We start from the raw sequence: 144,179 nt of genomic DNA, 5'->3' as shown, positions 1-144,179 counted from the left end.
AAAATCGCTCTTTGCAGTTCCTCTGCATCTTGCCAGCAGTGACAACAACCTCCGAGGCACAAGTCAGGAATGTAATGGAATTCTCTCCACTTACTCAAGAAGCTTAACACCATCCAGGACGAAGCAGTCCACTTGATCAGCAGCCCATCCATCACCTTAAACATCCGTTCCCTACACCATCGGCATACTGTGGCTGCAGTGTGTACTATCCAGAGGATGCCCTGCAGCAACTCACCAAGGCTTCTTCGGGAACACCTCCCAAACAAGTGACCTCCACCACCTAGAAGGACAGGTGCATGGGAACACCATCACCTTCAAGTTCCCCACCATCCTGACTTGGATATATATCACCGTTCCTTTATTGTCACTGGGTCAAAATTCTAGAACTCCTACCTAAAAGCATTGTGGTTGCACCTTCACCATACGGATGGCAGTGGTTTAAGATGGAGGCTCAACACCACCTTCTCAATGGCAACCAGGGATGAGCAATAAAATGGCAGCCTTGCCAGCAATGCCCCCATCCAGAGAATGAATAAAAAACATTGGGCCAGGATTTGCTGTCAAAATAAGGATGATGCTAATGGCGCTCGCCCTTATTTATGCGCAAATGGTACAGCAACTTCAGGTGACGGGTAGATGCACGGTTAAACGCGGATATCCCCAAAAGTTGCTGTCCAAGTTGCGCCACTCCTCCGTTAGCTTCGCGAAAATGGCATCTGGCTATCTGCCTCACCATTGAAATGCATTGAATGGTGTGAAGTTGCTGTATTTGCGCAGTAGATACGAACGAAACTCGCCCCAGCAAGTTAAGTCTTGTCATTTCAAGTCTAAAGTACCCTTTTAATGATGTGATAAGTGTAAATTACTGCCAATCAACCTCTCTGGCACTGAAACTTAACTATAAGAAGTGTGGAGTCTCATTCCTTCAGGTATTAATTGTTGTTGGCGATTTTAAAAAAAATTTAGATTTAAACTTTTTTCACTTTTCCTTTCTCTCTCTTAATCCAATCTTTCTTTCCCTCCCTTTCTCTTTCTGTTCCTGATTTGACATTGAATTCACCCACTCTAATTTACACTTCCTTCTCATCCTGTGCACAGTTTATTTCACAATCCTTCAATCTGATTGCTTAAGGAGATAGACAGTTGCTTGCCCTGTTCACTCAGGTCCCAGATGCCCTGTTTCTCTCACTGCGATGTTGTTATCAGCTCCCACTTTCAGCAACTTGCCACGCAAAAAAAACATTTAGAAACCTAAACGTGCAAGGGCAAGTCTAACCAACGGCAGATAACATTAGATACCCTGCTACAACAAATTATGGCCCATTAAAATTGCAACCAACCAGTCAGTTCAGCTCAGCTCAATTAGGAACATAGGAACAGGAGTAGGCCATTCAGCACCTTGAGTCTGTTCCGCCATTCAGTGAGATCATGGCTGATCTGTATCCGAACTCCATCCACCCGCCTTGGCACCGTATTCTTTAACACGCATGGTTAGCATAAATCTATCAATCTCAGATTTAAAATTATTAATGGATTGGAACATAGTGAAAATTAAGGAAATTCCATACTATCTGAAAGAAATTTAAAAAGTGGGGAACTGGCAACAATTTCATCTATAGTCCCTCGCCCCCTGACCCCCTCACCTCCGACAAAAAGTGCAAGGAGCTCATGGACATCTTTGTCACTAAGATTGAGACCATCCATTCTGCTGCTTCTCTCCCTTCCCCGAGCCCACCAAGCCAAACTTCCCCTATGATTCCCCCTGCCTCAGTTCTGAATTTGCATCTTTCTCTAGTTTCTCTCCCATCACCCCTCATGCACTCTCCAAGCTTATTTTGACCATGAGACCCACCTCCTGCTCCCTCGAACCTATTCCCGTCAAATTGCTGACCACCCAACTTCCCTTCCTGGCCCCCATGTTAGCTGATATTGTTACGGTTCCCTCTCCTCAGGCACAGTCACCCTCCCCTTCAAATCTGCCATCATCACCCTCCCCTCAAAAAACCCACCCTTGACCCTTCTGTTCTTGAAAACTATTGCCCCATCTCCAACCCCTCCCTTTCCTCTCTAAAGTCCTTGATCGTGTTGTCATCTCCCAAATCTGTGCCCATCTTTCCCGCAACACCATGTTTGAATATCTCCAAACAGGTTTCTGCCCCTGCCGCAGTACTGAAACGGCCCTTATCAAAGTCACAAATGACATTCTATGTGACTGTGACCATGGTAAACTATCCCTCCTCATCCTTCTCGGCCTGTCTGCAGCCTTTGACACGGTTGGCCACACCATCCTCCTCCAAGCTGGGTGGGACTGCGCACGCCTGGTTCCATTCTTATCTATCCAGTTGTAGTCAGAGAATCACCTGTAATGGCTTCTCTTCCTGCTCCCGCAACGTTACCTCTGGAGTCCCTCAAGGCATCCATTCTTGGCCCACTCCTATTTCTGATCTACCTGCTGCCCCTTGACGACATCGTCCAAAAACACATCAGGTTCCACATGTATGCTGACGACATTCAGGTCTACCTCACCACCACCTCTCTCGACCCTCCACTGTCTCTCATTTGTCACACCGCTTGTCCGACATCCAATACTGGATGAGCAAAAATTTCCTCCAACTAAATATTGGGAAGACTGAAGCCATTGTCTTTGGTCCCCGCCGCAAACTCCATTCCCTAGCCACCGACTCCATCCCTTTCCCTGGCCACTGTCTTAGGCTGAACCAGATAGTTCGCAACCTTGGAGTCCTATTTGACCCTGAGATGAGCTTCCAACCACATATCCGCTCCATCACTAAGACCACCTACTTCCACCTCCGTAACATCGCCCGTCTCCACCCCGTCTCAGCTCATCTGCTGCTGAAACCCTCATCTATGCCTTTGTTATCTCTAGACCCGACTATTCCAATGCTCTTCTGGCTAGCCTCCCATCTTCCACCCTCCATAAACTTGAGCTCGTCCAAAACTCTGCTGCCTGTATCCTAACTTGCACCAAGTCCTGTTTTCCCATCACCCCTGTGCTTGCTGACTTACATTGGCTCCCTGTCCAGGAACGCCTCGATTTTAAAATTCTCATCCTTATTTTCAAATCCATCCAGGACCTCGCCCCTCCCTATCTCTGTAACCTCCTCCAGCCCTACAATCCTCAGATCTCTGCGCTCCTCCAATTCTTGCCTCTTGCACATCCCCGATTTAAGTCGCTTCACCAATGGCGATCTTGCCTTCAGCTGCCTAGGCCCTAAGCTCTGGAATTCCTTCCACTAACCTCTACTCCTTTAAGAAACACCTTTAAACCTACCTCCACCTGTCCTAATACCCCCTTATGTAGCTTGTTGTCAAATTTTGTTTGATTATGCTCCTGTGAAAAACCTTGGCACGTTTTACTACTTTAAAAGGCGCTATATAAATACAAGTTGTTGTTGTATCTTGACAGCTTTTTGCACAATTTTCTGTAGGCTTGACCAAATGCTGCCTAGCAGTGAGAAGATTCAATCCCGCACTCTTTGCGTAACGCAACACATCCCAGAAGAAACAAACGTGGTAAAAGTACCTGTGTCTGACATTAGGCAAGTATCAGGAGGAATATCCTAGCTTGCTATGGTCGATAGTTTGGGTGTATCATTTCGCCTGAAAGTTCGTTAAACGCCCCTTTGAACCAACCTCGTGACTAAATGGCTAAAACTAAATATATAATAAAAAGATATATTTTAATAAGGGACCCGAGTGATTACCACCAAAAGCTCCCAAGTTTAGTCAAAGGTTGGAAATATAAGTGGGAGCGAATTAAATGGGTTTAAAGTCTGACTGACTGGGCCACTTACCAGGGTCGAAATTGTCGCTGTTGTAGAAGTAAAGAGCCAGGAAAAATCCAAGGAAAAATACCAGCATTTTCGTTAGAAAACCCATCGTCTGAAAACAAAACGATCCCACAAAGTGCTGAATACAGAATACACTAGACCAGAATCGGGCTATTAATTTCAATGATTTTTTTTCCAAATGCATCCAAAATCTATTAGATATCTTTGTATTCAAATAAGGGAGCTACTGCAACATTTTTAAACTGCTTTGTTGTTCTGTAATTTGCAGGAATGTAAGTCGTTAATTTGTTTATTGTCCAGCGAGGCTAATCCTAGACTTTGTCTCCTCCCTTCCCTCCTCCCTCCCTCTCTGGGCCCCGTGCTTTTGTATATTGCTCTTGCACATTGCTTTATTTTATATTCAGACGTGGCCTATTGGAATAGCCAGATTCGCTTGGTCCTTTTAAAACTAGGTATTTGGTAGGGGTCCCTTAAAGGGGCAGGAGCTTGTTTTTCTTGCTGTTTGTTTCTTTGGGGTTTGTTCTGTTTGTGTTGCTTTGGATCTGTTTTTGTATTTTCTGTTGTTGATCCTATAAGGTGTTGTTAATGGAAATAGAAAAGCAGCATTGTTTCCAAAACCAGCAGAAATAAAACATTTATAAAAGAGTTGAGAAGAACAGGAAGATTTTTTAACCAGGATTGGATTTATCAAGTGGCTCCTAGAATCCTAATATGGGAACATACCAAATTGACAGACAGGAAAAGACTAGTTGGTCCATCAAGCCGGCCCCACACCATGATGGCTGGACCATCGTGACTAAACACTTCCTTCCCCCACCCCCCCTGACCCCCGGCATGTAATCTCCCGGGAGAAGTAAAAAACCTGGGAAAAAACCCAGGGTCAATAAGTGAAAAAATACTCTGGAAAATTCTTTTCCAACCCCCTCAGGTGATCAAAACTAACCCAGGAGATCACATAGACCAAGTTTTATCTATAAAGACGCTTATCTTCTATATTGCAAGCTTTCAGTCAAAGAATGACCGGGCAATCCACAGAGTCCAGTGCTGTTTAGTAAATTAATAACGGGGATTGCTTTTAAAGCGCCCCGATTGTAGTATTTAATAGTTGAAGTGGTACAGGATGAAGATCAGCTGGTATTGCAGCCAGATTGCTCACACCTGCTAGTATGCTGCCAATCATACCTGAAGACTTTGGTTAACTGCAGTAACTGAGGATAATTACTTTTGCTTTCTCCAGAGGCATTTTCAGGGTGTGCAGTGTGCTGCAGGAAGATCTGTAGCTAACCTCCACGATAAGGATGGAACTGCTAGTAGCACCTACCTCCCGCTCAGTCTCCTTCCAGGTTAGCATAGGTATCATATTCTATAGCAGCCAATTTGCTGCACACTGATGTACCAAAACAAGTGGCTGATACATTCTTCAGCAGGGACAGTACTTTCATCTCCTATCAACAGGAACATGACACTGCTGCTCAATTTTATCACACTGTTGGATTTCGCAAAGTATAGGGGCGGGGCAATGGGGTGGTGATGGTTGGCATTCATGTGGCATTGCAGCCATGACCTGAGAGCTAAGCACATGGCATTCACTTGCTCTGCCACCTCTTCCCACTGACGACAGAGCTGATTCCTAGAAGGCATTCTGCCCCCTAGAGGAAAGATGACCTCCCTTCCCCTGTCCACTGCCTCCAAGGCATCATTAGAGAAGCTTTCTTTAAATCTCAAAATATATTTTATTTCATAGAATTTTAAGATACACACCTTTAAAGAAGGAATCCTGCCGTCCTTACCTGGTCTGGCTATATGTGACTCCGGACCCACAGCAATGTGGTTGATTCTTAATTGCCCTCTGAAATGGCCTACCAAGCCACTCAGTTGTAAAATCTCGCCAGAAAAAGTCATAATAAGAATAAAACCGGATGGATCACCCGGCAACGGATTACTAGGCACCGGACACGACAAAGGCAAACCAAGCCCAGTCGACCCTGCAAAGTCCTCCTCACTAACATCTGGGGACTTGTGCCAAAATTGGGAGAGCTGTCCCACAGACCAGTCAAGCAACAGCCTGACATAGTCATACTCACAGAATCATACCTTTCAGCCAACGTCCCAGACCCCTCCATCACCATCCCTGGGTATGTTCTGTCCCACTGGCAGGACAGACCCACCAGAGGTGGCGGTACCGTGATATACAGTCAGGAGGGAGTGGCCCAGGGAGTCCTCAACATTGACTCTGGACCCCATGAAATCTCATGGCATCAGGTCAAACATGAGCAAGGAAACCTCCTGCTGATTACCACCTACTGCCCTCCCTTAGCTGATGAATCAGTCCTGCTCCATGTTGAGCACCACTTGGAGGAAGTACTGAGGGTAGCAAGGGAACAAAATGTACCCTGGGTGGGGGAACTTCAATGTCCATCACCAAGAGTGGCTCAGTAGCACTGCTACTGACCGAGCTGGCCAAGTCCTGAAGGATATAGCTGCCAGACTGGGCCTGCGTCAAGTAGTGAGCGAACGAGGGAAAAACTTACTTGACCTTGTCCTCACCAATTTACCTGTCGCAAATGCATCTGTCCATGACAGTATTGGTAGGAGTGACCACCGTACAGTCCTTGTAGAGACGAAGTCCCATCTTCGCACTGAGGACACCATACAACGTGTTGTGTGGCACTACCACCGTGCTAAATGGGATAGATTCAGAACAGATCTAGCAGTTCAAAACTGGGCATCCATTAGGCGCTGTGGGCCAGCAGCATAATTGTATTCCACCACAATCTGTAACCTCATGGCCCGGCATATTCCTCACTCTACCATTACCAACAAGCCAGGGGATCAACCCTGGTTCAATGAGGAGTGTAGAAGAGCATGCCAGGAGCAGCAGCAGGCGTACCTAAAAATGAGGTGCCAACCTGGCGAAGCTACAACTCAGGACTACCTGCAGCTAAACAGTGGAAACAACATGCTATAGACAGAGCTAAGCAATTCCACAACCAATGGATCAGATCAAAGCTCTGCAGTCCTGCCACATCCAGTCGTGAATGGTGGTGGACAATTAAACAACTAACGGGAGGAGGAGGCTCTGCAAACATCCCCATCCTCAATGATGGCGGAGTCCAGCACATGAGTGCAAAAGACAAGTCTGAAGCGATTGCAACCATCTTCAGCCAGAAGTGCCGAGTGGATGATTCATCTCGGCCTCCTCCCGATATCCCCATCATCACAGAAGCCAGTCTTCAGCCAATTCGATTCACTCCACGTGATATCAAGAAACGGCTGAGTGCACTGGATACAGCAAAGGCTATGGGCCCCGACAACATCCCAGCTGTAGTGCTGAAGACTTGTGCTCAAGAACTAGCTGCGCCTCTAGCCAAGCTGTTCCAGTACAGCTGCAACACTGGCATCTACCCGACAATGTGGAAAATTGCCCAGGTATGTCCTGTCCACAAAAAGCAGGACAAATCCAATCGGCCAATTACCGCCCCATCAGTCTACTCTCAATCATCAGCAAAGTGATGGAAGGTGTCGTGAACAGTGCTATCAAGCGGCACTTACCAATAACCTGCTCACCGATGCTCAGTTTGGGTTCCGCCAGGACCACACGGCTCCAGACCTCATTACAGCCTTGGTCCAAACATGGACAAAAGAGCTGAATTCCAGAGGTGAGGTGAGAGTGACTGCCCTTGACATCAAGGCAGCATTTGACCGAGTGTGGCACCAAGGAGCCCTAGTAAAATTGAAGTCAATGGAAATCAGGGGGAAAACTCTCCATTGGTTAGAGTCATACCCAGCACAAAGGAAGATGGTAGTGGTTGTTGGAGGCCAATCATCTCAGCCCCAGAGCATTGCTGCAGGAGTTCCTCAGGGCAGTGTCCTAGGCCCAAACACCTTCAGCTTCTTCATCAATGACCTCCCTTCCATCATAAGGTCAGAAATGGGGATGTTCGCTGATGATTGCACAGTGTTCAGTTCCATTCGCAACCCCTCAAATAATGAAGCAGTCCGAGCCCGTATGCAGCAAGACCTGGACAACATCCAGGCTTGGGCTCATAAGTGGCAAGTAACATTCGCGCCAGACAAGTGCCAGGCAATGACCATCTCCAACAAGAGAGAGTCTAACCACCGCCCTTTGACATTCAACGGCATTACCATTGCCAAATCCCCCACCATCAACATCCTGTGGGTCACCATTGACCAGAAACTTAACTGGACCAGCAATATAAATACTGTGGCTACGAGAGCAGGTCAGAGTCTGGGTATTCTGCAGTGAGTGACTCACCTCCTGACTCCCCAAAGCCTTTCCACCATCTGCAAGGCACAAGTCAGGAGTGTGATGGAATACTCTCCACTTGCCTGGATGAGTGCAGCTCCAACAACACTCAAGAAGCTCGACACCATCCAGGACAAAGCAGCCCGCTTGATTGGTACCCCATCCATCACCGTAAACACTCACTCCCTTCACCACCGGTGCATTGTGGCTGCAGTGTGTACCATCCACAGGATGCACTGCAGCAACTCGCCAAGGCTTCTTCGACAGCACCTCCCAAACCCGCGACCTCTACCACCTAGAAGGACAAGAGCAGCAGGTACATGGGAACAACACCACCTGCACGTTCCCCTCCAAGTCACACACCATCCTGACTTGGAAATATATCGCCGTTCCTTCATCATCCCTGGGTCAAAATCCTGGAACTCCCTTCCTAACAGCACTGTGGGAGAACCTTCACCACACAGACTACAGCGGTTCAAGAAGGCTGCTCACCACCACCTTCTCAAGGGCAATTAGGGATGGCCAATAACTGCCGGCCTCGCCAGCGACACCCACATCCCATGAACGAATATAAAAAAAAATTATCCCAATGTTATAATTCAAACACAGTACAAATCTTATGATACATGGTGTACAATACAAAGGTGGGATGGCCTTACACGTTGACCTTTCCCCATAGACCCTTTGCATAGGCCACTTCAGTGCATCCCATAACACGTACTCCTGGTCCTTGGAGTGTGCCAGTCAGCAACACTCGGTCGTGGACAGTTCCTTCAGCTGGATGCTCGCTCAGTGCTTCTTGCCGCCATTTCTGTATTGATAAGTGTATCCTTCTTTCTGCAGCCAGAGGGCACCTTCCCTTTAAGATGTGCTTGCTGCATTTAAGTGGCGTTCAGAGATGCCCAATATCTGATCCCCCAAGCATACATCAGCCAAGGTAGTGCTAGCTGCATGTCTGAGTGGTGATAATGAGCAGGCAGCATGAATATTATGTGCTGCCTGTGAAGGGAGCAATATACGGTTGCAACCACAGGGAAGTCTATTGTCAATTTATCCGACCACACCCTTCAACCAGACGAAATCGAAGTTCTCAGCCGAGGGCTCAATTTCTGCCCCACTACCAAAATGGACCCCACTAGTCTCGCGGCGGACACAGAGGAATTCATCAGGAGAATGAGGCTCCGGGAATTCTACCACAAACCCCAAGATTTCAGCAGCGAACCCAATGAGACAATCGACGATCCGGAACAGCAGACAGAGGGATCCGCGGTACAGCAACCGAAGAGGAAAGAGTCAAACTGGACTCCTCCGGAGGGTCGCTGCCCTCAGCTGGACATGTATGCTCAAGCTGTCAGGAAATGCGTCAATGCCAGATTCATCAGCCGCACTCAGAAGACAGTCCAGAATGTCACCCGAGCACAACGCAACGCCATCAACGCTCTCAAGACCAACCGCAACATCGTCATCAAACCAGCGGACAAAGGAGGAGCCATAGTCATACAGAACAGAACAGACTATTGCAAAGAAGCATACCGACAACTGGACAACCAGGAACACTACAGACGGTTACCCGCAGATCCGACCAAAGAACACACCCACCAGCTCAACAAACTGATCAAGACCTTCGATCCAGACCTTCAAAGCATCCTACGCATTCTCATCCCACGTAATCCCCGCGTGGGAGACTTCTACTGCCTCCCAAAGATACACAAAGCCAACACACCCGGACGTCCCATCGTATCAGGCAACGGAACCCTGTGTGAGAACCTCTCTGGATACATCGAGGGCATCCTGAAACCCATCGTACAGGGAACCCCCAGCTTCTGTCGTGACACTACAGACTTCCTACAAAAACTCAGTACCCACGGACCAGTTGAACCAGGAACACTTCTCACCACGATGGACGTCTCGGCACTATACACCAGTATCCCCCACGATGACGGCATCGCTGCGACAGCATCAATACTCAACACCAACAACAGCCAATCTCCGGAAGCCATCCTACAACTCATCCGCTTCATCCTGGATCACAATGTCTTCACCTTCAATAACCAGTTCTTTACCCAAACACACGGAACAGCCATGGGGACCAAATTCGCACCCCAATACGCCAACATTTTCATGCACAAGTTCGAGCAGGACTTCTTCACTGCACAAGACCTCCAACCAACACTATACACCAGATACATCGACGACATTTTCTTTCTATGGACCCACGGCAAGGAATCACTAAAGAGACTACACGATAACATCAACAAGTTCCATCCCACCATCAAGCTCACCATGGACTACTCCTCAGAATCAGTTTCTTTCTTGGACACACGAATCTCCATCAAAGACGGGCACCTCAGCACCTCACTCTACCGCAAGCCCACGGACAACCTCACGATGCTCCACTTTTCCAGCTTCCACCCTAACCACGTCAAAGAGGCCATCCCCTATGGACAGGCCCTGCGAATACACAGGGTCTGCTCAGACGAGGAGGAACGCGATGGACACCTACAGACGCTGAAAGACGCCCTAGTAAGAACGGGATATGACGCTCGACTCATCGATCGACAGTTCCGACGGGCCACAGCAAAAAATCGCATAGACCTCCTCAGGAGACTAACACGGGACGCAACCAACAGAGTACCCTTTGTCGTCCAGTACTTCCCCGGAGCGGAGAAACTACGCCATGTTCTCCGCAGCCTTCAACATGTCATCAATGAGGACAAACACCTCGCTATGGCCATCCCCACACCTCCACTACTCGCCTTTAAACAGCCACCCAACCTCAAACAGACCATCGTTCGCAGCAAACTACCTAGCTTTCAAGAGAACAGCGTCCACGACGCCACACAACCCTGCCACGGTAACCTCTGCAAGACATGCCAGATCATCGACACAGATACCACCATCACACGAGATGACACCACCCACCAGGTGCATGGTTCATACTCCTGTGACTCAGCCAACGTTGTCTACCTCATACGTTGCAGGAAAGGATGCCCCAGAGCATGGTACATTGGCGAGACCATGCAGACGCTGCGACAACGGATGAACGGACACCGCGCAACAATCGCCAAACAGGAGGGTTCCCTCCCAGTCGGGGAACACTTCAGCAGTCATGGACATTCATCCACCGACCTTCGGGTAAGCGTACTCCAAGGCGGCCTTCGAGACACACGACAACGCAAAATCGTCGAGCAGAAATTGATAGCCAAGTTCCGCACCCATGAGGACGGCCTCAACCGGGATCTTGGGTTCATGTCACGCTACACGTTACCCCACCAGCGAACAAATGTTATCTGTTTTTAATATAATGGGTCATTTGCTGGCTCTCTCTGCCTTCCGGATGTTTCTGCCTCTCTCTGTGTTTTTTTTTTCTCTGTTTTTTTTCCCTGTTTGTTTTTTTGTTGAATGTGTATTCGGAAGTTCTGCAGGTAACACCTCTCTGTCTGAACACGGTGATTGCCTTGGCAACGGGCAGTTGCAGGGGCAGTCTGTAAACACCATGTATTATTGTTCAATATGTATAAATGCGTAGGCTTCAAGGAGATCTTGAAACATTTGCCTGAGGAAGGAGAAAATCTCCGAAAGCTTGTGAATTTAAAATAAAATTGCTGGACTATAACTTGGTGTTGTAAAATTGTTTACAATTGTGAAGGGAGAGATAAGCAAAGAACCCCTCCAGACCCCCCCACCCCCGATCTTTTGATAACATAGCCTTGAAGTGTAGCATTGACTTGTATCTGATGTCATGAATGGCATGATCTTGGAATACCGCTGTGTGTGCAAATGTTGCTTGTGAGGCAGCTAGTAGGTGGAATACATGATGAAGGTACACTGAAGAACGTGTCTCAGACATGCTCATCGCATTGACAACACCACTACATGAAATGGTTAATGTGCTCAGGAGAGTGAGGACATATACTGTATCACTAATGATTTGAACTTTTAATCAAGGCTCTGACACATGCTCCATAGAGAAACTGACTAATTAATGAAACAAGCAGGATCGAGTTAAAAGCACTGGTACTTGTCAGAGGGATTGAAATTAAAGTAGAGAGGGACATAGAATTTGGAATTCCAAAATTTCAGGGTTGGGTTCTCTGGAGTTAACATTGAAATTTGGACAATGAGGGCTCATAAATGGAGAGCAGGAGGATCTTTTAAGGGATGATTTCTTGATAATATGGTAGTATTTGGGGAGAGCTTAGTTTTCACTGTCATTTTCTGTAAAATGTATTATGACTTCCTTTGTTTGTATCATGATATTAACCAAGTGAAACTTATACTAGTAGAGCAATTGGCTTGAGATAGGTATGTGATGCAAATAAGATGAGGTGCGGATCTTAGATAAAACCCCCAAGATCCCACAAAAGAGCGGGGGGCTGTTGGAGATTAAGACTGAGGAATAGTAAGGGAATCCATTTTCTTGGATTATTTCTGTAGTTTAAAAAACCCCAAAATTGAAAGACTGAGAGTGCATATGAAATAACGTAATGCTGACATTGAAAAGAGGATATCCACCCTTGGGAGGTCGTTTGTAACATGGGACAGCATCCTTGGGTGAAAATCGTATCCATGCTCTGTTATTATACAGCTTGAGATGTGTAACAGATTCAGACATGACGCCAAAAGGTAATCAATGTCTCATTTATTAATAGTCAAATCAAACATGTAAAGGTATCAAATAGTAGACAACAAAGATCAAAACAATATTACCCCGCTTGATCTCTGGACAGAATTTGTAATTAAGTTGAGTCATTGTTCCTCTTTTACCACATAGCTGCCTTGCCTCACTATGAGGGTAACAAGGGTCAGTCATTAGTCAAAGGTTAACAGTTTATAATTCAGCAAAATAAGATGTACACTCAGCAAAATAAGCAGCAGAGCCTACAGAGCATGATGGTTAGTAGCATTAAAAAAAATGTCAATTTTTCCTTATTTCCAATATTCCTACAGATTCCCCACCTTGAGGGAGAGAAGACCAAGTCTTCAACCCCTCACTTATTTAATTAATTTAGTCCAATAGGGGAATGGTTTGGAATGGCGCACGTTCTGTTTTAACTTGGAAACCCACTTGTGCACCCAGCGGTTAGACACTATTAGGGATATGGTAACCAGGCCCTGTATGATCAGGAAAGCATACGACACTAAACGTGCCCATGGGGATTTACCAGCATTATAGATATTCTCCTACATCATTCAGCCCCTAGGGTTTGTATACCTTTCTCTACTTCCTTGTTATCCTGCTACATTTTGACCAGATGTTTCTGAGAGGTAACACTTCTATCCAAGATGCTTTGAAGACTGAATGATAAAGGGGGAATGGAGTGCCCAAATCAAATTACAGCCTATAATGTTTGCTCAATCAAGTCCCCACGAATCTGCAGCCTGGCAATGTCATGATCACCCACAGTTACCAGGACAACCCCATGGGAGGGAATTACACATCCCACGGGCCATGTTAGTGGAAACTCTCTATCTCCATGTCTGAAGGTCTTCTCATTGATCGTGTAACAGTGGGACGTTACCCGCATGTCACAGAGGGGTGATTCATTGGCAAACGTATGTCCACATGACAGGTGGTCCTGACTGTAATTAGTTTCACAAGCCCAGGGATCGCTCCATTAAACACAAAGTTGAAATTTCACTGCCCCCCACTGGTCTCCCAAGACCAAAAAGGGTGGGGATTAATAGAATTCAATCAAGGTGATCCTTCTAACCACCCCACCGACTGTACGGCAAATTGTAGGCCAGATTGATTGCCCAATCTAGGGAACTCAATCAATAGCCCAAAGATTTCCTGGGCCCCACGCAGTTTGCAAAGCACTTCGGCAATATGCACCTTCACAAAGCATCTTACTAGACACATGTTAGTTTCGGCAGGTAACTACTTGATCAATTGTTCATCCGTTATCCAAGTTGATAATTTTCCCTCAACTATGTCTCCCAACCCTTCTGCTATTCTTTCCTGCCAATAGCTCAGATACATGCAGCACATCATTGCCTTAGAGGCCCAATACAATGGTCTCTTGATTGTTTATGATTTCATTAATCCTATCTCAGCTTGCGTGGACACCCTGGACTATTCCATTAAAGGATAAGAGACCCTCTGACACCCCCCCCACCATTGATCAGGTCCAGGTTACCCTCATTTATTTTGGTTAATAACTTCTTAAGTTGTTCTGTCAGTCTTCCCTGATGATAATACTGATTTTCTATATTCAACCTGTTAAATACGGCAGCTCCTCCAGCCACCCAATCAATGATAGATCTAGGTCAGCGGGTGTGCATAATTCGGTCACCATCTCTTTTTTCCTTCCATTGTCTCCCTGCTGTCTGCTTGTGGAATCCATCTAATATCTGAGTTAATACCACACAAGCCCAGTTAACATAATGCATGTCACATAAACCTTGCGTTACATTACTTAAATCGACAATAACCGGGACCACCTCATATCTCACATTTGTGTACACAACTTGATGATTAGCCTGAACCACCAGTCCGTTATGCAATCCCTCAGAAATAAACCCCCGTCAAAACCAGATTCAACCATATGATATCTCTGTTGCACTTGAATCTTTCTAGAATTCTTTTTAACTTGTGACAGGTTCTCTAATTCTAGTGCTCTGGTGCAACTATATCGTCCCTCATGTTGTTCATGAACGTAGGGAAAATAAAGCTGCCACACTAGTTCAAACACCTGGTTGGGTTCAGGAAGCACGATAAATGGCACACCATAAGATGCGTACACCGTTTCTCTACCCATTCGGTACACACCCCAATGATCAGAGGTTTGTATTGTTAGTAGAAGTCAAATCATCCTTTGTCAGGATGAGATAACATCATCCTCCATGGTATTGGGAATATATATACGGTCTACGTGACCGCTTAGGGAGCCCCTGCTCCGCTACTCACTTCCCTGTTCCAAAAGATTTGAGTCGACCCCAATTGGTCATGGTGACACATACTTTATTACGAAGAATAGTTCAATGCACTCAATATTTAAGCAGCAGTTTACAGGATGGAAACTGGAGCTATATTACCTGCTTCCACTCTGGGTAGAGCTCGCGCCTTGGCCTCTCACCTCTCACGGTCCTCACGGCCCCCACCCTCTTGGATCTCGCGGATCCTGCCTTTTACGGACTTCTTTCCTTCTTCTGACACAGGCGTTGGGCTCCTGCCAGCGTGTCCACCTTAACAACTTTAGCCTGCTGCTTCTGAGGGATCCTCTACGCTGAACCTTTGTTTGAGCTGTGTTTTTATACATTAGCAGGAAGTCCTGTGGTGAGCTGACTAAACATTCTCAGCACAGATAGTGAGGCCAGACGTAGCCCATCAGTTTGACAAAAGGGAGCCCGACTGGGCGGCACCTGACCTGACATCATCGACTTGCTGAGACAATGACAAGACAATTAACCTCATCAAAAGGAGATGGGCAAGTGATGCTACCTTCTCAGGACAATGATGTGGAGATGCCGGTGATGGACTGGGGTTGACAATTGTAAACAATTTTACAACACCAAGTTATAGTCCAACAATTTTATTTTAAAATCCACAAGCTTTCGGAGGCTTCCTCCTTCCTCAGGTGAATGTGGAAATGAAATCCTTGAACCTATCGCATTTATAAATCACAGAACAATGCCTGGTGATTACAGATAGTCTTTTCAACTGCCCGTTGCCAAGGCAACCAAAGTGTTCAGACAGATAGGTGTTACCTACAGGGCCACCGAATATACAAATGGCCAGAACTAAAAAAACAGATGATGTGGAGATGCCAATTAAAAAAACAGAGCGAGAGAGGCAGAAACATCCGGAAGGAAAAGACAGCAATTGACCCGTTATATTAAAAACAGATAACATTTTTTCGCTGGTGGGGTAACGTGTAGCGTGACATGAACCCAAGATCCCGGTTGAGGCCGTCCTCATGGGTGCGGAACTTGGCTATCAATTTCTGCTCGACGATTTTGCGTTGTCGGACACCGCGCAACAATCGCCAGACAGGAGGGTTCCCTCCCGGTCAGGGAACACTTCAGCAGTCAAGGACATTCAGCCACCGACCTTCGGGTAAGCGTACTCCAAGGCGGCCTTCGAGACACTCGACAACGCAAAATCGTCTACTCCTGCTCCTATTTTCTATGTTTCTATGTTTTTGGAGGTCTCCTAGACTTGAATACAAGGACGCGGGGACATAGCCTAACATTTAGAGCCAGGATGTGCAGGAGTGAAGTTAGGAAATGATTCTATGTGCGAAGGATGGGAGACGTTTGGAACGCTCTTCTGCAGACGGCAGTTGATGCTAGCTCACTTGTGAAAGTTGAATCTGAGATAGATAGATTTCTGTGAACCAAGGGTACTAAGGGATATGGGGCTAAGGCGAGTATATGGAGTTAGGTCACAGGTACACCATGATCTCATTGAATGGCGGAACAGGCTTGAGGGGCTAAATGCCACTGCCATTTGCTGCGTTCTGATTTGCGCCACCTTCTCCTGCAAGAAAGCAGGACGTGTGTCTGGGTGATGTGCCTGTCATGGTTGAATAGCTGCCAGTGTGTGTGGCCTGTGAGTTGGGGTGGGCAGCTTGAAACAGTGGTAATGTGTAGGGGTAAAAGGGAAGCATCTGATTGGAAGAGTTGAGTTGAGATGGAAAGAGTTTATTGGTATGTGGGTGATGGGGGGTGTAGTGTGTGGTGCAGTTGGTAGGAGACGCCACTTGACAGTTGACCTCACTCACCTTGACCACTCATGTCAAAGCATTGAACATCTTCCTGCACTGCATCCATGTTCATGATGCTGTGCGCCTGGCATTGACTTCGTCCCCCGCTGCCTCCCACTGCCTTTTGAGTATATGTCTGGAGGGCCTCTTGCCCCCCACCCCCCCTTGCGGATATAGGATGTCCTTCCTTCTGTCCACCTCTTGCACCCAAGTTCTCTAGTGCATTAGCAGAGAACCTTGGTGCATGCACTCTCGCAGGCCTGGTACCAACTCAGATCAGCAGATTGGTGAGGTCTGGCGTGCAGATTGGAGGATGTGGGATTTAGTAGTGCGCAACCTTTATTCAATGTTTTAACATAACTCATCAGTGTGTAAACATAGGGATGGCACTTGCATCTGTGTTTTACGTGTGCGATGTCTGATCTCCGTTCAGACTCCGTGCAGACAGTAGACTGTCATTTTCAGCAAATAACATGTACCAGGTACCTTTAAGAGATTTTTAAGAAACATCCTCCCTTTTGCCTGAGGAAGGAGAAAATCTCCGAAAGCTTGTGAATTTAAAATAAAATTGCTGGACTATAACTTGGTGTTGTAAAATTGTTTACAATTGTCAACCCCAGTCCATCACCGGCATCTCCACATCATGACTCCCTTTAAGTGATTGAGCTCCCTCTGGTGGTGAAAGTGCAAATTGCATTGATTCCACGTACAAGGCCTGGAAAGGAAGGCTGATTGCAGGTGAGTCCTCGGGTGGGTCAAAACTTGCGTTCTGCATGCGCAGGGGCCATTGGGCGCGGGGTAATAGCACATCACGCTATCTGTGCTCAAAAACGGCCCCAATCGAATTATTCCCCCATGGTGTCTCCTTGTGTGTAGTGCTTCTTGTTAGTTGTAATGCAATACCTTCCGCTCTCTGAAAAAAACACCAATCCAAGATTTTGCACCTTGCACCAATCCATATTCCCATCTGATTTCCAGATTTTCATTTGTTTGTTATAAAATTTGGGATCCAATTGTTTTCTAAAGCATTTAACCTCCTTTTGAATCTGAACGTTGTAAAAACCCTCCATACATAATTGCCTTTAAGATCAGTTGTTCCTTAGCCTTTGTTATTCTGATGTGGAGATGCCGGTGATGGACTGGGGTTGACAATTGTAAACAATTTTACAACACCAAGTTATAGTCCAGAAAAATAAAATTGCTGGACTATAACTTGGTGTTGTAAAATTGTTTACATTTGTTATTCTGAATGATTGCCAATATCCCTAACCTGTCTCTGTCAGTCCTTTTATTAAAACCAGGAACTCTCCATGTTCTGATATAACATCCCCCGTCTGCCTATTCATTCCTTTAAGTAATCCCTCTAATTGCTTGTGCATTGTTTTATCATGTTCCCGTTGTCTCTATGTGAGTTCACCTAAATTTCTTACCGATTGCGCATAGTAAAACTGTGAAACATTTCTCTTAGCGTGATAAGCTAAGCTGCTTAATCAATGACCTCCCCTTCATCATAAGGTCAGAAATGGGGATGTTCACTGATGATTGCACAGTGTTCAGTTCCATTCGCAACCCCTCAGATAATGAAGCAGTCCGTGCCCGCATGCAGCAAGACCTGGACAACATCCAGCCTTGGGCTGATAAGCGGCAAGTAACATTCGCGCCAGACAATTGCCAGGCAATGACCATCTCCAACAAGAGAGAGTCTAACCACCGCCCTTTGACATTCAACGGCATTACCATCGCCGAATCCCCCACCATCAACATTCTGTGGGTCACCATTGACCAGAAACTTAACTGGACCAGCCATATAAATACTATGGCTACAAGAGCAGGTCAGAGGCTGGGTATTCATGCGGCGAGTGACTCACCTCCTGACTCCCCAAAGCCTTTCCACCATCTACAAGGCACAAGTCAGGAGTGTGATGGAATACTCTCCACTTGCCTGGATGAGTGCAGCTCCAACAACACTCAAGAAGCTCAACACCATCCAGGACAAAGTGGCCCGCTTGATTGGCACCCCATCCACCACCCTAAACATTCACTCCCTTCACCACCGGCGCTCAGTGGCTGCAGTGTGTACCATCCACAGGATGCACTGCAGCAACTCGCCAAGGCTTCTTTGACAGCACCTCCCAAACCCGCACCCTCCACTACCTAGAAGGACAAGAGCAGCAGGCACATGGGAACAACACCACCTGCACTTTCCCCTCCAAGTCACACACCATCCTGACTTGGAAATATATCGCCGTTCCTTCATCATCGCTGGGTCAAAATCCTGGAACTCCCTAACAGCACTGTGGGAGAACCTTCACCACACGGACTGCAGCGGTTCAAGAAGGCGGCTCACCACCACCTTCTCAAGGGCAATTATGGATGGGCAATAAATGCCGGCCTCGCCAGCGACACCCACATTCCATGAACGAATAAAAAAAAATCTACGTACGTTCAATTACATAAATCAGAAGACAAAAGATACAGAAGGAAAAATTTAACAGAGCAGGAATAATCTCTAACTGCACATTGTAACAAGCTTCTTGTGTTTGCACCACCACACGTTCATTCACGCATCTTTTCCAGCACCTCCCATTTTAAAGTTTTAATTACATTTGTCTCAATTTTAGATCATGTCTACACCGTCTGCACTCAGACATGTGTGCAGGGAAACATTCACATCGGCCTAGGTATCGGTTCTCCTGCTTGACACAACAATCCAAATTGGGCACCTTCTATGATGCAGTTTTCCTGTCATACACCGTTAACTTAGGTGAGTTTACCCTTTTCTTTTAAACTTCTCCCTCTAAATATCCCACAGAATGTGGTTCTGCCAATTCGGTAAATACTTGGGTCGTAACATCCACGATAGGTAAGGATAGAGTAAAAAATCGAGGTTTATTCTCATCCATAACTCGGCTCATTGGGTGAATGGTAGCGTACCCCAGATTGCGGATTGTTGATACAGGTGGCACTTCAACCCTTACATTTGTTTCACCATTTCCCTTAGAATACTAACGGACAAGGTCGTAGTCCCTTAACATATCCAGGACTTCAGCTCGCATCAGTGTTTGATCAATAAACAAAAGCATGTATGCCTTACAGAAGGTTGCATGTCCTATTCCCTTTGCTTGCTCGTTTCCTTTGTATATCATCTCATTTATTTTATCCTGTGTTTGAGTGAAAAACTTGGCAATATTGTGCATGTTGTAGACGGTATTTCGTTCTTCCTCTGCTAGCTCATTGATTGCGTTTAGGATTGGTGCATCGACCAGTTTGGCCCGCACATGTTCCTAATGACGCGTCTGCTTCTTTATAGTCTCAACATCTACCCGATTCCAAATTGACATTCCTGTTCCGAATACCCTGTTATCGCACCTACCCATCCCACAGCATCCAGTTTTAATTGTCTTGTCCTGAAGATGCCCTCCTCCGGCCTAGTTTCTACCCCCATTACGTTATCTATCATTCTCTACCTCTCATTCCCATTTTAGCTGCACGTCTCTTGCCGTCACTTACCACAGTACCATAAATTGGATGTTATTCGCTTATGGCACATTTTACAGTTTCTAAGCCCCTCCCCAATAATCAAGGTAATTAATATCACATTGTCCTTTCGCTTCATCTGTGGAGAAAGCACAAAGAATGATTTCTTCAGCCACCAGTTTCTTTGGAGACTAGGGGTAGAACACCCTACGCAATCTTGACCTGACAACTCAACTGTCTGTGGTCTTGGACACTCTGTACTTTGCTACTGACTAACTTCCCCCGTTGGACGACTGTAGACCCACAGGGTCAAAGTCGTCCCAAATATGGAACTAGCTCTGTGTGAGGCAACATGATTTTAAAACTTCTTTGCAGTACTGACCGAAAAGAAGACAGAGCCAGCTTCATCACTGCAGCTGCACACTCAGGTAGATTTCAACTAAATTTAAAGAAACTTTGCCGAATTGAAAAGAAAACAATCGATTTCGATCTCAAATCTCACAGACATAAATTGGGACATATTCCCGTAACTGTATAATAATTCTCCAAACTCTTTTGACTTCTTCCTGTACATTTAACAGTGGCGCTATGCTTGGAAAACATGATTGAAATGCTTATATTAAACAACTGGGACTAAAATGGGTGAAAGTTGCTTCAGTTTTGTGAAAAAAAGAGGAAATGGAGCCAGCTGCAGCCTGCATGCTGCAGAGTGCAACACACTTAAAGAGATAGTACACTAAAACTGAAGAAAAATCCAGTAGCTTGTAACAGGAGGTGAGACGGAATCTTCCCTTTTCACCTTTTCTCCCTGTTTTAAATCAACTATCCTTTATCTTTCATCTGAATTTTCAATCTCTGATGTTTCCTACTTAACTGGGAAAGACCATTTATCAAGCTTGTATTGGCTCTCTTGTTTAAAAGTTTTCTCCTTCTCCTCCATTGCTGGAAATGTGGGGTACAGTGAATGGAAAGGTGGTACTGGGGAACCAGCCGGTAGTTCTAGTCTCTTTCTCGGTTCACTTTCTGGAACCTCAACGACCGCCTCTCTCCCTTCTGGTCTTTTACTCTGTAACACGCTTTGGGTTTGCTTAAATGATTCTTTGACTTCTGCGACTTCCATTTCGCAGTCCTCATCTAAGCCTTCACAATCTACTTTATTCTCATCATTGGCTCCTTGTGTCATTGTGTTGTCTGGGGAGTGATAGTTTGCAGCCTCCTCTGCCAACCCTTCCCCATCTACCTCGTCTCCATCATCACCCGCTCGGGTCATTGTACATATGCTATCTCTCTTAACTCTCAACTGTTCTTGGAACCGTTGTATCTGTTTCTGTTGTTGGGTAGTCAGGAGGGTTAATAGTTTATCTATTTTTTGTTCCGCCCCTCCCGGATTTTGGGGAGTCGTGGTCCGATTTCCCTCATTGTTTCTCTGCCATTACTCCGGCAGTCTACGGCAAAATGACCCATTTTCTGACATCATAAATAGCTGTCGTTACGCCTATCTTTTACCATATTCCTCTCACTATTACCACAACCATCCCTCGATATCATTTTTTCTGTGGAGCTTTGGGCACATGGAGGGAAAGGAACTCAATAGGGCCCATTTTCAGGCTCGGGTAGCACGATCCGCTTTAACCCCTATGCAGGCAGCACATGAATTTCAAGCTGCCTACTACTTAGAAGGAGGAAGTGGGAAATGGGGCGTGCTCAGCGCACGTCATCGGCAGCCTGCACCTCTTAAAGGTGCTGGTGCATATTTTAAACGGGACATGCACAGTCCACTAGGAGGAGGGAAAGATGGCCGCAAGGATGGCAGGACCAGCGTGAGAGAGGGCCCCACGCTTCTCAGATGGTGCACTGGCGGTCCCGGTAGAAGGGTGGACGAAAGGAGGGCCAACATGTACCCGAAGGGTGGCAGGAGACCCTCCAGACTGCAGCTCCGCAGGCATTGGCAGGCTGTGGCCCAGGAAGTGAATGCCAGGAGCATGGCACCACGCACGTGGGTGCAGTGCCGAAAGAAGTTCAATGATTTGATACGAGTGGTTAAGGTGAGTGAACGCAAGTGTCAAGTGGCACATCCAACCAACTGCTCCACACCCTCCGTCACCCACCCATCAACAAACACTGCCCATCCATACGCAATGCTGCACTCGGCATGCTGCATCTCACCTCCACATAGTACCACACTTGTAGGCTACACAACCGTCACTCACAGGTCACACACACTGGCAGCTATTCAACCATGACAGGCACATCACCCACACACCTTGCAGGAGACTCACTGATACACTGTCCTCTGTCTTGCAGGAGAAGGTGGCGCGTAACAGCTGGCAGCAGGAGAGACCTGAGGGTGGACGGGCACGTTTACACGTCCTCACCCCCCTAGAGGAGACAGTGCTTCGGATCATTGGGAAGGCCGTCACTGCAGCCGTGACCACATGCCGCACTGGAGGTCCCGATGAAGGGAGTCTCTGCATATCTAATGCTCCTTCTCGTTTCCCACATCCCCCTCCTCCAATAATCTTTTCTCACTCACGTGCTGCAGATGCTGTCGGCACGCACGTCTTACTTGCTCCTCTCTCCGCTCCACATCTCAACCTGTTTCCCTTTGTCATTGCAGATACACAAGATCACTTGGCGGCACTGTCTGAGGAAGAGGAGGAGGAGGAGGCTACACCCTAACTCGATCTGACATTCGCTTCCACCAGCTCAGAGAGTGACACTGCACGTGGTTTAGGCTAGGTTAGAGGAGGGATCTGCACGTGGTGAGATACCGGGCACAAGTGCGCAGGAGCCGGGGCGGGGGGAACGGATACCACAGATGCCAGCTCGCCGGAGGGTGAGGTCGCTCACTAGTTCTGCTGCAGAAGAGTCAGATGAGGACTTCTATAGGCCAGGCTATAGAATACGGCTGATGGGTGTACATCACCAAATGCTTGGGGCACTGGAAAGCCTGCCAGAAAGCCTGGGCACAATGACAAGGAGGATGGAGGAGTCCAGCTCCAACTTAGCACAGGGCTTTGCGCAGAGCTTGGAGCCCATCCTTTCCCACATGGAACAGGTGGTCACCTCAATCAGCACACCTGTGGAACCCACCACGATGCAGCGTCTGATGGCTGATGACGCTGCTTCCATTGCAGCACAAACCGAAATCATCAAAGATCTGCAAGCTACGGTTGCTGCTCAGACTGCTGCAATGGAAGCTCAGACTGTTGCTATCGTGGCTCTGGGGACCACTGTGGACCGGGGCTTCGAGGGCGTCATAGCACTCCAGCAATCCGTTCTCCAGCTGATCACCAGGATTGCTGAGGCGCCGTCCCGGGAGAGTGACAGTGGCACCATGGCAGTCGGACCTGCTGTCCTCTCTCAGGACAACAGCATTCCTGCTCCCACCCCTGCCACTCCACCAGTGCCCCTGTTGTTGCCTATCGGCCAGCTAGGCCAGGCTGCTGCAGCCCATGCAACGATAGTGTAGTCTGAAGCCGGGCCCTCCCGGCCCAGAGCTGTTCGAGGTCGTCCTCCAAGGCCATCTGCATGCTCCTCCATTGAAGGCTAGCAGCGTCCCACCGCCCATGCTCCAGCCACTGGGGAGGCACCTCGTAGGAGCACTAGGATAGATAAAGGCACATGAACAAAAGGCACTAAGGGAATGCACAAGGGGGAATAGTACTGTTATGTTTGCATAATTTCATTTATTCATTGATGAATGAGACTTTGAATTTGCATTTGGTGGTGGTTTTTATTTATGCAATGAGCTGAGAGGGACACCAATGTGTAATCAGATGGAGGGCGATTTGATTGTCTTGTGGGAGCGGAAAGGTGGGGAGTGTAGGACTGTTGGTGAGTTGGAGATTAGTTCACATTATTGATAGCGGGCATGGATCAGGCGAGCCTGCAGAGCCCTTGCAGACAAGGCGTGTGGTTCCCGTTGCAACCTTGCATCTTCCTCCACTTCCTCTTCCGGCTCCACCACGCCTCCTCCTCCTCCTCAGCCTCATCTTCCTCCTCCTCCTCAGCCTCTTCCTCCTCTGCCTCCTCCTCCTCCACCTCTGGCTCAGGGTCTTCTCCAGTCATTGGTGGCAAAGGCTGGTCCCTCATGATGGCGAGGTTGTGCAGCATGCAGCAGACTACCATGAATCTGCCCACCTGCTCAGGGGAGTACTGCAGGGCTCCTCCAGACTGGTCCAGGCAGCGGAAGCGTTGTTCGAGGAGGCTTATGGCGTGCTCCTCGATTTTGTGTGTGGCAGCATGGCTCTCATTATAGGCCTGCTGTGCACGTGTGTGAGGGTTCCTGACCGATGTCATGAGCCACGGCGTGAGGGGATAGCCCTTGTCGCCCAGTTGCCAGCCTTTGACTTGCTGAGTCAAGTGAAAGATAGCTGGCATGTTGGACTGCCGCATGACGAAGGCATCGTAACTGCTCCCAGGGTAGCGGGCATCGACCTCCGTGATTTGATGCGTGTGGTTGCACACCAGCTGCACGCTCAGGGAGTGGAAGCCCTTTTGGTTGAGGAAGGTGGCTGAGTTGATATGCGGTACATGCAGGATAATATGCGTGCAGTCAATGGCACCCTGCACCATGGGGAAGCCAGCAATGCGAGTGAACCCCTGTGCTCGCTCGTTCTGCTTGTTCCTGTGGAGAAGGAAGGTGATGAACCTGTTCCTCATCTGGTATAGTGCGTCTGTGACCTCCCTTATGCAGCAGTGCACTGCATACTGTGAGATGTTGCACATGTTGCCAGCAGAGGCCTGCAATGATCCTGAGCTGTAGAAATTCAGTGCCATGGTGACCGTCACAGCCACAGGCAATGCTATCCTTGCCCTGCTCTGAGGCTGCAGTTGTGGCCACACCAGTTGACAGATCTCGGTCATGGTTTCCTTGGTGAACCTCAAGCGTCGGATGCAATCCTCCTCGGTCATGTTGAGGTAAGAGAATTGGTCCTGGAAGGTCCGCATTGGGCACGGCCTCCTGCTCAGTGCTCTGCGCCTCCTTGTCCTCCATCTCCTCGCAGCTTGGCCTGCTATTCGTGGCCTCTCTGCATGCTCCCAGTCGTGCTCAATGCCCAGCGGAAGCCCTAGCAGACCGCCCATGGTTGGCAGGAATGTTGTTTAACCACGGTTGTAACTTTCCAAACCGTAAGGCAGTGCCTGGCAAAGCACTCTCAAATGTAGTCTAGGAACTCTCAGTTAAAATAGGGAGCTTCAAAAAACACTTCCTACTCCTCCAGCAGCCAGAAGCAATAATCCAGCAACTAACCTGCCACGCCTGCATGGCCCCTTTAAATAGCACAGGTGGGGTTGTCCTTCAGGCACTGTAAAACATGTTCAGATGGTCAGGGTTAAGACAGTGCGTTGATTTGAGCATTAAGGTTGAAAACGGTGTCTATCACTTTAAATCAGCATTGCACACTGATTGCTCTCATTTTCTCCCTACATCCAGCATTCGGTATTTGCGCCTGCGCTAACTCCTATACCAAGATGACGTCCAGCGCTCGTCACGCTGTAAGTGTGCATGCGCATCCAAGTCGCCATCTTGGATGTCAGAGAGACCATGTAGCGTCAAAACAACAGGCGCTATAGGGCCCAATTTAGCGCCCAGGAGATTTTAAAAATGTCAATTTTTAAAAAAATTTCTTACTTTTCCTTTCTGTCTCTTTTTTCTCTCTCTCAATCCAATCTTTCTTTCCCTCTCTTTATGTATCTTTCTGTACCTGATTTGACATTGAATATGCCCCCTTTAATTCACCCTTCTTCTCAGTCCTTTCGCTGTTTATTTCCCAATCTTTGAATCTCATTGATTAAGGAGCTACCCTGTTGCTGGTCCTGTTCACTCAAGTCCCAGATTTCCCTCACAGTCCCATTATCAGCTCGAACTTTCAGCAACATAGTGGGCAGAAAAATTTTGAGCTGAAGGATGCAGGGGCAAGTCTAACTAACGGCAGATGCCATTAGATGCCCTGCTACAGCAAAATCTGACCCAATATCATTAGTTGTGTTTTGATCTTCTAATTTTATTGTCATTATTTGCCCTGTCTTTCACAGGTTACCCCACACCATGCATTGAGCACCATTCCTTGCTGCTTCCAGTCTTTTATTGATGCTAGTGTGTAACTGACTCTGAGAAAGTGATTGGCAACAGGCCAGAGTGAGCCCTGTCCACTTAACCCTCCCTCCCTTTGGAATTAAGAGCAAGGTGTGTGGGGAATTGTGGGTGCAAATTTACGTCCTACATCTGTGCATCCCATCCCCATCCAGTCCACCATTGGTGACAGAGTCTTCAGTCGTCATAGCCCTGTACTCTGCAACGCTGTCCCCTAATCCTTTCTTCTTGCTCCATCTTACCTCACCTTCAAACACCTCGTCAAAACCAACCTCTTTGTCCTTGCCTTTGGTCACCTCCCCCAATTCCTCTCCCAATTCCTGTTCGGTTTTCTCCTTGGGAATTTTTGCTATTTTAAAAGTGATAGATAAAGTGATGCTGTACATTACTAACACATCTGTACACCACAAAAGTGGCAGGTAATAAGGGAGAACTTGCTTGAAAATATGACTTGCTATGCCTCTCTGAACGAGGTTGCATCAGAAATAAGTTAGTAGTCTGTGTTCGGGACAGTCTGCGACTGTGTTTGGAGTAGATTATGTGTCACTGGGTTCCTTTTTGTTCCTAAACATCTGTGCCCTTGTGAAGGACCTGTATTTGATTCAGAAAGAAGCTGATAATTTGAAGTAGGTTCAATAAGTTCAGCTTCTCCATCTCTTAATTTTTCATACATCCCTTTGTATGTATGTTTCCCTGTGAAGGACTTGGCACATTCTGATCTTCTTAGTCATCCCAACAGTGGCTGACTGTAGGTTGTAAACTATTTAGTCAAGCCTGCGTCATCCATTGCATGAAGGAAAATTACTGTCAGACCTTACCAGAAGCAAATTCTTTCAGTATCAGATAAGAATGACACTTCCTGTAAAGCAGAATTTGTGAAGACACAGAGGAATCTCATCATAAGCAAAACTTCTGCAATTTAGAGATTGGCACAGAATTTCCTCATCACTGTCAGCACTTACTTTACCATTATGGTGTTATTGGGCTGAAAAGGTTGAGGAAATTTGGGTATACTTACGCCGTTAGTGCATTAAATGCAAGTTTACACAGGGGTAGAAATCGCTCGGAGCAGCGAACCAACACATAGATTTATACTAACCCATTAACTAACCGCAGTCTTTTCATCGGCCACTTCCTCCAGTAGGCAGCGGAGAAGAGCCCAGTGTCAGTTCAGGCGAAGCTAGGACCCTGGGAGAAGCAAGAGGAGCGATCTCTCCCCTCGACTAATCAGATCGCAGCAATTTTGACAGCTGGGTTAACTCTCTCTGCAGGCTTGGAACATGAAAACCAGGAAGTGAAAGGTACAACATTTTAAATCATAGAATCATAGAAAGGTTACAGCATGGGAAGGAAGCCATTCAGCCCATCGAGTCTGCGCCAGTTCTATGCAAGAGCAATCCAGCTAGTCCCACTCCCCCGCCCTTTCCCCGCAGCCCTGCAAATTTTTTTCTTTCAAGTACTTATCCAGTTCCCTTTTGAAGGCCATGATTGAATCTGCCTCCACCGTTCCCTCGGGCAGTGCATTCCAGATCCTAACCACTCACTGTGTAAAAACGTTTTTCCTCATGTCACTTTTGGTTCTTTTGCCAATCACCTTAAATATATGTCCTCTGGTCCTTAACCCTTCCACCAATTGGAACAGTTTCTCTCTATCTACGCTGTCTAGACCCTTCATGATTTTGAATACCTCTATCAAATCTCCTTGCAACTGTCTCTGTTCCAAGGAGAACAGCCCCAGCTTCCACAGTCTATCCACATAACTAAAGTCCCTTATCCGTGGAACCATTCTAGTAAATCTCTTCTGCACCCTTTCTAAGGCCTTCACATTTTTCCTAAAGTGCGGTGCCCAGAACTGGACACAATACTCCAGTTGTGGCCGAACCAGTGTTTTATAAAGGTTCATCATGACTTCCATACTTTTGTATGGCAGATGCAATACAATATTGGAAAATGTGAGGTTATGCACTTTGGCAGGAAAAATCAGAGAGCAAGTTATTATCTTAATGGCGAGAAACTGGAAAGTACTGCAGTTCAAAGGGATCTGGGGGTCCAAGTGCAAGAAAATCAAAAAGTTAGTATGCAGGTGCAGCAGGTGATCAAGAAGGCCAACTGAATGTTGGCTTTTATTGCTAGGGGGATAGAATATAAAAACAGGGAGGTATTGCTGCAGTTATATAAGGTATTGGTGAGACCGCACCTGGAATACTGCATACAGTTTTGGTGTCCACGCTTAAGAAAAGACATACTTGCTCTCGAGGCAGTACAAAGAAGGTTCACTCGGTTAATCCCGGGGATGAGGGGGCGGACATATGAGGAGAGGTTGAGTAGATTGGGACTCTACTCATTGGAGTTCAGAAGAATGAGGCGATCTTATTGAAACATGTAAGATTGTGAAGGGGCTTGATCGGGTGGATGCGGTAAGGATGTTCCCAAGGATGGGTGAAACTAGAACGAGGGGGCATAATCTTAAAATAAGGGGCTGCTCTTTCAAAACTGAGATGAGGAGAAACTTCTTCACTCAGAGGGTAGTAGGTCTGTGGAATTTGCTGCCCCAGGAAGCTGTGGAAGCGACATCATTAAATAAATTTAAAACAGAAATAGACAGTTTCCTAGAAGTAGAGGGAATTAGGGGTTACGGGGAGCGGGCAGGAAATTGGACATGAATTTAGATTTGAGGTTAGGATCAGATCAGCCATGATCTTATTGAATGGCGGAGCAGACTCGAGGGGCCGATTGGCCTACTCCTGCTCCTATTTCTTATGTTCTTATGTACTCTATGCCTCTATTTATAAAGTCCAGGATCCCATAAGCTTTTTTAACCACTTTCTCAACCTGCCCTGCCAACTTCAATGATTTGTGCACATATACCCTCAGATATCTCTGTTCCTGTACCCCTTTTAGAGTTGCGCCCTCTAGTTTATATTGCCTCTCCTTGTTCTTCCTACCGAAGTGTATCACTTTGCATTTTTCTGCGTTAAATTTCATCTGCCACATGTCAGGCCATGCCACCAGCCTGTCTATGTCCCCTTGAAGTCTATCACTATCCTCCTCACTGTTTACTACCCTTCCAAGTTTTGTGCCATCTGCAAATTTTGAAATCATGCCTGTACACCCAAGTCCAAGTCATTAATATATATCAAGAAAAGCAGTGGTCCCAGCACTGACCCCTGGGGACACCACTGTACACCTCCCTCCAGTTCAAAAAACAACCGTTCACCTCTACTCTCTGTTTCCTGTCACTTAGCCAATTCTGTATCCATGTTGCTACTGCCCCATTTATTCCAAGGGCCGCAATCTTGATGATAAGCCTACCGTGCGGCACTTTGTCAAAACCTTTTGAAAATCCATATCCACCACATTAACTGCATTGCCCTCATCCATCCTGTCTGTTACCTCATCAAAAAACTCTATCAGGTTAGTTAACATGATTCGCTTTTAACAAATCCATGCTGGCTCTCTCTAATCAATTCACCCTCGTCCAAGTGACTGTTAATTCTGTCCCGGATTATCATTTCTAAAAGTTTCCCCACCACTGAGGTTAAACTGACTGGCCTATAGTTGCTGGGTTTATCCTTATACCCTTTTTTGAACAAGGGTGTAACATTTGCAATTCTCCAGTCCTCTGGCATCACCCCCATATCTAAGGATGTTTGGAAGATTATGGCCAATATCTCCACAATTTCCACCCTTACTTCACTCAGCAACCAAGGATGCATCCCATCCAGACCGGGTGACTTATCTACTTTAAGTACAGCTAGCCTTTCAAATACCTCTTCTTATCAATTTTTAGCCCATCCAGTATCTCAACTATATCTTCCTTTACTGAGACTGTGGCAGCATCTTCTTCCTTGGTAAAGACAGATGCAAAGTACTCATTTAGTACCTCAGCCATCCCCTCTGCCTCCATGTGTAGATATCCTTTATGGTTCCTAATCGGCCCCACCCCTCCTCTTACTACCCGTTTACTGTTTACATGCCTGTAGCAGACTTTTGGATTCCCTTTTATGTTGGCCGCCAGTCTATTCTCATACTCTCTCTTTGCCCCTCTTATTTCCTTTTTCACTTCATATGTAAGAACAGTTATAGGCAGCGAAAAAAAGAGAGGGCAAGAAATAATTGAACTAAAAAAAAGAGACAGAAGGGTAAAGTTAAAAAAAAATTTAATTTTTAAATTTAATTTTTTTTAATGACCAAAAGCTTGATGATAAGCCTACCGTGCGGCACTTTGTCAAAACCTTTTGAAATTACCAAAATAAGGAGTAATGAGACTCCACATTTTTAAAAGTTAATTTTTAGTTGTTTGACAGTCATTAAGACTTACCACGCTGTTAAAACTTAATTTAGACCTGGTATTTTTAAGCGTACCTGTTTGCTGGTGTAATTAGTTACTTTCCAGCTGGGCAGATAAGCAAGTTGGCATTTTTCAATGATTTCCCTGATAGCAGCATGTGATGTCTCTCTAATTCGAAGCTGTCATATCACCAGCGAACCACTAGGAACAAGCTCCGGATTTCGCGTTCTTTCACAATTAACCCCTTCCTTCACAATTTTTAATCATTGACATCTGATTGGGGGTCTTGATCAGAGAATCCGGTTGTGCTTCTTCTGCCTACTCCCCAGGGGGCACAGCTAGCACCTAAATGGGCATGATGGTACCAACCTGGACTGGTGCTGTGGGTGAGAGATGCCATCAAATGATTTGGAGGAAATTGTCATATCAAATTGGCATAAATGTTAATACTAATAATATTAATTAATTAATCAATTCATAATTGTAACCAAGATGCCTGGAAAGACACAGCCACTGACACACCTCAGTGATGTCAAGTCTGTCATGCCAGTTTCAATGAATTTGAGGCTGCTAAGTTGCGGATCTGGCTGCCAAGTACCTGGCACCCAAGGCAACTCGTCTATCCACCTCAGCTGGCTTCCGATGCAATACGTGCATCCAGGATTGGGCTCCTTTCCCATCAGCACACCCATAACAATTGAGACAAATCCGTCAACTTGGCCGGAGACTCCATTAAATCCAAAGCGTATTTTGTTTAAGGATAAATTAATTTAGTGAAGAAACTTAGTAAAGAGAATGACAGGTTTTTAAATTTTAGGTTTAAGTATTTTATCACAACATCACGTTGAAACACCACAGGGGTTATATTGGATAACACCCGAAACTGGGCACGGGGGTCGCGGTGCGCAGTTAACCCGCACACGGTCATTGAGGTGCAGGCAACACGTCATTCATGCTGCCTAGTCATTTACCTGATAGCTGCGAGCAGCCAGGCCTACCTGTGCTGTTGAGTGGCTGCTTACCAGCAAGGGGCCCCAATATCGTGAGTGGCTAGCATCACTTAAAGGCAGCCTGCACCTCTTAAAGGCACCCTGCCTGTCTTATTTGCAAAATATAAGATACGGGTCCGCACGGAGTCTGAACGGAGATCAGACATCGCACATGTAAAACACAGATGCTGGTCCCATCCCTATGTTTATAGACTGATGAGTTATGTTAGAACATTAAATAAAGGTTGAACACTACTAAATCCCACATCCTCCAATCGGCACACCAGACCTCACCAATCTGCCGATCTGAGTTTGTACCAGGCCTGGGAGAGACTGTGCACTAAGGCTCTCTGATGATGCACTAGAGGCCTTGGTGCAAGAGGTGGATAGAAGGAGCGGCATCCTATATCTGCAGGGGGGAAGAGGCCCTCCAGACATATGGTCCCGAGGCAGTGGGAGGCAGTAGGGGACGAAGTCAACGCCAGGTGCATAGCGCCACGAACATGGATGCAGTGCAGGAAGAGTTCAATGCTTTGACACGAGTGGTCAAGGTGAGTGATGTCAACTGTCAAGTGGCATCTCTACCAACTGTACCATTTGCCACATCCACTGCTCCACACACTACACCCCCCATCACCCACATATCAACAATCTCTTTCAATCAATACTCAACTCTTCTAATCAGATGCTTCCTCTCACCCTCACATATTACCACAATTGCAAGCCACACACCCACAACTCACAGATCACACACACTGGCAGCTATTCAACCATGACAGGCACATCACCCAAACGTCCTGCAGGACACTCGCCCTCACACGTCCTGCTTTCTTGCAGGAGAAGGTGGCGCATAACAGGAGGCAGGACGTGGCAGTGGCTCCATGGAACGTGAACCTGCTGTCGTCTCTCAGGATGACAGCATTCCTGTCCCACTCCTGCCACTCTGCCAGTTCCCTTGCTGTTACCTGTTAGCTAGCCAGCCCACGCCCTGTAGAGTATTGAAACTTTATTATAGGAACATAAGATGATAGGAACAGGAGTAGGCCATTTAGCCCCTCGAGCCTATTCTGCCATTCAATGAGATCATGGTTGATCTGTGACCTAACTCCATATACCCGCCTTAGCCCCATAGCCCTTAATACCTTTGGTTAACAAAAATCTATCAATCTCTAATTTAAAACTAACAATTGAACTAGCATCAACTGCCATTTGCAAAAGAGTGTTCCAAACTTCTACCACCCTTTGCATGTAGAAGCGTTTCCTAACTTCACTCCTGCAAGTCCTGGCTCTAATTTTTGGGCTATGTCCCCTAGTCCTAGTATTCAAGTATAGGAGACCTCCAAAAACAGGTACAAATGCACCTGCAGCCAGAGGCAATAATCCAGCAACTAACCTGTAACTCCTGCATGATCCCTTTAAATAGTGCTTATGGGTGGTCCTCCATGCTGTTCACGACCTGTTCAGCTGTCTGAGATTAAGACAGTGGGCTCGATTTTACCGTCGGGTTTCCTGTGGGTTTCCAGCGGGGGGGCCCCGAAAATCCCGATCTCTAGTCACGTGACGGGAACCCGCCACGATCCCGCCCACTTCCGGGTTCCTCGATGACGTGCGGGGGTGCGTGCGTGGCCCCCGCTGGTGGGAATCCCGCAGGCAATTAAAGCCAGCGGGATGCCACATGAGGTTATTTATTTCGCTTGTTCAGGTCATTAACTGACCTGATTAAGGGACTGTGTGTGATTTTGGGGAAACATGGGACTGTTTCACACACTGGGGGAAACAGTCCCAGTTGAACTGGACGTGTTGCAGCCGTCAGCCTGTGGCAGCTGCAAAGGTCCATTTGACAGGTGGGGGGGAGACCCTCAGCCATTGCAGGAGGCCGCTCTGTCACTTGGGACAAAGTGTGGCCTCCACCACCCCCCTCCGGACGGTCAAAGTCACCAACCTGCACACTCACCCCGGGGTCCGGAGACATGTGCCTACCTTGCGGACCCCCTCAGATGTACATATTGCGGATGGGGGCCGCCGCAGTCATGACCCCCTCGGAGGGCGAACAGCATCACCAGCCTCGCCATCCACGCCGTCCACCTCTGACACGTGGAGCTTCACAACAGAGTGCTGTGACACATCCACCTGTACAGCAGGAGGGAGGGCTACCGCAGAGAGAGACGCGTCGCAGAGGGCACTACCCTCGCCACAGGGTCCACAGACCGAGGCGCAGCTCCCCGGACCTCTCTGAGCAGCAGTGCACACGGAGGCGCAGATTCACTCGACATGTAGTCGTGGAGATCTGCAGGCTCTTTCATGCCGAGCTGCTCCTGGCTGGCCCCAGCACCATCTGCTTACCTGTCGCTGCCAAAGTCACCACTGCCCTCCACAACTTCTCCTCCGCATCCTTCCAGGGTGCAGCCGGGTACACCGCCGATGTCTCTCAGTCGTCTGTGCGGAAGAGCCCTGCAAATACACCTGCACCTACTCTGCAGTAACACAATGGGTGGCATCAGTGGTGGGTCCTCATAATACCCAGGAGCGGGCATTATTGGACACAACAGACAGGATTCGCGGAGACATGGCAGTGGTGGTGCCAATATAATGTGTGCTGTTTGTTGCTCTGAAATTCAATATAGGTAACACCCATGGCAAACCCTCAGACACCCTTGTGCATCCCCTTCATGCTCACAACACGTTTGCCGTACGCTGCCTACTGCACATATGCGATGCATGCCCTGTGGCTGCAGCACAGGTGGTGGCAGGTTGAGTGAGGCTGGCCGTGAGAGATGCACGAGAGGGTGAGTATGGGATAGAGCCATGAGATTGTATGAGGATTGGGTCGCGTGTTAGTGGCGGGTGAGTACTGGCGAGGTGAGTAGGTGCAGGTAAGATGAGGATGGGGTTTGAGTGGGTATGAGGGGTGATGTGACAGAGTAGTGTTGGCGGTGCCGAAGGAGATGTGGGGTGGGGGCAGTGTTGTGGCAGACGGAGTGTAGGGGAAAGACTACGTGTTCTCATTGTGGCTGACCTACTGAGGTCATTGGAGCGCCTCCTGCACTGTATGCAGGTGGGCGATATGTTGGTGGTGCAGGTGACCTCCTCTGCCACCTCGAGCCAGGCCTTCTTGGTGGCAGAGGCAGGCCGTTTCCTCCCGCCCGCCGGGTGGAAGATCTCTGTCCTCCCCCTCCTCCTCACCCCATCTGATGATACCTGGGGTGAGGCATCATTAAACTGGGAGCAGCCTTCCCCCTGGGCTGCGCCATGCTGTAATTTGTTCCATTGGTTGCAGCATCTGTCAGTGGAGGACTGCCCCTTTAACTAGAGAGCCTCCAGCTGACAGATCGTACTGCGCATGCGCAGCCCGCACGACGCGCAGACCAGCAGCGTGGACCCCGGAGGAGCAGGTAAATGATTCCAATTAGTGCATTGCCTGCTACGATCGCGCGGGCAACCCACTAATTTCCATGTTGTAACTTCTATGATTCTATGATTCTATGATTCTAATTTCACCGGGCGCGGAGGCCACGCACCCGAAACCCAACCCGCCGGAAACCCGCAGGCCTGCTAAAATCAGGCCCAGTGTGTTGGCTGGAGCATCAAGTTCCAAAATTGCATCTGTCTCCTTAAATCAGCGTTGCACACCAGCCTACCACATAGTCTCCCTATTTTACATAGTGTCAACATTCATTATCTGCGCGTGCGCAAACGTCTTTACCAAGATGACGTCCGGCGCACGCCACGCTAGAAGTGTGCGTGTGCATTCCAGACGCCATTTTGGGTCCTTAGGAGGCTGCGTAGCGCCTACAAAACGGGCACTACGCGACCCAATTTATAGCCCCACATGTCTGCTTGTAAATGTAGTCAGATTTATACAGGAAGTCTCGCTGTCTTACCCCACTTAAAAATCAACTTTTTAAAAAGCATTGTGGCTAAAATGAACATTTTTTATGACTTCACTACATTTTTTCTGCTCTCTCTGCTGCCCAGCATCTTCTCAGTAAGTTGTTTAGATGGGAGCACAAAGTTACAAAGGAACATATTAAATGAGTGGGCAAAACTGTGGCAGAAGTGAGGTCATCCACTTTGGATCCAAGAAAGACGGAAATATTTTCTTAATGGTAAGAGACTTGAAATTGTGGAGGAACAAAAGGATTTGAGCGTTCAACTGCACAAATCACTAAAAGCTAGTGGACAGGTACAAAAAGTAATGAAAATGGCTAATGGAATGTTGTATCTCAAGGGGTTTGGAATACAAATGCGAGGAAGTTATGCTTCAGTTGTACAGACCCTTATTAAGACCCCATCTGGAGTATTACGTTCAATTTTGGGCAACGAACCTCAGAAATTATATATAGTCCTTGGAGGGGGTACGGTGCAGATTCACCAGGGCTTAAAGGGTTAAATTATAAGGACAAGTTGCACAAACCTGGTTTGTATTGCCTTGAGATTAGAAGGTTGAGGGGTGATCTAATTTAGATGTTTAAAATGATAAAATGATTCAATAGGGTACTTACAGGGAAGCTATTTCCTCTGGTGGCGAATCCAGAACAAGGGGGCACAATCTTAAAAATTACAGAGAAATGGCCATTCAGAAGTGAAATCAGGTAGCAGTTTCTCACACAAAGGGTAGTGAAAATCTGGGATCCGCTCCCTCAAAAGACTGTAGATGTTGGGTCAATTCAAATTTTCCAGACTGAGATCGACAAATTTTTAATAGGTATCAAGGGAATGCATCAAAAGTAGATAAATGAAGTTGAGGTACAGATCAGCCATGATCTCAATGAATGGCGTAACCGGCTTGAGGGGCTTAATGGCCTGTTCCTATGTCTCTATGAATATGCAGAGAGGTGGTCTCCTCTGAGCCCACGAACTTTGGTGGGGTCAGCACCTAAGGTCACCAGTGGACGATTTCTGACAATTATGTCAGGATCAAAGGCCTGCAGTTTTTCAGGTCCCACTTTTATTCATAAATAATGCCACGATGCATCAACTAGTTAAATATAACACACTGTCTCATTTGGGTTTTATATTTAGCCTCACGCATTTTGATTAACACACAAAGCCATTGTGATGAAGGTTATGCTTTTTAATAGGATCTGAATGTGAATGGCAGCTGAATATTGCTAGGTTATTCCTAGCACATTGCCCTTAAGTGGTCCTAGCTCCCCTTGATAATTACTGGGTAAGGCCATTGTGTGCAATGTAAAGCATTTCAACCTGGCTGAAGACGATAAGGCAATATTTCTATCAAGTACACAAAGCATTGCTTAAACAGTAGAGGTCTGCAGTAATGGGTTCATGACCAGCAGTGCTAATGGAAAAATCCCCTCCTGTTCAACCCTTTAACTTTCCCATTGCAGCAGCACAAAATAAACGTAAATCTGTAAATGGGCATCCATCGGCTGAGGCAGTCATTGTTGCAATAGTCACTGGAGTGCTGTTTTGACAGCCAAGTGGGTAAGTGCGAATTTTTTCATTTCGCTTCCCGCCCCCTCCAAAAAAAAATACAAAACTGCCAAGTCCTATTAATCTATTGACGAAAGGGTGGTATTGCTATTAAGCAGCAGAGAGGCATCTGGGGCCTTTATTCCAACTACGTTGGCAGTCTTAACACCAACTTCTAACTGGAGTTGTCCTCACCAACAGTACCAATAATTACCAAAGGGGAAAATCTGGTGCCAGATTAACATTAATGCCAATGTGCCCCTTTCCCCAACTAAGGTGAAACAAATTTGGAAGGCGAGTGGTAGAATATTTAACTGGCATAATGGTTCCACTCCCAGGTACCTTCAATGCTACAAACTTGAACTCCATCTGTCAAAGGCTGCAAACAAATATCTGAGAGAATTCTTATGAAAGGTTTTGGATGTGAGCAAATGGGAACAACGTCAAAATAGGATTTGCAATAATGAAGACATCAGGGCAGAACGTGGGTTCAGCTCAGTTGTATAACCCTGTGGAAGAATTACTCAGTGCTGGTTTGGACATATAAAGCATTTATCAAGTAGCTAATTACTGAATTGAATGATGGGAAATGAACTACAAGGTTTGCCACTTTAAAAGAGCCTAGATTGAATAACTCAAATGTGCATGGAAAGAGTGAGAAGTAGAACGTAATTTAATGTCTAGTGGGCATGCTTGGAACGCGCAGGTCAGCACTGCCATTCTATTGTATAGGTCAAGCCTGCAATGTAGTATTTCTGTCTTTAAATTTAGGATTGGGCAGAAGGAATCCTGAATTTCAAAACATCACAAACTTTTTTTTTCTCATTCAATTAATGAAAGGATGCATTTGAACAGATATGTTGGCCAGGAATTTGCTCCAAAAATAACGGAGAGCCGAACGGTGCTCATCGTTATTTCAGGGCAAATGGAAGAGCAACTTTCGGCGAGCACACATGTGCAGTCAAACGCACGAGTCGGGAAGTTGCTCTACGAGGTTCTCTGTTTGTTTGAAAGCTGCGCAGAAAGGACAGCTCGTTGGTGAAATGAATGGACCAGCGCAAAGTTATTGTAGTGCCCAGCTAGAAACTAACTAATCTACACAGAAAAAGCTGGGTGTTTTAGGTCTAAACTAACTTTTAATGGTGTGGTAAGTCTTAATGACCGTCAAACAACCTCTCTGGAACTGAAAATTAACTTTTAAAAATGTGGAGTCTCATTCCCCCCAATATTAATTGGAGATTTTTTTAAAAATTAATTTTAATTTTTTACTTCTTATTTCTGTCTTTTTAATCTCTTTCTTTTAATTCAATATTTCTTACCCTCTCTTTATTTTGCTTTCTCTAACTGATTTTACATTAATTAATTGTTGTAGCTTGCACTTCCTGGTTCTGACTCTGTCAAGGATGCTTCAATCTGACTGAGGCTTCACCTGACGAAGGAGGAAGCCTCCGAAAGCTTGTGAATTTAAAATAAAATTGCTGGACTATAACTTGGTGTTGTAAAATTGTTTACAATTGTCAACCCCAGTCCATCACCGGCATCTCCACATCAATCTGACTGGTTGAGGGGACAGAGTGATCCTTTCCCTGCTCACACAGCTGACAGATCCCCGGGAGAGGACGCTGCACTTTTTGCAGCTCACCATTAGAGGACGTTCCCGCACTAAAGCCTTTGGATCATTTGTGGTCAAGTTTAAATCTAATGTGTGACAGGTGCTGTTCATTCGTCACTCAGAGCAAATTCCGGACTATTAGTTTTTTTTACTTTTTTTTCTTGTAATCATCCAATCTCTTCCCTTTCCCCAACCCCCATTTCTGGTCTTTAAGGTGACACGGCTCCTACAGTCAAGAGAGCAGGCAGATGACCTTCTAAGCCTTACCAATGCCACGCTTGAATCAGCCAAGAGGAGGTACTTGAAAGCAATCCAGTCCCAATTCTGTCACAAACACTCCCTATATTCTGCTCAACCATCTTCATGGCATTGAGACTAAGAATTTCAAGTCAACAGAACGTGGTCATTAAACCTGAATCACATCATCCTGTGGCATTACTCACTGGTGCTCCGATATACAGCACTATCAAGTTGCTAAGTTCATAGTTTAATTGCAAATTTAAGCGCAACTCCACTTTGTCAATTTCGTCATGTCATAAATGTGGTCGTTCCTGTTCCATCAAAATAGTCTAAATTCTATTGTTCTGTTTTGCAACATTCAGGGCCGATTTATGTGTCTATACATTTTGGATGTGTGATGCAGTGTAGTACGGAGTAGTTCTTATGAAAGATGATTATGGTGATATCATTAGACATATGTCTAAGAGCCAGTTTTCTGAATGTGGAGCCTTTCCCGCTGGGAGTGCAAGCAGCTTTCAATTTCACATGAATAATTTTATTTGCTTTACGACTGGTTAGCAATGTTTTAAAGGTTTGAACAGATAATAATAAATAAAGTATTTGAAGACTTTGGGGCGGCTTTATTGCAAACCGGCCCTCTAAAATCGAGGTATCAAATCTCATTTTTAAGTGCCACATGTGCAAACTCTCATTGACCATGCGGCAACGTGTATCTCACTGCAACCTCATGGAGTTAGGTTTGAGGAATTGGCACTGGAACCATGAACCACAGCTTCAGACCACGAGACAGATATTCCTGTTATTGTGCCTATTGTATTGGATTGCCTGGGCGCATTGTATAGAGGGAAATTGGGCAGGGCGAATTGATTGTCCGTAAGGGGGCCAGCCCATTTTTCCATGTGTTAGATGGGCAGAAAATCAGATGGGTTCTGTTACCGCTTGTGTGATCAATTCTACCCAATTTTCCTTTATATCCACTGTGCAAAGGTGATCCAACGAGCCCGGGCATAATAACAGGAAATTTTTCCCCATAGCATATGCCATCTGCAAAGAAACAATGTTCCTGATATTCTATTCCCCCTTACCTGGGCATTGAACAGATGCAATGCTTCCGAAACGTGCAGTGCCTGAACTGGGCTCAAAGCACCCTTATTTGGTGGGCTGAGCCATTTGCATGGCTTGGTTGCATACCAAGACAGGCCCACATCCTGGCAGGACCTTGTGCAGCTTCAGGACTGGCAGTTGGCCTTTGGGGCTTTTGGTTGCTTTTGAAGAACAGCAGCCAAAAACCTCCAGGCCCAAAGATCCATGGGAGGCTGAAAAGAAAGGTAGGACACACCTTCACAGCCCTCCCTTGCTTTGCTCTGTGGCCCATTCAGAACCCCATTTCCATTGCTGCTCTGGGCCTGCACCTCTTGCAAACACAGGCCCAGGCTCAGGTCTGTCTATGTGAGAAAGCCTCATAAATCCCAGGTCAATGTAGAGGGAATGGAGACCTGACCTAATGGGTCTTGGCCCCTGTTTAGTCTCTGGAGCATTCCCCTGGCCCGACAGACAGGAATATCCGGGCCAATGCAATTTGTTAAATAGCAACTGTACACAACGCTTATATAAAGATTTTGCTAAGCATGTATTTTTAGTTTGGACAGGCAGTCCATTTTCATCAGCGATTCCCTCCTTCTGTGGGGGAGGGGCGCTTGTAGATATCTAACACCACCACACCAGCCTGAACAAAAGAGAGCACCGGGAACCTTGATTTATAGTCATCCAATAGGCAACTCTCACGCAAAAACCTAATCAAAAACTTGCAACCATTAAAGAGTCAGTAAAACTGGCACACACAGCTGGGATGACATTCCAGCCATAACATACCAACTGGAACACTAATAGAATGGAAGTCTTTTCTGCAAGAACTATGTGTAAATCTTTGACAGGTGCACTGTTTTATGGATTTCTGACCGATGCCCACATTTGCTCCCATGGCCGACTGAAAGGTGCTTATAGTATAAAAGGTCAACCCTGAGGGCACCTTCCTGAGAACCAATGGCACTTAGCTGCTGTGAAACAAACACTCTGGGGTCAAGTTTAATCCTACCCGCCCGGCGGAAACCAGGCCCCGATTGAATTTTAACCGGGGCCTGAGTGGGGAAGCCATGGTGGCTTTCTCGCCAGGCTGGAGCAGGACTTCGGCTGGTTGGCAGACAGAAGAGACCCTCCAAGGTAAGTGTAAAATTTTTCTTTGTGGGGCCCGGAAGAGTAGGAGTGCTCCCGCAACCCCTCCCCATGACTAACTTGCTTGCTGGCGAGCCCTCCCTTAGTGCCAGCTGCCTGAACTTCCTCTTCTGCCCATTTCAGGCAGGTTGCTGATCGACGGCATGTACATGAGATCCGGGAATTAAAGTACCCCAGGCCTGAAACTCAGGCCAATGAGTGCTTTTCACACTCTCCCCGCTCCCTGCTTGCCCAAAACCCGCTCAGGATTAAAATCAACCCCTCCAAATCTTCTTTTAACTGCTCACATAGATCATAGCTAACATCTTAAAGAAGATTAACATTTTTTTTAACATCTTGATTTTAAATCTTCAGAGTGTGCCAGAACAACCAATAAGGAACGCATTATCTGTAAATATTGGGGACTGCTCTCATTTCAATCTGAACATTTCGGGGGCAGAAATTTGTGTCCAATCATTCAAACTGTGCCGGTGTTATCTTGGTGTTCAGATTTAGGATTTATCCACCAATGAGGCAACAGTGTCATTTCCAAAGCTCCAGGCCTGTATGAAAAACGATTTCTAGACCAAATCGTAGTCATGTAGCCCATCCTGCAAAGCTTTAGGTGCTTGGCTAAAAAGCGAGGCTGTGGGCAGACCTTGGGTCTGTGAGAATACAAAGGGAGCCAGCTGCCCACGGGAAATGATATGCCAGACATCAGGCAAAGTGATTGGGAATATTGCTGAGACAGTAGAAACTGTGAAAGAGACACATTGAAGACCAATTGTCAGAAACAGATAACAAAACGTCCCAAGGCATAATCAAAGACTCAGGACCTGGACACAGACTAATCCTGTTATGTTAATTGCAGGAGCTTTGTTCAGCTAATTAGGTAACCTTCGTGATTGGCATATACAGGATGAGACATCTTAAATGTCTGCATCCAAACAATCCAAATACACAAAAAAATACGGACATGTCCCTTCCCCATAAGGTACATAGAATGGATGATAGTTAACACCATGATGTGGAATGGATAAAGACACCATGGAATGGATAAAGACCACGATAGAGTGGATAAAGACCATGGAATGGATAACACCATGGAATGGATAAAGACGTCTGGAACAATGGGCACCCTGGGGGGAGATGTCGGGACAGATTACATCATGGGACTAATGTCGTTAAGCTACCAGAAGCCAATATGCTTCAGAAAGATATATAAACTGAGGCACTGTCCCACTACAGTGAGAAGCAGCTTCTGGGGATGCGGAGGTCCACACACCCTACGAACCAAGCCTGATCAGCTTGAAACTTCCTAGGGACAGGTTGCACCATCCTTGTTTATTGGATATAACTGTATTAGAACGTTGTTATATAAATACTTGTTGTTTGGTATAACCGCCTTAGAACATTGTTCTTGTGTTTATAATAAAGCTTGCATATTCGGTCACACTCAGGCCTTAATCATTGTGAATGTTATTATTAAGAAGGATTAACAACCCTTGGTAGCATTAATAATAGCACATTTCCAACAAGGCCCATAAAATTCAAACAGGGCAAACCAGCAAATAGGAATTATAAGTGCAAATAGGATTGAGTTGCCTGAACTTTGTGGGCTGGATGGCCTGGGTTTGGGGGCTGCATGTGAGCTATGCCAACAGTTCGTGTACTCTGTTGTAATGCACAAAGTCCAAATCGCGAAGTGAGAAGGACAGGGACAGATTTTTGAGGTTTTTTTGGCTGATGATGAAAATTAATTTAAAACTTTAACGTTAATGATGAATGGCTCCACATTACACAACACAAAGTGAAAAAAAAGTTTTAAAAACTGAATTTTAGGCAATGTTTTTACAGCTGTTCACTAATTTTGGCAAAAAGGAAATGTGATTATAAAGCTGGGAAATCCACTTGCGTCAACTTTTCCACAGAAATTAGCAAACAGTGGAAAATATACCCCAAAAAGTCCAGTTTACGTTTTAGACATTTTCAGGCACCCTATTCAAAATTGGTCAAAAACAGGACAGAGGGCAGCTCTCATGCAGCAAAATGCAAACACAATACAAATGCACTGTTGCACTTATGTGCAGGCTTTTAGTTCCATGTTTCATAGACAGATATTCTGGTTTAGTGTTTCTGTTGCTGAGATGAATATATGTAGAACATATGCTTTCCACAGTTATCAGAAGGAAATTGGTCCCCAAAGCGCCTGTGCTTTGGGTGCATAATACACTTTGGAGGAACCAATTCCCGGACACAATTCCCTCACGCTGGAATCCCCCACGGAAGTGCGCCAGCTGCCAGGTGACTTCCAAGTGCCCAGAATGCCCGTCTGAAACAGGCATTGGGCCCCTGGACGATTCTAATCAGGGGCCTAACGCCTGTTTCAGGTCACTGAGACGTAGTAATTCTGAATTTTCTTTCTTCAAAACTGAAAAGTAAGAAAATAAGTTTTTTTGAGTGAAATATACAATTCACATTGTTGAACTGAAATTTAGACTAAAGCAGTTTAATGACTGAGACATAGAACGTTAATGTTGCTAGATCCACACGCACGAATGTACTGATGACTGGCAATTAAACGTACATTTGGGCAAGAATCCCAGATGTGATGTCAGAAAATTTAGTCACATAATAAAAAAAATTGCTGTTTAATGACTCAATAAAGTCTACTCGTATCCTCAGGAAGTGGAATGCAATCATCTAGTGCTGTCACAATAAAGGAACTTTTTTCTTGATCCTCTGTGATACGTAGTGACTGTAACTTACTAAAGGAACTATGGGCCAGAAGTTCCTGCAACAGTGATATTGGTAAGTTAGACATTTGTGCGCCCCAAATTTAGTGGCAGTTTTACGCCAAAATGAGTTGGTTTCCCAATTAGAATAGGACTCAGCATAGCGATGAATCATAAACGGCGCAGCCAATGGTAAATGAAATCAATTCCGATTTCTGATCACTTGAACAATATTGCTTTATTTATCCACTTAAACAAACTATGAATATGTTTCCAAAATTTGACCCATACACTTCCAGATGAACTCATTAAAAGTAAAAAATGAGGAACATTAAAATTACTATTGCCACAAAAAATAACTTTACCGCTTGGTGGTCCACTGTTATATACAACTCAAAATACAGGTCTTCACAACCAAACAAAAAAGTACCCAATCTTAAACAGGGAAGAGGGATGGTTAAACTTCCATATATTTACATAAAATGGTCCTAGTTATGTTTAAGGAGATCTTACAGAAGCAAATCGTCCCAGTAACATATACGGCCCCAGGGCAGCAAACTGCACCTCAGGAGAGGAGGATGATGGTCAGGATTTTCAAACTTCAGAGGTCCGAGCAAGATGTCTCTTTGATGATACAGAAGAAGCATGCTCTGCTGCAAAGACATGCAAGATCAAGTACAAACATTCGATAAATCAAACATTGCTCCTTTGAGCACACACGGAGCCAGTTTTTCTAGCCGCAGGTGCAAAATTTCCCACCCAACTGCTATTACAGATGCTGATGATAAATAATTAATGCGAGCATTGGAAATATGTTTAAAACAACAAATCACATCACTGCCTAGCCACCAGCTAAGTGGCAGCAGCGATCAAAGCAGCATTAATTCAGCAAATCCGCGATCATCATTGATTTCAATGGAGGGGCGGAGCGATTATAATTAACTGATCACTGTTTCAGTGAGGGAAACCGTGGGGTGGTACAGAGGTCCCAGGAAATTATGGGATGGCGCCACTAATGACGTAGGTCACTTCATAATTTCCTAGAATTTGCACACTAGAGTAATTGTCTACACTGCAGATGCACTAAAAAAACTGGAGTAATGATCTAATTGCTCTTTCTAGGATTTCACTGTGCACAAAATAGCTGCCATATTTACCTACCTAACAGTAACTTCCATTTGTTCGTCCATTGTGTTCTGCCCTAGAGTAGGTCCTAATTCAAGTCTCACATATGAGATTCTTGAGGCACTTACTAGGGAAGAGTAGCTGAGGTAGTTTCCCGTTGCCTTCCTCATGGTTTATATCTTGGGAGTACCTTCTAATAGGTGGACTGAAACCAAGGCTAAAAAGCCACACCTGTCTTTCATGAAGGAGCAGGGAGAGTAAACCACACCCATTAGACATAAGTACCCCCGTTGCATATCAATTCAATATTCAGAGCCGGTACTCCTCTTGCCAGGGTTGTCTGGAGTGGGGCCTGAACCAACCCTTCTGACTCCAAGGCGGGAATGCTACCACTGAGCCAGTGGTCACTCTGTCGGGACGTGAGTACCCCACTGGAAGACACCCAGTATTTAGAGACCATATTCTAGTCTTCATTCACTGGCGCGTCAGTCACTTCATTGCAATTCAAAAACAATTCATTATGCATGAAGTGCTTTGGGATGTTTCTGAGGGATGTGCTAAGGCACTAAATAAATGTCCTTACATTTTTACCTTCCATGTCAGAACACTAGGCATTTAAACTGATGCAAGAACACAGTAAAATTTCAGGGGAAATTACACAGATCTGGGATCAAACTCCAAACTTTTTGTGTGTCATTGTTCTGATAAGAACTGATTGAGACAGATAAGCTGAGGTTTCCTGTCTGAAAACCGACCTATGAACAGGGTATTGAACTGAAAATCAAACATAATCTCCATGCCAATTGGTGTGGTGCAATCCATTATTAACTAGCCTGCTTGCCCAGATTATTTCCAACATTTCCTGATCCTCCTTTTAAACGGTCTCTTTAATTCCTCCATTACAAGATTATTAGGATAATTAGAGTTCATGCCCTTTATGACCATTTAGAGACATTAACTAAATACTTGGAGATTATCTTAGGCACAACTGTGAAGATATTCAATACTTAGATATATACAATAAACATTACTGTACAGAATATTCTTCTTTCACAATGACTCAATTTCCACTGATTCCTTGCATTACCTGAAACTATTTTCCTCCACTAATAATACACATAATTAAAAAGTATCACCAAAAATACTTTACAAAGACTGTGGGAGATGAGCGAGGGAGGGAGACTGTGAATGATTTCCTATAAATGCTGAACATTCACATTAAATAGACAAGAGATTTTCCATCAGTTTGGCACAAATAGTCTGCATATTCTTTAATGTTTCCAGTGTGACAGATTGAAGAATTTGAAATAGTGGAGAATGTATTATTATTCCTCCACTAACTATGTGTATTATTAGTGGAGGAAAATAGTTTCAGGTAATGCAAGGCATCAGTGAAAATTCAGTCATTGTGAAAGAAGAAAATTCTGTACAGTACATGTTTATTGTATATATCTAAATATCAAAAATCTTCACAGTTGTGCCTTAGATAATCTCCAAGTATTTGGTTAATGTCTCCCAAGTTCTTTCATGACATTTTGACACAGCTAGCATTGCTTGCATGTGTGGGTGGTGAGCATTTGCTGTAATATGAAAATGTCCTGTCTCAAGCAACATATCATATTTTAGCATGTAGAAAAAGTTAAATTCTGGCCACAGAAATTTAAACTTAAATGCAGCACCACCTAAACAAACGGACCTGGAACTGTTGTAGTTAATCATTGATCTGTTAATGTTTGAAAAGCATGAATATTGCACCATTGATCTAGAAATTGGGCATTTCATTTTTTGCCCTTTTTATTTTTCTCTTGGCATTTTATATAACCCTCAGAAACTTATCGTTGTCTGACAAAGAAGGAACGCAAATATCCCGCATTTAGATCTCCGTCAATGTTGTTCCAAAACGAGGTATTAGGAAGCGCACAATTGAAACTTATGATTGACTCATTCACCAATGTTGTTTCCCTATAGGTTGTAAATAGTAAGCAATTTGTTAGCTTATCTTGTTAATGGATAAATACCTTACACCCATTGGGCCTGATTTTACCAGGGGTGCGGGTTCTCGGCGGGTAGGCCAGCGGGTGCGTTGAAAACGCGCCCGGTGAAATTAGTGGGTTGCCCGCGCGATCGTAGCAGGCAATGCACTAATTGGATCCACTTACCTGCTCCTCCGGGTTCCCCGATGCTGATCTGCGCGTCGGGCGGGCTGCGCATGCGCAGTAAGATCTGTTAGCTGGAGGCGCTCTATTTAAAGGGGCAGTCCTCCACTGACAGATGCTGCCACAAACAGCAAAAATTACAGCATGGAGCAGCCCAGGGGGAAGGCTGCTTCCAGTTTAATGGTGCCTCACCCCAGGTATCATTAGATGGGGTGAGGAGGAGGGGGAGGACAGAGATCTTCCACCCGGCGGGCGGGAGGAAGCGGCCTGCCTCTGCCACCAAGAAGGCCTGGCTCGAGGTGGCAGAGGGGGTCACCTGCGCCACCAACATATCGCCCACCTGCATACAGTGCAGGAGGCGCTCCAATGACCTCAGTAGGTCAGCCACAGTGAGGACACGTAGTCTTTCCCCTACACTCCATCTGCCACGACACTGCCCCCACCCCACATCTCCTTCGGTACTGCCAACACTACTCTGTCACATCACCCCTCATACCCACTCAAACCTCATCCTCATCTTACCTGCACCTACTCACCTCGCGAGTACTCACTCCGCCACTACCACGCAACCCAATCCTCATACAATCTCATGGCTCTATCCCATACTTACCCTCTCGTGCATCTCTCTCACGGCCAGCCTCACTCAACCTGCCACCACCTGTGCTGCAGCCACAGGGCATGCATCACATATGTGCAGTAGGCAGCGTAAGGCAAACGTGTCGTGAGCATGAAGGGGATGCACAAGGGTGTTTGAGGGTTTGTCATGGTTCTTACTTCTATTGAATTAAAGAACAACTCACATCACACATTATATTGGCACCACTACTGCCATGTCTTCGCGAATCCTGTCCGGTTTGTGCAATAATGCCCGCTCCTGGGTATCCCTATGAGGACCCACCACTGATGCCACCCAGTGTGTCACTGCAGAGTGGGTGTAGGTGTATTTGCAGGGCTCTTCTGCGCAGACGACTGAGAGACATCGGGGATGTCCCCGGTTGCAGCCTGGAAGGCTGTGGAGCAGAAGTTCGGGAGGGCAGTGGTGACTTTGACAGCAACAGGTAGGAAGATGGTGCACGGGCCAGCCAGGAGCAGCTCGGTATGAAAGAGGCTGCAGATGTCCACGGCTACATGTCGATTGACTCTGAGCCTCCGTGTGCACTGCTGCTCAGAGAGGTCCAGGAGGCTGAGCCTCGGTCTGTGGAACGTGTGGCGAGGGTAGTGCCCTCTGCGACGCATCTCTGTCTGCAGTTGCCCTCCCTCCTGCTGTACAGGTGGATGTGTCACAGCACTCTGTTGTGGAGCTCCACGTGTCAGAGGTGGACGGCGTGAATGGCGAGGCTGGTGGGGCTGGTGATGCTGTTCGCCCTCCGAGGAGGTTATGACTGCAGCTACGCCGGCCCCCATCCACAAGATGTACATCTGAGGGGGTCCACAAGGTAGGTACATGTCTCCGGACCCCGGGGTAAGTGTGCAGGTTGGTGACTTCGACCATCAGGAGGAGGGTGGTGGAGGCCAAACTTTGTCCCAAGTGACCGAACGGCCTCCTGCAATGGCTGAGGGTCTCCCCCCCGCCACCTGTCAAATGGACCTTTGCAGCTGCCACAGGCTGATGGCTGCAACACGTCCATTTCAACTGGGACTGTTTCCCCCAGTGTGTGAAACAGTCCCATGTTTATCCAAAATCACACACAGTCCCTTAATCAGGTCAGTTAATGACCTGAACAAGCAAAGTAAATACACTCAAGTGGCATCCCGCTGGCTTTAATTGCCTGCGGGATTCCCACCAGCGGGGGCTGCGCATGCACCCCCGCACGTTAGCGCGGAACCTGGAAGTGGGCGGGATCGAGGCGCGATCCGGGATTTTCGGGGCCCCCCCGCCGAGAACGCACCCGGTAGCGGGTGCTAAAATCGGGCCCATTGTGTTTGGGTTTTGGTGGGTGCGTAGGGGGAATAAGAAATAAGAAACAGTTTTACACTGACCAAAAAAGAGATAGTAAATAAAAATATTCAGATGTACTAGGGTCTGGTCCCATGAGTCTAAAGTACAGGTTATAAAGTAAATGATGTGATTTAGCAAACTGCTGTACAGTGTAACATATATAACTGTGCAGTTTTTAAAATGTTTAGCTACAGCTGCCATTTATTCAGATTTTGCCGTGATTGCAAACTTCTACTAAATACTGTTCTTCGGTACTGAAAGATGCCTCTTTCCACACACACTTTCCAAACTAAAGAGATCCACTGAGTCCCCTTGAACCGTGTACCATAACTGTCCAGTTGGAGCTGAAGAACAGCACCCAGAGTGATCTTCTTCTGATTTTTCTTTCCTCCTTGTGGAAAAGTACTTGGCTGTTGCTCAATGACTCTGAGCAAGGACACTGCTGTTTTCAGGAGGTCACAGTGTGGGGATTCATAGGCATGAACATGTTCCCTGCTACACCTGCTGCCAATTTCAGTAGCTATTTCAAGTATTGCTGGCTCTTTAAGCAAAATGTAAATTGAGTACTGTTATACAACTGACTGTCTCCCAACGCAGGCATACTTTGTCCATATACTTGATATGGGGAAATGCCAGATAGCTTTACCATGGCAGATTTTCTGAAGCTGCTAAAGCTTTTCCTTATCTGCCCCCAGATGCTCTAAACTGTTGACATCACATTGACGCTTTCTGCTCCCTCTCCTCCCCCGCTATGCAGCCTAAACTGCTCTCTCGTGGGGTGTGCTGCAATTCTACATGGAGCAACCTTCCTTTTGCCCCACTTCATGCCGCAACGTCTCCACTGCTGTATCTATGAATGGTGAGGCTCTTGAACAGCACTACACTATTGCTCACCTCCAGAAGATTTGCAGATTCTGTTCAATGTCTCTGCTTCCAGTCTGCACCTCCCCTTTAAATGGCAGCCACAACTCTTTAAGAGCTGCACTAAAGATTCTGACCCACATTGAGGGGGATCCCAGCAGATAGCCTAATCCAGGCTAAGAATTTGCCATGAACAGTTAACATGTCTAAAGGGTTTGACAAGGTCAACTGTGCATTATTCATGCAGGTACAAAGCCCACTATGAATTGTTATGTTCCTTCTATAACTATTAGAATACAATATACATAAATGTCCGTGTTAGTTGTAAACTATCTGGACTAATGCACTCAAAAGTGCCCTCTGTGCATTATGAATTTGATCACTTAGATAGAATATTTGTCAAGAGTGATTAAAATATTACATTATGAAAGCTTCCTTACAATGGCAATAAAAGCTTCAAAACTCAGCAACTTGTATCCTGTTCTGCAATAAGTCCTGCTCACCTATCACTCCCATACTTACTGAGCTACTATGGCTCCCTGTCTCTCAACACATTAAATTTAAAATTCTTGCGCCTTCTTCAAATCATTCCATGGCCTCACCTTACTTTGCAGCCTCCTCCAGTCTTGCATTCCCTCCTGCAGCTTTCAGTCCTTCAACTCTGACCTTTTGTGCATCTCCCCCTACTTTTAGCACAACGTTGGTGGTAGAGCTTTCAGCCACCTCAGTCCTACTTTCAGGAACTTCTGCCATAAACCCCTGCACTTGTCACTGCTTTAACTTTAAAATTTTGCTCAAAACCCATTTCTTTCACAAGCTTTCGGTCACCTCTCCTATCATTGGCGTCAACTCATTTTATCTTTTTATCTTTTTTCTTCTTTCTATATAAAGTGTTTTGAGAAGTTTTCTACATTAAAGGTCCTGTCTAAAGACGTGTTGTTCATCTTCCGGATGAGACGTTAAACCGAGGCCCCATCTGCCCTCTTAGGTGGATGTAAAAGATCCCATGGCACTATTTCGAAGAAGAGTAGGGGAGTTCTGGCCAATATTAATCCCTCAACCAAGACCTAAAACGGATTATTCGGTCATTATCACATTGCTGTTTGTGGGGCCTTGCTTGGTGCAAATTGGCTGCCATGTTTCCCTGCATTACAACACTTCAAAATTACCGCTTTGACAATAAAGCGCTTTGGGATGTCCTGAGGTCGTGAAAGGCACCATATAAACGAATGTTCTTTCATTCTTGTTATAGTTTGGTATATTCTTATAATTGATTAAGGGGTGATATGATCGAAGTTTTCAAGCTATTAAGTGGGACTAATAGGTTAGAGATAAAGTATTTCCGCTGGTTGGGGAGTCTAGGACTAGGGGACATAGCCTAAAAATTAGAGCCAGGATTTTCAGGAATGAAGTTAGGAAACACTTCTACACACAAAGGGTGGTAGAAATTTGGAACTTTCTTCCACAAATGGAAGTTAATGCTAGCTCAATTGTTAATTTTAAATTTGAGATTTATAGATTTTTGTTAACCAAAGGTATTAAGGGATATGGGGCTACGGCGGGTATATGGAGTTAGGTTTCAGATCAGCCATGATCTCATTGATTGATGAAACAGGCTCGAGGGGCTAAATGACCTACTCCTGTTCCTATAATAAATGTGATTATAAAAGAATCGTGCATTGTAACTTTCACTGTAGATCATGGCTATGAATTGACATTGTTTCAAAACTGCCTGAATTTTTTTTTAACTGTAATCATTGTAATAAGTAGTGGGGAAAAGTTATAGCCACAGAACATTGACTCCTGAGAAATAATAATCCTTTTTCACATTTTGTTTCTACTTTTACTTTGGATAAAGTCATTGTAACTCCCAAGCTCTTTTATGCATAAATAATTACAAAATATTTGATACTTGCTGAAGTCATATTAAGGGGTACTGGGAAAGGGCAGAAAAACACGATTGGAGTAGATATGAGGACCTGGCAAGAGGGGCTGAATGGTTTCTTTCTATAACAGAATGTCTTTGATTCCATTAATACTTGTAACCCTGCTTTTCTAAGACTAACCGCAAAGCCCTACTTTAAACAATTAGACAGACAGGTGAAATGTGTTTATATTTGATTAAAAAATACAATTTATTAAATGCAGAAATGCATATATGAAATACAACTGTATAAAAAAATTCACAGGATACCAGAATGGTATAAACATACAATACTGCTGCACAGCAGCAAATTGGTAGTTCAACAAGCTCACTACCCAAACTCGCATTTTTGAGTTAACAGTAAATCATTAAATTCAGTCACACGTGGCTGCCCCGCAGTCCAGTCACATTCGCCCCCACCCCCATTCTTTAAGAGGCGTGTTTTCTGTACGTTCCGTTCCTCACTGTCTGCTCTTTCTTTTGTTGCAGCTTTTTCTGCTCTTTGCGTAATTCTCTGGGAAGTCTGTCTTCCAGAGGCTGCTCCTCGTTCTCACTCGATACGAACGGGCGGCACACTGTCTCCACCAGTCCAATGACCACCCCAAAGAAAGCCAGCACCGTGCCCATCACGTAAATCTTCACCATCTTCCTGTTGGGTTTTTGGCTCAGCATTTCCTTAGCGAAGGGGATCAACTCGTTCATGGTTTCCATCTCCTAAAATTCAAAAATAATCATAACTTAGAAAGCAATGAATAATTTCAACTTATTTGCCGTGATTGCCACAGCCCGTGGACACTAATAATAATTAAAAGCCACTTCATCAGTAGTTAAGATATATATACGCATTATACTATTATATTAAAAGGTGCAATTGTGTCATTACCAAAAGAACAGCCTATTACCGCATCAGATGAGTTAATAAAAACACTTAAACACGATGTGTATAAGTTGTATCTGTACATTTTGCAAACTAAATAGCAATATCCTTACCTCGATTGATTTTTGATTGAAAGTTGCAGTATTCCACAGACTGGTCGGCTTTAATTAAGCTCATGCAAACTCCCTGCAACACTGTCACTCCGTACAGTGTGTGTGGAGCGCTGCTGAACTGGGCTTCGCTTTTTATGCGGAGACTCCGCAACGTCACGTTTGGCACGTCCACGTCGCACTTAATGTACTGGGGCTGCGAGCAAATCTGAAGGCTGATCACGCAGCGCCCACGCCAATGACATGCATTACCCAACCCCCAACCTAGAAGGCAGGTTGCTAGTGAATACTCAGGTCCTCGGTACGAGAGGAAACTTTTCATTGAGCCCAAAGGGACTCTGAATCTGATAAGTAAATAGCTGTTGTTTTGTGAGAGGCAGAGAATTGGACAGGTTCTCTCTCTAATACAGGGTTATAACAGTCAGCTTCAGTCAGCTGCATTTCCACCTCTAAAGGATTTATCAATAAATCCAGAATCACAGAATGTTGCAGCCGTTTGGCCCATTTGGCATGTCAACCGCGGCTCAGTGGTAGCACTTTCTCGCCTCTGAGATTGTGGCTTTGAGCCCCACTTCAGAGATTTGAGTACATAATCTAGGCTGACACTCTAGTGCAGTACTGAGGGAGTGCTGCACTGTCAGAGGTGCCGTCCTTCGGCTGAAACGTTGTCTGCCCTCTCAGGTGGACGTAAAAGATCCCATGGCACTATTTATTGGAAGAAGAGCAGGGATGTTGTCCCCGGTGTCCTGGCCAATATTTATCCCTCCACCAACATCACGAAAACAGATTGTTTGGTCATTATCACGTTGCTGTTTGTGGGACCTTGTGAGCAAAGTGGCTGCTGCGTTTCCTACCTTACAACAATGATTACACTTCAAAAGTACTTCCCTGGCTGTAAAGCGCTTTGGGACATCCTGTGGTTGCTATATAAATGCACGTCCTTTATTTTATTGAGTCTGTGCTGGTGGAATTGTCCACATGAGCCACCTACTCTAATCCAAATTCCAACTGGCAACCGTCTCCTTCAAGCACCTAATGCAGGTGCAGGCCCAGGTAGGTCCATTTGGAGAAGCCCCAGAAATCCCAGGACAGTATAGTGGAGCCAGAGACCTCATGTAACAGGTCGTCACCCTCTTTTCCTTTTCACAGCACCTAGGAGCTGAGCATTCCTTAGGTGAAGCAATGATGAAAATTGGCCCCATTTTGTCCTATTATGAGTTAGACAATCAAAGCTATAGTTATTTTAATTTTTCTCCCATCTGCTCCTGGATGCACTGTTGACAGACAATTCGACCATCACTGTCAAACCCAATCCTGAATTACCCAACATGTACATGGGTGCATTTGCCAACAGGAGTCACTGGATAGAGATCAGGGCCCTGAAATTACAACCTGGATCAAAGACAGCAAGGAGATTGCGGGGGGGGGGGGGGAATCAGTTGCCTGTGGCAGGTATTTGGGGCAGAACCAGGTTGTGCCAGAATTCTGCCTTGGTTTTTGCTGGCAGCCATTTTCCAGTAAAGGCAGGGAGTGGGGGGGGGGGGGAACTGTAGGTGGATCTTTTGCCTATTCCTCCCTTTATACCCCTAAAGGTTCTCAGCGGAACTCACGCCAACAGGCATGAGTCCCTTTGAGGCCTTCAGAAAGGCCCTAAACCTTGGCTAGATTAAGACAGACTGGGACTTTATTCCCTGGAGAGTAGGAGGTTAAGGGGTGATCTTATAGAAGTCTATAAAATAATGAGGGGCATAGATAAGGTCGATAGTCAAAATCTTTTCCCAAAGGTAGGGGAGTCTATAACGAGGGGGCACAGATTTAAGGTGAGAGGAGAGAGATACAAAAGGATCCAGAGGGGCAATTTTTTCACTCAAAGGGTGGTGAGTGTCTGGAACGAGCTGCCAGAGGCAGTAGTAGAGGCGGGTACAATTTTGTCTTTTAAAAAGCATTTGGACAGTTACATGGGGAAGATGGGTATCGAGGGATATGGGCCAAGTGCAGGCAATTGGGACTAGCTTAGTGGTATAAACTGGGCGACATGGACATGTTGGGCCGAAGGGCCTGTTTCCATGTTGTAACTTCTATGATTCTATAATTGATCCAGGAGGCGATCAGTTGCCTTGTTGGCATGCAAAATGGCTTCATTTTGGAGCCAATAGCCCCAAAATTTCACTTTTTTCCCTTCAGCCCCATTGGGCCTTGGGTACCTCAGGTGGAGTGGCTGTGGACTGCTCCCTCTCACAAGGCCGGATTGTGGTGGATGTTGCAATTGAGCCCTTGCAGGTGCCAACAGCCTTCTCTGGCTATGGCAATGATCCTGTCCCTGGATTTGGCACCAGGTTTCCAGTCTGGCACTAGGACAGGCAAGTGTTACACTGTGCCATACTGGCTGTATTGGAGCAGAGCCCCAGGAATTTCAGAGCCCAAGAGTCGAAATTCTGGCTGATTTTTCTTCTCCCTGATTGTTTCATTATTATTCATCGAGTCACTCTGCTGATCTGTTTGTTGTCACCTATAAAGTGGCAATCTCCTTCTGGGTGAAGTTCAGAACATCTTTTGTTTTTTTTCCACTAATGACATTTTTAAAAACAACAATGATATTAGTATTTATGGTGACAATAAAGATGTAGAATGAGGATGAAACTAAAAGAAACTGAATAAAATTGCTACCTAGAAACTGACCAGTCGTATACAGCAAAACCCAAAATGACTACTGCAATTAGGCTTTTGAGGTTTACATGGGAAGATAAAAGTTGCTCCCATCTCCAATTGGCGTAACTGCATAAGCCAAAGCAGGACCAATATAGGAATTACAGGGGATCACTAACTATGGGAGAGTGAAGATACTGCTTCCTTTTGTACAAAGGAAAAGAGAGATTACCTGCCGATTTCAGCCTCTATTAGGCATGAAATGATCTCCATTTCTATTGCCCAAAAGCCAGGAGGTACTTCAACAGTGTGGCAAGCACTGCTCAATCCCTGAAAACTCTTGTCTTCTCCCCACATCCTGCAACATGGTACTCATCCACCTCAAAAGGATGAAAGGCTGTGTGAAACCTGTTGGGATTCAGCCCCTAGACCTATCTAGCCTCAAATCCCCCACTTAACCAACTGTGCTACTTAATTTCTTGTATACAAAAGCCTTCAATGTCCCAGTACTAGCATCTCCAGAGATTGTCTGAAAGAATCCTGTGAAATTTTGATCAGGATTTTACATGCATTGTGGTCAAGACCATCTTCCCCACCCTCAATTTTTCCCTATTTTCTTGTCCCCTCCCCCAAAAGCGTCATTTTGATAGAGTAGACGTAGAGAAGATGTTTCCACTTGTGTGGGAGTCCAAAACTAGGGGCCGTAAATATAAGATAGTCGCTAATAACTCCAATAAAGAATTCAGGAGAAACTTCTTTACTCAGAGAGTGGTGCGAATGTGGAACTCTGTACCACATGGAGTAGTTGAGGCGATTTGTTGGAGTACATGTCCTCTGGTGTCTGTGCCTTCTGGTACCTCATCTAAGTGGCCATTTTTCATCTGTGATGCTAGGCAGTAAATATCAGCAAACTATTCAACTGTGGATCTATTGCTGTCAATTCCAATCCTGCCTACATGCTTGTACATTCTAGCAGGGGTCCCTGGATATCAGTCAGGAGCAGAAACCCTGCTCACCACCACCACCATCCTTGGCCTGGGGACATTGAGATCACTTTATAAACCCCAATGCCACCTTGGCTGAGATCAGCTAATTCAGCAGAATTCAAAATTCATTGAGACCTTACAGACTATATGGCTCAGTATCATACCGTGCATTTAAACAGGAAGTCCATTTTGCTATGCTATTTACTTTGTAACTGCAGATATATTTGTCCATTTTTTTTGCAGATCCGTTGTACTTTTGCTGAAAATTCAAGCAATGTGGAGAGGGGAATTTCCTACATTGTAATCTAGGTCTTGGTTTGAAAACAATAGTTACAATTTTGTTGACATTAACAAGTGTGTACCCTAGAACAAAATGTGCCTGGACTTAGCAAGTAGGAAATTACTGATATTTTCTTCCAAATCATTAAATCATAAAGTTTTATAAATAAGATCACGCTTCCGTTGTACAGCTGGAATAAACACCGATTGTCCTTGTTCTTTTGCAAGCTGTCTACGTGCAAATGAATCAGTTCACCCAAAAAGGGGGAGGGGGAATGAAGGAGAGACAGCACGAAAATATGTACAGGGTATCATGTATCAACAGACAGCGGGGACAGTCAGGGAGCTGAATGGTGCAGTGAACTCTCAGCAAAGCATTCTGAACCAATTCACCTATCGAATATCAGGGTTAGATACAGTCAGCTTCAGGAAAAACAGGACACAGAACCCCCCCCCCCCCCCCCCCCGCCTCAACCCTCCCAACACACACACACACACACAAACTCAGGCAAACCTTCAACAACTCGAATAGATTTTCAGAATAATCCTGACTGCAGCACAGCTAGAGTTGCCAACCCTCCCAGAATGGGGTATGGATCTCCCGATCTTTGTGTTTTAAATTTCCCGCCGCGTCGGGGGTGGAGGGGGGAATGGGGTTCAGGGGGAGACTGGGGAAGGGATCAGGATGGGAGAGAACGGGAGACAGGAATGGGGTTCGGGGGAGACTGGGGAGGAGGTCAGGATGAGGGAGAGAGGGAGAATGGGAAATGGGATTGGGGACAGGGAGAGAGGGAGATTGGGAAATGGGGATGGGGGTTTGGAGAGAGGGAAAATGGGGTTCAGGGAGAGAGGGAGGTGGGAATAGGGGTCGGGGAGAAGGACTGGGCAGTCGGAGAGAGAGGGAGAATGGGGTTAGGGGGAGAATGGAGGCTTGGGGAGAGGGAGACTAGGGAATGTGGATCGGGGAGAGAGGGAGATGGGAATGGGCGTCGACGGAAGGGTATTGAGGGAGCCTAGGGAAGTGGTCAGGAAATGGGGAGAGAGGGAAGGCAGATTGGATGATGGGGAGAATGGGATACCAGGGGCAGGGGAAAAGGGGGAGAGAGGGACTGGGAATAGGGAGTAGGGGAGAGAAGGGGGACGGGGCAGGGAGACTGGGGGTTGGGGTCGGATATGGGGGTTTAGGAAGAGGGAGAATGGGGGAGAGCTAAACTGGGAAATGGGGGGTCGGGGATAGAGGGTATGGGGGATAGAGGGAGACAGGAATTGGGGTCAGGGGTGGGGCAGAGAAGGAGACTGGGGAGTGGGGGAGAGAGGGAATGGTGGTCAGGGGGAGGGAGACTAGGAGTCGGGGTAGAGAGAGTATAGGGTCAGGGATAGAGAGAAAATGGGAATGGGATTAGAGGAGAGAGAGAATGGGGGTTGGAGATGGGGAGAGAGAGGGACTGGAGGGTTGAGGGGAAAGAGGAACTGGGGAGTCGTGGAGAGAGGAAAACTGGCAAATGGAGGTCGGGGGAGAGGGAGAAAGGGGGTGTGGGGAGAGAGGGAGACTGGGGAATGGGAGGCTGGGGAGAATGGGGAATGGGGATCGAGGGACAAAGGGAGACTGGGTGTCGGGGGAAGTTTGGCTCGGCGACAGGGGCGGGAGAAGGTGTCATGGAAAGATTGTTTCCACTGGTGGGCAAATGGGGAACAAGGGGATGGAGATCAAAGAAGTCTCACTGGAAGAACCAAGGGGAAGGGAGAAGGAAGGTCCTTGAACTGAGGGCTATTAGATCATGGGATGCTTCACCGCAAGTGGCTATTCAGGTAGAGACTTGAACATAACTTAGAAGGGAAAAGGAGGAATATACAAGGATCAGGCGGTAACGGGGTCACAGGAGAGAGTGCTAGCACTGGCACGGGGAGCCGAATGGCCTCCTCCTGTGTTGTAATTTCATTCATTCTATGATAACACTCCTTTATTGAGTCCAAGCCCAGGGAGTGGTTTAGAAATATTGATGCTGAGCTGAGCTTAGGACGATGTGCCCTGTGAGAAGTGCCCCAAACACTGAGATCCAGTGTCCTTTGAGCGATCTCTTGGTTTGGTTCAGGCTGGTCTGTGCCGGCCGGTTTTGATGTGCGAAGTCCACATACAGATCGGCTCTGACTGAGGCTCCCAGTTCAGAGTTGTCACCTTCACACAGAACCAGAGTCCAAACCAGACTCCAAGGAGATAGGGCCCATTAAAAGTGGCATTAACTGGGGAGCTTGACGTCACTTTGTGCAATGCAGGGGGATTCTGGCTGTAGTTTCAGGGTGAATTTTAGTGGGTTATTGGATTACTACTAGTAACAGGTAAGATATTTGGGGCGTTACAGCTATTACTACCAGTTAGATATAGATTATCAGTGAGATATTGTGTTACTGCTGGTTATGAGGGGAATCTGAGTATTACCGGCATTACTATCAGTTATCAGTGCAACTTCAGTGAGTTACTATTAGTTACTGGTTCAATCAAAGTTCCGTATACCTCTGGTTTCCACTCTGCGAATCGCTTCCCCATTTACAGTTTCCCCTCTTCCCCACCGTCGGTTTCCCTTTTTCACCTGCTCACGGGTGCTGGCGCGAAACCACGAGCAAAGAGACTCAACTATAAGGGATCCAACATTTATAAGGTAACTGCAGTAACATTTGCAGATGTCACATAGAATCTTAGAATCATAGAATGGTTACAGCACAGAAGGAGGACATTCAGCCCGTCGAGTCCATGCCGGCGCTCTGCAAGAGCAATCCAGTTAGTCCCACTCCCCCGCCCTTTCCCCGTAGCCCTGCAAATATTTTCTTTCAAGTAATTATGCAATTCACTTTTGAAAGCCATGGTTGAATCTGCCTCCACCACCCTTTCAGGCAGTGCATTACAGATCATGACCACTCACTGTATAAAAAAGCTTTTCCTCATGTCGCCTTTGGTTCTTTTGCCAATCACCTTAAATCTGTGTGCTCTGGTTCTCGACCCTTCCGCCAATGGGAACAGTTTCTCTCTATCTACTCTGTCTAGGCCCCACATGATTTTGAACACCTCTATCAAATCTCCTCTCAACCTTCTCTGCTCTAAGGAGAACAACCCCAGCTTCTCCAGTCTATCCACATAACTGAAGTCCCTCATCCATGGAGCCATTCTAGTAAATCTTTTCTGCACCCTCTCCAAGGCCTTCACATTCTTCCGAAAGTGCGGTGCCCGGAATTGGACACAATACTCCAGTTATGGCTGAACCAGTGTTTTATAAAGGTTCATCATAACTTCCTTGCTTTTGTAATCTATGCCTCTATTTATAAAGCCCAGGATCCCGTATGCTTTTTTAACCGCTTTCTCAACCTGCCCTGCCACCTTCAACGACCTCTGCACATATAACCCCAGGTCTCTCTGTTCCTGCACCTTCTTTAGTATTGTACTCTCTGGTTTATATTGCCTCTCCTCGTTCTTCCTACCGAAATGTATCACTTCGTACTTTTCTGCATCTAATTTCACCTGCCACGTGTCCGTCCAGTCCACCAGCCTGCCTGTATCCTCTTGAAGTCTATCACTATCCTCCTCACTGTTCACTACACTTCCAAGTTTTGTGTCATCTGCAAATTTTGAAATTGTGCCCTGTACACCCAAGTCCAAGTCATTAATATATATCAAGAAAAGCAGTGGTCCCAGTACAGACCCCTCAGGAACACCACTGTATGATCTGATTTCACGTGATCGGATGTCACGTAGTCAAGCGTCACATAATCAGACACCATGTGATCAGACGCCATGTGATCAGATGTCACATGGTCAGATTTCACGCTGTCAAACCCCCAGGAATGCCGGCAACCAGTGCTGGCAACCCTAAGCACAACCGAAGAGCACAACTGAAATTGAGATCAAAATATTGGGATCTGGCCCTTGTAACGGACTGAGGCCAAATATTACAAAGATAATAATTCATCAAATAAATCTCATTGCTAGCACCTGAAACATTTTAATTATATTTCATAGTTTGGAGAATATTAAAAATGAAAGAACAGCCTGAAATAACAAATAGTACAACTTTTGCAAATCACATTTGTAATAATTTTATAGAAATCCATTAAAAAAAACTTGCTTTTAAACACAAAATGGAGATGTTTCTGAAAACAAATTATGGTGGATAGGATATATTATATTACCAATACCAGGTGAATGTTATTGTAGTCAACCTATAGTTAGGGTACGGTAGAATAGTGGTTATGTTACTAGACTAATAATCCAGAAGCCTGGACTAATAATCCAGAGTCATAAGTTCAAATCCTACCATGGCAGCTGGCGAATTTAAATTCAATTAATTAAAATTAAATTCCGGAATTAAAAAAAACTAGTGTCAGTAATGGTGGCCATGAAACTACGGGATTGTTGTAAAAACCCATTTGGAGATCAACCCTGGTTCAATGAGGAGTGTAGAAGGGCATGCCAGCAGCAGCACTAGGCATACCTAAAAATGAGGTGCCACCCTCGTGAAGCTACAACACAGGACTACATGTATGCTGAACAGCAGAAGCAACATGCTATAGACAGAGCTAAGCGATTCCACAGCCAACAGATCAGATCAAAACTCTGCAGTCCTGCCACATCCAGTCGTGAATGGTGGTGGACAATTAAACAACTAACAGGAGGAGGAGGCTCTGTAAACATCCCCATCCTCAATGATAGCAGAGTCCAACACATGAGTGCAAAAGACAAGGCTGAAGCGTTTCTAACCATCTTCAGCCAGAAGTGCTGAGTAGATGATCCATCTCGGCCTCCTCCCGATATCCCCACCATCACAGAAGCCAGTCTTCAGCCAATTCGATTCACTCCACGTGATATCAAGAAATGGCTGAGTGCACTGGATACAACAAAGGCGATGGGCCCTGACAACATCCCGGCTGTAGTGCTGAAGACTTGTGCTCCAGAACTTGCTGCGCCTCAAGCCAAGCTGTTCCAGTACAGCTACAACACTGGCATCTACTCGACAATGTGGAAAATTGACCAGGTATGTCCTGTCCACAAAAAGCAAGACAAATCCAATCCGGTCAATTACCGCCCCATCAGTCTACTCTCAATCATCAGCAAAGTGATGGAAGGTGTCGTTGACAGTGCTAGCAAGCGGCACTTACTCAACAATAACCTGCTCACCGATGCTCAGTGTGGGTTCCGCCAGGACCATTCGGCTCCAGACCTCATTACAGCCTTGGTCCAAACATGGACAAAATAGCTGAATTCCAGAGGTGAGATGAGAGTAACTGCTCTTGACATCAAGGCAGCATTTGACCGAGTGTGGCAACAAGGAGCCCTGGTAAAATTGAAGTCAATGGGAATCAGGGGGAAATCTCTCCAGTGGCTGGAGTCAGACCTAGCACAAAGGAAGATGGTAGTGGTTGTTGGAGGCCAATCATCTCAGCCCCAGGACATTGCTGCAAGAGTTCCTTAGGTTAGTGTCCTAGGCCCAACCATCTTCAGCTGCTTCATCAATGACCTTCCCTCCATCATAAGGTCAGAAATGGGGATGTTCGCTGATGATTGCACAGTGTTCAGTTCCATTCGCAACCCCTCAGATAATGAAGCAGTCCGAGCCCGCATGCAGCAAGACCTGGACAACATCCAGGCTTGGGCTGATAAGTGGCAAATAACATTCGTGCAAGACAAGTGCCAGGCAATGACCATCTCCAACAAGAGAGAATCTAACCACTTCCCCTTGACATTCAACGGCATTACCATCGCCGAAACCCCACCATCAACAACCTGTGGGTCACCATTGACCAGAAACTTAACTGGACCAGCCACATAAATACTGTGGCTACAAGAGCAGGTCAGAGGCTGGGTATTCTGTGGCGAGTGATTCACCTTCTGATTCCCCAAAGCCTTTCCACTATCTACAAGGCACAAGTCAGGAGTGTGATCGAATATTCTCGACTTGCCTGGATGAGTGCAGCTCCAACAACACTCAAGAAGCTCAACACCATCCAGGACAAAGCAGCCCACTTGATTGGCACCCCATCCACCACCCTAAACATTCACTCCCTCCACCATCGGCCCACGTGGCTGCAGTGTGTACCATCCACAGGATGCACTGCAGCAACTTGCCAAGGCTTCTTCGACAGCACCTCCCAAACCCACAATCTCTACCTAGAAGGACAAGGCAGCAGGCGCATGGGAACAACACCACCTGGAACTCCCTACCTAACAGCACTGTGGGAGCACCTTCACCACACGGACTGCAGCGGTTCAAGAAGGCGGCTCACCACTACTTTCTCAAGGGCAATTAGGGATGGGCAATAAATGCTGGCCTTGCCAGTGACGCTCACATCCCATGAACGAACAAAAAGTGCAAATATTTCAAAGTTTTCTTTTTTTACATACTTTTTGACATAATGGTCTGGCAAATCCTATAATAAACTGATTTTTCTGCAGTAAAGTTTGGGATCCCCTATAAAAGGCTTGTTGTGTACATTTAATCACAACAAGTGAGCCAGAGGCAGTTTGCCAGCTTCTCCATCCTGTTCGACGTAGGGTGAATGAGTTTATTTCTACCAATGCAACTCACTCACACAGAATGGAAATTCACTGCTGAAAATGAAGCAGTGGAGATGGGGATCAAATTCCACTTCATACAAAGTATGAACCTTAACCTACTTTATTATGTTTTTACTTAAATGTTTGGTCCTATTTTAAATGGGTTAGGAAAAATTAAAGCGTTAATATTAGATTAAGTTGGATCTTCACAATATAAGAATATGAAATTAAAACTTATCACCTCAGGAAGCTGGTCCCTTGATTAACAGAAGCTCTAACTGTCTTTTCTACCAAACTCTTAGATCAAATTGATTACTTTTATTGCTCCGAGGGTTATGATATTTACGTTCAATAGTATAATGTCCCCAGTACTACTCACAATGCATTACGACAAATAAAACATATGTAGCTGATTTCAATTTATTGATTTCCTCTTACGTTGTGATTGCTGAGCACATTTGGCTCAGATGTGAAATTGAGCTAGAATACGTTTTACCAATTAAACAAGACAATTAGAACCTTTATTACTTGATAGAAAGTTTGGCTCTTGGTTGCTGAAATTCATTAGATTTATTTTATTTTTAAAGCTTTGTTAACTGCCTTTCTTAAGCACATAATCCAGGCTGACACTCCAGTGCAGTACTGAGGGAATGCTGCACTGTTGCAGGTGCCGTCTTACTGATGAGACATTGAACTGAGGCCCCATCTACATTCTCAGTTGGACTTAAAAGAACCCATGGCACCAATCAAAGAAGAGCAGGGCAGTTCTCCCCAGTGTCCTGGCCAATATTTATCCCTCAATCAACACTAATAAAACAGATTTTTTGTGTTACTTTCTCTGAAACCCAGTGCCTATGCTTGGAAATGAGACTTGGCACCCAGTCTCTGATTCATTGTTTACAGCAGTGAAATGCCATTCCTCGTGGCCAAGTTTGGTAAGTGTAAACAAACCCATTCACCTCACTTCTTGGACAGAATCCAATCTTTGAATCACCTGTACAGCACTTGCTGTCCTCCGCCTCTTGCCACTTAAGAATCAACGCACAACACGTGCTTCACGAGGATGTGCTAAGTTGATAGCCCGCTGCTAATGAGGACCAACTTAAAATATCTGTGCCATACTACGGTGCTGCTAAACTGCAGGCTCCGAACATCATGAAGTATAAACTGAAGTCATGAGGTTGTGGTAAAAGTTAATGGCCCAGATTTTGCTGTCAACATAATGGTGAGGCTAATGGCGCTCGCCATTATTTATGTGTAAATGGTACAGTAACTTCAGATGAGGACCAGATGCACGGTTAAACGCCAATACCTAAAAGTTGCTGTCCGAGTTTCACCGTTCCGCCGTTAGCTTCCCGAAAGCAGCATTTCGATGACTGGCTCAGCATTGAAATGCATTGAATGGTGTGAAGTTGCTGTATTTGCGTGGTAGATATGTACTAAACTTGCCACAGAAAGCTAAATCTTGTCATTTCAAGTGCAAGTACCCTTTAGTCATGCGACAACTGTTCGTTATTGCTAATCAACCTCTCTGGCAGTGAAAATTAACTTACAGGCAGATTTCAAAATGGATGCAGATTTGGCCCATTTTAGCTCATCCATCCAGAATAAGAGACCCATATTCTCCCCATAATATCATCTAACAGACTCTTGAAAAAATCGATTGTTTTTGACTCCTTGAAGACTCCCAAAAGACCATTCCAAGTGTTGATAAATGTTTGTGTGAAGAAGTTTTCCCTGAGTTTTATTTTTTACTGATTCCTCTGTTATCCTAGCATGCCATGTGCCATTAACCTTACTAAATGCCATTTCATATCTTGTGTACTGATACAAGGCCCCCTCTCAGTTGCTTCCTTTTCTGTTAATGTGTGCTATTCTGCACCTATCTGTATTGAATTTCATCTTCCTCTAATTTATCCAATTGCAGATTTTACCTAAACTGAGGAGGATAGAAGCAAACTTCAGAAAGACACAGACAGACTGGTGAAATGGGCAGACGTATGGCAGATGAAATTTAATGTAGAGAAGTGTGAAATGATGCATTTTGGAAGGAAAAATGAGACGAGGCAATATAAACTAAATGGTACACTTTTAAAGGAGGAACAGGAACAGAGAGACCTGGGGGTTCGCATAATCGAATCTTTGAAGGTGGTAGGACAAGTTGAGAAGGCAGTTAAAAAAAATACGGGATCCTGGGTTTTATAAATAGAGGCATAGAGTACAAAAGCAAGGAAACTATGCTAAACCTTTATAAAGAACTGGTTGGCCTCAGCTGGAATGTTGTGTCCAATTCTGGGCACCACACTCTAGGAAGGATGTCAAGTCCTTGGAGAGGGGACAGAGGAGATTTATTCGATTGATACCAGGGATGTGGGACTTCAGTTATGTGGAGAGACTAAAGAAGCAGGGGCTGTTCTCCTTAGTGCAGAGAAGGTTAAGGGGAAATATAATGGAGGTGTTCAAAATCATGAAGGGTTTTGATAGTGTAAATAAAGAGAAACTGTTTCCATTGGCAGGAGGGTCGGTAACTAGACGACACACATTTAGGATAATCGGCAAAAGAACCAGTGGGGAGATGAGGAGACATTTTTTACGCAGCGAGTTGTTATAATCAGGAATGCACTACCTGAAAGGGTGGTGGAAGCAGATTCAATGGTAACTTTCAAAAGGGAATTGGATATATACTTGAATTTGAAAAAAAAATGCAAGACTATGGGGAGAGAGCAGGGGAGTGGAACTAATTAGATAGCTCTTTCAAAGAGCTGACACAGACACGATGGGATGAATGGCCTCCTTCTGTGCTGTATGATTTTATGATTCCAACTCCTTTTGTAGGTCCCTGGCTGCTTCCTCTCACTGGTTCCCCCATTCCCACAGTTTGGTATTGTCATCAAATTTGGGCAGACGGCATTAGATTCTTTGAATCTAAATCATTAATATAGATAAAGAACAGTAGATTAACTCCGTCATTTTACCTGGTAATGATGTTAAACTGTGATTCTGTCCAGATTAGATTTGACTCTTTTTATGAATATGGATATTGCACTAAACTGTTTCCAATCTAGTTGTACATTCCCATGTGTTGTTTTATACACTGTGTTGTTTTATACACTGTTCAGTTTTCATTAGCTCCCTGATTTTGATGCTATTTGGGGGCAGCGTGCTGGGTATCTAATGGTCAGGTTAAATTGGTCAAGATAGAAAAAGAAAGACTTACATTTTATATAGCCCCTTTTACGACTTCAGGACGTCTCAAAGCAATTACAGCTAATGAAGCACTTTTGAAGTGTTATCACTGTTGTAATATAGGAAGTTCGGCAGCCAATTTGCACACAGCATGGCCCCACAATCAGCAACGAGATAAAAGACAAGAAAATCTGTTTTATTAGTGTTGATTGAGGGATAAATATTGGCCAGGACACTGGGGAGAACTGCCCTGCTCTTCTTTGATTGGTGCCATGGGTTCTTTTAAGTCCAACTGAGAATGTAGATGGGGCCTCAGTTCAATGTCTCATCAGTAAGACGGCACCTGCAACAGTGCAGCATTCCCTCAGTACTGCACTGGAGTGTCAGCCTGGATTATGTGCTTAAGAAAGGCAGTTAACAAAGCTTTAAAAATAAAATAAATCTAATGAATTTCAGCAACCAAGAGCCAAACTTTCTATCAAGTAATAAAGGTTCTAATTGTCTTGTTTAATTGGTAAAACGTATTCTAGCTCAATTTCACATCTGAGCCAAATGTGCTCAGCAATCACAACGTAAGAGGAAATCAATAAATTGAAATCAGCTACATATGTTTTATTTGTCGTAATGCATTGTGAGTAGTACTGGGAACATTATACTATTGAACGTAAATATCATAACCCTCGGAGCAATAAAAGTAATCAATTTGATCTAAGAGTTTGGTAGAAAAGACAGTTAGAGCTTCTGTTAATCAAGGGACCAGCTTCCTGAGGTGATAAGTTTTAATTTCATATTCTTATATAGTGAAGATCCAACTTAATCTAATATTAACGCTTTAATTTTTCCTAACCCATTTAAAATAGGACCAAACATTTAAGTAAAAACATAATAAAGTAATTTTACAACACCAAGTTATAGTCCAGCAATTTTATTTTAAATTCACAAGCTTTCGGAGATTTTCTCCTTCCTCAGGCAAATGTTTCAAGATTTGCCTGAGGAAGGAGAAAATCTCCGAAAGCTTGTGAATTTAAAATAAAATTGCTGGACTATAACTTGGTGTTGTAAAATTGTTTACAATTGTCAACCCCAGTCCATCACCGGCATCTCCACATCATAATAAAGTAGGTTAAGGTTCATACTTTGTATGAAGTGGAATTTGATCCCCATCTCCACTGCTTCATTTTCAGCAGTGAATTTCCATTCTGTGTGAGTGAGTTGCATTGGTAGAAATAAACTCATTCACCCTACGTTGAACAGGATGGAGAAGCTGGCAAACTGCCTCTGGCTCACTTGTTGTGATTAAATGTACACAACAAGCCTTTTATAGGGGATCCCAAACTTTACTGCAGAAAAATCAGTTTATTATAGGATTTGCCAGACCATTATGTCAAAAAGTATGTAAAAAAAGAAAACTTTGAAATATTTGCACTTTGACGAAAGGGAGCATCAGTGTCAGTATGTTAGAATTCTTGAAAGTTTCTCTTGCAACTTACATAATGCTGTTTTGTATCCCATATAATAAATTAAATTGAAACAAAAGGTGCCATTAGGTGAAATAAACCATGGCTCCTACACAGGAGTACAAAGGAATGGGATGCTATTATTTGTTTTAAGGTAAGATGGGTTATCTGTAAAATTCAAACTTGCCTAAGTATCACACTCATTATGGCTGTGAAACCTTCAGGGCATTCTCATTCAATCAAATATCTGAAAATAAATGATTCAAAGATTTGAAGACCCAAATCCATAAAAACTGTTAATATGTGTGCAGCAAAATCTGTTGTAAGAAACTACTTGAAATTGTTTTTAGCACTTTTAAGTGGGTTTGGTTTACTTACTGCACGAGGAAAAGATGATCTGAAAAGACAAGATTGGGAGGCACCTATTGCCACTTCAAAAAACAAAACAAGCAAGATTTCTGGTCCAAAAAACCACAGCTTTATTTTGTCTGTTGAGAGCTCAAAGTTGCAACTCAATTAATAAAAGGTTTGGTTGATGTTCATGATGGCAGATGTTGAAAGCAGCAACAAAACACAGAGACTATTTTGCCACAATTTTCTCCTCTTTCCATCCAAAGTCATTGACTCTGGGTTACAGTTCAGGCACCACGCATATTCTGGTATATCAGCCAAGTGGCCATTCTTAAAGTTTGAGCCTTGGCGACAGGTGTTGGAAGACTATTCAAGCAAAGAGGGTTTTTGGCTGTGAAGCACTTTGAGATGCATTGAGGATACTATAAAGCGCTATATAAATATAAGTTCTTTTTATCTATATCATAGCTGGGCCTGACCATTTCCTTCTTCAACATTCAGACATGCACACTTTCCAGTTGGGTCACTGGATAACAACCAAGAGCGGGAACCTTGGGTGGGTTTTCGCCACCAGAGCCCATGGACACTGAGGCCTTTTGTACTGATGTAATTGCTGCTTTGACCAGGGATCAAACCTGGGACCTTCAGAACCTTTTGGTCAGAGTGGCTGAGTACCATACCACGTGGACCTTCTACCATTGAAGGAGCAGCATAACAAGATTTTTCAGTAGAAAATTGAAAGAGTCAGCTATGAACGGCAATATATGGGGGAAAAAGGACCTGTCTCAGAAAACCATTCATTAAGTGAGGCTGAATGTCTTATTGCTTGTTGCTTAATGTAAGCAGAGTCAGATTTAAGTGTGATCCAGGATTTTGTTTTATTTATTTTAAAAATGAGAGGTGTCAGATACATTAAAATATGGCAAATGTCTTGGATATATTTGGACAATGAGGTGACAGATTTATTCAATGTAAGAGTTATAGAATTTTATTTGGTTTTAGATAGGATGAACTTAAAATGTTAAAGTGAAACTGTAGTTTAGACATAAGGCAAATTATTGACCTGGTTAGGAGATTAGTTAGGCGGTAGAAGACTGAGAGTAGGGATAATGGGTTTGTACTCGAATTGGAAGGAAGGGACTAGTGGTGTCCCATAAGGATCTACGCTAGGGCCTCAACTATTCACTATATTTACTAAAAACTTAGATAATACAAAATAGAGAGCCATATATTCAAGTTTGCCGATGACACAAAGATTGGTAAAATAGTAAGTAGTGTAGATGGGAGCATAAAATTACAAAGCGACATTAAGTGAGTGGGCGAAACTATGGCCAGTAGATTTCAACACAGGTAAGTGTGAGGTCTCCATTTTGGACCAAAAATCTGAGTATTTTTTAATTGGAATTGATAGGGTAGATAGAGAAAAACTTTTTCCGCTGGTGGGGGAGTCTAGGACAAGGGGACATAACCTTAAAATCAGAGCCAGGCCATTCAGAAGAGAAGTTAGGAAACAATTCTTCATGCAAAGGGTGGTAGAAGTGTGGAACTCTCTGCCACAAAAAGCGGTGGATGCTAGCTCAATAAATAATTTTAAATCTGAGATCGATGGATTTTCGCCAGCCAAGGGTATTAAGGGATATGGAGCCAAGGTCGGTGGATGGAGTTAGGATACAGATCAGCCATGATCTCATTGAATGGCGGAACAGGCTCAAGGGGCTGAATGGCCTACTCCTGTTCCTATGTTCCTAATCTCCAGCAAGGAAACTGGAAAAAGAATAGCTGGCAATGGGTCTGTTAATAGACTGTAAACATGTTGGCACTAGTGAAATCAAACAGACACAGTGCAGAGAATGCCATTGTCCTTTATCACTCCTGTGTGTCCACTCCCCTAAAGTGAGTACCTCTGTGAGTAAGTTAATATGAGGGGAGGGGGATAATGGTCTAATGTGTGTATAGGGGAAACTGCACACCACTGTTTATAAGAAAGTATGGAATGAGAAAAAGTAACTTGACCTATCAGGTCTGTTCTGTCCACAGATCATGTACAAAATGCTTATTGTGTTTTTTTATCCAACCAACTCAATCTCCTGAGGGAAGCAAACGACCACAGCTGAAGTAAATCTCTAAGAAGGTAAAGTTCTGTGACATTTCTTCATAAGCTCCCTCCCCTTAAAAAAAATCCAGCAAAACTCCACGACTGTAATCCTACCTCACAGCCCAAACTTTTTAGCGCTGGCCAGTTGCAGTTCACAGGTGACGTATCCATGATCACAGCAGCACAGGAACACTGTGCCCTTTACAACATTTGATAACCTACATCTAATCTTTATCCTTATAACCTGAAATCCCAATCCTAAAAGATATTGAGGCAGATTTTCGTCTTTCCCGCCTGCATGTAAAGCATGAGTTGGGCGGTGCGCAGAAAGGAAAATATGATGGGCAGGATTGCACGCCCTTTAAACAACCTGCTGGATTTTCCTTCCATTCATTTCAATGGAAGGAACACCAGGTGAGCCCTGTTGCCAGGGTGCGAAGCTCCCTGCCAGAATTACCTTTCTGCGTTCTGCCCTGGCGATGCTTAATGCCCAGGTGGTAAGGATGCAAATCTACCCCATTAATTCCATTCTTTTTTTAAAAATTGCTAATTTCCACAACATTAATACTTTTGCTGGAATTCTATTACACATATCCACAACATTGTGGCAAACAATCTTCTAATTTGTAATCCTGATTGAGGCTTGTTAACTTTGTATCAAGTAGATACTGACACTGAGGTCGATATTTATTCTGTGATATCATTCTGTGAATTATAACCTCTAGCCTACTTATTCTGGAAATGTAGGTGCCCTATGAGTAAATGTTTAATATTTACCTAGTTTGCCCTGCATGTAAGTTGATACTGACACAAGTAAATTGTTACCTTTAACCCAGTGTACAACAAACATGACTTGACACCGGCTTAGAGTGTTAGATGTGAGTAAATTACTACAGTTGACCCAATGTTTACTCCTGGAGGTTTTGCCTTTCCTATAGGTACATGGGGCGCTAAATTGGGTCGTGTAGTGCCCGTTGTTTAGGCGCTACACGGCCTCTCTGATATCCAAAATGGCGTCTTGGATGCGCACGCATGTTTCCAGTGTGACGTGCACCGGATGCCATCTTGGTATAGGAGTTAGCACATGCGCAAATACTGAATGCTGGAAGCATGTAAAGTAGGGAGAAAATGTGTGCAATCAGTGTGCAACGCTGATTTAAAGTGACAGACACCATTTTGGATCTTAATGCTCAACGCAACGCACAGTCTTAACTCCGACTATCTGAACGTGTCTTACAGTGCCTGAAGGACCCCCACCAGCGCTATTTAGAGGGGCCATGCAGATTAGTTGCTGGATTATTGCTTCTAGCTGCTGGAGGAGTAGGAAGAGTTTTTGGAAGCTGAGAGTTCCGAGACTACATTTGAGAGTGCTTTGCCAGGTACTGCCTTATGGTTCAGAAAGTTACAACCGTGGTTGAACAACATTCCTGCCAACCATGGGCGGCCTGCTAGGGCTCCCGCTGGGCATTGAACACGACTGGGAGCATGCAGAGAAGCCACGTACAGCAGGTCAAGCTGCGAGGAGACGGAGGACAAGGAGGCGCAGGGCACTGAGCAGGAGGCCCTACCCAATGATGGCCTTCCGGGATCAATTCTCTTACCTCAACATGACCGAGGAAGATTGCATCTGACGCCTGAGGTTCACCAAGGAAGCCGTGACCGAGATCTGTCAACTGGTGTGGCCACAGCTGCAGCCTCAGAGCAGGGCAAGGACAGCATTGCCTGTGGCTGTGGAGGTCACCGTGGCACTGAATTTCTACAGCTCAGGAGCATTTCAGGCTTCTGCTGGCGACATGTGCAACATCTCGCAGTATGCAGTGCACTGCTGCACAGATGCACTGTACCAGATGAGGAACAGGTTTATGACCCTCCCCCTGCACAGAGACAAGCAGAACGAGCATGGGGGTTTGCTTGCATTGCTGGCTTCCCCATGGTGCAGGGTGCCATTTACTGCATGCATATTGTCCTGCATGCCCCGCATATCAAGTCAGCCATCTTCGGGCCTCCACTCCCTGAACGTGCAGCTGGTGTGCAACCACACGCATGTGATCATGGAGGTCGATGCCCGCTACTCTGGGATCAGTCATGATGCCTTCGTCATGCGGCAGTCCAAAATGCCAGCTATCTTTCACCGGACTCGGCAAGTCAAAGGCTGGCTACTGGGCAACAAGGGCTATCACCTCACGCCGTGGCTCATGATACCGATCAGGAACCCAAGCACACGTGCACAGTAGGCCTATAATGAGAGCCATGCTGCCACACACAACGTCGTGGAGCACACCTTAGGCCTCCTCGAACAACATTTCCGCTGTCTGGACCGGTCTGGAGGAGCCCTGCAGTACTCCCCTAAGTGAGTGGGCAGATTTGTGGTGGTCTGCTGCATGCTGCACAACCTCGCCATCATGAGGGACCAGCCTTTGCCACCAATGACTGGAGAAGACTTTAAGCCAGAGATGGAGGAGGAGGAGGCAGAGGAAGAAGTGGCTGAGGAGGAGGAGGAAGATGAGGCTGAGGAGGAGGAGGAGGAGCCGGAAGAGGAAGTGGAGGAAGACGCAAGGCTGCAACAGGAACCACATGCTTTGTTTGCAAGGGCTTTGCACGCTCACCTGATCCATGCCCGCTATGAATAATTTGAACTACATCCCCCAACTCACCAACAGTCCTACACTCCCCACCTTTCCGCTCCCACAAGACAATCAAATCGCCCTCCATCTGATTACACATTGGTATCCCTCTCAGCTCATTGCATAAATAAAAACCACCACCAAATGCAAAATTAAAGTCTCATTTATCAATGAATAAATGAAATTATGCTAACATAACAGAATGATTCACCTTTGTGCATTCCCTGAGTGCCTTTTGTTCATGTGCCTTTGCCTATCCTAGTGCTCCTACGAGACGCTTCCCCAGTGGCTGGAGCATGGGTGGTGGGAGGGAGGCCTTCAATGGAGAAGCTTGCAGACGGCCTTGGAGGATGATTCCGAGCAGCTCTGGGCTGGGAGGGCCCTGCTTCAGACTGCACCATCTCAGCATGGGCTGCAACAGTCTGGCCTGGCTGGCCGATAGGCAATAACAGGGGCACTGGCGGAGTGGCAGGAGTGGGAGCAGGAAGGCTGTCATCCTGAGAGAGGACAGCAGGTCCGACTGCCAAGGCACCACTGCCACTCTCCCGGGGCGGCGCCTCAGCAATCCTGGTGATCAGCTGGAGAACGGATTAATGGAGTGCTGTGATGCCCTGGAAGCCCCGTTCAACAGTGGTCCCCAGACCCACGATAGCAGCAGTCTGAGCTTCCAAGGCAGCCGTCCGAGCTCCAAATGCTGCAGTCAGACCTTGGGTGGCAGATGTTTCTGCTGCAATGGAAGCTGTGACATCAGTCAGCAGACCCTGCATCATGGTGGGTTCCACAGGTGCGCTGATGGAGGTGACCACCCGTTCCATGTTGGAAAGGATGGGCTCCAAGCTCTGCGCAAAGCCCTGTGCCAAGTTGGAACTGGACTCCTCCATGCCCCTTCTCATTGTGCTCAGGCTTTCTGGCAGGTTTTCCAGTGCGCCAAGCATTTGGTGATGTACGCCCATCAGCCGTCTTCTGTAGCCTGGCCCATCGAAGTCCTCACCTGACTCCTCTGCAGCAGAACTAGTGAGCGACCTCGGCTTCCGGTGAGCTGGCACCTGCGGTATCCGTTCCCCCTGCCCCAGCTCCTGCGCACTTGTGCTCGGTGTCTCACCATGAGGATCTCCAGCCACCCTGAGGGTACATGTTGGCCCTCCTTTCGTCCGCACCTTCCACCAGGTCCTCCAGAGCATCATCGGATTTAGCGTGGAGCCCTCTCTCGTGCCAGTCCCACTATCCCTTCTCCAAGTAAGCTGTGTACCTGCCATTTGAAATGTGCACCTGCACCTTTAAGAGGTGCAGGCTGCTGATGACGTGCGATGTCCACGCCCCATTTCCAACTTCTTCATTCTCCGTGCAGCCTCTCAGCAGCGCGGGTAGCGCTGGCTGCACGGAGATATCATGATAATCAGCAGGCAGCACGAAGTTAACGTGCTGCCTGCATAGGAGCCATTGGGCGCGGGGTACTAGCGCATCACGCTACCCCCACCCGAAAACATCCTTTAACAAATTTCTCCCCCATGGTTCTTTATGAAGTCAAAATAATTTGCTTACTAAAACTGCCTGGCATCACAATTTTCAGTTTTTGACACATCCTGATTCACTTGGTTCTATGTAGATTAAGTGCAGTACACTAGTAATCCAGTGACCCTGAACCATTACGGAAAGTGTTTACAGTTTCTGAATTGATTGAGGCTAGTGCAGAGGTACAGGGCCAGCAGGCCGGAGTTATGTTCATTGTCGATCTTTGGTCAGGAAAATCACTCACATGGTGCTCAGATTCTGGTTGATTTTTAATGATAGCAGAGGGCTTAGCTGTTCTCAGTTGGGACAACAGCCAGGGCACTACTATTGGCCTTAGCATTCTTGAGCTAAAGAGAAGGAAAAACAACCTGGTTTACACTACTGATTGCTGTCTGATAACTCCTGCTGGAAAGTGCACATGTGTGGCTAATGTGGACAGGATCATAGAATCATAGAAAGTTACGGCACAGAAGGAGGCCATTCAGCCCATCGTATCCGAGCTATTCAGCTTAATCCCACTTTTCCAGCACTTAGTCCATAGCCCTGTAGGTTACGGCACTTCAAGTGCACATCCAAGTACTTTTTAAATGAGTTGAGGGTTTCTGCCTCTACCACCATTTCAGGCAGTGAGTTCCAGACCCCCACCGCCCTCCGAGTGAAAAAATTTCTCCTCAACTCCCGTCTAATCCTTCCACCAATTACTTTAAATTTATGCCCCCTGGTCACTGACCCCTCTACTGAGGGAAATAGGTCCTCACTATCCACTCTATCTAGTCCCGTCATAATTTTATATGCCTCAATTAAATCTCACCTCAGCCTCCTTTGTTCCAAAGAAAACAACCCCAGCCTATCCAATCTTTTCTCATAGCTACAATTCTCCAGCCCTGGCAACGTCCTCGTAAATCTATCGATCAGGCCTAGCTATTTATATGTTTTTGGGATGTGGGTGACACTAGCAAGGTTGCATTTATTGCCTAGCCCTAGTTGCCCAGAGAAGGTGGTTGTGGGCCTTCTCCTTGAACCATTGCAGTTTTTGTGGTGATGATGCTGTTTGGTATGGAATTCCAGGATATTGACTTAGTGATGTGAAGGACTGGTGATGTATGTCCAAGTCAGGATGGCATGTGACTTGGAGGGGAAACTTGGAAGTGATGACGTTCCCATGACAATGCTGCTCTTGTCCTTCTCGGTGGTAGAGATCATAGGGGAGTGTCCATACCTGGTGAGACTACCTTCTGCAGGTGGTCTTATACCAGTTGACCAATTTTGATTTGGGTGATTTCACATCCAAATTACAGCAAATTACACTTTGCATCATTGTAAAATCAAAACCATTTGCTAGTCTTTCCAGTCTTTCTTCATAGCTCAGCCCTTTGACACAATGGCCCCAATATTTATGGGGAGGTGGGGAGGGAGCGGGGGCGCCTGCCAATGTCCGGGAAACCCGGAAATACGGAAAAGGTGGAGGTACTGCCAAATTTAACAGCAGGACCTCATTAGAATTTTTTTACTCGGTTTCCCGCCAGGCAGCTGGCCAGATTGAGAGGCTGGCTGTCTGCTGTCTGCTGGGCGGGAAAATCTGCTGTACGAGGCCACAGCAGGGAGCTGAGAGGAGGGAGGGAGGGAGAGATTATGGGGGTGGGGGTGGGTCTGAAGATCGTGGGGGAGGGAAATCGGATCGCGGGGGAGGGAGATCAGATTGCGGGGAAGGGAGATTGCGGGGGGGGGGGGAGAGATCGCGGGGGGTCAGCTGATCGCGGTTGGGGGGGACGAGGTCGGAAGATCACTGCAGGTTTGTTTAGGGGGCCGGGGGGAAGCACTCCTGCTCCTCCTGGCCCAGAAGCAGCATTCCCTGGATTATTAGTCCAGGAGTTAGATTACTAATCCAATAATAAAACCATTATACTACCGTACCCCTATATTATCCTAAGTTATTTCAACACCATTTATGGATTGTATACATTGCTTATTTTTCCTTATGGTGCAGTATTTTAACCGTGTCTGCATTAAGTTTCATCTGGTATTGCACTGGCCACTGACGTATTTTATCCAACTCATTCTATAATTTCTCAGCTGCCTCCTCTGAATCTATTGCCCTGCTTTGATACCATTTGCAAAATTAGCCAATTTGCATTTTGCATTGATTTAAACTATGTAGTGTAGCCAGCTTATAAAATCATGTTTACAACACTTCCAAAAGGATGGCTTTTGTGAGTTTTTTGAGGACCTCTTTGTACCTGAGAAACACAAGTAAAGGTTCTGACCTCCCTCTGTGCCACATCACAAAAATCACAGTTTCAGGATAAGGGTCAATCAAAATAGGGTACATAAACCGATGAAGGACAAGACTCTGAACTACTAACAATCAATTTAGTAAGGTTGATCTGTTTTGAACACCCAACTAAAAATAGATCAGGACTTTGCCCTCCAACTGATGAGTGCCAAGAAAAACAATCAACAATTTTCTCTTCTCCAAAATGTTAGTCAACGTTATTGGTTATCAGAATGGAGGGTGTCAGCGCTGAGGAATGGACATTTTTAATGCTTTTTCCCTTCAGTCTCAGTATCAAGTATGCAACCACTAGTTTAAATAGTTGGAAAATCAGATGTAGCATGGACCCAAGTCTCCAATATGCATTCCTGGTGGCTGAAGCTTCGTGCTGGGAGCACAAAAATCAGAACATTTTCTTTTATTTGTTCGTGGGATGTGGGCGTCGCTGGCAAGGCCAGCATTTATTGCCCATCCCTAATTGCCCTTGAGAAGGTGGTGGTGAGCTGCCTTCTTGAACCGCAGCAGTCCATGTGGTGAAGGTTCTCCCACAGTGCTGTTAGGAAGGGAGTTCCAGGATTTTGACTCAGCAATGACGAAGGAACAGCGATATATTTCCAAGTCGGGATGGTGTGTGACTTGGAGGGGAACGTGCAGGTGGTGTTGTTCCCATGTGCCTGCTGCCATTGTCCTTCTAGGTGGTAGAGGTCGCGGGTTTGGGAAGTGCTGTCGAAGAAGCCTTGGCGAGTTGCTGCAGTGCATCCTGTGGATGGTACACATTGCAGTCATGGTGCGCTGGTGGTGAAGGGAGTGAATGTTTAGGGTGGTGGATGGGGTGCCGATCAAGCGGGCTGCTTTGTCCTGGATGGTGTTGAGCTTCTTGAGTGTTGTTGGAGCTGCACTCACCCAGGCAAGTGGAGAGTATTCCATCACACTCCTGACCACCACCACCACCTTCTCAAGGGCAATTAGGGATGGGCAATAAATGCCAGCCTCGCCAGCGATGCCCACATCCCATGAACGAATAAAAAAAACCACTCCTGACTTGTGCCTTGTAGATGGTGGAAAGGCTTTGGGGAGTCAGGAGGTGAGTCACTCGTCACAGAATACCCAGCCTCTGACCTGCTCTTGTAGCCACAGTACTTATGTGGCTGGTCCAGTTAAGTTTCTGGTCAATGGTGACCCCCAGGATGTTGATGGTGGGGTATTTGGCGAAGGTAATGCCGTTGAATGTCAACGGGAGGTGGTTAGGTTCTCTCTTGTTGGAGATGGTCAGTGCCTGGCACTTGTCTGGCACGAATGTTACTTGCCACTTATCAGCCCAATGCTGGATGTTGTCCAGGTCTTGCTGCATGCAGGCTCAGACTGCTTCATTATCTGAGGGGTTGCAAATGGAACTGAACATATACTGCGTATATGTGCCTACCTCTGCCGCGTATATGTGCCATGTATATGTGCCTACCCCTGCCATATAAACATGGTCCCATCCTATTCTGATCAATTACCAGATTAAACATTCTGGCCCACTCTCTCGCAGATAGCATGCCCCTATTCTCAGTTCTTGGTCTTAAAAGGAGAAAAAGCAATTTCCATTTTAACACTAAATCAAAAGCAAAATACTGCAGATGCTGGAAATCTGAAATAAAAATCTGAAATAAAAACATAAAATGCTGGAGAAGCTCAGCAAGCCAGGCAGCATCTGTGGAGAAAGAAACTGCGTTAACGTTTCAAGTCAAAGACCTCTCGTCAGAACATTTTAAAACGAGCCAGTTTAGAAAAATTATTTGCCTACTCCATATATATGAGGATAAAGGAAGCAATATGTAATACCACAATTTGGTAATTTGCATCTGGACAGACCTCAGCTCTGTCACAACCATTATAGAAATAAATTTATTTTTTCAGTGCTAAATTCAGATTCACTCTTAAGCAGGAAGGTTGAAGGATCTCCAATGATCGACAGTAAAGGATGTACATATTACATTACATCTATTTCAATTAGATGCCATTCTAACTTTGTCCTTTGATGCTCGAGCACTATGAGCCTTCACCCTTCACCTAGTTTTCTCAACTGAAAACTATTTTGAGTCATAATAGCTGAACATAAGCAACTCTTAAGCAACTTAATGCAGTATTAAAAGTTGCCCATCTCACTTCTCATGGGTGTGGTGTACTTGGATTTCCAGAAGGCATTTGACAAGGTGCCACATCAGCAAATTTTTTGTTTTCCTCTTTTTTTTTACGATTTGGAGAACTGCCTCTCCAAGGACAACCATATTTACTTTCTGTGCATTATAGCTTGCCTGGAACTCTTACGTGTTTCTTGCATTTTTACAGTTTATTCTTTCTTGAGTTTTTAATTGATCCATTTCAAAGTTTATATCTAAAGATGCAGCCAGTACTTTGTCATATTTGTAAACAGACGTTGCTCACTTATAAGTTGTATAATATCATACTTGATCCCTAAAATGAGGAAGAGCTCACAGTTTGTGAATCAGCTATAAGCTCCTTTAATTTTTAACAGTATTAGGGTTAATTTCCCAACTTGTCATTCATGCCTGGGAATCCAGCCCGCACTGCGCATGATTTTCCAACCATTATGCAAACTCTTACTTTGGGAATCAAGTAGGCTATAGACAGCAACAAGTACTACACAAAGGAGAGTCAAGTCAGAAAACCATTCCCATTATTATAAATTGTTTTGAATTACTAAGAAATTGAAGGACTTTGGCCATGTCATTAGCTGGCCTAATTGTATGGTCAGTCAGTCCAGTTAGGTCTGAGAAGGGAGCCCAACCTAAGAAAGGAAAGATTTCCCATCTTAAGTCCAGAGGTGGTCACAAAAAGAAGGCTGACCAGAACAAAAAATAAAGTTAGCCCACTAATGTGGGATAACGTGGTACGGTTTATTATGTTTCTTATTTACATGGAGGGAAGTAAAGTTAAGCAAAGTGAGTGAGATTCAATTGCATCTGTCACTCTGTATGTTCACTAGCTGTCTACAAAATAAAATAGCTTAAATGATTGATATCTGGCCTTATCTCATTAAAGTATTTTTCAGTCCGTCTACTGAAATATTGGAGAAGTGTGCATGAGAACATGTGCACTTTGTCCTCAGGCCTCATCAACACGTTTGGGGTGAGCTGCCGGCAATGGTCGAGCCTCCGCAGGTATCTCGCCCGAGGGAAAGTTCAGTTTCGGCCCTCAGGTAAACCCCGGAAGGGAGTTGTAGCAGGCTATGGTTGGGGGAGGCAGGAGGAGTGATTGCGACACCTGTGCGGGAGCACTCCTGCTCCTCCTGGCTCCACAGGAAGGGTTTATTTTAGAAAAAAAAGTTTTGAAACTTGCCTTTCGTTGGTGGCTACCAGAGCCGCTGAAGAACCCTGAGTGGGGCAGGCATGATCCCTGACCTGCTCATTGCCGATTAATTTCACCAATGGGTCCTTCAACAGGTGTTATTACAATAATAATTACCATATTTAATTTAATTTAAAAGAAATCAAAATTATAATTATATTTTGGGGAAGAAGCTTTGTGATGTGGAAGAACAGAGGGATTTGGGGGTTCAGACATTCAAAGCAGAAACTCAAGTGGATAAGGCCATTAAAAAAAAAGTTAATGTAATACTGGGTTTTATGGCAAGAGGAAACAATATAAAAGTTGAGATGAAATGGTGAATCTATGTAAAACTTTAAACTGTGTGGTTTTGGGCACCACACCAGAGGAAGGATGCTGAGGCAATTGAGAGGTTACAGTGCATAGTCACTAGGATGCTACCTGATATGAGAAAATATAAATACAAAGAAAGACTTGAAAAATTGGGGCTGTTTTTGTTAGAACTGAGGAGATTAAGTGGTGACTTGATAGAGGTGTTTGAAGTTTTGAAGGGATGGGACAGGATAAATAGAAACAGACCAGACCAGAACAGATAGAAAAATGACCTCATTGTAAAGGAACCTCAAGATAGCAGTTTTTTTATTTGTTCATGGGATGTGGGCGTTGCTGGCAAGGCCAGCGTTTATTGCCCATCCCTAATCAGTCATCACAGTATGATTGAATTTCACATTCAGTTTGAAGGAGAGAAGAGTAGGTCTAAGACTAGTGTTTAAACTTAAATAAGGGCAATTATGAGGGTATGAAAACAGAGCTGGCTAAAGTGAACTGGGAAATTAGGTTAAGGGATAGGTCAGTAGAGATGCAGTAGCAGACATTTAATGAGATATTTCATAACACTCAGCAAAGAGTGGGAAAGAAAGACTCTAGAGGAAAGATGTACCATCCGTGGCTAACTAAGGAAGTTAAAGATAGTATCAAATTGAAAGAAAAAGCATACAATTCCGCAAAGATTAGTGGCAGGTCAGAAGATTGGACAGAATATAAAAAGCAGCAAAGAATGACTAAAAGAATAATGAGAGAAAAATTAGAGTACGAGAGAAAGCTAGCTAGAAATATAAAAACAGATAGCAAGAGTTTCTACAGGTATTTAAAAAGGAAAAGAGCAGGTAAAATGAGCGTTGGTCCTCTAGAGATTGAGTCTGGGGAATTAATAATGGAGAACAAGGAAATGGCGAATGAATTGAACAGATATTTTGCATCTGTCTTCACTGTAGAGGATACAAATAACATGCCAGAAATAATTGTGAATCAAGAGGTGAAAGGGAGGGAAGGACTTAAAACATTTACAATCACCAGGGAAAGGGTTCTGAAAAAATTATTAGAACTAAAAGCTGACAAGTCCCCAGGTCCTCACGGATTTCATCCTAGGGTCTTAAAAGAAGTGGCTGCAGAGATAATAGATGCATTGGTATTAATTTTCCAAAATTCCCTAGATTCTGGAAGGGTTCCCATCAGATTGGAAAATAGCGAATGTAACTCCTCTATTCAAGACAGGAGGGAGACAGAAAGCAGGAAACTACAGGCCAGTTAGCTTAACATCTATCATAGGGAAAATGCTGGAATCTATTATCAAGGAGGTTATAGCAGGGCACTTAGAAAATCTCAATGCAATCAGGCAGAGTGAATACGCCTTTGTGAAAGGGAAATTGTGTTTGACTAATTTATTAGAGTTCTTTGAGGGAGTAACAAGCAACGTGAATAAAGGGGTTCCTGTGGATTTGGTGTATTTGGATTTCCAGGAGGCATTTGACAAGGTGCCACATCAAAGGCTACTACACAAAATAAGATCTTATGGTGTAGGGGGCAACATATTAGCATGGATAAATAATTGGTTAGTTAACAGGAAACAGAGAGTAGGCATAAATGGGTCATTTTCAGATTGGCAAGATGTAATGTTGGCAAGATGGAGTGCCACAGGCATCAACTATTTACAATCTATATCAATGACTTGGATGAAGGGACCGAATGTATGGTTGCTAAATTTGCTGATGACACAAAGGTAGGTAGGAAAGTAAGTTGTGAAGAGGATATAAGGAGTCTGCAAAGGGATATAGATAGGTTAAGTGAGTGGGCAAAAATTTGGCAGATGGAGTATAATGTGGGAAAATGTGAACTTGTCCACTTTGGCAGGAGGAATAGAAAAGCAGTATATTATTTAAATGGAGAGAGATTGCAGAACTCTGAGGTGCAGAGGGATCTGGGTGTCCTAGTATGTGAATCACAAAAAGTTAGTATGCAGGTACAGCAAGTGATTAGGAAGGCAAATGGAATGTTGTCATTTATTGCAAGGGGAATGGAATATAAAAGTAGAGATGTTTAGCTACAGTTGTACAGGGGATTGGTGAGACCACATCTAGAATACAGTGTGCAATTTTGGCCTCCTTATTTAAGAAAGGACATAATTGCTTTGGAGGTGGTTCAGAGAAGGTTCACTTGACTGATTCCTGGGATGAGGGGGTTGTCTTATGAGGAAAGGTTGGACAAGTTGGGCCTGCATACATTGGAGTTTAGAAGAATGAGAGGTGATCTTATTGAAACATGTAAGATCCGGAGGGGACCCGAAGGGGTAGATGCTGAGAGGATATTTCCCCTTGTGGGAGAGACTAGAACTAGGGGCCACAGTTTAAAAATAAGGGGTCTCCCATTTAAGATGGAGGTGAGGAGAATGTTTTTCTCTCAGAGGGTCGTGAGTCTGTGGAACTCCCTTCCCCAGAGAATGGTGGAGGCTGAGTCACTGAATATTTTTAAGGCTGAGTTAGATAGATTCCTGATTAACAAGGGAGTCAAAGGTTATAGTAGGTAGACGGGAAAGTAGGGTTGAGGTCACAATCAGATCAGCCATGATCTTATCAAATGGCAGAGCAGTCTCGAGGGGCCGAATGGCCTACTCCTGCTCTTAATTTGTATGACTGTTTCCAGTAGTTGAAGGGTCTAGAACAAAGGGACATAGATATAAAATTAAATATAAGAGATTTAGGACAAAGAGCAGAAGAAACTTTCTTACACAAATGGTTGTGAGGCTTTGGTGTGCAATACCAGAGTTATTGATTAGAGACCATGTCAAGATTTAAGAATAGATTAGATAGGTGGTTGAAGGAAAGGGGGATAAAGGGATACGCACAAAAGGCAGAGAGGATAAAAACCAACATGGACTGGTTAGACCAAATTGTCTGTTTCCATGTTGTAATTTCCTTGTAATTGTATAGCTATTGGGGACTTTTTTAAATGATGGCAAAATCCCAATGCAGGTTAAGCTTGTCATGTATAAGACATGTCTTCAAACAGTTCTCCTTCATGGTTCAGAGGTCCTAGGCATGCAAGAGAAGGGCTTCCTGCAGTGTATGGGGGTAATTTTAACCCCAAAGAACGGGTGGGTTGGGGGCGGGTGGGAGGTTGAAATAACAGCTTTTTGAAGCCCGACCGCAACCCTGCTGCAACGTACCCACTTCCGGGTTTAACGTGGATGCGTTAGGATACGTACACGCAAGCGAAACCTGGAATTTGCCTCCCCAAATAATACCGGCAATTTACCTACTTCAAATACTTAAGGTAGGTAATTTTTTGTTGAATCTGAACCTGAAACGAATATTACTGCACGGTTTTCCCATGGCTTCCGAATCTCGCCATTGAAACAGAGGCGAGATGCCGCCGAAGTTGATTTGGTCCTTTAAACCTGTGATTGACACATCTCAATAAAAGCTCAGTCTAGTGTTGAGACTAAGAGTTCTTTGTTGAGACAGCTTTAGGAAAACTTTGGAGCCTCTCAAACTGACAAGATCAGGATGGGGATCGCAATGGATGTATTCCAGAGGACATCTGAGGAGGAGGAAAATGACCATTCACGGTAGCCACGTCGAGCTGTGTTGGGATATGCAATTGCACAAGACAGAGGTACGCAACAAGGACCTGGAGAACAGCAGAGATGGGACCAACTGAGGGACCGATGTCGCAGGAGACTCTACCCACGAGAGAGGGTGTACAGGCAGAGGCTGAGCTTCCTGGACCTCCCTGAGGAGGAGTGCTTACGCAGGCTCAGTTTTAGTCGGCAGGTGATCGCAGACATCTGTAGCCTCCTTGAGGAAGAGCTGTTCCCTGCTGGACCTGGTGGCCATGCATTGCCTCTCGCAGTTAAAGTAACGACTTCCCTTAATTTCTTCGCCTCTTGGTCATTCCAGGGTGCTACCAATGACATCTCCAAGATGTCTCAATCGTCTGCACATAAATGTATAAGGCAGATGACGAATGGGTTGTTTGCCAGGGCATCCGATTACATGAACTTCCCCCGCGATGACATCAGCCAGAATGAGCGGGCAGTGGGTTTCAACTCTCTGGCTAGCTTCCCACGGGTGCAGGGCACAATCGATTGCACACACATGGAAATCATGAGCCAGGAGTCTGCATAAACTGAAAGGGCTATCACTCTGTCATTGCACAGCTGGTGTCCGACCACAGGAAGGGATTTCTGCAAGTGTGCACCAGAATCCCTGACAGCTGTCATGATGCATTCATTATGCACCAGTTCAACATTCCAGACCCCTTCCAAACAGGAGACAGACTTAAGGGCTGGCTTGTTGGAGACAAGGGATACCCCCTGCAAACATGGCTCATGATACCTGTGAGAAACCCCACCAGCGAGGCACAAGAACGATATAACCAGAGCCACATGACCACCAGGTGTGTCACTGAACAAACAACAGGCATGTTGAAGATGTGCTTCAGGTGCCTGGATTGGTCTGGAGGCACCCTTCAGTACTCGCCAGCGAGGGTCTCCAGAAAAATCGTGGTGTGCTGCGTCCTGCACAACAGAGCGCAGCAGAAAGGTTTACAGGTGGAGGAGGACGAAGGTGCTCGTCCATCATCCTCTGTTGGCAACAACATTGAAGAGGAGGAGGAAAATGAAGAGGAGCAGGAGGAGGAAGATGAAGATGGGACATCCATCGCCAGACCATCCACGCAAATTGCTGCTCGGGATGCCGGGGGTGCCCTCATCTCTCACAGGTTCTCATAATAAAAGTGGCAAAATAAAGACATTGAGATACTCAGACCGCCTAGCACAACCACCATCAACCCCTCCACCCCAACCCTTTGCACAAAACAGTCCTTCAACCACGCATACACCCATTGCACATCCACCCATGGGACCCATCATGTCTTGGCATTCATCATGAAGCAAATGAAAGAGCAACTTAACACTTGGGACGCATGGCCCTGGAAGACAACAGAAAGCAATATGAATTATTCATCGGCAAAGTAATAATCTTGCCAATCACCATACTCAGGTCTGTCATAGTTCAGTCATTGATGAAATAAAGTCATCATGTGTGTGAAAGATGTTTAAGTTCTGTCACCAGGCACCTGTGGGTTCCCAGCCTCTCTATCTCCGATGGATAGGGATGCAGCTGTCCCATGGCCTCCTCTTCCGCATCTGTGGTGGTCCACCTCCAGTCCTCATCCTCTCCCTTGCATTTTGCACTCTCTTCTCCTACAAAGGGTGAAAGAACAGACCTGTGAGTGACTGAAAGTGCCATATTCATCCGATGGATGCATTGCTTTGGGTGAGGCTGACTATCAGACAGATGCATCAGAGAGTTACTATCAGACTGATGCATCACATCGCATCAGGATTCAGGTGAGTGGCAGTGGTGGGTGCATAAATGGGGAGGAGAGCAAGTGCATAGAAGGTGAAGGATGGTGCTGAAACTTAATTGGGTGTGAAGCGTGATGTGATGGTGTAGGCGTGCCAACACAGAGTGGGGGAGGCGGTTGCACAACACAGGATGTGGGTGAATCCGCAAGTGTACTCACTTTTCCTGACCGGGTTAGGTCGTTAAAGCGCTTCCTGCACTGCAGCCAAGATATGGGTACTGTGCTCCTGCTGCTGACCTCTTCTGCCACCTCCAGTCATGCTTTCTTGGTGGCAGAACCAGGTTTCTCCCATCGCTTGGGTAGATGACATCCCTCCTGTGTCTCACAGCACCTGTCAGTACTTCAAGCAATGCATCCGAGAACCAGGGTGTTACCTTTGCTCTATGTGAATCCATAATTTAATTTCCTCCTTTCTCCACAAAAATACATTTTTGCATTGGCCCTTTAAATAATGGACTTCAGATGACGTCATGTGGGTGCACAGTGCGCCCACTGCACAGCTTGAAATCACGAAACCTGGAAGTAATGTTAATTGCTTTCAATTGAGTTGCGATCGCAGATTCCGACGCACTCACTTTACTTCCGGGTTTCCCACATGATTATCTACCCACACGCTGAATTCCCAGCTCCGGGTAAAAATCATGCCCTATGTGTAAGATCCAGGACCAAGCCTTGAGGTGGATTTGTGGCAAAAAAGGGGAGCAGCTGTAGGGAAGGAGAGCTCCGGTCCACACTGACCTGGCACTGTGTACTCTGGAGGGAGTCAGTCGCATGGTGGGCGTGCCTCTTTGCCAAAGACCCTCAAAAGAGGACCTGGATTAAGCAGCCGATAATGAGTAAGCCTGATATGTGGCACTGGACATGTACATCTAGAACTTCAAGGTGGCTGGCAAATCACAAGCCAACCAATTCCACTGTGCTGAAGAAAGTCTGAGATTTGGAATGACAGCTGCTGAGAGGTGTTATCTAGAGGCTAGATACAAGAATCCTCGCTCATAATATAACTATCCCTCCATTGCCATGAAATCTGACCAGCAATGACTACCAATTTGTCAGATGTTACTCCAGACTATCTGCTGTCCCTGTTCTTTGTGGCATCTTTATTAGAGAGCTTTCATGCGGAAAGATTTCCTCTGTAATATATGTAGTAAAGTTGTAAATGTGTTCTAAAAAATGTGTTTATAATATCGCTACTAATAGTATACAAAGGAAATTTCCCTTCAGTTGTAAACAGTAAAATTATTGCAGTGATTTCCATCCTCAATTCAGGTATGAGGGAGCATCAATGTCATCTTCCTAAGAGGATTAGAGACTGAGTAATGAATGAAAGATGATCAGTCATTAAGTGGTTTGCAGACCTTGAGGCCAAGGTATAGTTCTTGCTGTAGACAATTACTCAGGTGGCACCTTTATTATGGTGATTTAGAAGATTGCAGTTGCGGCAATAATCCATGTGTATTTAATCCAAAGAGAAATGCACTGTTCAGTTTATATTGAAACCCCATTGTCCATTACTCTATGTCCTGTAGGATTTGGTACAGTACTTGGCAGCCTGAGAGGGGCATCATATTCTGGTGTAACTGCTTAAAGATCACAATAGCTCTAGAACAGTAGTGTAATAGGTCCTTAATTTCAGCACCAAGCAGTTGTACAAGATTCAAATGAAGATTGAAGTAAAACTCAAGGGTAGATACATATTTAATTATTCAGATTATGTTTAAATAAAATCAGTGCACTGCTGATTTTATTTAATTATTTGTCCCCGGTGAATAATCTGACAAAATTCAACATGGCCACAGTGTGGGGCCAATTTTCACTATTGGCAATGGTGGAAAAGTGGCCCCCGTTACACACTGTGTCTGATTTTCCTTACCACTTAAGTCAATGGAAAGGAAATGTGGGCTGGATCTATAATGGGTGGCCAATCCACATTGATTCTGTGATCTGATTTGCCCATGCTCACCACGTGGCATTCTTTGCATGGCCAGCAATCAGCAACGGAAAGAGATGCTACTGTCATATGTCTGTAGGGGTCAGAAATATAAGATAGTCACTAATAAATCCAATAAGGAATTCAGGAGAAACTTCTTTACCCAGAGAGTGGTTATAATGTGGAATTCACTACCACAAGGAGTAGCTGAGGTGATTAGTATAGATACATTTAAGGGGAAGCTAGATAAGTACATGAGGGAAAAAAGAGTAGAAGTTTATGCTGATAGGTGAAGATGAAGTAGTGTGGTAGGAGACTCATGTGGAGCATAAACACCGACATAGACCAGTTGGGCTGAATGGCCTGTTTCTGTGCTGTAAGTTCTATGTCATTCTATGTTTATTGAAACTGTTACATGCCATAAGGAACTTATTGATACCAAGGCTATTCATCAAAATAATATTATCACCTACAGTGTGCAGTACCTAATCTGACTGTCACTTTGTTTTGAAAGGACTGAAGTCCTATTCCTGACTTTAGAATTGGTTATGATCTTCATTCACAGCAAAGAATGGACTGTGAATCAGGCTTCACACATTTGCACAGAATGCAATCCTACCAAAGCAGTTACTTTGTAGATATTATAAACAATCATATTGCTACACCACAAGGGGGAGTTGTACCTCCTCCTTCAATTGTTGGAGTAGCAGTGAGTGCACTGCCACATGAATACACACAAAAGCCTCAGCCTTAATTACTTTATAATATGTTGTGACCCCATTGGGCAGTATTACAAATTTTAGAGTGGTTAGCCAAATCACTGGAGCTGTTACGTGAATGATATCTGAGTGGATTCTCTCCAGGGGAAACCAAAAGATTTACAACAAATTGCCAGGGAGTTTATTGGGTGTATAGTTATTGTTCTTGGACTAACTTCTTGTCAATAGCAATCCAAATTTAATCTGTGCACAACATCTGAAATATTTGAATTGATTACATGCCCCAATAACCTGAATAATTAAGCCTTTGTGGTGGGGGGGGGGGGAATTGGAAATAGCTAATCATGCCCCAAAATGTAACTGCTTTAAAAAGGGCATTAAAAGCAGTCCCAATTCTGTTCTAACCCAACACCCACATATGCACTTTGCAGCCGTGGTCACTGGATAATTATCAGCACCAGGACATTCAATGATTTCCCTCCTCCCTAGCCCAGGACTACTGACCAGGGATCAAACCTGGAATCTTCCAAGTCTGTATGGATCAGTAGCACATCAAGTGATGCACTTACCCACTAAGCCATTGAAGAACTCCAGAAGATTTTTTATATGAACATACGAAAAATGAAGGGCAGGAAAAGACCTACTGGTCCATCCAGCCTGTCCCACACAACTGTGATGCCTTATGCATCACAATACATATACTCCCCACCCCATGTAATCTCCTGGGAGGGGTGAAAAAGTAGATAAAAACCCAAGCCAGCTAGGGAAAAGAAATCTGAAAAATTTCTCTCTGACCCACTAAGGCAAACCTAGTCCAGGAGACCACATCGACCCTGATTGATATCATACAGTACCTATCCCTTGTACGAGGTGACCTCCGCTCCAGCTCAAACAGGTTCAGCTCTCGCTTGAAGGAATTCAGCGAATCAGTGTTCACTGCAGGAGCCGACAGCCTGTTCCACAGGTCCACTATTCTCTGAACCACCTCCTGACATCTGACCTAATTCTGCCTTTACATAGCTTAAGATTGTGACCCTTGGTCCTCCCTAACCTATTTAGCTGGAACAAACTGTTTGCACAAACACAGTCTAATCCCTTCATCATCTTATAAACCTCGATCAAATCATCCCAGGTCTATGTTTCTCCAAAGTGAAGAAGCCCAGCACTTTGAGCCCTCATTGGTAACTAAAATGCTTTAAACTGGGAATTAGATATAATTTTTTATTTTCCATTGATATATTTTCATTAAAGGTCCTTCTTCAGAACACAGTCCATTGACATGGCAATTCCAGTTTACCAAAATGCTCTATAATCAGATTCATTGTCATCCAGATTTTAGTATTCAAACTGTGATGTGATTTTATTGACCTGAGCTTGTGGGGATTCTGTTTTGCCAAGACATGTATTGTAGACTGAATGCTGCAACAGTGCTTTAATAACTCATGTTTCAGAAAGGAATTGCTGATGAGAACACCTCTTTGCGAGTTTAATACTCCAGTTGAGTCAGCAAAGTTCATACCTTTTTAAAAAAAAATACAGTCAAGCCTTAGTATTTGTCCGTGCTAATTGCAGTTGGGTGCAAGAGATTTTAATGTTTAACAACATGTTAACTTAGGAATGCTTTATCCCACACTAATCAAATTTATTAAATGCCTTTTTCTCTTTGTGTCACAAACGAGCACACTGGGAATGTTTTTTTAAAATTCATTCTTGGGATGTGGGCATTGCTGGCATGGCTGGCATTTATTGCCCATCTTTAGTTGGCCTGAGAAGATGGTGGTGGGCCTTCTTCTTGAACCAGCTGCAGTCCGTATGTTGAAGGTGCTTAATGCAGTTAGATAAGGAGTTCCAGAAGTTTGACCCAGTGACGATGAAGGAATGGCAATGTATCAAAAGGAATGGCAATGTATCAAGATGGTTGTGTGACTTAGAAGGGAACTTGGAGGTGATGACGTTCCCATGTGCCTGCTGCCCATGTAGATAGAAACGTTCTGGCCTCGATATTAACCCACCCCAGCGACCGGCGAGAGAGAGTCAGTTGGAGGGGGGGGGGTTAAATAGTGAAATATGGGGAATGCGTCCCCAACACGCCATGCATGCGCCCACCGCCTTTTTTACGGCGGCGGATATCGGGCCGTCCGAGTGTCCTGCCCCGGAGAGGCGGTTCACTTCGTTATCATATTTAAAATGGGCTCCCACAGTGCGAGAGGGAGCCCGTTTTAAAATTGACTGTTGCTGCAAGGGTTTCCCAGGGGTCAGGAAACCCAGCAGTGAAAGGGAGGCGGGAGCTGCCAGCTCCACAAGATAAATGCTTTTTTCAGCACCCCTTGTGGGCCAGGAAGATCAGAAGTGCTCTCCCCAGGCCCCTCAAAGAAACTTTCAGCCTCCCCCAACCCCGATCACCAGCCTTCCATCCCCCCCACAGGCCTCCCGATTGCTAACCTCTCTCCCCGCTTCCGATCGCGGCCTCTCTTCTCCCCTCCCGATTGTGGCCTCTCTCCCCCCTCCTGGTTGTGGCTTCTCTCCCCCCTCCTGATCATGGCCTCTCTCCCCCCACTCGATCGCGGTCTCTCTCCCTGCTCCCGATCACGGCCTCGCCCCCCCTTCCCGATCGCAGCCTCTCTCCCCCCACTCGATCGCGGTCTCTCTCCCCCCTCCCGATCGTGGCCTGTCCCCCCCTTCCCGATCGCAGCCTCTCTCCCCCCACTCGATCGCAGCCTCTCTCCCCCCTCCCGATCATGGCCTCTCTCCCTGCCCCCGATCGTGGCCTCTCTCCCCCCTCCCGCTTGCCAGGGACTGTGCCCAAGAGTCTGGTTGTTCCTCCCAGCTGCCGGCCAGGCTGTCCATTCAGCCAGCTTCCGGGCAGGAAACACATCTAAAAAATGTTAATTAGGTCTGTTGAAACCCTCATTCATGTCTTTGTTCCCTCCAGACTTGACTATTCCAATGCTCTCCTGGCTGACCTCCCATCTTCTACCCTCCATAAACTTGAGCTCATCCAAAACTCTGTTGCCCGCATCCTAACTTGCACCAAGTCCCATTCTCCCATCACCCCTGTTCTCGCTGACCTACGTTGGCTCCCGATCTGGGAATGCCTAGATTTTAAAATTCTCATCCTTGTTTTCAAATCCCTCCATTGCCCCTCCCTATCACTGTAACCTCCTCCAGCTCTACAACCCTTTGAGATCTCTGCGCTCCTCCAATTTTTGCCTCTTGCTCATCCCTGATTTTAATCACGCCACCATTGGCGGTCATGCCTTCAGCTGCCTAGGCCCTAAGCTCTGGAATTCCCTCCCTAAATCTCTCCGCCTCTCTACCTCTCTCTCCTCCTTTAAGACGCTCCTTAAAACCTACCTCTTTGGTCACCTGTCCTAATACCTCCTTCTGTGGCTTGGTGTCAAATTTTATTTGACAACGCTCCTGTGAAGCGCCTTGGGACGTTTGCCTACGTTAAAGGCGCTATATCAATGCAAGTTGTTGTTGTTGTTGTCCTGCTGTTAAGTTCGGGTTCTTTAGCCCTTTTCGGCCTCCCCCACACCCTCCCCACCTCCCTGTAAATATCGGGGCCATTGCTTCCAGTGGTTGAGGGGTTTAGAACAAGGGGACGTAGATAAAAGATTAAATGTAAGAGATTTAGGATAAAGAGCATGAGTACCTGTTTTTTTTCCACAGAGGTGTTCTTAGGTTGTGAAATGGACTACTGGAGTTAGTGATTGAAGCAGATGCCATGTCAGCATTTAAGAATAGATTAGATAGGTGTTTAAAGGAAAGGGGGAAAAAGGAAAATGGGAACAGAGGTGGTGCATGGGACTAGGACTATTGCTCATGTAGAGGATAAACACCAGCCTGGACAGGCTGGGTCGAACGCACTGTTTCCATTTTATAATTTCTATGTAATTCTTTCCCTCTGTGCTCACAGTCTAAGTCAAAAACTTTGCTATCATGTACACAATTTATAGTATTTTAAAGACCTGAGTTGTGTACCCTTCCCCCACAATTTTCTTTTCTCCATTTACTGGAGTTATAAACTGATATGTTGTGATGCATGAATGCAGTCTTTCTAAAAGTCAGAGTATCAGATTACAGAATATACTCAATCGTGCCTTCAGACCTTTCCAGTAACTTTCCCCAGACAAGTTGTAACACCTGTAAGGTTGGCTTATTGAGCTGTAATAGCAGGGCGGTGGTTTGTTTTTTTTATGAGCAAAGCATTATTCAATATGAGCACATCCGGGGAGATTGTCTAGACAGGCTGGTCAGAAAGCTCTGAGTAAATCATATTCACAGATGTAGTCAACAACAGATCCTAAACATACTGAAATGGGTATCTGTACATAGATCGTCATGACTCTCCTTAAAAATAATGAAACGTTTTAACAAAATGTTAGAGATAAGAGATTTTTTTTCTGAATATGAACTCATTTATGAAAATATTGATTCTAAACTTAATGGGGTAAATTTGGTATTTCCCAGTATGCACAGTAAGTGAGGCCTCACCAGCAGCATGGCACCTTGCAAAATGTAGCCTAACGCTCTACAACGTAACAGATTGAGTGCTGTACAATTAAGAATAGGCCCTAATTTTATTCTTGAAGAATGTAGGTTAGAAATTACTGAGTGACAATATCTTAATGGCAGTGTTGATCATTTGGTCTAAACAGCTTATCGCTACAGTTACTATCACAGAGAGAGGAATTGTGACAGATTAGAGATCTGTCCTGACCCCTTGTTCTAGACCCCTCAACCATTGGAAACAGTGGCCCCGATATTTACAGGGAGGCGGGAGGGTGCACAGGAGGCCGAAAGAATTTCTATATATATATTTTGTAGGAATGTGTACTATGTCAGAATTGTATCAATTTTAAAATATTCGTCAGAGACTACTTTTTCAGAGAGAATATGCAATCTGCCTAGTTGGCATTGAAGTGGACTGGGGGTTCGTCTGCCCTTTTTCTACATAGTTATAATTCCTCATTAGGTCCAGCTTCTTGGGACAGATGCATCAGGCTTATGATTTGTTAATATATGTAAGGTTGCCACTTCAAGAGGAAATACTGTAGTTATTCCTAATTGCTGAACTATCAAAATAAGCAGTGTTTCAAAAGCCAGCCAAGTGCACACTTGTTAGAATTTGCATCTCTGGTTATAACAGATGCATATAGATGCATCTGTATTGCTGAATACGTGTTGGAAGATTCAAAACCCAGGCAATAGAACTATCTAACAGTGATCACCAGGCTGTCAACAGCCTATTCTTCAGTCCATTCTTGATTGACAGCTTTCATCAATTATGAACAATATATGTCTATCTCTCTTGTAAACAATTTTACAACACCAAGTTATAGTCCAACAAATTTATTTTAAATTCCACAAGCTTTCGGAGGCTTCCTCCTTCCTCAGGTGAATGGTGTGGAAATGAAATTTTCGAATCCTTCGCATTTGAAAATCACAGAACAATGCCTGGTGATTACTGCCCGTTGCCAAGGCAATCACAGTGAGCAGACAGAAAGGTGTCACCTAAAAGACCACCGAATATACAAACCCCCCAAAAAAAGAGAGAGAGAGAAGGAAGACAGTCAATGACTGTCAATTGACTGTCTTCCTTCTCTCTCTCTCTTTTTTTTTGGGGGGGTTTGTATATTCGGTGGCCTTTTAGGTGACACCTTTCTGTCTGCTCACTGTGATTGCCTTGGCAATGGGCAGTAATCACCAGGCATTGTTCTGTGATTTTCAAATGCGAAGGATTCGAAAATTTCATTTCCACACCATTCACCTGAGGAAGGAGGAAGCCTCCGAAAGCTTGTGGAATTTAAAATAAATTTGTTGGACTATAACTTGGTGTTGTAAAATTGTTTACAATTGTCAACCCCAGTCCATCACCGACATCTCCACATCATATCTCTCTTGTACCAGCCTGAAAATAGGGATTCTGTGAAATGTCTTTCTTATGTGAAAGCTTTTCATCAAGGGTCTGAGTTATGAAAGTTATTGCAGAATACTGCTAGATTTCTGGACTTTTATTGTTTTGGAATTGTTTTACAGTATTTATGAGAAATTATGATAAGTCATCAGAGAAATTTGAATTACAATGAAAAATACTTTAAAAAAATTTAAATTCTTTTATCACAAATTTGAAAGAACACACACAAGATATAACTTAATTAATATTTTAGGTGAGAACTGTAAGATCAGTGAGAATTTGTAATTGTTTGCAGTGTTGCAACAGAGGATATTGATGCCAATGGGTGTGTGTATGAATGATCCTGAGACATTCCTTCATCACCCACAGACTCACTCAACCTAAAACACTCCCAGGTGAGGGCGTCAGTTAAAAGAGAAATTCACACGTCCAGAGGTAAAGACGGAACTGACTCAGGTAGGAACAAACAGCAAGAGAGGAGTTTAATGTAGAAGTAAAGATATTTTAATGTGAAGTAGTTTCTGATGAATTTGGATCATAAACAGAAGAATTTCCCTAAGATTTAATGTCAGCTCACCCTGGTAAATCTACAGAACTAAATAAGGACTTTGATAATTGTTCGGTTACATGATCTTATCAGATTGAAAAGCCACAAAAATCTGTAAAGGCTCAAGTCCATGTAATGGCTCAAAACGTTTAATCTTTAGCTTGATTTCTGATGCAATTGAATTTCGATTTCATTTACAAAAGGTTGAATATATAAAAAAAACTTAATACAATTAAAGATGGCTTATCAAATGTCAGTAGAATGACAGGAATGCTTCTTCAGAAATATTAGGCTGCATTATATTTTATTTTTTCCCCGTAGGTTTTCTATTTTAAGTGGTTCCCTTCCAACATGAAGATGTTGCAGCTGTTCCTGAGTCTGGGTGAGTTTGAAAATCATAAAATTAAAAATAAGATAGATGGGTCATTAAATATATCCTTGAGATTTAATCTATCACTGTATTGCTTTTCTATAACCTTTTTATGCTTCGTTTTGAAAATGAAAAAGTCTCAGGAGCTAATTTATAAGTGACGTTAGATAATGCACCTATTTTAAGACTTAAAACATTCCAAAAGAAACACCTCGCATGCATATTACTTCTTGACTGGTTTGGGCACGTTTTAAAACAGTAACTGAGTGAGGCAGTCACACACAAATCCTTATCAATAGTTTTGCTGTAAATACATTTTGAGTATGCTTTTCTTGTAGGTGTGTCATGATTGTTAATGCTATTAATAAAGGGAAGTCTAAAGGACAGTTAAGTACATTTGGCAACCAGTCAACAACACTGCTAGCATTATTGGATTCATTGGATATTCTTGAGAAGTGATTGTCTTTTGAAAAAGTGGTCATTGTTGAAGGATTGATACAATAAGCAAATACAAAGGTGGGCAGTTCCATCCTGTGCTTGTGGCACCAACCAGTGAGGTCAAGGACTATCACCCTGAGACCGTATTGGTTGAAGTATGGTAACATGGTTTGTTTAATGTCAGTCCACCAATGGCTACCTTCTTTAAAGCTCCAACTTGATTGCGGGTCCATAACGATTTGTCACCATACCTGACTATAAGGCTATGTAATCTGGGAGTATATCATTTTAAAGCCCATTGGAAGCCATGAATATCAGTAAGGACCCAATATATGAACCATACAATGCAGAGATATTTGAGTTTGAAGATATTATGGATCAGAAATACAAATGTGAATTTGAACATGAGCAATATCAACGTGATCCAAAGATGAAAAACTTGGCAGTTAGGCAAAAGCTAGAAGGCTGACATTCAGCATTCTTGATGACAGAAGTAAGATCTCCCAAAAGTTTCTCTGGGTGACTAGAATCTTCAATCATGTGATTGGGCAATTCAAGAACCATGTTGACTATAGCCAGTATCTCTAGTGAACTGTAAACACTATTGCCTTCAACTCTGTAAAATTTTATTTATTTTTGCCACTTTTGTGTTGTTTTTCTGGCCTTCAGCCCTACCCTAGGGGAGCCTGGGTTGATTCAACCTCCATTATCCATCTTTAGCTGAGAAGAATGCTGAGGTGTGACCCAAGTTAGAACCATGATTAGTTTTTCTTTGTTTCCCGTTGAGAGAAAAATCTCATCTCTACTTTGCTGCGCCTAATGGCCAAGGAAAAGCTTGAGTTTAAGTGTTTACTGAGGCTGGAATCTAAACCTAGAACTCACAACCCATGGCATAGCACACAAACATATTGGGTCACCTGGCCTCCCACTTGCCTATAGCTTTAAGAGAAAATTAGTTAGGGTTCCTAAAGAAAACATTGATCATTTGACTAATGATTAGTTTGGTCAGGTTCCGAGTTACTGCTGTAAAGTTTTAAAATCCAATTATGTTTTAAAGTATTCAATGTTCACAAATGTCTGTATAAGCTCATTAATGCAAAACAAAGCACAGTGAAATCCTTATAAAATACAGATGTAAACTGTATCTGTATGCTACATGTTTCTGGAGGAAAATATAGTTAGCAAAATAGGAGGGAAAAAACTTTTCTTTATTATGTACAGTGCACTAAAACTTCAATGTATATGCCAGTAAAATACTAGTGACTGCAGTCCTGGTTGAAGTAAAAAGTAATTATGTTCATGGCCACAAGTCAATACACAGCTTACATTTTCACTCATAGGAACATAGGAACAGGAGTAGGCCATTCAGCCCCTCGTGCCTGCTCCGCCATTTGATAAGATCATGGCTGACTCACTGGGTCAGTTAACACAAAAGTGCTAAGAACCTACTTGTTTATTGTGAAAGTGTAAACATTTGTTTCCTAGCATTTTATTGCATTTCTTAAAATCTAGCTGATTAGTTCAAGATGCAGTTTGTTGGCTATAGCTGAGTAGTTTGCTAATTATTCAACAAACTCTCGAAAAATAAATGTGACAAGTAATGGAAAATCCACTTAAGAAGTGAACCAAAAGTGCTAACAATGGTTAAGTTTGTTGCTCATTGTGTTATGGTACAGAACAAAACAAAAGATGCCAGGTTCAATCACCTGCCAGTGCTGAGTTATTGGATCACAGTCACAATGGCAATAAGTGCATCATAATTCAACTCAATATGGCCAGGCTCAAGAGGTGAAAGGTCAGCCTGAGTTCCCATTCCAGTGACTCCTGATGAAAAATGTTTGCGTGTGGCTGTAGATTGAGGACAGGGCTGGGTCTGGCTATGACGTCCCCAACTTTCCAATACTTGAGCCATTAAAAAATGGTCACTTGGGCAAGCTACAGAGGGCAGCGGGACCCCTTATTCCTCTTTGGCATGGTGCCGTGAGACACAAAAGCACTGATTCACTGGGGGTGATTTTAAACCCCAAGAACAGGTGGGTTGGGGGCGGGTGGGAGTTGAAAATATTTGTTTTTTGGGTCGCGACCGCAACCCGGCTTTATTTCCGGGTTTAACATCAGTGCGTAAAAGTACAGGCTTCCCACTGGGAATGCAAAGTCAGAAAGTTTTGCGGTTGCAACCCAAAAAACCAACTATTTTCAACTTCCACCTGCCCCCAACCCACCCGTTCTTGGGGTTTAAAATCACCCTCACTATATCAGCTAAGTGTGCAGAACTCTTTCTATAAGTATGCAGAACATGTATAGCACTCATTTTTTAATCCATGTAAAGCCATTTCCTACTAATAGGGGTTACACAAAATACTTACTTACTCTTTTATTTATTCATTGATTCTTAACAGCTTAAATGTAGTGTTAATTATTAGAGTTTTAAAAATTTTTTACTGTTACTATTTATGTTTTCAGTATTTGCTGGTTGTGCAATGGCACAGACAAACTGCTCTCGACAAGCATGCTACCCCACACCAGGAGATCTAATGATAGGTCGAGTGAATAAGCTTCAAGCTTCATCTACATGTGGCCTCCATGCATCTGAGAGATATTGCAGCCCAAAGATATACTATGGACGGGTCAGTGATATTAGTCTAGTAATAATTTTGTTCCTCGGTTGATGGTTAGTGTGAATAACCTGCACTATGATTAGTTAGCATCACATTTTTAACATCCATGTTGACCATTAATTAACAGTGCATTAATCTGGCGACCGTAGTGGCTAATTTTACCATTAAAGAAATTTATTTTTTCAAATATATACAATTCCTACGTTTGAGAGAATTGTTTTAAATGCAAAATTAAAGCAGATGTATATCTGGCCATACTACATTTGACAGATTTTGTGAAAAAGCTAAAAAAAAAGTTAAATATATAAAATCTCTTATCATAATCTATTAACATGATTAAAGTGGCTATTATATTTCCTTTTTTCATCACTCCACTTCTAAAAGCATTGATTCCTTGCTGTTATATGATTGCATGGGCAGCAGGCATGTTCTGATACAGTCCCCAAGTGGCCATTATACATGTGTGAGCCTGGACAATGAATGTCAGCAGGCCATTTGCCTGGGAAGGTTCAGGGGAGTAATAATCCCAATCCTGTTTTATCCTGTCCTCATCCCATGTTTACATGTTCATTTCCAGCAGGAGTTCCTGGATAGCAGAAAGGAATGGGAGCCTTATCCCTTCCCTTACCAATGGGTACCAGGGCCAATTGTAGCATCCCTGTCATCATTAAAGCTGAAATCTGGCAACCCAGCACAAACCAAGAACCTGGGCCCTTCCTGATCTGTATAACTCAGTTATTCACTGGGTAAACCTGCTGAGCCACTGAGAGAATCTCTGGGGCATTTCTGACCTGCAAAATTGACGCAGTGTATGCTGCTACACATTCTGATTGGCCAATTTAATTTGAACCACAAATAGATCCATACTCTGGAGAGAAGTACTTTAGAATATAGCCCAAATATTGAAGGAACCATTTTAGGATTGCAATTCCTGTATAATTTAAATAATATATATGTATATATTGTCCAGCATTTTACCCCAAAAAGCAATACTTGGCAAATTTCTGATGAAAACTAGAAAGTAGAATTTGAATGAAAGATACCACTGCCTAACATCTGCATGAGCACCACTCAATATCTTGGGCTGTAAGAAATGTTCAGTGTAATAAAGTAAAGTGAAACTCATTTAAGATTTTGCTAGAGAAGTGATTTACTTTTTAAAAACACAGTTGTCTCACACTATTAATTTCCATGATTATAAACATATTTTTGTGGTTCCTTCACTAACACAGAAACCATGTACATCATGGTGAACTGGGCAATGATGAGAGTCCAATTGATGTTTATTAATCTGACCTTGCACTGGACTCTGGGTTATTATCCCTGTTTGAGCCTGCCTGGACTCTACACATGTTAAGCTGTACCCGAATATTTATGTTGGGTTGCTCTGAATTGGTTATTGCCTAGCCCAGTTTTTCTCTCTGTAGTATATTAAATTAGATATTACTCAATGGATGCAGACATTTGAGCGTGGTTTTCTGTTTAATCAGCAAGGGCGGGTCTCAGTTCGGTTTACCCAAAGGAATGTTTCATTTTATAATGTGCGCACTGGCAACAGTTTAACACATTCAAGACTGTAGTGTCATTTCTGTGATAGAATGTAAACAATTACAAGATCATAATTCTTTAATATATATATACCAAAAGCATTTAAGAAATATTCTCTTAGTTACATTGTTCTCACTATAGTTATGAGGAGTGTACGTAGCTGTTCTGCAAATAAGGAGCGTTGCTGGAAAGTTTGAGGCTGTAATTCTTGTATATTAATGACTATGGTCAATTTTATTTAAGCCCTGCAAGGGAAGACCTGAGTCTTCTGTGTATTATTTAAATCAAACTTAATGTTAAAATAATATAACAGATGTTGTAAAAATCATTGTTAATAAGAAATAACATTTTGTTTATTAATTTATATACATATTGAATAGCTACGCAAATGCAAATTAACCAGAAAGGCCCCCACTGATTTAACTTTAGGCAACAATATTCTGCAACACACCAGTCCTGTATAAATTATAGCCTACTCCAAAAAAATGGAATTATCCAATAATTTGAATTATGCAATGCAAATATCATAGCAAAGTGGGAATGTAATGCTGAATTTTTTTTTAATTATCAGAAAGTTTGAATGAAGCAACTTTTGAGTTGAGAGTAGTTGATTGTTTATAGCTAAATAAATTAAGTGCATAATTTTTTATATGTATCACTGTCAAATTGGAAGAATCCTATTCAAATGCCTGTTGCACAGCCAGATCAGCAGTGTATTGTTAGATTTCTAGAACATTTTGAGGATATGTATTTGTTTCCTGATAGAAAATTCCTACCACAAGCTCACTTGAGGAAAAATTGCCACAGTTGCTAAAATGCTGGCACAGGATTCAAACCCAAAGATTTGCCAATCTGCTGCAAAATTAGCTTGCAGCAGCAGGAAAGTTGTTGTTTTAACAGTGACTACGTGCTGAGCATGCAGAACATTGACGCACCATAGAGCACATTCTGGCCAAATAGGTCACAGTGCTATCAAAATGTAAAATCATGCAATGGTCTGTACTGGAACCCCAATGACTCAGCAACTCACAAAGCAGGATATGGAAAAGAATATAACACGTATTTCAAAGTTGCAGGAGGGAGGAAGAATTTCCATATTTGTATGTTTCTGCGTTATAATTGATATATAATTACATGTGGACAAAGCTCACTAGAAGCTGAAGACCGGTCATATCAAAGTGCTGGCACCACCGTGAAATTAATAGTCTGGGACCAGAAACCCTTTGGCTTAAATCCTTCCACTGTATGAAGGTGTTGGCCAAATTCTTAGGTACGCATCCGTCTTGCTGACTTTGGTGTAGTTATTCAAATCTACATGGTGAGGTGTGATACGGCAAATCTTCACAAATTGGGCTGAACTATAGCAAATGAAAGAAATGCGTATCTTTCAAGTACCTCTTATTTCAGTACTGTTCAGTCAAGTGCCTAAAATAAGTTGATTGAAATGCAAATGATATTTGCTTTAAAATGAAATGGCTTAGTGATCTGTTTCGAAATTATTTTTGCACCGATGAAACATCGAGTTACATCTCGTTACATCGAAACCACAGCACAGAAACAGACCATTCGGCCCAACAGGTCTATGCCGGCGTTTGTGCTCCACGCGAGCCTCCTCCCTCCCTACTTCATCTAATCCCATCAGCATATCCTTCTATTCCTTTCTCCCTCATGTGCTTGTCCAGCTTCCCCTTAAATGTATCTATGCTATTTGCCTCAACTACTCCTTGTGGTAACACGTTTCACATTCTTACCCCTCTTTGGGTATAGAAGTTACTCCTAAATTCCCCATTGGATTTATTAGTGACTATTTTATATTTATGACCTCTAGTTTTGGATTTCCCCACAAGTGGAAATATTTTCTCCATGTCTACCCTATCAAACCCTTTCATAATCTTAAAGACCTCTATCAGGTCACCCCTCAGCCTTCTCTTTTCTAGAGAAAAGAGCCCCAGCCTGTTCAGCCTTTCCTGATAAGTATATCCGTTCAGTTCTGGCATCATCCTTGTGAATCTTTTTTGACTCTCTGCAATGCCTCTATATCCTTTGTATAGTATGGAGACCAGAACAGTGCACAGTACTCCAAGTGTGGTCTAACCAAGGCTCTATACAAGTTTAGCAAAACTTCTCTGCTTTTCAATTCTATTCCTCTAGAAATGAATCCCAGTGCTTGATTTGGCTTTTTCATGGCCTTATTAACCTGCGTCACTACTTTTAGTGAGTTGTGTATCTGTACCCCCAGATTCCTTTGCTCCTCTATCCCATTCAGACTCTTATTATTTAAGCAATATGTGGCCTTATTCTTCCTACCAAAATGCACCACCTCACACTTACCTATATTGAAATTCATTTGCCAATTACACGCCCATTCTGCAAGTTTATTAATGTCTTCTTGCATTTTGTATTAAATACCCCCCAATTTGGTGTCGTCCGCAAATTTTGAAATTGTACTTCTGATTCCCAAATGCAAATCGTTAATGTAAATTGTGAACAACAGTGGTCCCAGCACCAATCCCTGTAGTACACCACTTCCCGTCTCTTGCCAATCTGAGGGTACAGTAATCACCAGGAAAAAAGAAACATTCTCCTCTTTGACACTCCCCAAGACAGCCTGCTGAGATAGTGATCTCTCACTTGCGGGAAATTGTTGTCAAGAAAACGTGTCCTACAATTTTGATGTAGTACCTACAATGATCTAGGGAAATGTCATCGAAGGAGATTGAAACTTTGTAAAATGTTATTGCTTCATTTTCCTTGTCAGTATTCTCTGAAAATCTGCAGGCCTTTGATCCCAGCTTAACTCCCTGGATTGGCCAACAGGATCACTGCCACTGACCCCACCGAAATATCTGGGGTCAGGGGGAGGTTCTCTGTTTTGAATATCATTGACGGACACCTGCACCACTATGGGCACATCTCGAATGCCCACCATAGCAGAGGGATGGTAATTTGGTGTTTGCAGCCATTTGTAGCTGTGCCAGCACCACTGGCATGAAGGAAATTTTTTTTGGACGCCTCACCACATTTTATTACATTTAAATCAGATTGATTTTAACATACAAAGGGGGCCAAGTCACCCTCTAATATGCCACTTTTTCTTTGAGAATCCAGGCCTGATCACAGACCTGAGCCTCCGGGTGGGCTTCATGTCCGTCGGCCGGGAGGTTGGTATGTCTTCTTTCTTCCACCTGTCATTTTTGGATCTGCTGTCTTAGCCATGCCTCCTCTGATGTAAGGGACCATGTTTGAGGTGGACGGAGTTTCTGTCTCAGTCAGGCCCTCGTGGAAATTATCCACAGAGGTCAAGACTCAGCGGATCATTGGTCCTGGCCTAATTTGTAGGCCATTCACTTCAGCCCCACCAAACATACTGGAGAGAGTGCGGCGGAAGTCCTGCAGATTTTTGGGGCATTGAGCTTTTTATTTCTCTTAATTAGGGGCCTATTTTTGAATGGGCACTACCAGAAGGGAACTTTTTTTTTTATTTGTTCATGGGATGTGGGCGTCGCTGGCGAGGCCGGCATTTATCTCCCATCCCTAATTGTCCTTGAGAAGGTGGTGGTGAGTCACCTTCTTGAACCGCTGCAGTCCGTGTGGTGAAGGTTCTCCCACAGTGCTGTTAGGGAGTTCCAGGATTTTGACCCAGCGACGATGAAGGAACGGCGATATATTTCCAAGTCGGGATGGTGTGTGACTTGGAGGGGAACGTGCAGGTGGTGTTGTTCCCATGTGCCTGCTGCTCTTGTCCTTCTAGGTGGTAGAGGTTGCGGGTTTGGGAGGTGCTGTCAAAGAAGCCTTGGCGAGTTGCTTCAGTGCATCCTGTGGATGGTACACACTGCAGCCACAGTGCACCGGTGGTGAAGGGAGTGAATGTTTAGGGTGGTGGATGGGGTGCCAATCATGTGGGCTGCTTTATCTTGGATAGTGTTGAGCTTCTTGAGTGTTGTTGGAGCTGCACTCATCCAAGCAAGTGGAGAGTATTCCATCACACTCCTGACTTGTGCCTTGTAGCTGGTGGAAAGGCTTTGGGGAGTCAGGAGGTGAGTCACTCGCCGCAGAATACCCAGCCTCTGACCTGCTCTCATAGCCACAGTATTTATATGGCTGGTCCAGTTAAGTTTCTGGTCAATGGTGACCCCCAGGATGTTGATGGTGGGGGATTCGGCAATGGTAATGCCATTGAATGTCAAGGGGAGGTGGTTAGACTCTCTCTTGTTGGAGATGGTCATTGCCTGGCACTTATCTGGCGCGATTGTTACTTGCCACTTATGAGCCCAAGCCTGGATGTTGTCCAGGTCTTGCTGCATGCGGGCTCGGACTGCTTCGTTATTTGAGGGGTTGCGAATGGAACTGAACACTGTGCAATCATCAGCGACCAGTTAGCATTATCAGGAAATCAATGAAGGCACTGACCATGATTTTCCGTCTATGCATTTTAATCAATAGAAAATTGTGGACAGCGGGCTGGCAACTCGCTGACAGGAGGCATTCATAAGATCAGCTAGCATTTACCACATTTCTTCCACATTAGATGTAGGATTCATCTGTAACCAGTCTGAGTTAGAGACATAGTAATACTGAGGTCAGTGAGTAGGTGAATTGTGGAGTATTCCTAGGCATCACTAAATAAAAGTGTTTAGTTCAATTACTAGCAGACATGAAACTACCTTCATTCCAATGTTGTGGAAGTTTGCCATCATGCTACTTTCTTTGTAGGCAACTTTCTACTAAGCTACAGTGATTGGCATGAAATGTTAAGAGTTTTATGTAGTCTACTTATTAGATCGTACGAGATAAGTTGAGTATTGAAAGTACATGGCTGAGGCACTCACATCCGCAGCCTCCATGGTGAAATTGCTGTGTAGCAAATGAGCATGTCGACTTCAGTGGTACTATCCCTCTGATTGGAAGCAAGTCAAACAGAGTGCCAGGCACAGATTGCCTCACCACTAGCTTTATGGGGTAAAGGTTAAACTTTACTCAACATATTTCACCATGACCGTCTGAAAATAAAGCCGGCTGAAATTGCTGTCTGGAATTCTTGTTCATTTTGCAATCAGCAAAACTGAAATTCAGAAAAAAAAAGTAAAGCAGGAAACATTCTCAGTTCTGGAAGTGGGGATATAGTGAATCAAATTCTAAATTATTGTGTGGGCAAAAGATTATGCCAAAGCTTATAATGCACTAGTCAGGCCACACTTGTGTACTGTATATGATTTTAATTGTCACACTTCAAAAGGGACACACATGCATTGGAGAGGCAGCATGGAAGAGAAACAGAATGATCCCAAATTTAAAAGTGATAAACTATAGGGAAAGATCACAGAAGCTCAAACTGTGCAGTGTGAAGGAAAGGAGTTTAAGTTTGGATATCATCAAGGTACATAAAGTATTAAGTGGTATAGAGAGGGCCCCTCGTTCTCTATGATTCCACACGGTAGGGTGGTGTAATGGTTATGGTACTAGACGATCAACACGGAGATTGTGAGTTCAAATACAAGTTGTTAAATTAAATTCAATAAATCTGGCAATTTATGGGCCAGCTCTCTGCATCAATTCCAGTCCAGAATGCTGCTGGACAATCAGGCAACTAATGAGAGGTGGGAGCTCCATGAACATCCCCATCCTCAACCATGGTGGAGTCCAGCGTATGAGTGCAAGTAACAAGGCTGAATTATTTATGATCATCTTCAGCCAAAAGTGCTATGTAGATGATCCCACCCGGCCTCTTTCCAAGGTCCCCAGTGTCCGGCCAATTTGGTTCACTCCACTTGACATTAAGAAGTGACTGGACATAGCAAAGGATATGGGCTCTGACAACTTACTGGATGTAATGCTGAAGACGTGCACACCAAAACTAGCCACCCCTAGCCAAGATATTCCAGTGCAAGTAAGACAATGGTATCTACCCAACAATGTGGAAAACTGACCAGAAGCTTAATTAGACCATCCATATCAACAACTTGGTTACAAGACATAGAGCAGAGAATAGGTACTCTAAGACTAGTGGCTCACCTCCTAACCCCTCAAAGCCACCATCTACAAGGCTCTAGCCAGGAGTGTAATGGAATACTCACCTGAAAGAATGCAGCTGCAACAACACGTTGCTTGACACCATTCTGTGACCAGGTCACTTGATCGGCTTCTCTGCCACTGGACTCAATATCCACACCCTCCATCACCAACGCACCGTGGCTGCAGTACGTACTATCTACAGGATGACCTGCAGCAACAGACTAAACTTACTTCAACAGCATCTCCCATCCCCATGAACTCTAACCACCGAGAAGGAGAACAGTAGCAATGTCACGGGAACAACATCACCACCAAGTTCCCCTTCAAGTCACACACCATCTTGACTCAGACAATTATCATTGTTCCTTTATCAGTAATGGGTGAAAATCAGGAATTCCCTACCTAGCATCATTGTGGGAGCATTATCACCACAATTACTGCAGCAATTCAAGGAGAAGGTCCACCACCACATTCTCAGGGCAATAAATGCGGCCGTGCCAACATCTTTCACATTTGAGAACAACATTTTAAAAAGCCATGGAAATTCATATGTAAATTAATGCCAACAGTGAAATCGCTCCCCTGTCATTTTTCCCTCTCCAGGCTTTAAAAATAAATGTTTTCTTCAGCCTCTTTGGGCCTCAGGAGACCTCCTCTCCTCCGTTAAAGGGCGGATTGGTTCATGCCATGGCAGCTGCCACTGATGTATCCTTGAAGATGCCAGTGACCCATCTCAGCTATGCAAATGACCACATCCCAGGATTTAGGATGCAGACTCCAACCTTGGACGAGGGTAGGCGGGTGTTCCATTCTGCCACACTTACGCCAGTGGAGCAAGGCCTCAGGAATTTCCAAGCCCCTGGGTATAGATGAGGTGAACCTGGAATATCGCTTCAAGATAAGTCAGGCCTGAGTTGAACAAGAGGAGACAAATTTAAAAAATGAAAAGTACATTTAAAATGATCTTTGAGGAAGTGCCCTTACTCAAAGGACAATACAATGTTTGAAATAATCCTAAATAAGGCAGTGGAGTCAAAGAAATTGGGGGAATTCTAAATGTCATTTAACTCCAGGCTAGGTTAGTTGGGATAACAGATGGATGAGTGTAATGAGTTGAATGTTCTTTTTTCATCCTTGACTTTTTCATAAGTTTTTAGAACGCCCAATTCTCTTTACTTATGCAGGTATTTAGATTGTATGCAAAAACAACAAAGTGAAACATAAACAGGATTAAAACTAAATCTGTAATATTGGACAGTGCAGTAACTCAGTATGATGGTTCTGTAACATGCTGGTCCATGGCGTAATGGGGCACTGGTTTATGCCTGTGATTCCTAATGTGACAAATTCTAATCTCAGTCATTTCATCATGGGATGTATCAAGTGGAGTTGTGGTACTTCCCGAGGTACCCTCATTTACCTCAAAGTGGTTAGTTACAAAAGAAGCAAATTTCTGCCCATCCTTTTGACTGGTGAATGGTTTGAGGGACATGAAGACATGAAAAAAAAGGGAAAGAGAAACATTTCAGGATAAGTTTAAACATTAACAAATTCTATAATTTTCATAGTGCCATTGTTCTTTCATGAGTGCTGTGAAATGACGATCAGTGGAAAAACCAAGGCCAGAAATGTTCTCACAGCTGCACCCACCATAACTTGGCGAGAATATCATAAGTATTACAATGGAATGATTACATTGAGACCATATAGTTACTTTGCAAAAATTATATGTGTGTCATAATTGTGTTTCACAACTATGGGGATACACGTAAAAATAAATGTCATTTATCAGGATCAGGATGAGTGATTTGGAATAGTTGGAGATCCCACAAATCTTTACTCTTACCGCATATGCTGTGATTTGCTGCTCAAGTACCACTGTTTTGCATAAAAACTCTTGGAGGCAGTGAAAATGCAGGTGGCTGGGCAAATCTGAGCAATAACAGACTTACCCAATAAGATTGAAACAGTTTACTACTGAAAATATCAAGTGCACAAACCTTTATTTGACTATTGCAGCATTCCTGTATTAAGCAAATCATCAGGTTAATGGAGCAAGACTGAGTTGGAACCAGCCAATTCTTGTTTACTTTAGTGCACTAATGGTTCATGGATTACAGCAATTCTGTGCCAATGCTAAGTTAGCTGAAGGAGAGAAATCAATAAAGATTGAATAAAATATTCGTCTTTTTTGTTAACTGTGGGAAACAGCAGACTCTTTCATAAATAGTGAAATAATCCTCTGAAATTACTTTTGTTTTGTGCCTCAGGAGTTGTTGCAGTGCTGTATCTGTGACTCCAGAAATGAATACAATCCCGTATATTTCACAAATAGCCATCGAATTAAAAATGTGGTTCCTTCAGGAACATTGAGGAGCTGGTGGCAATCAGAAAATGGTAAGATTAGCATTTCACTTCATGTAATGCACAGTAAAACAAGGCATGTTGAACAACTTCTACTTTGACTCCATTCACTTCCTCCAAATAAAAGGTGTCGCTATGGGAACCGGTTTGGGTCCCAGCTATGCCTGCCTTTTTGTGGGATACGTGGAACATTCCCTGTTCCAGTTCTACTCAGGTTCCCTCCCTCGCCTCTTTTTCCGGTACTTTGATGACCATATCAGTGCCGTTTCCTGCACTCGCCCCGAAATGGAAAATTTCATCAACTTTGCTTCAAATTTCCAACCTTCCCTCTGCTTCACATGGTCCATCTCCGACTCTTCCCTTCCCTTCCTCGACTTCTCTATCTCCATTTCTGGGGATAGGCTGTCAACCAATATCTATTATAAGCCCACCAACTCCCACAGTTACCTTGATTACACTTTTTCCCACCCCACTTCCTGTAAGGACTCTATTCCCTTCTCCCAGTTTCTCCTTCTCCGTTGCATCTGTTCTGACGATACCACCTTCTGCAGCAGTGCTTACGATATGTCTTCCTTTCTCCTCAGCCAAAGATTCCCCTCCACTGTAGTTGACAGGGCCCTCAACCCTGTCCGTCCTATTTTCCGCTCTTCTGCCCTCATCCCTTCCCTCCCAGAACCATGATAGGTTCCCCCTTATCCTCACCTTCCACCCCACCAGCCTCCACATTCAACGTACCATCCTCTGCCATTTCCGCCACCTCCAGCGCAATCCCACCACCAAACACATCTTCCCCTCCCCTCTCCTTCCCTTTTAGCATTCTGAAGGGACCACTCCCTTCGTGACACCCTAGTCCACTCTTCCATCACCCCCAACACCCACTCTCCTCCCCACGGCACCTTCCCGTGCGAGCACAGGAGATGCACTGTTCACTTCCATTCCTTCAATCTGATTGGTTAAGGAGATACACAGTTGCTTGCCCTGTTCACACGGATCCTAGATGCCCTGTAGAGGGTGCTGGGCCGTTTCCATCTCCCACTTAAAAGAGTGCAAAGTCTCATGGAAATTAAATGGGCAAAGGCAAGTCTAACAAACGGCAGGTGCCATTCGATTGCCAGCTACAGTAAATTCTGGCCTAATATATTAACTGTAGGGTAAGTGTTGTTAGTTTAGCTTTAAGATATTCATTCTAGATTTTACTATACTGCAGCATGAGACCTCGTTGCATCGATCATCGATTGTGTCATTGCAGTCACCTTAATGTCAAAGCATGCAAGACACTTACCTTGGCAACAGTCAATACCCTTTAAAATTTCCCAGTGGAATGGCCTGATAGCCCTAGCAGTGGTATATAGGGCTCCCAATTTACAGAATCCTAAGGCTGACTAACTTTTGAGCCTGCTCAGTCTCATTGGTTGAGGTTCACCAATTATCAGGCTGACAATGAGTTCAATAGCCAGTGTGGCTCAGCAGATATATACACAATAGCCAGAAATTAGTTTAAACCAGTTTGCAGGCGGCAAATGAGCGTAGGGAGCGATCTCAGCACCCGGAGACGGAGGCCCGTGGATCAAGAGAAATTGTTCCTCGGGCCTTATCTAAATAATCTCGGCGATCTGCCAGTGCCTGTCATGCTTCCTCGGGCAGCTCAACCGACTGACGAGTCAAAGATAAGAGTGTTGGACTGGAAAAAGGCAAAGTTCAGTTAGATAGGAAAGGATCTGGGCCAAATTAACTTGGGCGGACAAATTAGTAAACAAGTCAACAGGTCAGCAATAAGAAATCTTCAAATATGAGATTTATAGTGTACAAAGTAAATGCATTCCTATAAGGCACAAGTCAGGAGTGTGATGGAATACTCTCCACTTGCCTGGATGAGTGCAGCTCCACAACACTCAAGAAGCTCGACACCATCCAAGATAAAGCAGCCCGCTTGATTGGCACCCCATCCACCACCCTAAACATTCACTCCCTTCACCACCGGCGCACTGTGGCTGCAGTGTGCACCATCCACAGGATGCACTGCAGCAACTCGCCAAGGCTTCTTCGACAGCACCTCCCAAACCCACGACCTCTACCACCTAGAAGGACAAGAGCAGCAGGCACATGGGAACAACACCACCTGCACGTTCCCCTCCAAGTCACACACCATCCCGACTTGGAAATATATCGCCGTTCCTTCATTGTCGCTGGGTCAAAATCCTGGAACTCCCTTCCTAACAGCACTGTGGGAGAACCTTCACCACACGGACTGCAGCGGTTCAAGAAGGCGGCTCACCACCACCTTCTCAAGGGCAATTAGGGATGGGCAATAAATGCCGGCCTTGCCAGCGACGCCCACATCCCGTGAACGAATAAAAAAAAAAGGCAGAAAGGGGATGCATCATAGAATTGAGTTCTGCAAATAAGTAGAGAAATTAAAATTAAATTGAGATGTAAATGGGAGGCATATGTTAAAACTGGAGCTAACAATACTAAAAAAAATCATGACGATGTAGAGTGCATAGATTTTGAGAAGGGGCTTGATAAGGTCTCATAAGACCATTGTTTCAAAGATTTAGGGTAATGGTATAACACAACTTACAATTATGTAGCACCTTTAACATAGAAAAATGTTCCAAGGTTGTGCAATCAGGCAAAAATCAATGCCAAGCCAAAGAAGGAGATATTAGGAGGGGTGACTAAAAGCTTGGTCAAAGAGGTAGGTTTTAATGACGATCTTAAAGGAAGAGAGAGAGAGGTGGAGAGGTTTATGGAGGGAATACCAGAGCATAGGGCCTAGACGGCTGAAGGCACGATTGCTAATGGTGAGGCAAAGGGAGTTGGGGATGCCAAAGAGGCCAGAATTGGATGAACACAGAGTTCTCGGAGGGTTGTAGGGTTGGATAAAGATACAGAAATAGGGAGCGGTAAGGCCATGAAGGGATTTAAACACAGCGATAAGAATTCTAAATTTGAGATGTTGGGGGCCGGGAGCCAATTTAGGCCAGTGAGGAGAGGGTGAGCAGGACTTGATGCTTCATAGGATACCCACAGCATATCTTTGGATGAGCTGAAGTTTATGGAGGGTGGACATTGGGAGGCTGGCCAAGACACCATCATAGTAGTCGAGTTTGGAAGTGACAAAGGCATCGATGAGATTTTCAGAACAGATGAACTGAGGTAGGAGCAGAGATGAGCAATGTTACGGGTTGGGAAACTACAGTTATGAGAAGAGACTTGAGATACTGGAACTAATTCCATTAGTGCAGAGAAGGTGATTTAATAGAGGTTATTTAAAATTATGAAGTGCGTTGAATAGAGAAAGACTATTTTCTCTGGGGAGTCTGTGATGAGAAGTCATCAATTTAAAATTGTGGCTAAGAGTGTGAAGAAACAGAGGTTTTTATATGCCGACGGTCATTCTAGCATGGAATACTTTGCCACAGGGAGTGGTTGAAGCAGAGACCATTGCATTTTTTAAGGGTAAAACTGGGTTGAGGGAAGAGTGTGGGGCAGTGGGATTAGTTTTGGATTGCTCTAGCATTGAGCTGGCACAGACAGGATAGGGTGAATGACCCCCTTCTGTGCTGTAATATTTCATGTAGCTTATTTGATCGATATATTATTCTGCCTCCATCTCTGCATTTACAGACCAGGATCAAGTATCTATACAGCTAGACATGGATGGGAAGTTCCAACTTAATGATATTCTTCTAACATTCAAGGTGAGACACACCCTTTAATATATTGGCCATGTAAATGTTTTCTTTTCTGCAATGTTCCTATTTTCTCCTTGTATCTATATTCTCTTTGTATTTATATTGTCCTCAGCGGGAGAGTGGAATGAAACAATAGCAGGCAACTCTGTGGATATCACCACAGAGGCAACCAACTAGGTAGCACATTTGATCAGTGTGAGAAGCTGTTGAGTTTCTCTCCATCCCATAGATAACCTGGACCAACACCATTGATTAAGAGAAGCTTAAGTGCAAATGCCAATTGAGCCTGGAATTCAAACTCAGATCTTCTAATGTTATTATTGCTACACTCCCAGTGTAGGCATTTCCATCTGTAACCCAGACAAAATATAATTTACAAATTTCTCTGAAAATGACCAAATCCATGTATAGTGATGAAATACAAAACAGTAGTTTCTGGATTGTATATTCACTGTTTGGCCAGATAATAGCAACCAGAGATTTTGACCCTTCTGATTCACGTGATTAGTTCTAAAGGAAATATCTATTAATTTATTTCTGTTGCTATGTATACTATTTCCAATTTTGTCCTGAACAATTTAACTTGTATTGTGCCCTTGCCTTTTACTGTTACTGGGTTGTAATATGCTATAGGTCACTACCAGTGCTGTTCCTTACTTGACTTATGTTTATTCCCTATCCCATCATCAGTACTGACTGAATCAATATTCCCAGCTATATCTCTTGTTTTATTTAGCTAGATCACTTTAATGCTTCAGGGAATGACTAAGGGTGCTGTACGATCGTAATAAATTATGAGTTTGTTTATCTCAGTGCACATGTGATCCTCCTAACATCTCTGAGCTCAAATTATTGGATTATTTTAATGAAGAGAATGCACTTTTAATGTTTTTTGCTATATTTTTTCTTTCAGTCTTCACGGCCGGCTGCCATGATGATTGAGCATTCTACGGATTCTGGTCAAACCTGGAAACCATACCAGTATCTTGCTGATGACTGTGCTGCCTCCTTCCCTCAAATCAAAACAGGGCAGCCAGTGAGCTTTGATGATGTGCATTGTCAAGTCCAGCCCCGACAGCAAGATTCATCTGATCAGCAGGTACAGCCACCCATAGTAATATACTGAGGATCACGTCTATACATTTTCAACCTATGATTCACAGCACCCCATTCTACTTTCCACCTATCTATACCCTCCTTCAGCTGGGAGAGTGAGTAAACATATTGCTGATGTATAAACATGTAAATCAGTGTAAATAGCTGTATAATGTTAGAAATATAAAATGTAATTCTATTTGTTGTATATGATATAAATTGCAACCTACGAAAACTAGCATAAATTATTTTAATTAAATGAAGCATTTTGACTGTCGTTTCTTTCCGTGTTTGCTTCTAGGTGACATTTAGCCCACTCAAGCAGGCTGATTATATTAGTGCTTCAAAGAGTGACAAGATTAACAGTAAGACACTTCTTAAACCTAATAAATCCCAATTTGTGTTTATGATCTCTCAACTTTTAAATGACCTCTGAGATTTTGGATGCCTTTGCAAATAGTTAGAGGATTTAGTACAAAACTTATAAGAATAATTAGAACGTACACTTATACTCGCACACAGTGAGTTCCTAATCTTTCTTGCATTGGCAGAGAAGCTGCTAAGTAGACCTAAGGAAACTATCCTGCCTGAACAGATATGCACTTCTGATTTAATTTTTGGGTTAGAATGTTTATTCAAGCAAACACAGAGGTAACATGTTAGAATCAAACCCATTTAATCTTTACTGCTTTGTTCAATTTATATATACAGACAGAATAGACGATTTTCTAGGGTGTTACACATGGGGAGTCAAGATAAATGTAGCCTCCAGATAAAGCGGGGCTAGAGGGCGGTGGGTAATTGAACCAGAGCGTGCATACATAATTCAGTCTCCATTTTAAAATCATATGTTCTGTCATTATTTTTATGTATTATTTTTATGATATTATTTCTAGTTAAATAGCAAAACTGATGGTAATTTGGGAAGCAGAAAAGAAGAATTGGTTGGAACATAGGAATTTCTCTATAGCACAGGCTGCAGAGGTGGGAACTGCAAAACTGAGGCATTGTTGAGCCACCACTGGCAGGAGAGTGTAATTACAACTTGACCAGTTTACTTAAGATTGAACTTAAGAGCTCAGAATGGGAAAAGTTGACACAAAAATGACAACGCGAAGTAATGTTTTGTAGATAGGAAGTGCATGTAGATTTTTCAAAAAATATATTATGAGCCAGAAATCGCTCCCGAAATAACGGAGGAGCTCAACAGCGCTCTCAGTTTTTAGTGGTGAATTGAAGGAGCAAGTTCCCGCATTTGCACACGCGCAGTAAAATGCGGAAATCGTGAACTTGCTCCTAGTGGTTCGCTGGTGATATGACAGCTTTGAATTAAAGGGCCATCGCATGCTGCAATCAGAGAAATCATTGAAAAAGTGCAAACTTGCTTATCTGCCCAGCTGAAAAGTAACTAATTACACCACCAAACAGGTATGCTTAAAAATACCAGATCTAAACTAAGTTTTAACAGTCTTAATGACTGCCAAACAACTAAAAAATAACTTTTAAAAATGTGGAGTCTAATTACTCCATATTTTAATAGTTTCTGGTCACTAAAAAAAATGTAAAAATTAAAAAATTAAATTTTAAAATTTTTTTACTTTTCCTTTCTATCTCTTTAATTTAATTCAATTATTTCTTTGGCTTTTTATTTAAAAAAATCTTTTATTTACAATGATATACAGAATACTAACTTTAAATGAATGATGTCTGCTTGCCTGCTTGAGCAATGCAGCCTGAATCTGTGGGATTGACGTCTCCTCCTGACAGATTTTGTGGGCGTGTCTTCTCCTCACAGACATTTCCAGCCTCGCGGCAACTCACGCTGTGCAGAGGCTGGGTTGATAGCGCACATTTTGTTTAAAGTTCAAATTCAAGCAATTCGACGCCACAGAGCCCGCAATAACTATTTTCATTAATTAAATTCGCAGGAGCTGCGGTGAGCATTACCTCGCTGCTCTGAGCAATTTCTGGCCCTATAGATATTTATTAGTGACTATGGGCAGTTGTGTTGTGTACACTGGGTGTGAGGGGCTTGTGCATTCTCCTTAAATGCCTCAGCCTATAGCCTTGATACTTCAAAACCTGCATAATGACTGTTATTCAATTACAAATCACATTCACTGTCATAATTTAAAATTGATTCTTATAGTTTCAGCATATCCAGAGGACTCACAAGACCCTTGCTGTATTTTTAAGTAAACAAACACTGTCTCTCTATTCCTAGACTTAACACCATTTACGAACCTGAGAATTAATTTTATCAAACCATACAAGCCCACTTCATCCTATGAGTTTCACAGTGCCAACGACTTCTATGCTGTGTATGAAATGAAGGTTCAAGGTAGCTGTTTCTGTAACGGACATGCAGCAAGTTGCATTTCAGAAGATAATTCTGTGAATACTCCACAAGGACCAAGAACAATGGTAAGAATTCCATTACCATTTCATGTCCTTACTTCAAGATAAAAATAAGCAACAGACTGACAGCCTTTTACTGTAGATCTTTGCATACCTTAGTCTAAAGTACTGACCACTACCCACTCACAGTGCCTTCATGTACAGAACAATTAAATTGAATGTTATTCCACAATGCTCATGTGGTTCTTGAACTCTGGAAATAGGAGGAAAATTCACATAGCTGCATCAATAATATCAAAATGAAAGTTGTATAATGGCAGAGGTACGAAACTCAATTCCATTTAGAATATTGCAGCCTACGAAAACCAGCATAAATCTTGTCTTTCACAATTTGTCAGACAGTATTGGTTACAAAATACTTTTAACTATGCTGTAGGATTTCTCAATAGGATATTCTGTAGGATACTTGGTAAAGGTTCAACCTCAGCATTATATCAATACTATCAGCAGGAATGTTTAGGATTGCAATCTGTAAGTTCCTTTGCACAAGCAGTTGCTAATTTGGAGTTACCTACACTGGCTCCTCGTCCTCCAACGTATCAAATTTAAAATCCTCGTTCTTGTATACAAATCTCTCCAGAGCCTTACCCCACTGCAACCTCCTCCAGCCTTGCACCTCTCTCACGTGCTCCACGTCTCTTATCCTGTCCTTCTGTGCATCCCTTGGTTTCTCCGCCAATTCAGTCTTACGCTCTGTACCTCTTTTCCTAAACACCTTCATCTCTTTACCTCTCTCTCCATCTTCAAATGCCTTCTGAAAACTATCCCTTCAACAAGCTTTCAATCACACCTTCTAAGGCTCATACCAAGGCCCAGCATCAATTCCTTTCTTCTTCTGAGAAGCTCCTAGGGAAATTAAAGACATTATATAAATGCAAGTTGTTGTTGCTTGAGAATTGAAGATGACAGTGGAAATTCAAGCCTGCCATAACGTTTGCAATAAAGATAGCAGTGGAGAATGACAATTATCTGGGGAGTAAAAGTTATGTCAGGTAGACTTTCCATTATCGTTAATTGTCCAAACTGGTAACCTTTAGTAAAAAAAAATATTATCTTGGAAGCCAGAAATTCCTGCCAGTATCTCACTTTTCTAGAGCTTTAAGCATCCACTGAGGAAAAATTACATTGAGAGAAATGCAGGATATTACTTGATGAGATGTCTGACATGATGCTTATTCCATGAGTGAGGCTGACCCCAAATCTCACAAGGGGTGGTAGCACATGAGTGGAATCAAAATGGATTCAAACACTTCAACACATCGCTTATATATATGAGCATCTATTGTAATGCAGTTTAATGCTTCTGTACATTTGAGAAACTTGTGTTGTGTAGATGCTCACCACAGTTGGGTCAGAATCCAGGCCTCTGCTTCTTGTTTGTATTCTTAGAGTTGTGTTGTCAGTACCTTTGAGGCTCACAGTTCATTTCTTTTAGGTGCAAGAACAATGTGCCTGTAAGCACAATACTGCAGGTAAAAATTGTGAGATGTGTGCGAGCTTCTACAATGACCAACCATGGAAGCCAGCTGATGATTACAATACCAACGAGTGTAAAAGTGAGTAAATGCCCTAGTGTCTTTCTGTGGCTCCTAGGAAGGATTTCCTGGATTTGGTGTAGGGTAGTGAGTCAAAGGCTGAATCCAGAGGGCTAATAAAAAATATTAGCTGAGAAGTTACTGCTGGTGATATTGGTGGGCGAATGCTGAACATATTCACATGACATTCCTTTGTCTGCTTTTTTAGCAACGACATTTACCTGTTTATTTTAAATGGATAAGTGTGTTAAAATAGCAGTGAAATGCCATACATTAATCATTCATCCACTAATAATGCCAATAGTCATTTCTAGGCAATAGTTTTATGTGTCCAATATTTGGCTGTCTAAGGGGGGACATGCATGGTACTTAGAGGATGGGAGGCAGTGGCCTCTCTAGCCCATTCTCTCACTCTAAAACTAGCTCTATGCCTAACAGCAAGTATCATCTTTATCAGGCTTGAAACTGGTTCTTCAAATTAGTTCTCTTCTTTTTTCCAATGCGTTGCTATTCTTTATAGGGATAATTTTATAAATTCTTGCTCCTGTTGTGTAACTTCACCTGCCCGGAGAACACATCAGGAATTCGGGCCTGAGCACCCCTGTATTTCCAGCTATCAAAATTAATGAATGGAAAATCATCTTTGAATTCCCAAAATGCACTCCTGCAGGGGACGCTCCATACTGGGAGAACAGATTTGTAAAATGACCACTTATAACCCAATTATTTGATGCATTCCTGTTAAATTATGTAGTATACTTCCATCATTTTGTTTTTAAAAAGTCCACATAGGTGGTGATAATAGTCATTTTTACTCAGATAGGACAGCAGGACACTGTGGGATGCTGAAATTATAATGGTGCGGCAGGGCCTTCGATTGATGTTTGGGTTTATAAGCGTATTGTCACAGTAGTATATTTCCCTCGTCACAGGGACGGAAAGACAAAGATCCAGTGCACTGCTCTGTTTACTTCTTGAGTGAACCACTTTAGGCGATAGTTGTATGCAGTTTTTAGCTCTGATTTGCTTTTCTTACTTTCTCAACTTTCTTCTACAGAGTGCAACTGTAACAATCATTCCCAGAAGTGCCACTTTGATCCAGAGGTGTACCGAGCCAGCGGAGGAATCAGTGGTGGAGTCTGTGAAGACTGCCAGCACAACACAATGGGAAACAACTGTGAGATATGCAAAGCCTCTTTCTACCGCAGGCCACAGCGAGATATTACAGCAACGGATGCCTGCGTTTGTAAGTGAATTCCACCTAGTATCAGGATCAGTGTTAGCAAAGAGATAAGGAAGAATAGTCTAGACCAATAAATTGGTTAAAAATGTACAGGCATGTCAAACTTTCCATTTACTACAGTTTTCATGACAACAAAGCCCATTCAATATCATTGTATTTTGTTTTGTATGGCAGGGGTTCTTCATAAAACTGGTTTTAGGAACCAGACAAAAAAGTGAGGAGTGTGCTACTAGGGATAAGTGACAGACAAATTTGAAATTGGAGTTGACTTCAATTTGGGGTTTCAACTGAATTGAGCTGAGTACAGTTCTTTATTAGCTTGTGTCCTAATCATCTTTTTTTACTCCCATTTTGTGGAAGGGGGAAGGTATCAGTGCCAATATACCATTCTCTAAAAGAGCTGGTCAGGCAAGTAACCAGACTCTAGACTTCTGCCAGTGTCATGTGTAACCAACATCTGACAATGTGCATGAGAGCTGTATGGGATCAAAGAGCAATTATTCAGTTTTTTTTTCCTTATCATTACATAGAATTACATAGAATTACTTGGAATGTACAGCACAGAAACAGGCCATTCAGCCCAACAGGTCCATGCCAGTGTTTATGCTCCACAAGAGCCTCGTCACTCCCTCCCTACTTCATCTAACCCTATCAGCATATCCTTTTATTCCTTTCTCCCTCATATGTTTATCTAACTTCCCCTTAAATACATCTATGCTAGTCGCCTCACTACTCCTTGTGGTAGCGAGTAACCACTCTCTGGGTAAAGAAGTTGCTCCTGAATTCCCTATTGGATTTAGTAGTAACTATCTTATATTCATGACCCCTAGTTCTGGTCTCACCCGTGAGTGGAAACGTCTTCTCCACGTATACCCTCTCACACCCTTTCATAATCTTAAGGACTTCTATCAGGTCATCGCTCAGCCTTCTCTTTTCCAGAGAAAAGAGCCCCAGCCTGCTCAATCCTTCCTGATAGGTATAACCTCTCAGTTCTGGTAAAATCCAAGCAAATCTTTCTTGCACCTTCTCCAATGCCTCTATATCCTTTTTATAATATGGAGACCAGAACTGTTCACAGTACTCCCAAGTATGGTCTAACCAAGGTTCTATACAAGTTTACATAACTTCTCTGCTTTTAAATTCTATCCCTCTAGAAACAAAATCCATGCTTAGTTTGCTTTTTTTATGGCCTTATTAACCTGTGCCGCTACGATTAGTGATTTGTGTACCTGTACCCCCACATCCCTCTGCTCCTCTACCCATTTAGACTCTTATTTTCCAAGGAGTATGTGGCCTCCTTATTCTTCCTACCAAAATGTAATACCTCACACTTATTTATATTAAAATTCATTTTCCAATTACACGCCTATTCTGCAAGTTTATTGATGTCTTCCTGTATTTTGTTGCAGTCCTCCTCCATATTAACTATAACTCCCAATTTGGTGTCGTCCACAAATTTTGGAATTGTACTTCCGATTCCCAAGTCCAAATCGTTTATGTAAATGGTGAACAACAGTGGTCCCAGCACCAATCCTTGTGGAACACCACTTCCCACCTTTTGCCAGTCTGAGTAACTACCTTTAACCCCTACTCTCTGTTTTCTGTTTTGTAGCCAGCTTACTACTTGCTATTTGTCCCCTGATTCCACCTGCTCTGATCTTAGTCATGAGTCTACAATGCTGTACCTTATTGAAGGCCTTTTGAAAATCCAAATATATCACATCTACTGCATTACCTTTGTCTACCTTTCTGTTACTTCTTCAAAGAATTCAATAAGGTTGGTCAAGCATGACCTTCCCTTTTGAAATCCGTGCTGACTATTCTTTATTATATTTTTGGTTTCTAGATGTTTTTCTATTACATCTTTGAGTAAGGATGCCATTATCTTTCCTACCACCGATGTTAAGCTAATTGGTTTATAGTTCCTGGACTGGTTCTATCTCCCTTTTTAAATATTAGCGATCCGCCAGTCCTCTGGCACTATTCCCTTTTGTAATGAATTTTTATATTTATGTAATAGTGCCTCTGCTATCTCTTCCCTAACTTTTACTATTTCTTTTTATATTCCTTGATAATTTAATTTAATTGTTTCTCTTTGCCTTGTTAAATGTTTTTTTGATTTCTTTCCTAACCTTTTCGTATTCACTTTTCTCATCCTTTCCTTTGTTGTCTATGTACTTAGTGTATGATTTTTCTTTAGCTTCAATTTTGCCCTTATCTCTTTATTCATCCATGGCGACTAGTTTGTTCTTGCTTTGTAGCGGGATATATTTCTCCTGGACTCTATTGATCACCATTTTAAATGTTTCCCATTGCTGTTCTATTTCTTTGTTTATCAGTAAATTTTTCCAATTTATTTTCCCTAGTTCCATTCTCATCCCCTTGAAAATAAACTTTTCTCCAATTTATTATTGGTCTTTGTCTTACTTACGTCCTTCTCAAAATTTATCTTAAACCTTATTATGTTGTGATCACTATTACCTAGATGTTCACCCATGCTTACTGATCTTATCTGTTCTGGTTCATTTCCCATTAGTAGATCCAGCAGTGCTTCCTCTCTGGTTGGGCTTTTTACATACTGGGTAAGAAAGGAATCCTGCACACATTGTAAAAACTCCATTCCCAATACCCCTTTACCTGTCTCTTCTTGCCAGTTTATTTGGGGATAGTTAAAATCTCCCATGATTATTATTCTATGTCCTTTACTCATTTTACATTTTTGCTTACACATGACTTCCTCCACCTCCTTTCCACTATTAGGTGGGCTATAGTATACCCCTATTAGCGTGATCGATCCCTTTTCTTTTATTTCAATCCATATGGATTCTGTTTCTATCCTTCTGTTAATTATGTCCATTTTTTCTACGGCCATTATGTTATCTCGAATTAGTACAGCTACTCCACCCACCCCCCCCCCCCCAACCTTCTTCCTTCCCTATCCTTTCTGATTATAACCTGCGATATTTAATTGCCAGTCCTGTTCTTTATGTAACCATGTTTCAGTTATTCCTACTACATCTGGTTCCTTACTAAGGGTTATTGCCTCCAGTTCCCCGTTTTATTTTGGACGCTGTGTACATTGCTGTACAGGCTGTTTAATTCATTTTTAATAGTTGTTCCTTTTACTTTATTTTTAACAGTCCTTTTATACTTCTGTTTTATAACTGTATTTGTTCCTTAACCATTTATGTTATCTTTATTCCTTACCCAGGTGTGACCTTTACACTCATCTCTTGATTCTTTTATCTTTAAGCTTTTGTTGTTGCTACCAAATCCCTCCCCCCATCTTGTTAGTTTAAAGCATTATGCACCGCTCTAATTATCCTTTCTGCTAGGACTCAAGTCCCATTCCGGATCAGGTGGAGCCCGCCTCAGTGGTGGAGCTTCATCCTGTCCTAGTACTGGTGCCAGTGACCCATGAAATGGAACTCCTCCTTCCCACACCACTCTTTCAGCCATGCATTCATCTTTCTGATTACCACCCGTGAGGTCCTGCTTTTTAATTTAGTTCCTAGCTTCTGATATTCCCTTAGCAGGACCCTCTCCTGGTCATTCCTTATGTCTGGTGCAAGCAGGCTTTAAGTCCAAAAAGAACAGAGTTGGGCATGAGGAAAACGGTAAATCCTTTCTTCCTGTTATGTGCTTTGGTTTGCCGAATGTGCAGTGAATGAATGCTCTTCAGTCTCCACATTGAATGAGCAGCATTGTTGCCCACATATTGTTGCAATACTTAAAGTACTCAACTCCTCAGGACAGTAGTATAATGGACAGAATTAATGAAAACATTTAGCATTACACAACAAAAATGTTCGATATCATTCCATCTTCTTGTCACATGATCTGATATTGGTAGGATTACTATCGTAACTCTCTCCTTTACTAGAATGGTGGGGACTTCAGTTAAGTGGAGAGGCTGGAGAAGCTGGGGTTGTTCTCCTTAGAACAGAGAAGTTAAGGGGAGATTTGATAGAGGTGTTCAAAATCATGAACGGTTTTGACAGAGTAAACAGGGAGAAACTTTTTTCAGTGGCAGAAGGTTTGGTAACCAGACGACACAGATTTAAGGTGATCCGCAAAAGAGCCAGAGGTGACATGAGGAAACATTTTTTTACGCAGTGAGTTGTAATGATCTGGAATGCACTGCCTGAAAGGGTGGTGGAAGCAGATTCAATAGTAACTTTCAAAAGGGAATTGGATAAATATTTGAAGGGAAAAGAGCAGGAGAATGGGACTAATTGGATAGCTCTTTCAAAGAGCGAGCACAAGCACATTGGGTCGAATGGCCTCCTCCTGTGTTGTGCCTACTATGATGTCGCATGTGGCCTTTGCAGCATCATAGCTCGTCACAAGTAAGAAAGAGATTAATAACTGTGTGGTGGGGGAAGTTACAGATGTAATACAATTCAACTCAGCTCAACTCAAATTCTTGCTCTATACCCTGAAGGTTAGCTGAACTGGTGAAGCTATCTGCTAAAAAAAAAATTAAGTAATTACTATAAACATCTTCTTAATTACTGAAAACATCTTCTTTCTTCAATGTTTAATATTGACCGAGTCCAATATTTGATCCAATATCAATATTTGACATGTGATTTATGAGAACAGGTGGATGCCCCCATTCATTGCACCAGGTGAGTGAAAGGGTTGCAGAAAAATGTCATTTAATGTATTTATTGCACTTAAAAACTCAGAGGAGAGATCACTTCAGGAACTAATAGTAAAGTTCACGTTGATGACTTTTTACATACTTTCTGAGCCAAAAATACTTCTTGACCTTAAATAAAGCATAAATATGATCCCACATATTAAAGACAACACTTTAGCTGGTAATGAATACTTTTTTGATGATATTTAGCTTGTGACTGTGACCCTAACGGCATAGTGGACGGCAGGATGTGTGATTCGCGGACCAACCAGTGCAAGTGTAAAACGAACGTGGAGGGTCCTCGATGTGACCGCTGCAAAGCTGGTTTCTATGGCCTGCTTGCCAGCAATCCCCTGGGCTGCCTGAGTAAGTGAAGTCTAAATACATGATTACTGACAGTGTTATTTGTAATTCTTCAAATATTGCTTCAAAGGTTCAAATGAAACATAGAAATATCAGGAACAGGAATTAGGTAAATTTTTACAAACAAGCTCAAATACGAATACACTATTTATTGTATGAATTGCTCTACAGGAAATGCCTTTGCATAATGTCAATGGCAGGTCTTCTCACTAATATTAAACAGTTTTCATTTCTTCCTTTAGCTCCTCATGGGTCTTTAGGACTACTTATTTAAACTGGCTCACAGTGAGCGTGGAATCAAACCCATGGCAATAAATTGGGAATCACACTCAAATGGACTAGGGGCGGTGGGGGGCGGGATGGGGATATGTGCTTTTGGTGTCCAGTTTACATTTTAGAAATTACAGACCCTTCAGTCAAAATCCAGACTTTCCAGTTCAAAAGCAGTACGCTCACTGCATTTAAAGATAAGTGGCAACTCCAGAGGTCACAGGAACAGCTGGCGTGGAAAATAGAAATGTCACTCTGATACAGTAATAAAGACTCTTGTGAGTTTGGGGCACTTTGTTGAGGTAGAGCAGAGGGAATTTTACTGTATATCTGGGCTATGCGATTACTGACCCGAAAGAGTTTTAATGCAAATACTGAGCTACGAAAGGTGGAAAGTATTCCATTCCCCAACACTGACATTCCCATCTTGACAAGTTCAAAAGGTAAATGGGCAGAAAATGAGTCCAGTTGCATTACGGGCATACAATCCCCCCCGCCTGATTTTCCTACGCCCTCCACCCATGCGAAGTTCCACACCCAAGCACTAACGAGGAAGATCTGCTCCATAAGATGGGAAAACAGAATACTCTAAGGATTTGCTTTATTTTTCAGAATGCACATGCAATGGCCTGGGATCACAACCTGGTGGGAGATGTAACCAGGCCACAGGCCAGTGTAATTGTCTACCGAATGTGATAGGTTCAAACTGCGACAGGTGCGCCGAGGGCTACTGGAACTTGAGAAGAGGAGTTGGCTGCGAGGCATGCAGCTGTGATTCGCGCAACTCTTACAGCCACCGATGTGATGAGGTACAGTATAATTCCTATCACAATGCTAAAAGTACTGCAAACCATTCCAAATAAAGATGTGCTTTAAGTTGAGCAGCATTTCCTATTGCTAATTTATTGAATGATTTTAAATGTTGAATTGCACAAAACCAGAAATGAGCCATGAGAGATGAGTTATGAAGTTTTTTCTAAAGTTTTCTCATCGCAAAGGCCTGCCGATTTTGCTGATGCTATATTTTAAGGAGGGGGAAAGCAATACATAACCTTAAACCCAAGGTTTCATAATATATTGCACATTGTTTGAAGTACTGATGTAGAGCTAGAATTGTCACATTGTAGTGTGGGTGTAAAGTTATTAAATGTAATTTTACACCAGTATATTTTCCTATAACAGCCCGGAATTTGCTCTGAGCAGCAAATGAATGGCGCCTGTCACTCATTAGATTTAAACTTGCCCACAAATGATCCAAGGGCTTTAGTGCAGGAATTTCCTCTAATGGTGAGCTGCAAAAAGTGCAGCGTCCTCTCCTGGGGATCTGTGAGCTGTGCGAGCAGGGAAAGGATCTTTCCGTCCATCCACTCAGATTGAAGCATACTTGACTGAATCAGAACCAGGATATGCAAGCTATAACAGTTAATTCAATGTAAAATCAGTTAGAGAAAGCGAAACAAAGCAAGGGTAAGAAATATTGAATTATAAGGCAGAGATTAAAGAGACAGAAATAAAAAGTGAATAAATTAAAACTATTTAAAAAAAAATCTCCAACAACAATTACAATCGGAAGGAATAAGACTCCACATTTTTAGAAGTTAATTTCCAGTGGTTGTTTGGCGGTCATTAAGACTTACCATGCCGTTAAAAGTTAGTTTAGATCTAAAAAAAAACCAGCGTACAGTTTTCTGTGTAGATTAACTCGTTTCCAGCTGGGCAAATTCATGCTGGTCCATTCATTTCACTAGCGAGCTGACATTGCCATGCAGCTTTCAAACCAGCAGGGAATCTTGTAGAGCAACTTCCAGATTTGCACGTTTGACTGCGCATGCTCGCTCGCCGGAAGTTGCTCTTTCATTTGTCCTGAAATTATGATGAGCGCTGTTCGGCTCTCCATTATTTTTGGAGCAAATTCCAGGCTAATATGTTTAAACTAGATATATGATACATACTCTGGTGTAATTTGTAATCCAGTTTTTACAGCATGTGTAATGTGTGATATATGTTGCAAGTGTGATGAAATTAGGCATCCACCACAATTTGCATTTACATATCGCTGTTAATGTAATAAAATGTTCCAAGATGCTTCATAGGAGCATTATCGAACAAAATTAGGATGACTTCTATGGGCTTCTGCCCTAAGAATATAATTACAGCTTTGTTGGGATTGAGAGTAGTATCTTCAGCTTGGGTGATCTTTTATAAGGTGTTGCTGATATGTACAGTCACTGGATGGTCATGTCGTCATGCACACAATGCTTACAGTAAGTTGCCTTCAATGACTTGTAAGAATGACAGTGTCCCTTTCATACAGCCTCCACTGAAATACTAAAAAGATATATATTTTGGGGACTTCTTAATCCATATGCAATGTAACAGAGTATTGATGTGCTACTATGTTGTTTTGTCCAGGTCACAGGCCAGTGTCCCTGTAGGACAGCCAATAGTGGAAGAACATGTGGCAGGACAGATTTGCAAAAATGCCCAGATTACTACTACAGTTTGGGTACAGAATGCGTACGTAAGTACACCAAACCTTTAATGCTTTCATTTTACTAAAACAAACATCTTATGTTCCTTCTGTCTAACTCTCCTGTCCTGTCAGATCCTACTGGATTCATGTAGATTTCTGAAACAAGTCCTGCTCACTCTTTTCATTACAATGAATTACAGGGAAAAAAAGCTATGGAGCATCAAAAATAAAAAAGGAGTGTTATAAGGCCATGAATTGAATCAAGGACCTCAGTCTATCACATCATAGCATTCCTTAACCTTTGACCTCTGGAAGGTATTATAAGATGATTGCATTAATGAAGCATAAGTAGGAATTAGAGGTTTTTTTTGGACAGAAGGAATGCCTTTTACAATGGGAATGACTAATATCACTGTAAAGCTGTGTTGGGTTTGACTGAGCCTATTTGTACCACAATCACAAAGTACTGAATAAGCTGTTATCGCTAAATAAATCCTCACTGGATAACATAGTACAGAATATTATACATTTAGTTATGGCATAATGACTGAAAAATACATTCTGTAATGTCAATCGAGAATGACCTGAGGCTAATACATAAGCTCAGAACTTTGCTTTTAGTGGCATCCAAATGTCAGTTAAAGATTTATTACTAGTGGTGGGAGTGACTGTTCTCTGCTTTGCACTAGCTGTAGGAGGTAATAATACATTGGCTTCACTCCTGACTTATACTATACAGTTTGTGCCAATGTGAAGTCGCAGCCACTCGATGGATGCAGACTGTGCAGTACAACTGACCTATTAACGGTAAAAGAAGTTACATAATCTCAGGGACAAAAACAGAAAATGCTGGACACACTCAGCAGGTCAATGAGCATCTGTGGAGAGAATAGACAAGTTAATATTTCAGGTGTAACCCTTCATCAAAAGTGGGAAAAATTAAAGATGAACAGCATTTCAAAAAGGAACACAACAAAGGGAAAGGGAGAAAAAAATATACACACGTATACGAGACAGGAAATATGTGTGGAACGACTTGTAAAATGCTTAAAAGGACAACAGGAGATAGTATAATGGCTGAGATGATATTAACGCGAGAGAAGCATATTAAAAGAAATTAAAGAGACACAAGGAACATGTGAATAGCTGAGGCAAGTCTGAAATGGAAACAGGAGGGGCTGACAAAGTAAGATAATCTAACAGCCTGAGGAGAAGCAAACAGCAGGCTGACACAGGCAGATTACTCCGCCGGGATAGTGTTCCATTGGAGGGCCCCCGCCCCATGCTAACCCGATATACCTCCGGCCCCTCCCTCCCTCCCCCCGAAACATTGCCATACCCATCTCTTATCACCAGCATTTGCTGCCGTTTAGAAAGTGAGAATGATAGTTAAGGTCTGAAGTCGTAAAAGTCAGTTTTAAGTTACATAATCTCAGCTGATCATTCAGAGCATTCAAAGTCCTCTCTTGTAGTTTATGTTATGTTTTGAAACACTTTGTGTTATATTAATGCTCTCTCCTTCCAGTTCACTCTTCTAAATCTTCTCAATTGTGATTGATCTCAAAATGTATTGTGAAAATTCATTCCAGTACCTCTGATGTAATTATTTTAACTCTTGATTTTATTCCCTTCATTGTTTCTTCCTGTCTAATAACCTCTTCTTATCCTTCATCTTTTCTTATTTCTGAAATTATCTTCCTCCAGCTGGGAGAATGGGCTGCTCAGATACAAACATCTCCAAGGCAGCTGTTTGTGCTGCCACATTGGATATCTTTCTCTAATGGAAGGACTTGCACAACACCAGGTTATAGTCCAACAGTTTTATTTTAAATCACAAGCTTTCGGAGCTTTCCTCCTTCGTCACCTGACGAAGGAGGAAAGCTCCGAAAGCTTGTGATTTAAAATAAAACTGTTGGACTATAACCTGGTGTTGTGCAAGTCCTTACATTTGTCCACCCCAGTCCATCACCGGCATCTCCACATCTTTCTCTAATGGCTTATCTTTGACTACAGAGGAGTTCCATCTAGTGGTGTGATTGAGAACAGGAGTTCAAACTTGAACCCTCAGATTATTTGGAGTCATTGGTAAGATTCTGTCACTCCTGCTCTCGCCAGCCCATGAGATTCTGTTCATTAAAGTGAATGGGGGGGGGGGAAATCACAAGCTGGAGAGCACAGACATGGAAACCCCTGACCACAGAATCATAAAGCGTTACAGCATAGAAATAGGCCATTCGACCCATCAAGTCTGCACTGGTGTTTTTCTCCACACAAGTCACCTAGTCTAATTCCACTCACCTGCTTGCTCTCCATCCCTTTTAATATTTTTCTTTTTCAAGCAACCCTTTAATTTTTAGATCCCCTACTGCCTCCTTAGCAATACTGGATGCCAGGAACACAGCCCAGACAACAAATCTCCTTACCTGAGGAAAGATATACTTGCCTTAGAGGGGGTGCAACAAAGGTTCACTAGATTGATTCCTGGGATGAGAGGGTTGTCCCATGAGGAGAGATTGAGTAGAATGGGCCTATATTCTCTGGAGCTTAGAAGAATGAGAGGTGATTTCATTGAAACATATAACATTTTTAGAGGGCTTGACAGGGTAGATGCTAAGAGGTTATTTTCCCTGGCTGGAGAGTATACAGTCGTTGAGTATATTCAAAGCTGAGATCAATAGATTTTTGGACACAAAGGGAATCAAGAGATATGGGGATAGGGTGAGAAAGTAGAGTTGAGGTAGAAGATCAGCCATGATGGCCTTATGGCATACTCCTGCTCCTATTTCTTATGTTCTCATGTTCTTATTAAATGCATCATCAACCTATCATTTAAATGCACCCTCCAAATAGGGGTGGACACACTCACAAGATAGGTTACTGACAGGTATATGTCCTCTGATGCGGTTCCTGACATTATTCAGCATCCACTGTCACATCCGGCAGGAAATCCCAGAAGTGGTGGTGGAGGCAAACGGGCTGGTGGAAAAACTTCCTGCCACATTTCCCACTCCTGATCATCCCAAAATAGTCAGAAAGAAAGGGGGAAATCTGGATCTACAAGTTCTGTTCTATTAGAAACTGAATACAGATTTTCTGGTCTTGATCATGACACCATTGTATATTAACATTGACGACATAGTGGTATTAGTTGAATGTTCTGAATGAATCCTCTCTCCTGACAGGATGTGATTGTGACCAAAGTGGTATAGCGGCTGGCGGATGTGACAAGAGTACAGGACAATGCCTGTGTCGCCCAGGTTTTACAGGGAGGCGCTGCGACGAGTGCAAGCAGGTCCGCGGATACTGCTCTAACTTTCCAAAATGTGAGCAGTGTCACCCGTGTTTCCAGATTGTTGATAATGAACTAAGCACACTAAGTATTCGACACAAAGCCCTGGTAAACATAAAGCTGCCAGGTCAAGCGGGCAAGCGCTACGATGCTGAGATAAATGCCATAGATAATAAACTGCGACAAGTTCAGGCAATAATTAACAACCCAGCCGTGACAGACAGCACAATCACAGAGGTGTACAACAACTACAACCAACTCAGGTAGGATTGGATGAAATAATTGATCAAATGTTAATAACTTATTTATCACTATATATTTTTGCAAATTAACAAATTTTTCAATGCAGGACTTTAGTTTTTACCTTGTTATCCTATTCTATGGATGCCCTTTGGTACATACAATTCTCCACCTGACAGAGGCAGGTAATTCACTCTCATTTGTCTGCCAGTGCCTGAGTCAGAATGTCATGGGTTCAAGCTCCACTCCAAAGACTTGAGCACATAATCTAGGCTGACATTCCAGTGCAGTACTGAGTGAATGCTGCACTGTCAGAGGTGCCGTCTTTCAGATGAGACGTTAAACCAAGGCCCTGTCTGCCCTCTCAGGTGGACGTAAAAGATCCCAAATTGCTATTTGAAGAAGAGGAGCAGAATTCTTCAAGTGTTTCCCTATGTTACAACAGTGATTACACTTCAAAAGTACATCATTGCCTGTGAAGCTTTTTGCAAAGTCTTGAAGTCACGAAAGGTGCTATATAAATGCAAGTTCTTTATTTTTAATATTGATAATCACATTAATGTATGGTATAAATAAAATAATAGATTTAGGGATGTTAAGATGCACAAAAATAATTTAAGTCTGGGAAAATTTTAACCTACTCTGGAGATATGTATCCCCAGTGTCACTCTGTGAACTATTTCCATGGCAGAAATATACAGTGATTTTAATTACTTTTAAAGTTGTTTTTAAGACTGTACAGTTACATGTCAAGTGTGCAGTTCCACTTTTCTCACAGTGATTTGGTTTAAGTGTAGCTGAAAGACGGCAAGCTGAATCAAACATCTGAATCTGGACTGACTGACTCATTTTGAAATCTGAATGATAAAAAAAATCTCTGACTGCAGCATAAGGCTGCAACATCCTGACTCGGGCTTTGATGTATAAAACTAACAGTCAGGTCTATGCCAAGATGTTCAGTACCTGACTGTTGCTGTATCAGAGGTTAGATTGGAGCAAAATTACAAATTTGACATTTCCATAAGAAAACCTGTAAGGGTTCTGTACAATCCGTGCTTCACCACTCCCTGCCTGTTCGTGTTGTGCCAAGGTCGGCACTTTATTCCTCAGTCTGTCTGTTTGTATTTGGTCACAGAAAAGAAACTGGGCAGATCAACCCTGATGCCAATATTGTGGATCAAAGTCATCGGCTGCACAGCGAAATGGATGTCTTGAACATTAATGTAAAAAACATTGATAGTCAATTACAGAGCAAGAAGGAGAAAATGGAGCATTTCATCAGTGAAGGCTCACAAGGCACACAAGGTATTACACCCAGGAATCCATAGTACGGTTGTGCTAGTGTTATATTTTAGTAAATGATCAGATTGTGTAGTTTTTCAACATTTATAGTCTTGAGTGCAGCCAGTTTTTAAACTAAAAAATCATTTAATGATGCTGCACATTTCATTGTTAAGACCATCATGTGGAACTGAATGATGTGCACCAGAAAGGTTCTAGATTGATCCCCAGTTTGTGCTGAGTTAGCTAATCTCAGTCAAGCATTGCTTGCTAGGAAGGTAAAAAGAAATCAGCCAAGTTTTCTGCTGCAGGTCTCTCACTATCTAGTAGCTCCTGCTGCAGGTTAATTGAGGACGGGATCGGGCCCCTGTGGTGCCCCCCATCCCCCCCAGATTGGAACAGCCTGTAAACAATCACTGTCGAAACTCAACTTGACAATAGTCCACTTGACGAGTATCCGAAAACAATTGGCAACTGTGGAATCATACTGCAGCCTGAGGTGGCACCTTCAGGAAGACTGCGGAGATCATTGGAATGGAACACTGTTTAAAGATATTGCTGTGCCACCATGACATCCCAATGAGTGGAAGAAGGTTCTCAGCCTGACACTGGGAGTTTTGAATCTCAGCCAGAACACCAGGAGGAGGCTTTCTATAGTGAGGTGAGGAAAAATTGGAGGGATGTCTTCCTGCATCATTCTCTCTCACACAGTTCGTAGACTAGATTGGAGCAATATTGGCAGATGCCTGGGAATAGGGTACTTGCCCAGACTCCCTGCAGGGTAGTGTGGATGGGAAATCTAAGACTGCTGGAGAAAGCACCTTACAAAATAGGGGAAATCAGTACTAGTAATTGTACAAAATCTGAATACTTTCCTGTTCACCTTCTGAACACTGATGCCTCTACACAGAAAGTATTCTGATCTGGGTTACTGTTGATTTATATTTCCTCCAGGTACATTCAATAGCATTCTTTCATCATATCAACAGTCTGAAAAAGCAAAAGACAGGGTTGCTGCTGTGGAACCCATCATTCTGAAAGCGAGAGAAGCTCGGTTAACTGCAAGCCAGCATATTGAACATATAAACACAGATAACAGGAATAAACTGGAGAAGCTGAAGGATGGCCTCAAATCCCCCGATATAAACCCTCTCATCAACAAAGTAAGGGATCATTTAAATAGCAAAACATGTGAATTAGCACAAAAAACACTCGATAGTGGGCAAAATATGCAGCCACAGTATTAACGGGGTTGAATTGGGATTGTCTGTTTCATTCAAACACCGACTTGAATCTTGTGACCTCTCCAAAGAACAATTGTTACAAAGAAATAAATATAAGTGAATTGGCACAACTATCTTCGTCCAGAAAAAAGTTGACTAATTAAGAATCACAGGGCACGGACTTTGTGAGCATTCCTTATCTCAGGTGAGTCATGGGATCAATGAACACTTACAATTAAACCGTTATAACTGACGAAACACAATATGGAGTCGAGTTTCCATTTGTTTACATTGATTATATCAACACAATCCAGGCGGTATCGGCCGAACAAGCGCAAAAGGTCCAGGAATTTTAAACGTAAGTGAGTTACACCCAAAACCACTTACGCAGGTGATTTCCGCGAACATTTATGCTGGTTCAAGATTCAATTCGCCCGAATCATGCCCCGCCCACAAAACTGGCCACGCCTCCAGATCGAAATTACAAGATTCCGCTGATTGCACTGGTTCGGGAAGCTCTTCAAATTGTGTTCATTTTCTTAGGTGCAGAGGCACTAGGAAGCATGTTTTAAAAGTTTTAAAAGTTTTCTCATATCAAAAAATATTTAATTTACTAAGAAACAGACTAGTGTGCACCAATGAAACTATTAAATGGTTCAGTATAATTTTTTAAAATTCATTTTCAGTGATTTGAAATCAGGTTACTCACAGGTGGAAGACTGGACACCCTTATTAAAAATGCTTATTTTTGGTGATAAACCCATTTTCAGCTGTGTTAATAAAACTGCACCAGGTTACCACTCTTAAATACATCAAGGAGTACATTTTAATGAAAAGAAAAGAAACGATTATGTTCTATTACACTGCCCGCTTGCACTGGTTCATGGAAGATTTTACATTTGTGATTTTAGCGGAAACTTGAACTGTAACCTAACCGGCACAATTTCAAGCGCAATTTAGACGCAATTTCCTGATTGCGCCCAAAGTGGAAACTCTACCCCAATGTGTTTAAATACATTTCCTGTTACAAAGTGCACTCCATTTTGCATCTCATCTAAATGGTAACAACACAGAACCACTTCCTCTTGTGATTTGATGTCTTCATCCTTGTAAAGATCTGTACTTCCAATCAATGATTACATTTTGGTTGACTGGCTATAGAGTGTCTTATTCTTCACAAGGGCTCCAATTTTCAATAGCACGGTGATGCACAGTATATTTTATATTTCTAGAATTTCAAAGTGAGTCAAGGTGATCTCCCAAGTTTCATTTCCACCTACATGAAGGACCAGCCCTTAGATCAGCTGTAGTGTAAACATGACTTTGTTATTTGACCCCAGAAATGTTTATGTAACATCAACCAGTTCCGTTATGAAATGCAATGTTATTCTGTACTTGCTGGTATGAGTTTGGTACCTGTATACTATTAAGCTGGAGCATTAGCACTTTGATGAGGTTTGCCTCTGATCACTGAACCTCATGGAGGTTTGCACCTCAGTTCTGCATAATTCGCAATAGCTCAGGTTCTACAACTAGACTGTAGACGCATGCACCCAGAAGCTGTGAAAATCTGATAGACTTGCTTTTTAGTATCCCTATTTTTCAAAGCCTGTTTTTAACTTTATTCACACAGATTATGTTTTTTTTGAAGATTTATCACTATCTTTAACTAATGCCATTATGATCTTTCCCTAGGTATGTGGTGGCTCCAGGAAGGAACCTTGCACTGCAGAAACGTGCCAAGGTGACCTTTGTCCTGAAACATGCAATGCTGTCAACTGCCAGGGGACTGTTCAGCTGGCAAAGAAAGCTATTGAAGATGCTGAGAGAGGAAGTACTTCCATACCAGATGTCTCTAACAGAATCGCACAGCTCTCCAAAAGGGTAAGAACATATTGCCAAATCTTCCAAAATGTTCAGAAATAATAGCAATGTATGCCATGACACAGGGTATACTATTCCCTTCTAATATTCTGGTTTAAATATTGTCATTGTTCTTCCCTACAAGCTGTTGGTAGTAGAATCGCAATATTGGCAATTTTACTTTCCAACGATTGAATCTTGCCAACAACCATAAGTAATTGAACGTCACCTTTATTATTTGGCTATTTTTAACTGGTAAGCTTTTAACATTGATAGCGAAAGCTTATTTAGTGGACAATGGGCTGTAATCTAACCTGTGCTTATTTCCAGCTTCAAAGTACAGACCAAATGGCACAACGAATTAAAACAAACACCTTGCATTTGACAAATCGAGTTGTCTCAGCCAAAGATCAGATTCAAAAAAACATTGCAGACATCAAGACCCTCATCGGCACAATCAAAGATTTCCTGACATGTATGTGATTAGCTGCCTAAAGTCTTGTTTTGATCTATTTTAATTAATTTGCCTTTGTTGTCATGAGTAAAGGCACAGAGCAGAGTTCTGTCTGATGCTGACATATATTGTGCGTACAGCCCTGTTCTTCAGTCCTGTTCTGTAAGCTCATCCATCATACTCTATACCCTTTCCTGTCTCCATGAACTGATTGCACTTGTCACAAAGCAAGAAGTGGAATATATCAAAACTAATGGAATGGATGTGTCTTTCACAAATATTAGAATTTGTCTAACTACACTGCATTATATTAGTAAACCTTCATCTTCAGATGAAGTGAAAACTACATTACAGTAAGAATGACATAGCAGCACCATCACTGCATGCTCTGATTGTATGACAACGATGTAAACATATCACATTGAACAATGAAGATCAGTGATGTTGCTCTTGCCTACTTTAATGCTATACAGTTCCCTTTTTGATACTCTTAGGTTCTACCCGAGCCAATAGATCCTCAGGCCCTGCAACTGACATAAGCCTAAAAATTAATTTTGCTGATATTAGTGGATGAACATTTACTGCATTCCTCTGTTCACTATTTTGACACAGGGCTTAACCTGTTTATTTTAAATGAGTTGATACCTCTGCTAATGTAGTGGACAAAGAAATGTCATCTGAATATGTTAAGCATTTGACTGCTAATATCACCAACAGCCATTTTGAGGCCATAATGTGGTCAACGGTATTTATAAGGCTTATTCACGTATGACCCACTTTGCTTCAGATTTACTTTACTTTATTCAGTGTGGTGTGAGATCTTAAAAGGACTCACAGTAAAGATACTGGAAAACAAAAATTGTGGCTTTGACAACGACCAAGGGCGGGTGATTCCAAATCATGAAGCTTTAATGATGGTGACATATTGAGTTGATACCATTTTATTTCCCAGGTGCTTTAATAACATTACCTATTTACATATTTCTTAATTTTTACAGCAAGCCAGGCAGACCCAGATGACATTCAGAGAATTAGTGAAAATGTTCTCTCACTCAAACTTCCCACGGATGCTATTACAATCAGAAATAAGATCAACAGTTTACGCAACATTGCAGCCAAACTTCCTGACGTAAGCGAAATACTGGCAGATACACAGGATGATGTTGCCAAGGCTAAAGCGCTTCTTGAAGATGCAAACAAAGCCAGGTACCAGACAAATCTTATTATAGATATTATCAGGCCTGGGAGAAAGAGGCAATCCTATCTTCATGCACCACTGTTATCTATTACCAATTTATGCATTCTTGCATGGAGGTCATTTGAAATGTTTCAATTCTTTTTCAGCAAAGTTTATTTAAAATGGTAATATATATTTAAGACCAACAATCTCAAGACTCATACTACATGTTGGTGTGTTACACTCGTCCTAGCTAACAAATCATCTAAAATATGGTAGGATATGATTGTAAAAGGACACCTAAAGTTAGGCTCATTGTCAATTATCCTCTCCCCTCCCCCTGTATTATGGGAGCTATATTTGCATACTAACATTTAAAAGAAGCCCTTCAATCCTGAAAGAGATCTATAATCTTTTTAAGCCTTAAAGAGTTTCTCTATCTAACACTCAATGTCCTTGATTTATGATTGAAGGTACGTTCAAATTAAGATGACCTCGTTCTTCTTTCCTTGACACTGTAATCTAGGGACCGAGCTAACAGAGTGAAGAATAACATCAGTGAAGCGCGCGATGCTCTGCATGATGCCAATAATGCCTTGCAGAAGGTGAACAATGTGATCGAAGCTGCCACAGAGGCTATTGACACCGCACAGGAAGAAGTCACAAAGGTAAATTAAACTCTTTATAAATTAGAACCCCTTCAACCGTAATGAAAATCACAGTAATATTAATGCAGTATGACCCCCACCCCCGCCAGAAATGTTGAATTACAATTTACAGCCTGTACCTAAAACAGAGATAGTTTAATTTTTGAGTGCTTAATTTTTCTCCCTCCTTTCTTTCCATGCCGTGACACAGGTTCCTCCTACACAGAGAATGCAAATTATCTGAATTTCTCTCAATACTGCCCAATGCTTAGCTGACACAAGCTGAAATAAAACTGAGCAGACCATATAATGCCATTTTTCCTTACTTCCCTTCCAGTGTTGGAGGGCCTTGCTTCTGTATCCACTGAGTGCAGCTGACAAAACATACTCAGCCAACTACTGCAGGTGGATTTGATTGATAGCCGGCTTTAGGATTTAAACCCAAAACATTCTGATCACAAACCAAGTGCTCTACCATGTACATTAATATCCAACCACACATAAGCACTTACTTTTGTATCTTTATTTTATTGGTGTCAATACGTGACAGAAAACACATCGTTGCTCAAAAATAAAAATAACTCATTCGATCCTGAAATGGCGATACTGTCCGATTTTATTTATTTAGATATAAACTGATGTTTGGAACGTTTCTAAGCAAATTCTGAAAATGATAGATTTAAGATTTATTTCCTATGTCTGTTTTTCTGCCAGTGAAATATGGGCAGATACACAAGATGATATTGCCAAGGCTAAGGCGCTTTTTGAAGATTCTTGAAGGAATAAGGGACTGTTCTAAATTGGAGATAATTCCTCTCTTTTTCCCTCCATGCATAATTTGGAGATATACATTGCAGGTGCATTATGAAAAACGCATAGGTTGATATTACAGATAATTTGTACACCATATATGTTACCCAAAGAACAGTGGATACTGTGATTGTCTGCGTTTCCATTTTTGGGTATTGAAGGTAACATGTTCATATCATATCTATCTTTCAGACCGAGATCAAGCTCACTCGAACAGAAACTAATTTGCAGGATACAGCCGATCGTCTAAAGGATCTCACTAATAAAATCAACAACCTGCAGAAGCAAAATGATAACAACAGGCAGAAGGCCGGAACATTAAAATACAGTGCCATCAATGCAAAAAGCATGGGAGACATGGCTAAGAAGGTAGATAATAATTCAATTAAATAGGAAGTTAACATTTTAATGGGGTTTCAACATTTATTTTATTTCACATTTTGTTAATTATGTATTTAATTCTACAATAATTAATTTAATTGAAATTTAGTTTCTACCTCACATATATACCACTAGACTTGACACAGGAGTGCATAGTATTATCACTGAATGCAAACTGGTAGATGTTATGTCCCATTTTGCAGTACTCTAATCTGTCACCTGAATTACCTCCAATTGAAAAAAAACAAGTTACACTTGCATTAGAACCTTGCAACGGCCGTAAAATTCTTCCGTAGTCTCAGGTTGATACATGTAGATTGAACTTAATTAGTTCATTGAGCGTGAAGCACTTTGAGTGGTTTTGAGAGATTTAAAAAGGCACTATATAAATGCAAGCCTTTCTTTCTTACTTACAGTGAGCCCATAGGAATTCATTCTATTTGACATTCAGTGCCAAATGGTGTGGGCTGGCCTGCCTAGGACTGCATGTGAATTTAGTTTACCATAGAGCAGATATTCATAACAGTGCACTACACCGATTGGTACTGAGCTTCAGTTGTTCCACATTTAAGAGTTCATTTTCCTACTTCTTACTCTTAGTGGGCAAATCGTCCACAGCGCGCATGAGAATTTCCAATATGCAGGCAAGGCTCAATGCCCGGAGTTCGAAGTCAGAAAATTAGCTCTATAAAATACTACAGAGAGTGAAATATCATTGAGCAATCATGAATTTGAGAAGGGCAAACAAGGCAAACTATCAGTTAGCACTCTGGGATAGTAACTAAGTATTGAGCACAATATTTGTGTAAAGTACAACTAAAGTTATATAAGTATAAATCATAACTCCAGTGTTAGTTGAAAAGACTCTCAGCTAAATACATGTTTCATGGTCACCATCTGCAAAGTATAAGATCAAAACTTAATAGGATAAAAAACGGGGAAAAAAATCCAAAGCACAGGTACTCATTTTCCAGAGTTAGCCTAACACGAATTAAAACCTTTCTCATTAGGACTAGATGTTTTCAAACAGCCTCTTGTTGGCTTTAATTACATATAACTCATCAACTTGGCTATATCCCATTTTAGATTATTCTTTGTGTGAATGCCATTAGATTTTCTATTGGTTATTAGAATGAGTTTTTGTTTTATGTCACCTGAACAAATGTTGTTTGCAGTCCATCCATGTGCCTTTTCCTTGATGTGAAGTAGGTGAGGACATGTTTCCTGTGTTAGAAAATAATTTTCAACTCACTTTAAAGTAGTTGTACTGCCTTGCAGTACAAGGCTTAAAATGACACAGGGATGGTTGAGATTTAAGGACTCGACCAGAATATAATTTCAAATAGATTCACAAGGTACATTTAATTTCTGAATCTGTTCAGAAATCTAGTTATTACAAAAATGATAAACTCCATGAAAACCACCATGCTGGAAATCGAATGAATTGTTGCCATCAGCTTTTGCTTCTCCAGGTGATTTTTTAAAACTACACAGCCTTTAGGAAACTTAGATAGAGAGGGGAAATGAACGACAATTGCATAGTTCCGAATGGTTAGCCCTAATATGAAATGTATGTCTTATTTATCACTATATCTTAAGGGGGCATGTCTTGAACTGATTTTTTTCTTCTTGTCCAGGATCTGAATCAACTTGTTTTCCTGTACGAGAAACTTCGAAATAAGGTTCCAAAAACACTCCCGGATGACCTGATAGATCGAGTAAATCAGGTTAAATTTGAGGCTGGTCGTTATTTTAAAGATGTTCAACAGATGATGCAGAAAATTGGAAGTAAGTTATTGAAAATCATTCATCATGAAGTTCGAGATATATATTTTATGAAAAGATCAGTTGGTAATGCTGTAGCATAATGGAAAAGGTTTTCTGCATTGCTGAGAATTCAATTCCAGTTTAGAAAAAGGAACAGTTCATTGGGAATATCAAAAATGGCAGCGGATGCCCACATATGTTCCACACTCATACATTATTATAGAAAATATTGTAATGGAATTGCATTTATTGCACTGACTCAATGGAGCTGAGTTTAGTCTTTGTTAGGCCTTGGAAATAAGCAAAGATGGGGTATAACAGTGCTTGAAATTGGGCAGAAATCAGCTAGGACCGATCCGCACCCATTTTGCACACCATTCCTGTTTCCAGTGGTAGTTGAGGTTGACGGCAGATCCTGCCTGAAAAAGACAGGAACCTCATTTAAACATGGAAGTGGGACAGGGCTATCCTACACGTTTGGGCATGCAGGATTTCCAGTGCAAATGACACGGTGGCATCCAGGGCCACTAGGGGCTGAAGTCATACAGCAATCGATTTAAAGGGCAGGGTAATACAAAGCGAACTGTTTGGGTTTTTAATGTCTTTTTTCTTCTGGAACTTAGGTTTTCATGAGCTTTTATGCCAATTACTTGAATATTTTTGGTTCCACACCATTACTGGCACCAATGGGGTTTTCAATAGGAACACTCCTGATTGAGGTTCTTAGAAGAATAAAGTGGACTAAGAACCATCAGGCTGCACACAAGGTGTTCTGTACCCAACTGCTGGTAGCTGTATGCCCATGTCTGCCGACAGAGATTACCCTACCTCACTTTGGCAGATAATTAGTACATGAGAAGGCTCCTATTTCCAAAGGAAGCTAGGACAGCAGACCTCATCACATTACTGTTAGTGAGGCAGTCACAAGCCCCCAAATCACAGTATGTCACGCTATCAGCAGCACTCCATGAAGTGAGGCGCAACGGCTGCACCTTCCAAGATGTCACCAATCATATCTGCAGGCGCTGGCACACCTACCTGGCAACAATTCTGTGAACCGTCTTCAAAAGATCTGGTCATCAGACAGACAGATGCAGTGATAGGCCACCTGCTGCAAGGGTATCAGCAGACACTGTGCAGTAAAGGTCTATCGCATCCAGTGACAGATATTGTCAGCCGTGGCTTGAAACTTTAGCAATGATCAAACAGTGGGTTGGGTGCTGGGCTGCTCTACCACTTGCCTGCAGATGCATACTGCACCTTGGGTTTCCATTCCCTTCATTTTTGCCTGCCACTTCTGCCAATAGGTTGAGATGCTTTTCGAGCTTTTCAAAAATCTTTCAGAAGTTTTGTCATCATATTGTGACAGTCCCCTTTGATTATCCTCTCATTTTAAAAGTCACTCCCACAGAATGTGTATAGTGGTGTAATGGTTATGTTACCCCCAGACCATAGCCTAATAATCCTGAAAATGTGAGTTCAAATCCCACCATTTTTCAGTTTAAATTCATTTTTTTTAAATCTGGGAAAGAAAAATGCTGGTATCAGTAAAAGTGAGCATGAAGCTGTCAGGTTCACTAATGTCCTTTAGGGAAGGAAACCTGCTGTCCTGAGCCTATAACATGACTCCAGTCCCATACCAACGTGGTTGATTCTTAACTGCCCTCTGGCGGGCACTAAACGCTGGCCTTGCTAGCAACACCCACATCCCGAGAATTATTTTTTAAACTTAAGAATCAACAAAACTTATTAAGAATTAGGCACTCTGGGAAACAGGGCTCGATTCCAATGGGTATATCTATCTTAAATTGGTTTATCCTGAAGAAACTGAATGTAAGATTGTGCAGAGCAGCTGACAGGGATGTTGGTACTGGTGGTTCATTTAAAGGGAGCATTTACAAAAATAGGAGTTTAATTTGCATATTTGTAGCTAACAATCTACCATGATATCATGATCTCGGTTCAATATATTAATTACCCTGACATTTTGAATCTGTTCTTATTTTAGCAATTGTACAATATCTTGCAAGGGGAAATAAGCAACTGCAGAACAAATCTACTCAACTGGAAGATTATCAGAATCAAGTGACAAAGATCAAGGAATACATTGAATCTCGAGCACGTTTCTATGACCAATGCACACCTTAACTGTTCATGGGCATGGTGTGAGACTTAAGAGAGATTATTTCCTTTGTTTTTCAAAGCTGCAACTATATTCAGATTGGGCCTTGAAATCAAAATAACTTTATCCTCGTCAACTATGAATAAGAAATATCCTGTTAAATATTTTTATATTCACTTGCACATTTCCATCTTCTCATTACGATGAGTCCAATTTTAGGGAATTAAAAACTTAAGTTTTCCAGGCTACAAAATGAGAACCTTTATGCTCAGTGTTAAATATTTCAGAATATGTCTAAAGCACAATATTGTATTGAGTTGGTGCAATTCAATAAATGCAAATTTATCACATGTATGGTATGTCTTCAAAAAACACTCTTGGAATTATTTGCAGAGATCGTCACTGAAACTATGTGATCAACAGCAGAGTGACTTATTAAGGTTCTCATCCCAGTGTTGTTCCTATACACATCACTGCTTTATTTGGAACACTGGGGGGATGTTCAACTGCTGGTCGCCTGCTTCTCGCCTGAAAATGGGCGATGGCAGAGGAAAATCTGATGGAGACCTTGAGCACCCATTTGCCCACCTGAATCAATTTCCAAATGGGCAGCCAGCACTCTCCCCAGAATAGGCGAGAGGCTGTATAAAAAGGCAGATCAGGGGCCCTACATCTGTTGTAGGACTCTGATTGCAATTTTCACGAAGGAAACATAGAAAATAGGAGCAGGAGTAGGCCATTCACCTTTCGAGCTTGCTCCGCCATTCAATATGATTATGGCTGATCCTCTATCTCAATACCATATTCCCGCGCTCTCCCCATACCCCTTGATGCCTTTTGTGTCTCGAAATCTATCTAGCTCCGTCTTAAATATATTCAGTGATAAATATATTGGCCTCCACAGCCTTCTGTGGTAGAGAATTCTACCATCCTGTGAGTGAAGAAATTTCTCCTCACCACAGTCCTAACTGTCCTACCCCATATCCTGAGACTGTGACCCCTTGTTCTGGACCCCCCAGCCAGGGGAAACATCCTCCCTGCGGCAGTCTGTCTAGTCCTGTCAGAATTTTATACGTTTCAAAGAGATCCCCTCTCATTCTTCTAAACTCGAGTGAATACAGGCCGAGTCGACCCAATCTCTCCTCATAAGACAGTACTGCCATCCCAGGAATCAGTCTGGTGAACCTTCGCTGCACTCCCTGTATGGAAAGTATATCCTTTCTCAGGTAAGGAGGCCAAAACTGCACACAATACTCCAGGTGTTGTCTTACCAAGGCCCTGTATAACTGCAGTAAGACATCCTTGCTCCTATACTCAAATCCTCTTGCAATGAAGGCCAACATACCATTTGCCTTCCTAACTGCTTGCTGCACCTGCATGTTTGCTTTCAGTGACTGGTATACAAGGACACCCAGGTCCCTTTGTACATCAACATTTCCCAATCTACCACTATTTAAATAATACTCTGTCTTTCTGTTTTTCCTTCCGAAGTGGATAACTTCACATTTATCCACATTATACTGCATCTGCCATGTATTTGCCCACTCACTCAACTTGTCTAAATCACCTTGAAGCCTCTTTGCATCCTCCTCACAACTCACAATCCCATCTGGTTTTGTGTCATCAGCAAACTTGGAAATATTACATTTGGTTCCCTCATCCAAATCATTGGTATATATTGTAAATAGCTGGGGCCCAAGCACTGATCCCTGCCTGCCACCCCGAAAAAGACCCATTTATTCCTACTCTCTGTTTCATGTCTGTTAACCAATTTTCAATCCATGCCAGTATATTACCCCAATCCCATGTGCTTTTATTTTGCACACTAACCTCTTATGTGGGACTTTATCAAAGACCTTCTGAAAATCCAAATAAACCACATCCACTGGTTCTCCCTTATCTATTCTACCAGTTACATCCTCAAAAAACTCCAGTAGGTTTGTCAAACATGATTTCCCTTTCATAAATCCATGCTGACTTTGTCTAATCCCATTGATATTTTCTAAGTGTCCTGTTATCACATCCTTTATAATAGATTCTAGCATGTTCCCTACTACTGATGTTAGGCTAACTGGTCTGTAGTTGCCTGTTTTCTCTCTCCCTCTTTTTTAAATAGTGGGGTTACATTTGACACCCTCCAATCTGTAGGAACTGTTCCATAATCTATAGAATTTTGGAAGATGACAACTAATGCATCCACTGTTTCCATGGCTACCTATTTTAGTACTCTGGGATGGGTGGAGTGGTCTTAAAGAGATCGTTGGAGGCTGCTCCAAAAAGGTACATTTCTTTGGGGGGTTTTTAAAAGATTTTTGAGGGGCCAGAAGGAGCAGGCATGCTCCTTCAGGGTAAACAAAAATCTTCTGGTCCATCGCCGGCCCATTCTCATCATTCCCCCCCAGCATCTGCTCCCTCCCCAATCAGGGCCTTACCCGCTGGCTGGCTCTGTGCCACAGCCGGCTGACTTTCTGCCACTGGAAACTGCCGACCTGCAGTGAAGTGCCCGTTTGGCGCCCGTAGCTCACCGGAAAATGTTAACGAGGCCCGAACCTGAAAATAGTTTGAGTCTCCTGATTGCCACATTGGGCACGGGCTGTGGGTGCATTGCTGGTATTGCACCCGTTTGGCACCCAAGAATAAAATGACCCCCATTGTGTGTCATCTTGGGCACCCTACCTTTAAAATGCTATTAATGCATTGGGAGGGCTCAGGAGAATAAGAATGACTTGTGTTCTTACGACTCTTAGTAATGAAGAGAAACTCATAAATCTGAACTTGTTTTCATTGGCGAAAAGAAGATTGAAGGGAGGCATAATAAAGGTCTATAAAATCCTGAGAGGCATAAATGACATAGACATAAGCAAGCT

At 43.5% G+C, this 144,179-nt stretch overlaps 3 protein-coding genes and 1 long non-coding RNA gene across 5 annotated transcripts in view; 2 read left to right on the top strand and 2 right to left on the bottom strand.

Annotated features, from left to right (window-relative positions):
* LOC137344711 (11-beta-hydroxysteroid dehydrogenase 1-like) overlaps positions 1–4,080 on the bottom strand; it is an 18,006-nt gene extending 13,926 nt beyond the window's left edge. Inside the window, exon 1 of the mRNA XM_068007840.1 lies at positions 3,816–4,080. Coding sequence (XP_067863941.1) covers positions 3,816–3,996 — 181 coding nt within the window. The 5' untranslated portion in view covers positions 3,997–4,080. The remainder of the gene's footprint in view (positions 1–3,815) is intronic.
* A 13,410-nt stretch (positions 4,081–17,490) lies between these two features.
* LOC137344710 (uncharacterized) lies at positions 17,491–42,538 on the top strand. 2 transcript variants are annotated; one of them, XR_010968449.1, is made up of 4 exons: positions 17,491–17,525; positions 19,409–19,551; positions 27,506–27,662; positions 41,513–42,538. It is a non-coding gene; the product is annotated as an uncharacterized lncRNA (long non-coding RNA). The 2 variants fall into 2 exon arrangements; XR_010968448.1 differs by having other exon boundaries at positions 27,503–27,662.
* A 9,768-nt stretch (positions 42,539–52,306) lies between these two features.
* g0s2 (G0/G1 switch 2) lies at positions 52,307–60,561 on the bottom strand. Its single transcript, XM_068007768.1, has 2 exons — positions 60,502–60,561; positions 52,307–52,591 (listed from the first exon to the last, which is right to left on the bottom strand). Exons 1-2 carry the CDS (start codon positions 60,559–60,561, stop codon positions 52,307–52,309), a joined length of 345 nt encoding a protein of 114 aa, XP_067863869.1.
* Positions 60,562–70,404: 9,843 nt separating this feature from the next.
* Positions 70,405–141,631, top strand: LOC137344494 (laminin subunit beta-3-like). The gene is made up of 24 exons (XM_068007525.1): positions 70,405–70,441; positions 94,791–94,877; positions 95,290–95,350; positions 98,240–98,403; positions 108,225–108,351; positions 111,949–112,022; positions 112,930–113,115; positions 113,413–113,476; positions 115,336–115,535; positions 116,965–117,085; positions 118,122–118,310; positions 123,163–123,318; positions 124,198–124,394; positions 125,998–126,106; positions 129,241–129,610; positions 130,723–130,892; positions 131,823–132,031; positions 133,787–133,975; positions 134,285–134,429; positions 135,407–135,614; positions 136,112–136,253; positions 137,235–137,411; positions 139,061–139,211; positions 141,199–141,631. Exons 3-24 carry the CDS (start codon positions 95,320–95,322, stop codon positions 141,336–141,338), a joined length of 3,519 nt encoding a protein of 1,172 aa, XP_067863626.1. The 5' UTR covers positions 70,405–70,441; positions 94,791–94,877; positions 95,290–95,319; the 3' UTR covers positions 141,339–141,631.
* Positions 141,632–144,179: the final 2,548 nt, after the last annotated feature.

This window comes from Heptranchias perlo, chromosome 27, assembly GCF_035084215.1.
Source record: "Heptranchias perlo isolate sHepPer1 chromosome 27, sHepPer1.hap1, whole genome shotgun sequence".
NCBI classification, from domain to species: domain Eukaryota; kingdom Metazoa; phylum Chordata; class Chondrichthyes; order Hexanchiformes; family Hexanchidae; genus Heptranchias; species Heptranchias perlo.
The sequence above is the reverse complement of the archived record's forward strand: the minus strand, read 5'-3'. Positions and strand labels throughout refer to the sequence as shown.

Bases quoted from the DNA above. Each gene is read 5' to 3' on its own strand.
- g0s2 (XM_068007768.1), bottom strand. From the start codon at position 60,561: ATGGCGTCTGATCACATGGTGTCTGATTATGTGACGCTTGACTACGTG. The intron at 52,592-60,501 runs GTGAAATCAGAT...TTTGAATTTTAG, and splicing joins ACTACGTGACATCCGATCAC to GAGATGGAAACCATGAACGA.
- LOC137344494 (XM_068007525.1), top strand. From the start codon at position 95,320: ATGAAGATGTTGCAGCTGTTCCTGAGTCTGG. The intron at 118,311-123,162 runs GTAAGTGAATTC...GATGATATTTAG, and splicing joins AGCAACGGATGCCTGCGTTT to CTTGTGACTGTGACCCTAAC. The intron at 132,032-133,786 runs GTAAGGGATCAT...ATCTTTCCCTAG, and splicing joins TAAACCCTCTCATCAACAAA to GTATGTGGTGGCTCCAGGAA.